At 43.9% G+C, this 144,179-nt stretch overlaps 1 protein-coding gene across 1 annotated transcript; it reads right to left on the bottom strand.

Moving 5' to 3' along the window:
* Positions 1-71,952: 71,952 nt before the first annotated feature.
* On the bottom strand, positions 71,953-139,622 carry LOC137306053 (gremlin-1-like). Its single transcript, XM_067975093.1, has 2 exons — positions 139,479-139,622; positions 71,953-73,032 (listed from the first exon to the last, which is right to left on the bottom strand). Exon 2 carries the CDS (start codon positions 73,029-73,031, stop codon positions 72,540-72,542), a length of 492 nt encoding a protein of 163 aa, XP_067831194.1. The 5' UTR covers position 73,032; positions 139,479-139,622; the 3' UTR covers positions 71,953-72,539.
* Between the last annotated feature and the right edge of the window lie 4,557 nt (positions 139,623-144,179).

Here is a 144,179-nt window from a genome sequence, read left to right as displayed (position 1 = left end):
AATGGTTTGAGGGAATATCTATTTGTTGGCATGTTTTGGAGAAAGAGGCCAGGCTGTCAGGTCCAGGTAGACTAAATCATATAGTGAAGATTTTAGAGAGTGTCTGTCCTCTGATGCCCCTTGCAGCTAGTGCCCTTGCCTAATTCTCCCAATTCCCCTACTGCTGCCCTCCACGAATTCCTCATTTACTGGTGTTCTCCCCCAATAACCCTTATTTACTGGTACCCTCCCCCAATTCACCCCATTTACTGGTGCCCTCCCCCAATTCCCCCCATTTACTGGTACCCTCCCCCAATTCACTCCATTTACTGGTACCCTCCCCCAATTCACCCCATTTACTGGTGCTCTCCCCCAATTCCCCCCATTTACTGGTGCCCTCCCCCAATTCACCCCATTTACTGGTGCCCTCCCCCAATTCCCCATGAAGTGTGCTGCTCTGCTGTACTGAGTGTTGGTAGCCCGGTGTTTGCCCTTACTGCGACTTGGCTTAAGTTGCAGAGATCCCCTGTGGTTGCCTGAAAGGAGCGTGAGCTTTAAAAGTTGAGGGTAGTGATGACTTTCATAGCCACCAGTAGAGCAGATAAGCGTGGCTTCAGATCTTCATTCAAAAGGTCACAGAGATGGCCAATGGCAGCTTTGGAGAAGAAAACTCTTCTACTACAGAGCTCCTCAGAGAGGTTCTCATATGGCCTGTGCTGCCTGTAGATTCTTTGGGGGGGATATTATCTAGTAGGCTGCAGTTTCCTGCCATGATGCCTGACTGTCCTCTCGGAATGCTGTTGCTCTTCTTCCTCCATAATAATAGTATGAAGAAGTATTCCTGTGGGAAAGACATACTTGCTCCTGAGTTGATATAACTGTTGCAGAGGTGGGGGAGACGGGGGTCGGTGTTGGGAGTCTTGGGCGTTTTCAGAAGCCAGTAATCAGTAAGCAAAGTTTGGGGACTCTTCAAAGCTCTCGAACTCTTCACTTCCCCCGACAGGTAGCTGCTGTGCTACCTTTATCCTGTAATTATTCTGATGGACTGGAGCCTATATTTAAAAAGGGCAGCAAGTCAGAACCCAAGGATTATAGGTCAGTTAGTTTGATGTGATTTATAGGCAAGCTGCTGGAAGGAATTATTAGAGATGTGCAAAAGTGGTGAGCAGTGGTTAGGAAATTAATGCCACACAAAAGTGAGTGCGGCAGTTTGGACTTTGACAAAATTAATAGAATACAGGCTGATCTAGATACATGAGAAATCGACGTAAGTGTGGTAGATTTCCCCAATTTAGTTGTACCCTCCCCTAATTCCACCCATTTACTGCTGCCCTCCCCCAATTCCCCCCATTTACTGGTGCTCTCCCCCAATTCCCCCCATTTACTGGTGCCCTCCCCCAATTCCACCCAATTACTGGTGCTCTCCTCCAATTCCCCCCTTTTACTGGTGCTCTCCCCCAATTCCCCCCATTTACTGGTGCTCTCCCCCACTTCCCCCCATTTACTGGTGCTCTCCCCCAATTCCCCCCATTTACTGGTGCCCTCCCCCAATTCCACCCAATTACTGGTGCTCTCCTCCAATTCCCCCCTTTTAGTGGTGCTCTCCCCCAATTCCCCCCATTTACTGGTGCTCTCCCCCAATTCCACCCATTTACTGGTGCTCTCCCCCAATTCCCCCCATTTACTGGTGCTCTCCCCCAATTCCCTTCATTTACTGGTGCTCTCCCCCAATTCCCCCCATTTACTGGTGCTCTCCCCCAATTCCCCCCATTTACTGGTGCTCTCCCCCAATTCCCCCCTTTTACTGGTGCTCTCCCCCAATTCCCCCCATTTACTGGTGCTTTCCCCCAATTCCCCCCATTTACTGGTGCTCTCCCCCAATTCCCCCCATTTACTGGTGCCCTCCCCCAATTCCACCCAATTACTGGTGCTCTCCTCCAATTCCCCCCTTTTACTGGTGCTCTCCCCCAATTCCCCCCATTTACTGGTGCTTTCCCCCAATTCCCCCCATTTACTGGTGCTCTCCCCATTTACTGGTGCCCTCCCCCAATTCCACCCAATTACTGGTGCTCTCCTCCAATTCCCCCCATTTATTGGTGCTCTCCCCCAATTCCCCCCTTTTACTGGTGCTCTCCCCCAATTCCCCCCATTTACTGGTGCTTTCCCCCAATTCCCCCCATTTACTGGTCCCCTCTCCCAATTCCCCCCATTTACTGGTGCCCTCCCCCAATTCCACCCATTTACTGGTGCCCTCCCCCAATTCCACCCAATTACTGGTGCTCTCCCCCAATTCCACCCATTTACTGGTGCTCTCCCCCAATTCCACCCATTTACTGGTGCTCTCCCCCAATTCCCTTCATTTACTGGTGCTCTCCCCCAATTCCCCCCATTTACTGGTGCTCTCCCCCAATTCCCCCCATTTACTGGTGCTCTCCCCCAATTCCACCCATTTATTGGTGCTCCCCCCCAATTCCCCCCATTTACTGGTGCTCTCCCCCAATTCCACCCATTTACTGGTGCCCTCCCCCAATTCCCCCCATTTACTGGTGCCCTCCCCCAATTCCCCCCATTTACTGGTGCCCTCCCCCAATTCCACCCAATTACTGGTGCTCTCCCCTAATTCCCCCATTTAATTGTGCCCTCCCCAATTCCTCCCATTTAGCTGAAGATGTCCTTCAATGTGGATGAATGAATTGGGATATTAAGGCCCTGGAGAAGATCAAGAGGTGGGCCACCAGAATGTTACTAAGCCTTGGGGCTCAGTTAATAATTGGGGTCTTTAAAATAATGAAGGGAATAGATTATGTAGGGAGGGAAAGACTAGTGGGTTTCAGTGTAAAAAGATATAAGAAAATATATGCCCAGAATTTGCTGAAAAAGTAACAGTGTGTGAACTACACATACGGTTATTAATGTGCAAACCAGCCAGCAACTTGTGGTGAGGAAGAGATACCCCGTGAATTGCGAATCGCCACAGGTTGCTGATCGATTTGTGCCGCTCTGCCATTAGCCTCTCAAAAACAGCATCTTGCCCTTTACCTCCCCGTGATTTTCCTGAATTTGCTGCATTTGTACATTAATTGACCATTAAACTAGCCACAGAAAGTCTAGTAATTAATAGCGTAAGTATTCTTTTAACGACATGGTAATTGTTAATGACTGCCAATCAACCTCTCTTGCACAGAAAGTGAACAATTTTAAGTGTGGAGTCTCATTCTTTCAGGCAGTGAATTGTTGTTGGAGAATTTAAAAATGTCAAATTTTTAATTTTTAATTTTTTTTTTCTTTTCCTTTCCGTCTCTTTTCAATCTTTCTTTCCATCTCTTTATTTCTCTTTCTGTACCTGATTTGACATTTGAAACAGAGCGAATGACAGAGAAGGAAATGGGGTGAATTGGAGTTAAATTAGATGCAGAATGAGAAATAAAGGGCATCATTTTAGCACCCGCTATCGGGTGCGTTCCTGGCGGGGGGGGCTCCGAAAATCGGGAATTCTGGAGCGGGTCCGGAGCCCGGCTCCAACCCGTCCACATCCGGGTTCCCCACAGACGCGCCGACGTGCACGCGCAGCCCCCGCATGTGGGAATCCCGCAGGCAATTAAAGCAGGCGGGGAGCCACTTAACAGTACTTACCTTGGTATTTCAGGTCATTAACAGACCTGATTAAGTGAATATGTGAGAAGGGGTGGGATTTTATTGACAACTGGGACGGTTTCCCAAACTGTGGGAAACACTCCTAGTTGAAATGGACGTATTGCAGCTGTCAGCCTATGGCAGCTGCAAAGGTCCATTTGACAGGTGGGGTGGGGGAGAGACCCTCACTCATTGCAGGAGGCCACTCTGTCACTTGGGACAAAATTTGGCTTCCACCACCCTCCTCCTGACAAGAAAATTCACCAACTTGCACACTTACCCCAGGGTCCAGAGACATGTACCTACCTTGCGGACCCCCTCAGATGTACATCTTCCAGATGGGGGCCGCCGTAGCTGCAGTCATGACCTCCTCGGAGGGCAAACAGCATCACCAGCCTCGCCATCCACGCTGTCCACCTCTGACACGTGGAGCTCCACAACAGAGTGCTGTGACACATCCACCTGCACAGCAGGAGGGAGGGCAACCGCAGAGAGAGATGCGTCGCAGAGGGCACTACCCTCGCCACAGGGTCCACAGACCAAGGCTCAGCTTCCTGGACCTCTCTGAGCAGCAATGCACACGGAGGCTCAGAGTCACTCGACATGTAGTTGTGGACATCTGCAGCCTCCTTCATGCCGAGCTGCTCCCGGTTGGCCCAAGCACCAACTTCTTACCTGTCGCTGTCAAAGTCACCACTGCCCTCAACAATTTCTCCTCCGCATCCTTCCAGGGTGCCACCGGGGACATCGCCGACGTCTCTCAGTCGTCTGCGTAAAAGAGCCCTGCAAATACACCTACACCCACTCTGCAATGACACAATGGGTGGCATCAGGTGTGGGTCTTCATTGTGATCCTCAGGAAAGGGCATTATTGCACAAACCAGACAAGATTCACAAAGACGTGGCAGTAGTGGTGCCAATATAATATGTAATGTGAGTTGGTCAGAAATTCAATATAAGTAAAAACCATGACAAACCCTCAAACACCTTTGTGCATCCCCTTCATGCTCACGACACGTTTACCTTACACTGCCTACTGCACATATGTGATGCATGCCCTGTGGCTGCAGCACAGGTAGTGGCAGGTTGAGTGAGGCTGACCGTGAAACAGATGCACGAGAGGGTGAGTATGAGATAGAGCCATGAGATTGTATGAGGATTGGGTTGAGTGGTAGTGGCAGGATGAGTACTGGCGAGGTGAGTAAGTACATGTAAGATGAGGATGAGGTTTGAGTGGGTATGAGGGGTGAAGTGACAGAGTAGTGTTGGCAGTGCAGAAGGAGATGTGGGGTGGGGGCAGTGATGTGGCAGATGGAGTATAGGCGAATGAGTAAGTGTACTCACTTTGGCTGACCTATTGAGGTCATTGGAGCACCTCCCGCAATGTATGCAGGTGGGCGATATTTTGGTGGTGCTGGCGACCTCCTCTGCCACCTCGAGCCAGGCCTTCCTGGTGGCAGAGGCAGGCCGCTTCCTCCCGCCCGCCGGGGGTAGGATCTCTGTTCTTCCCCTCCTTCTCACCCCATTTAATGATACCTGGAGTGAGGCGTCATTAAACTGGGAGCAGCCTTCCCCCTGGGTTGCTCCATGCTGTATTTTTTCCTATTTGTTGCAGCATCAGTCAGTGGAGGACTGCCCCTTTAAATAGAGCTCCTCCAGCTGACAGAGCTTACTGCGCATGCGCAGTCCACCCGACGCGCAGATCAGCAGCGGGGAACCCGGAACAGCAGGTAAGTGGATCCAATTAGGCTGCGATCGCGTGGGGGGCAGACTAATTTCACGCCCGATAGCCCCCCCGCTGTGAACCCGCAGCCCTGCTAACATCGAGCCCAAAGAGAGGAATAGAAAGAGAATGGATTAAGAGAGTGAAAAAAGAGACATTTGCTACCTGCGGGAGTGAGACTCTACAGTTTCATTGTCTCCTTTCTGGGCCTTCAAGACTGAGTGACGTCAGGACCATAAATCACGTAATTAACAGGGGGTCCTTACGATATGAATTACCAGCCGCAAATGGCTGCAACGAGATTAATTCGTATTAACAGCGTAAATCCAGCAATTTGACACACAATAAGGAGGCTCACGGTGAGATGGTAGTTTTTTTGGTTTTGTCCAAGCTAAAGGCAGAGTGGCACAAATCGTTCAGCAATTTGTGGTGTATCTCTTCTTTGCCACAAATTGCTGGGGTTTTTTATACACTAATAATGGTGGGCACCGTGAACTCACCGTTATTTTCCAGCAATTTCTGGGCCATTGACTTCTGAAATAAATTACCAGAACTTGTGGTGAATGTGAATGCCGGACATGTTCCCTTGTGCGGAAGACTTCTTGAGTTATAGAAGGTAAATGGGTCCAGCAGTGACTAGTGGTATCAGTTACTGCAATCTCCTGGAGCTTCCATGATTGCATTAGAGAGAGCAGAGAGGAATTTTCCAAGTTTTTTTCCCTAATGTCAGGATGGGACAAGCTGGATGGACCAGTTTGTCTTGTCCATTTTTTAAAGTTCTGATGTGTTTAGCTAAGCCCAGAGAAATCAGGCACAGGTTTAGTCTTAGGAATCTTCAAGTATATATAAAGCTACTACTGGAGTTTAAATGACTAAAGTCACAAAGCTTACCAACACAGAGCACTGGTAACCTTCCCATTGCTTGTCAAGATAAGATCACCCTATATGTTAGGGGTTAGGCTAGGAGGGTTATCTCAAGCTGAGTGGGAAAAGTCCCAGCCCTGAGTGTCACATCTCTTTCTCCAGGTCCCTGGCTGGCTGGTCAATCATTAACATTGCCTTGGAGTACTAAGAACCCGGCTAACTGAGATAATGAAAAACCAAGCCTGCCAAAGAGAATAGCCTTGGTGCCAATCTCTTTTTGCCAAGCATGCCACCTTGACCCCAAAGAAACCTTGCTTACTTCTTCCCAAGGAAAGTAGTCCTTTTTTTTTTATTCTACTCTTCTAATTTCTCTGATATTCTGTCCGCTCTCCCTTTATGGCCAGAATCCATTATACCCACACAATCCTTTTTATTAATTAGGCAATCTTCTGATTATTGATTGACTTACTTTCATTTTAGCTGTCTCATGGATGATGGCAAATTTGACAGTATGAACAAACAAAGTTTCCTGAAACTCAGTTGTGCTTAAGTGCCTAAAAAATGTTCATTACCAAAAAAAAGACACATTCTTCATGGCGCTAGCTACATTTCTGGAAGGCGTACAGTGATGACAAAGATGGCTGGTGTCACTGAGGACATGTCTTCCTCTTTGAAATTCATCCAAGGAACAAAATAATCCATCTTATAATTTTTATCAAATTGAAAGCACAGCTTCATTTATAAGTCAGTTTTGTTGGTGGACTTGATGTTGCCTTTTGATAATTGATGATTTATGCATTTCTTTACCTTTCTTGTCTGCATTCTTCAATAACCTTACGACACTGTTACTTTTCCAGTAACTAATGGTTTAATGGTTGCATCAACCTAATTAATTCTATTGGCAACTTTGAAGCAGTCTGTTTAATGTACTTTATGTATTTGAATTTTAGTTTTAGTGGAATTCTATGCGGTGCATGAGGTCAGGAGGCACAAAATAGTTTCTTACAAGCCAACAAGACTTAGGTAACAATTTGTTTAACCCTTTAATTGGGCAAGCCCGGTTGTACAGATACTCTCAGAGGAGAGCCAAGTCCTAGCTGTTGTAATATTTCAGGATATTCCTTTTGTGCGATAGTTACTCAGAATAGTTTTTTTTTCATTTCATGAAAACTCCTTACTAAATCGAATCCATTTTATTCATTCTGACTCTGTGCAGTTGGAACTTTTCATCTTTAACCAAAAAGTAAGAGTACATAGAATTACATCGAATTTACAGCACAGAAACAGGCCTTTCGGCCCAACTGGTCCATGCCGGTGTTTATGCGCCACACGAGCCTTCTCCCACCTTACTTCATCTAACCCTATCAGCATATCCTTCTATTCCTTTCTCCCTCATGTACTTATCTAGCTTCCCCATTAAATACATCTATGCTATTCACCTCAACCATTCAATAACAATACATTTGTACCTCAGATTTATAAGGCCGAACAAAAAAGCTAATGGAATTTTAGATTTTATCTCAAGAGGTATAGAAGATAAAAGCCAAAAGGAAAAAATGAGCCTGTATAAAACCTTAATAAAACACAGTTAGAAGATTGAGTGGGCTCCACACTATCGGAAGGATATTAATACTTTAGAGAGGCTACAGTGAAGATTCACTAGGATGCTGCCTGGTATGAGGAAATACAAATACAAAGAAAGACTTGAAAATTTGTGTCCTTTTCCATTAGAATACTGCAGATTACAAGGTGATTGTTATAATTGGATAGCCATGTGGTGAAGGATAGAATACTAGAGCCTGGTTCTTAGTTGTTTCCATGACTTTATTCATAGAGATTCCCCTTACACACACACCACACCCTAGATAAGCTCTCCTATAAAAAAGGTACAAGAGAGTCCCCAATTGATACCCACCACCTAATACAATTAACACTCATTGATATAAATCATACAATTAACAGTGATACGTTACTATTGTTTAAAAATTATTAAACGATGGGACAAGATAGATAGTTGCAGACTGTTTCTAGTAGTTAAAGGGTCAAGGTGATGGACCAAGAATGAGGGACATGGATACAAGATTAAATGTAAGAGATTTAGAACAGTTAGCAGAAGCAACTTCACAGAGAGCTGTGAGGCTCTGGAATTCACTTCGAGCTTGATGACTGAGGCAAAAACTATGTCAATTTTCATGATTAGATTGAATAAGTGGATGAAAGATGAAGGATAAGGGGTTGAAGGGATAATGGAACAGGGTGGGTAACTGTGATTAGAACTATTTGCTTGCTTGAAGGGTAAATGCTGCCACTGACTGATTGGGCAGAATGGCCTGTTTTCATGTTCTACTTTCTATGTATTAATGCATGTTCAAAAGTGGGTTTGCCTAGTAAGCCATCAAAGCACCACACATCCAACAATAGCCACCAAATTATGGGATGAAACCTTACTGTTAATATAATTTTTTTGCCAAAGAGAATGTCAATAGCTTAGGTGAAGGAATAGAGAGCCATATATCCAAGTTTGCTGACAACACTAAGCTAGGTGGCACAGTGAGTAGTGTAGATGGGAGCAGAAAGTTGCAAAGGGACATTGATGAATTATGTGAGTGGGCAAAACTGTGGTAGATGGAGTTCAATGTGGGGAACTGCAAGGTCATCCATTTTGGACCTAAGAAAGATAGATGAGTGTATTTTATATGAGAAGCTAGGAATTATGGAGGAGCAGAGAGATTTTGGGGTCCATGTACAGAAATCACTTAAAACTAATGGACTGGTACAAAAAATAATTTAAAAGGCTAAGGGAATGTTATCCTTTAGCTCAAGAGGACTGGAATACAAAGGGGTGGGAGTTATGACAGCTGTACAGAGCTCTAATTAGACCCCACTTAGAACTGTGTTCAGTTCTGGGAACCGCTTCTCAGGAAGGATATATTGGCCTTGGAGGGGGTGCAGCGCAGATTCACCAGAATGATACCAGGGCTAAAAGGGTTAAATTATGAGGACAGGTATAGACTAGGCTTGTATTCCCTTGAGTATAGAAGATCTAACTGAGTTGTTTTGTTCAAGATGATTCAAGACTTTGATAGGGTAGATGGAGAGACACTATTTTGTCTCGTGGGGGAATCCAGAACAAGGGGTAATAACCTTAAAATTAGAGCTAGGCTGTTCAGGAGTGATGTCAGGAAGCACTTCCTCACACAAAGGGTAGTGGAAATCCAGAACTCTCTCCCCCAGAAAGCTGAGGCTGGGGCCAATTGAAAATTTCAAAACTGAGATTGATAGGTTTTTGTTAGGCAAGGGTATTAAGGGATTTGGAACCAAGGCGAATAGATGGAGTTAAGGTACAGATCTAATTGAATGGTGGAACAGGCTCGAGGAGCTGAATGGCCTACTCCTGTTCCTATACTTTCATCGGCACTGCTGGCCTCCAAATAAGGCAAACTAAAAACACCATTCAAGCGTAGTTTAATTAATTCACTGTTATTATCTAATAAGAGCTCCAGTTTAATGAGGAATGTATAGGCGTCCATGGCAATCTTTTGAACAGAAGTCAATTTCTTCTATGTTGCCTTGAACTTTTGCATGTAAGTCATCAGTTCAATCCTTCTGATGAATCTGTAGGTGGGCTGCCGCTTTTTTATCAAATTTAACTTCACTGTCAAACCTTTGATCTCAGCCATAATTTCCAAGATCGTTACATTGAAATGACTCAGCACATTCTGTACAATGTCTGTCTCTGTTCTGGGCAGAATGAGGTCTGTAGGAGAATGTGATACTAATCGGGTTCAATTTCCTGAGCGGGTGCTGTTCAGGGACAACTGGGTCGATTTTGACTTTAGGGCGACTGAGCGGGGTAGCGTGCTAGCCGACAGCCCATTCCGGCGGTGAAGAGGCCCCCACTGTTTTGAGGCCTCATTTAAATTCGGCAGGTGAGCTGCAGGGCATCAAACAGGGGCCCTGGTGCAGCTCGCCGGACCGAGGCCTCAATATCGGACTGGGGTGGCCGCCAGCAAGGGGAGAGGAAGGTCCCGGGCGGCAGTGGTCCAGGTTATTTTTGTGGGCCCCGGAGAAGCAGATTTTCAATTTTTAGTACTTATGCCATAAAAATCCATTCAAGGAATCAAAAAGTACAGAGCAGGTCTCAGTGAGGATACATTTTTTTAGAAGTTTGATGTATTAGACATATATCACATCCAACATTTTGTGTTATACCATGGATGTAAATTCTTTTAAATAATATTTTTCTGTTTCTTTCCTGAAGATGATGGTCTCTTGCTGGACCATGGTCATCCCCTGGTACTATGCCCAAATGGCCATTAGTCAAGTGTGAGCTTTGACAGCGAGTGTTGTCAAGTTATGCTACTGTGGGGGCATCTCAGATGAACCTGTTCCTGCCCACACCCAATGTTAATGTACTTAAACAGCCTGTAGAAGTTGCAGGATAGCTGTCAGAAGCAGGATGTTCTCTTCCATAACCCCATGAGGTCAATTGTAGTCACCTTACCATTATCTTGACTGTGATGAGCCAATTCAGCAAGGACCTGAAATAAAACCTGTTCTTATATGGCTAAGTTATTCACTCGTTAAATGTATTAAATCATTGTTAGAGCTGGTGTGAGTTTAATTTTATTCTTTTTCTTAAATTTAATTTTAAAAACAAAATTGATGTGTATTTTCAGAGTAGTGTGAAATGACTGCAGGGGTTGTTTTTCATTTTTTAAGTTTAAGAACAAGTAAAAGTGTTTATAAATTAGCCAGAATGCATCATTTTTAATGTAAATATTCAATATTTTCTCGGGGTGCATTCCCCCGGGAACCCCAGAAATGTACCAAGAGTTGGAGAGGGAGGCAGTATTTAGAAGGACTATTCCAATTGTAAATGTGCTACCTACAGCCCTGACTGCACTGATTCTATGATCAACGAGACTGGGTCGAATTCACTATTAGACAATTTAAAAAAGAATTCTTTTCCTTCCAATGAGAAATAAGCTGTGACTGGGAGAAAGGTGGATTAAAATATGAAGAAAAAACATTCCTTCCCAAAAATGGCAACGAGAGAACAGTTCCCAATAAAGTTGAGCAAAAGCCCCTTCCTGTTTAGATTTAAAAAGCTGTAATTTCTACAACTCTCGATAGATTCCAAAATACTGGAAAATGCATCAAATTAATGTCAGAAATCCAAACTTTCTGGGAGGATGAGCCCATCTCTCTAACCCTTCAACACTTTCAGGATTCGGGAATTTAGAATGAAGGGATGTTTGGTATACCTACAGTTTAAGTTACAAGCCTATGTCTTGCTGCACCTTTAATGTGATGACTTGCTTGTGTGTGTCAGTATTTAATTTGGAGCCTTTGTGGAGTTGTCAGCTATTTTGGACCTGTGTCAGCTTTTCTGACGCTGTCCATCAGCTTTTGCAGGTTTTCTAGGTTGGCATCTATGTACAACGAGCCTGTGATCACTAAAGTGACTGATCTTATTTTCTGCAGGAAGGGAAGAAGCAGCCTGGGAATATGAGACGGAAAGAACTCAGTACAGTAAAGATGGCCTTACTTATTTTGCAATTCTCCAGCCCAATCCCAGAACTATTCCTACCCAGAGAAGTTTGCGACTTTTTTGAGGGACCCGGGGGAACACTCCTTAACTTACTTTAATGTACAGCTAGGGGGAGCACTCCTGCTCCATCTGGCTCCGCAACAGTACTGCGGGCCGTTGGTGGCCTGGACTTGCCCCCCTCCCATTTTCCTCATCACCCCCCACCCCAGCTTCCCAAAACCTACCTGCAGCCTGGCTCAGCATCCACGGAGGCCACTTTTGCGAAGGCCCCAACCTTCACAATGGAAATGAAACCCAAGGCCCAATATGTAGTGAGCCTCGGGCCGATGTCTTCGGGCCTGTGTTGCAGGCCGACTTCACAGCAGTTTCCAGCACGAAAACCAATTTCTCGACCATCGTCTTCGGGAAAGGAGGAGAAAAAATTGTGAGAAAACATTTTTAAAAGATCAAAAAAGAAGACAAAGTAAGACTTGCATTATATAGCATCTTTCTTGACCTCAGGATGTCCCAAAGTGAGTTATAGCCAATAAAGTACTTATTGAAGTGTAGTCACGGTTGTAATGTAGGAAATGCGGCAGCCAATTTGTGCACGGCAAGATCCCATTAACAGAAATGCGATAATGACTGGATAATCTGTTTTTAGTGATGCTGGTTGAGGGATAAGTATTGGCCAGGACAACAGGGAGAGTGCTCCTGCTCTTCGGTAAATTTAACGACTCATACGAAAAACAGCACCTCCGACGGTGTGTCAGCCTAGATTTTGTGCTCAATTCTCTGGAGTGGGATTGTGAACCCACAGCCTACTGACTCAGAGGCGAGAGTGTTACTCACTGAGCCATAACTGACACCATCTGCTACTGTAGTTTTAAGCTGAAGTCTCTGCCCTTTTTGGAACCGAAGAGAGTTTTGCAAAAGCTTACCCTTGCATTTTTTTGATGTCCGATTTTGGCAAAAGCTGCATTATATAAAGCTATTAATTAAAACAATTCTCCTTTTCAGAAATTCTCTCCAATTTTTCATAAAATGTTAAAAGAGTCTCATCCTTCTGCTGTGCAATAAATCTCTGATGAAAAACATTCATACCAAAATGATAAGTGCAAAATATTTATTTAAGAATATTTGTAGTTACATTTAAAACCCTGGTCAAGACAGATCAAACTATCCTGAAAAATTAATTAGTCTGAAATAGCAGCGCTTAATGAATAATATGGATGGTGTCTGAGAAGTCATATTGCACATTGCTTCGAGTGTGTTTCTGAGGGTTAGCTCATCTTCACAGTAAAATAACTACAGTATTTCTAGTTTATAAAGATTCATGTATAAATTTATTTTCTTTAAATTATGTAGTGCAGTTTTGTGCTTGTCAAGGTGATGGATGTCAGTGCTGCGGAATGGGACATTTTGTAACCTTTATACCAGCAGCCCCAGTGCTGCAATTGATGCAAAATCTGGGCCAGGTAGTGGGGTTGGTTTGTGGCCCCATTGTAGAAAGCTAGCTTAACTGGAATGAACAAGGACGCCCACTCTTAATTTTAATAAGCTTGCTGCACATCAAAAAAAAACAAATCCAAGTACCTGAGGTGGGGGGTGGGGTGGGGGGGTGGGTGCAGGAAATCTGCAGCTCGTCAAGCACCTTGGGACGTTTTACTATGTCACAGGGGTTATATCGATGCAAGTTGTTGTTGTTGTACTCTGCTCGCTCTTAAAGGAACGGTGACTTTTGACTGCACATATTTGCTCTGTTGAAAAGGAACTAACAGCGCTACTGCCAGATATCTTCAGTGAAAACGGTTGCACGTAGAGGATGCTGAGCTCCGCCATTTAATGATGAGGCCTTGGACGTCCTGCTTCAGGAGGTGTAACAAAGGAGGGTAGCCATCTTTGGAGGAGAAGACCACCCACTCTGAAAAGAGAATTTCAAGGTGCCTCGATCAGAGTTGCTTCGTGAGTGAATACTTATAGTGCCCGGTGGAAACAGAGGAAGAGGTTTTCAAATGTCAGGAGTACCAAGGTAAGAGTAAGCACCATTGCGACATAATCTCTATTGGGACATAACCTGCATGACGCAGGCCAGAACTGAGAGCTGCTGCACCCTCATGGAGACAGCCTTTCTTCCGCATGCTATTATTAAAGAAAGACTTGTATTTATATCTTGCCTTTCACAACCTCAGGACGTCCCAAAGCGCTTTACAGCCAATGAAGTACTTTTCGAAGTGTTGTTACTGTTGTAATGTAGGAAACGCGACAGCCAATTTGCACACAGCAAGGTCCCACAAACAGCAATGTGACAATGACCAGGTAATCTGTTTTAGTGATGTTGGTTGAGGGATAAATATCACAGTATAATACAATGTACAGCACAGGAGGAGGCCATTCGGCCCATCGTGCCCATGCCAGCTTTTTGAAAGAGCTATCCAATTAGTCCCACTCCTCTGCTCTTTCCCCATAGCCCTGTAAATTTTTTCCTTTCAAGTATTTATCCAATTTCCTTTTGAAAGTTACTATTGAATCTGCTTCCACCGCCCTTTCAGGCAGTGCATTCCAGATCATAACAACACTCTGCATAAAAAAATGTTTCCTCATGTCGCCACTGATTCTTTGGCCAATCACCTTAAGTCTGTGTCCTCTGGTTACCGACCCTTCTGCCACTGGAAACAGTTTCTCCTTATTTACTCTATCAAAACCCTTCATGATTTTGAACACCTCGATCAAATCTCCCCTTAACCTTCTCTGCAGTAAGGGGAACAACCCCAGCTTCTCCAGTCTCTCCACAGAACTGAAGTCCCTCATCACTGGCACCATTCTAGTAAATCTCTTCTGCACCCTCTCTAAGGTCTTGACATCCTTCCTGAAGTGTGGTGACCAGAATTGAACACAATACTTCAGCTGAGGCCTAACCAGTATTTTATAAAAGTTTAGCATAACTTCCTTGCTTTTGTACTCTGCCTCTATTAATAAAGCCCAGGATGCCATATGCTTTTTTAACAGCCTCCTCAACTTGTCCTGCCACCTTCAACTGCCAGATATTGGTAATTCTTTACACAGCATTTTTTTTAAGACATGTTTTTTAAATAAAAGTTTTATATAACCTATGTAATGGAGAATGCTTTAGGTGAAAGGATTTAAGAGCAACATTAAATCTGAAGGTAATGACATCATATGACAAGATGAAACAGCATCAAGCCTTTTCCTTTTTGAAGGGGAAAGGAAGAGGAAGAAATATCAGATTACCAAGAAGTTAACAGTAAAAGCTGTTGTTTATTTTGGGTGGGGGAACAATTTTTTTAAATTTCAAAATATACTTTATTTCATAAAATTTAAGGTTACACGCAGTTCAATGTAGATGTCACAATTACAATTCAAAAACAATACAATACAGATCATACATAATACGATTCCATTATTACAATTTAAAACTCAGTACATATCTTCTAATACATGCTGTACAATACAAGGTGAAATGACCTTACACGGTGGCCTTTCCCCATCGAGTCTTTGCACACACTTCACTTCGCTTCAGCGCGTCCCACAGCACGACACTGGGGAGAACTCCCCGGCTCTACTACAGAAGAACTGTGGGGTACACTTTTTGTGCGGTACACAAATAGCTTGTATTGTGACACAAATGTTGAATGGCGTGCTCCGAACCAACACTGCCACCAGAAATGACATGCATGCTGCAATGGACTCACACAAGGAGTGGTTTGCCCCAGGTTGGCCCCAGGGCTGGCTGTCTATCAGGTTTTAGCAGTTTGCAACATCTGAATGTCCTGTGCGTTCTTTTGTGTGTGAAAACTACTCATAACCATAGAGTGCACACTTGGACCAGACGTGGAGCTGCAAATCTCAAGCAGCTATCACGCATTGAGGAGATGGCACGAAGCATTGTTGGGTCAAGTTCTGTGGAAGGGTGGGGAGAGATTAGAGACATGGGGCACTAAATTGGGCCATGTAGCGCCTGTTGTTTCGGTGCTACACGGGCTATCCGACATCCAAGATGGCGTCTTGGATGCACATGCACGTTTCCTGCGTGACATGCGCCAGACGCCATCTTGGTGTAGGAGTTAGCGCGTGCACTACTACCGGATGCTGGAAGCATGTAAAGTAGGGAGAAAATGGCTGCAATCAGTGTGCAACGCTGATTTAAAGTGATATACACCATTTCAACCTTAACGCTCAACTCAACGCACAGTCTTATCCCCGACCATCTAAACATTTCTTACTGTGCCGCAAGGACCACCCACCAGCACTATTTAAAGGGCCATGCAGGTATTGCGGGTTAGTTGCTGGATTATTGCTTCTGGCTGCTGGAGGAGTAGGAAGTGTTTTTTGAAGCTCCATATTCTTATTGCGAGTTCCTACACTACTTTTGAGAGTGCTTTGGCAGGTACTGCCTTACAGGTTGGAAAGTTACAACCCTGGTGGAACAACATTCCTGCCAACCATGGGCGGCCTGCTAGGGCTCTCGCTGGACATTGAGCATGACTGGGAGCATGCAGAGAGGCCACGCCCAGCAGGTCAAGCTGCGAGGAAACGGAGGTCGAGGAGGCACAGGGCACTGAGCAGGAGGCCCTACCCAATGAGGGCCTTCCGAGATCAATTCTCTTACCTCAACATGACCGAGGAGGATTGCATCCGATGCCTAGGGTTCACCAAGATCTGTCAACTTGTGCGGCCACAACTGCAGCCTCAAAGCAGGGCGAGGACAGCATTGCCTGTGGCTGTGAAGGTCACCGTGGTGCTGAATTTCTATGGCTCAGGATCATTTCAGGCCTCTGCTGGCGACATGTGCAACATCTCGCAGTATGCAGTGCACTGCTGCATAAGGGAGGTCACAGACACACTGTTCCACATGAGGAACAGGTTCATCACCTTCCCTATCAACAGAGACAATCAGAATGAGCGAGCACAGGGGTTCGCCCACATTACTGGCTTCCCCATGGTGCAGGGTTCCATGGACTGCACACATATTGCCCTGCGTGCCCTGCACATCAACTCGGCTGTCTTCGTCAACCAAAAGGGCTTCCACTCCGTCAACTTGCAGCTGGTGTGCGACCACATGCATCGCATCTTGGAGGTCGATGGCCGCTACCCTGGGAGTAGTCACAACACCTTTGTCATGCGGCAGTTCAACGTGCCAGCTATCTTTCATCCAACTCGGCAAGTCAAAGGTTGGCTACTGGGTGACTAGGGCTATCCCCTCACGCCATGGCTCATGACTCCGGTCAGGAACCCACGCACACGTGCACAGCAGGCCTATAATGAGAGCCATGCTGCCACACACAACATTGTGGAGCACACCATAGGCCTCCTCAAACAACGCTCCCGCTGCCTAGACCGGTCTGCAGGAGCCCTGCTGTACTCCCCAGAGCAGGTGGGCAGATTTGTGGTAGTCTGCTGCATGCTGCACAACCTTGCCATCGTGAGGGACCAGCCTTTGCCACCAATGACTGCAGAAGGCCCTGAGCCAGAGGTGGAAGAGGAGGAGGCTGAGGAGGAAGAGGCGGAGGAGCAGGAGGAGGAAGAGGCTGAGAAGGAGCAGGAGGAGGGAGTGGAGCCGGAAGAGGAAGTGGAGGAAGACGTACGGGTGCAACAGGAACCACACACCTTGTCTGCAAGGGCTGTGCGTGCTCGCCTGATCCGTGCCTAGTATCAATAATTGGAACTACATCCCCCAACTCACCAACAGTCCTACATTCCCCATCTTTCCGCTCACACAAGGCAATCAAATTGCCCTCCATCTGATTACACATTGGTGTCTCTCTCAGCTCATTGCATAAATACAAACCACCAGCAAATGCAAAATCAAACTCTCATTTATGGATTAATAAATAAAATTATGCAAACATGACAGAACTATTCATCCTTGTGCATTCCCTTAGTGCCTGTTGTTTGTGTGCCTTTACCTATCCTAGTGATCCTACGAGGTGCTTCCCCAGTGGCTGGAGCATGGGTGGTGGAAAGCTGCTGGCCTTCAATGGAGGAATGTCCAGATGGCCTTGGAGGACGACCATGAGCAGCTCTGGGCTTGGAGGGCCAGGCTTCAGACTGCTCCATCTCAGCATGGGCTGCAGCAGTCTGGCCGATAGGCAACAACAGGGGCACTGGCGGAGAGACAGGGGTGGGAGAAGGAATGCTGTCGTCCTGAGAGAGGACAGCAGGTCCGACTGCCATGGCGCCACTGCCACTCTCCCGGGTTGGCACCTCAGCAATCCTGGTGATCAGTTGGAGAACGGATTGCTGGAGTGCTGCGATGCCCTGGTAGCCCCATTCCACAGTGGTCCCCAGAGCCACGATAGCAGCAGTCTGAGCTTACAAGGCAGCAGGCTGAGCTTACAAGGCAGCAGGCTGAGCTGCAAATGCAGCAGTCAGACCTTGGATGGCAGATGTTTGTGCTGCAATGGAAGCTGTGACATCAGTCATCAGACCCTGCACCATGGTGGGTTCCACAGGTGTGCTGATGGAGTTGACCACCCATTCCATGTTGGAAAGGATGGGCTCCAAGCTCTGCGCAAAGCCCTGTGCCAAGTTGGAGCTGGACTCCTCCATGCCCCTTCTCATTGTGCGCAGGCTTTCTGGCAGGCTTTCCAGTGCCCCAAGCATTTGGTGGTATACGCCCATCAGCCGTCTTCTGTAGCCTGGCCCATCGAAGTCATCATCTGACTCCTCTGCAGCAGAACTAGTGAGCGACCTCGCCCTCTGGTGAACTGTGGTATCCGTTCCCCCCGCTCCGGCTCCTGCGCACTTGTGCTCGGTGTCTCACCACGTGCAGATCTCTCCTCTAACCTAGCCTGTAATGGATGCGCAGTGGCAGTCTCTGAGCTGGTGGAAGCAAGTGTCAGATCGAGTGACAGTGTGGCCTCAGTGTCCTCCTCCTCCTCCTCCTCTTCCTCCTCCTCCTCCTCGGGCGGTGCCGTCACATGTTCTTGGGTATCTGCAATGACAAAGGGAAACAGGTTGAGTTGTGGAGTGGGGAGAGGAGCAAGTAAGAGGTGTGTACTGACGGCATGTGCAGCACGTGAGTCAGAAAAGATTAAGGGAGGAGGGAGATGTGGAAAAGGAGAAGGAGCATTAGATATGCAGAGACCCCCTTGACCGAGACCTCCAGAGCGGCATGTTGTGACAGCTGCAGCGACAGCCCGCCCAATGATCCACAGCACCGTCTCCTCTAGGGGGGGGTGAGGACGTGCAAACATGCCCGTCCAGCCTCAGGTCCCTCCTGCTGGCGGGTGTTATACGCCACCTTCTCCTGCAAGACAGAGGACAGTGTGTTACTGAGTGTCCTGCAAGGTGTATGGGTGATGTGCCTGTTGTGGCCGAATAGCTGCCAGTTTGTGTGACTTGTGAGTGGTGGTTGTGTGGCTTGCAAGTGTGGTACTATGTGCGGGTGAGATGCAGCATTGCGTCTGGATGGGCAGTGTTTGTTGGTGGGTGAGTGGGTGATGGGAGGTGTCGTGCATGGAGTATTGGTGCAGTTGGTAGGATGTGCCACTTGACACTTGCATTCTCTCACCTTGACCAATCGTGTCAAATCATTAAACTTCTTCCGGCACTGCACACACGTGCGTGGTGCAATGCTCCTAGCGTTCACCTCCTGTGCCACAGCCTGCCAATGCCTGTGCAGCTGTATTCTGGAGCGTCTCCGGCCACCCTGCGGGTACGTGCTTGCCCTCCTTTGGTCCAGGCCTTCCACCAGAGCCTCCAGAGCATCGTCCAAGAATCGTGGAGCCCGCTCTCTTGCCGGTGCAGCTACTCGCAATGCCATTCTCCCTTCTCCTAGTTGGCTGTGTATCTGCCATTGGAAATGTGCCTGCACCTTTAAGTAGTGCAGGCTGCTGATGACGTGCGCTGTGCACGCCCCATTTCCAACTTCCTCGTTCTCCATGCAGCCTCTCAGCAGCCAAATAATCTGTTTTAGTGATGTTGGTTGAGGGATAAATATTGGCCAGGACACTGGGGAGAACTCCCCTGCTCTTCTTCAAAAAAGTGCCATAGAATGTTTTACATCCACTTGAGAGGTCAACAGGACCTTAGGTTTAATCCAACAGACGGCACCTCCGACAGTGCCACACTCCCTCAGTACTGCAATGGAGTGTCAGCTTAGATTTTGTGCTCAAGTCTCTGGAGTGGGACTCGAACTCACGACCTTTTGACAGAGAGGCAAGAGTGCTACCCACAAAATGGACTGTAAACAACACAGGGCTTTTCTTTTTATCTCTGGATTTCACGTTTGGACCGTTTCACTGTAAATAATCTGTACAAGATTGCTTTCCAGCACACACTGATTCCAATAGTTTCAGCTCTGCAATTGATTACAATTGTGGTTATGACAGATCAGATTCCTAACTTAGTAGACACTAATTTTTGCAGAATACCGTGCTGCATATTTTATCCATCATACACAGTTTTGCATTGATGGTGTCAGGGAAACTCAAGAGCTCAAAGTCTGAGCAAGTTCAATAAACACCATGATCAAACACATCCATTCCTTCATCTTGGTACAATTGTTTATGCCAAACATTAATACAGGACAGGACAATTTGGCAGCACCTGGTGCTTCCGGTAAATAGTAAACAGATAGCTGCAGGAAACAATTCTTACTAATGGTTGTTTTCAGCCAATTCAGTCCACATTGCCTGATGTTTTTCAGTAATAATGTGGCTTTCTGATTTTAATACATTTGGAGTGAAATTGGACATTAGGTGGGGGATGCAAAACAGGCAGAATCACATTTGCCGCCTGTTATACGACAAGCTCAATGTTAATTTCTATTGAAGTCGGTGGGTCTGAATAACAGGTGGGGCTTATAATGGGTGACTGGTGCGATTCCACCTGTTTTGCCTTCCTGCCCAAGCCCACTTTCAACCCCATTGAAATTAGCCCACAGCAAAACTAATTGCAGGATCCCATGCGTTCCAGTTTGGGGTCTTTGGGGCCTAGATTTATTAGGGGCCAAAACCAGGAGCGATTCATGCAGTGTTGGCTTCTGAGCCGGCCAAGGCCCGCAAGTGGTTCTGAGGTGGGGGGGAAGCGATTTGGAGGGGGACTGAACATGGTCCAGCAGCGACTGGAGTCTTGGGGGTTGATTTTAAAATGGAGCCGGGAAGGGGGTGGAGGGGTCAAATTGAGGTCGGGAAACCCATTAGTACGAGGTTTCCCAGACATCCTTATGATTTTGACGAAAGGACGTCTTTTATTTATTTTTTGTCGGTTTCCCATCTGACTGACCGGCTGATTGACAGGCTGGTCTCAGTCGGACCAGAGACCAGCCAGAGAGATGACGTGTTCAGGTAAGTCTGCAGGTAAATCTTTCTTTGTATGGATGAGGGGGACATGGGTGGGCACAGTGGGCATGGCTGGGCATGGGGGCATAGGTGGGCAAGGGGCATGGGTGGGCATCGCGAGTCATGGGGGATAGGATTGGGGATTAGTCAGGAGTGGTGTGTCAGGATCAGGGGTCATCACGGGAGTCCGTGATTGTTGAGGGCGAAGGTCAGTGGCCGGAGGATCGGAGTGGGGGGGAGGGGGTCAGAGGGGTGGATCGGGGGTACGAGGGGGAGGATTGGGATCGGGAGTCGGAGGGGGGGGATTGTGTTCGGGGGATCAGGGTCGGGTCAGAATGGGGTCGAGGGATTGGAGTTGGAGGGGGAGGGTTGGGGGATCGGGAACGGGGTTGGGGGGGAGGTTCGGGGGTCGGGATCGGGGGGGTCCGTGATCGGAGGTTGGGAGTCTGGTGGGGGGGTCCGTGATCTGGGATCGGGGGTTCTCGATCGTTGGGGAGTCGGTGCAGGGGGAAGCACTTTTTCTCCTCCGGGCCCACAAGCTGTGCCTTTCTAGGCACCTACCTGTTAGTCTCGGGCCTTCTCGCCTCCTTTCACTAGGCGTAAAACAGAAGGCCCGGGTATCCTGGCCCCCCGGGGTTGAAATCGGGAATTAGTGAAAAATGGAAGCCTGAAGCCTCCTTGAAAGATTTTAAGGCCCGACCTGCCTCCTGGGAGTGGGTTGGTTATCCGCTCTCGTCCCGCCCCCGTAAAAACTGAAAATGGGCGAGTTGGAGGCTGTTTGGGGGTAGGTCGGAAGTGGTGGCAATTTTCAATTCCCCCCGCCCCCAACCCACCCAGTTTTTAATTTGAAAATTGAACCCTTGATGTGGAGGCAAGCTCCCACTGCTTTTAACCGGTTTGGCGAATGGGCGCAGGAGCCTTGTTCTGATATCGAATTGAGGGCCTGTGCTTATTTGAAGCAACCTAAAATAAAAAGCCTTGCTGAATTTAGCAGCGGTGCCCATGCCAATTGGGCACAGGTCTTGCCTCTGCTAAATATGTCATCACTGTGCCCATTTCACGCCCGTAAAATGGGTGCAACAATGTTGACTTTCCATCCCTTTTCTCTTCCAAAATGTGCAAGACAGGCACAAAAGAGAGAATGGATATCAGCCAAAGAAGCATGTTGGGCTGTATATAGTGTGAGTGTAAAATGGGGTTCCCAGCTTCATACTCAAGCCAACTTTTCTATTTGTATCAAAAAATGCAGGGAAATATGGCCGTCTTTTTCCTCAGTTGCTGTGGCGGACTTTAACTTCGCACTCTCAAAAGGAAGTGCGTATCAGACATTCCAGCAAGTGATCCACATGATTTTCCAACTATCTGAAATAATAGAATCATAAAAATCATAGAAAGGTTACAGCAAGGAAGGAGGCCATTTGGCCCATCGAATCCACACCAGCTCTATGCATGGGCAATCCAGTTAGTCCCACTCCCCCGCCCTATCCCCATAGCCCTGCACATTTTTTTGTTTCAAGTGTTTAGCCAGTTCCCTTTTGAAGGCCATGATTGAATCTGCCTCCACCCTTAGGTAGTGCATTCCAGATCCCAACCACTCGCTGCGTAAAAAAGTTTTTCCTCATGTCACCTTTGGTTCTTTTGCCAATCACCTTAAATCTATGCCCTCTGGTTCTTGACCCTTCCGCCAATGGGAACAGTTTCTCTCTATCTACTCTGTCTAGACCCTTCATGATTTTGAACACCTCTATCAAATCTCCTTGCAACTGTCTCTGTTCCAAGGAGAACAATCCCAGCTTCTCCAGTCTATCCACATAATTTAAGTCCCTCATTCCTGGAATCATTCTAGTAAATCTCCTCTGCACCCTCTCTAAGGCCTTCACATCTTTCCTAAAGTGCGGTGCCTAGAACTGGACACAATACTCCAGTTGTGGTCGAACCTTTATAAAGGTTCATCATGACTTCCTTGCTTTTGTACTCTATGCCTCTATTTATAAAGCCCATGATCCCGTATGCTTTTTTAACTGCTTTCTCAATCTGCCCTGCCACCTTCAACGATTTGTGTACATATACCCCCAGATCCCTCTGTTCCTGTATCCCTTTTAGAATTGTGTCCTCTAGTTTATATTGCCTCTCCTCATTTTTCCTACCAAAATGCGTCACCTCGCATTTTTCCACATTAATCTTCATCTGCCACGTGTCCGCCCATGCCACCGAACTGTCTATATCCTCTTGAAGTCTATCACTATCCTCTTCACAGTTCACTACCCTTCCAAGTTTTGTGTCATCTGCAAATTTTGAAGTTGTGCCCTGTACTCCCAAGTCCAAGTCATTAATATATATCAAGAAAACCAGTGGTCCCACATCAACCCCTGGGGAACACCAATGTACACCTCCCTCCAGTCTGAAAAACAACCGTTCACCACTACTCTCTGTTTCCTGTCATTTAGCCAATTCTGTATTCATTTTGCTACTGCCCCCTTTATTCCATGGGCCGCAATCTTAATAGCAAGCCTACCATGCGGCACTTTATGAAATGCTTTTTTGAAATTCCATATACACCACATCAGCTGCATTGCCCTCATCTGCCCTCTCTGCTACCTCATCAAAAATTCTATCAAATTGGTTAAACATGATTTGCCTTTAACAAATCCATGCTGGCTTCCCCTAATCAATCCACACTTGTCCAAGTGACTGTTAATTTTGTCCCGGATTATAATTTCTAAAAGTTTCCCACCACCTAGGTTAAACTGTCTGGCCTATTGTTGCTGGGTTTATCATTACACCCTTTTTTGAACAAGGGTGTAATATTGCAATCCTCCAGCCCTCTGGCACCACCCCTGTATCTAAGGATGTCTGGAAGATTATGGTCAGTACCTCTGCAATTTCCCCCCTTACTTCCCTCAGCATCCTAGGGTGCATCCCATCCGGACCAGGTGACTTATCTATTTTAAGTACAGCTTGCCTTTCTAGTACCTCTTCTTTCTCAATTTTTAGCCCATCCAGTATCTCAACTATATCTTCCTTTACCGAGACTTTGGCAGCATCTTCTTCCTTGGTAAAGACCTATGCAAAGTACTCATTTAGTACCTCAGCCATGTCTCCATGAGTGGATCTCCTTTATGGTCCCTAATCGGCCCCACCCCTCCTCTTAATACCCGATTACTGTTAACATGTCTGTAGAAGACTTCTGGATCACCTTTTATGTTGTCTGCTAGTCTATTCTCATACTCTCTCTTTGCCCCTCTTATTTCCTTTTTCACTTCCCCTCTGAACTTTCTATATTCCCTCTGGTTGGCACTTGTTTTATCAACCTGACATCTGTCATACACCGTTTTTTTCCACTTCATCTTACTCACCATCTCTTTTGTCATCCAGGGAGCTCTGGCTTTAGTTGCCCAACGTTTCTCCCTCGTTGGAATGTACCTTGTCTGTACCCAAATCATCTTCTCTTTAAAGGCCGCCCACTGTTCAATTATAGTTTTGCCTGCTAATCTTTGATTCCAATTTACCCGGCCAGATCTGTTCTCATCCCACTGAAATTGGCCCTCCTCCAATTGAGTATTTTTATAGTGGTCCATGTCCTTTTCCATAGCTATACTAAACCTTATGATACTATGATCGCTGCTCCCTAAATGCTCCCCCACTGACACTTGCTCCACTTGCCCCACTTGGCCCACCTCATTCCCTGGAACCGAGTCCAGCAATGCCTCCTTCCTCGTTGGGCCGGAAACATACTGGTCAAGAAAGTTATCCTGAACACATTTCAAAAGTTCCTCCCCTTCTGTGCCCCTTATGTTATTGCTATAGTTGAAATAATCATGCCAGAAATGTTGCCATGCTTTCTCCGTGGGTGAGGCTTCCCACTCAGAACACAAAGTCCGAAAATTATCCCTTAGGAATAATGAATGAAAGAATAGCTACACTTACACTGATTTTTTTTTGCCCCTTTTCTCTCCCCCCTCCTCTCCTTGAAGGTGTTCTGCTGTAGGATTTATCCCACCCACGCATCCAGTCCTATAGAACATACCATGCCTGAAAAGGTAGATCAAGGCTGAACCAAGAGAGAAAAAATCATTAAAAACAATGCATGCTACTTTGATGCCACAGCCTCAATAACCTCTGTATTATCTCTAACATTTTCTACACTTTTTTTCAAAACGTTTTAGAATATTTAATATTTTCTCTATATACCCATGTCCAAAGAAGGAAACGCATTGCAATCACCTTAGATCCAGTGATTTTCTGGTTCAACTAGATGCTTGCAGTTTCATTCCTTAGTCTGTCCACTGTATCAGGAATTGTATCCTCAGTTTGTATTTCCCAGATTGAACATAGGAAAGTACAGGACTAGAAAATACTCTACAGTCCATAATACATCTCAATGTCCACTCCTTCACATATCTATCCAATTCTCTGTTAAATCTTTCCACACTATCTGCTTCCTGGACAATCTGTTCCACACATGCACCATCTTCTGCGTAAGATAGATAAATCTGTGTGCACCTTTCCTCTTCTAACCTTGAGACTTTAATTGAGATAGGAATAGGCCATTCACCATCGAGCCATTTTGCTAGCCATGCATCTTTTTTCCATAATCCTCAATACCTTTACTTCCCAAGTAAGTATCTATTGGCATCACACATCAGGCAGTAGCAGATTTAAAGGGAAAAAAACAAAGAAATCTGCAAGAGGTAAGAACTTGTGGATACATCAGGTTTTGCTTTGTGTCGGAAGATGGTGCTATCCAGAGGAAAAGAAATCACTGTTTAACTTCCCACATTTCCATATGTTGGCAATTTCATCAGTTGGTACAACCACGGGTTCGTTATTTGAGACCAGCCAGCGTTTCCAAAACAGTACTTTGGCCATAATTCTGGCCTCTTGCGCATCCCCGATTTTCTTCGCTCGACCAATGGCAGCCGTGCCTTCAGCTACCTAGATCCTAAGCTCTGGAATTCCTTCCCTAAACCTCTCCTTCTCTTCATCCCTCTCTCCTCCTTTAATACGCTCCTTCAAACCTATCTCTTTGACCAAGCTTTCGATCACTTGTCCTAATATCTCCTTATGTGGCTCAATGTCAAACTTTGATAAGTTTGATAATCACTCCTGTAAAGAGCCTTGCGACGTTTTACTACATTAAAGGCGCTATATAAATGCAAGTTGTTGTTGTTAAAACAACTTATATAATCCAAAACTGATATATGATGATACAAGTGGAAAAAATACTAAGTACTCACTGGAATATACTATCAAACAGCTGATGGTATATCGAACAGACTGCAGTATCTTGTGACTCACTCCCTCATTTCATGGAAGTATCTTTCCAGAGGCTAGTACTGTTATATTGTCTGATGTCAATACAGTTACTCTTATCCATCTTAGAGTCTGTTCCGAAATATTACCATTTGAAGGTCTACCTATCCAGCCCTCCCCCATGGATGTAAAATCTGTTTTGGAGATCATCAGCAACTTGTAGTGATTGATGTTTTTTTTTGAGACACCCACACACCCAATAACTGTGATCTATAACATTTCTGACTTCCTACTCACGGGTTTTTAACCTCAAAATACGTCATACAAGACCCATTCCCCCCTTTCTAAATGTTAACCTTCCCCACTTGAGCTAAGTGGTTTTGTGCTGTGCCTTGGACAAGAAGTGAGGTTGACCTAAAATTGGCTAGGAAATGCCAGGGAAGTGATACAGCAACTTGGACTGTAGAAAATCTCAGCAGGATCGAGATGTCTCACGCCGGATGCGGCTTTATTTTAAAAGTATGAAATTTTGAAATGTTCGCACTAAGCTCCAAACACAGACATCTGGTAGTGCTAAATGTCAGGAATTTACATTCCTTGCTTAAAAAACAAACATCCTTCAAAGTCTTGGGCTTAAGAAGTTCTGTAATGTAAATAAATCATGATCTGATGAACAAAGATTCAAACTGTGGCAATTTAGTAGCTTTAAACATGGATACGTTTTCTGGATCTTTTGGACAAATTGCTTCCACATTTCAGGAATGGTTCTATTTGCTAATTGTTCACCTAAAGATGCTCCTATTATTATATATTGCCAGGATCATGTGTGGTTGAATCCAGCATGAACTTCAATTCACAACTAACCTGATACTGTAGTGTAAACCCATTTGTTCACTGTTCTGGCCATGGGTTTTGTATTGGCATGACACTGGTATATTTGTGGTGTCAATAAATGCTTGGTTTGTCAGCAGAGTCACCCACTGTATCTAAGCAGCAGGAGCACCGAAGTTATGGTCTAGGGTCATTCCACCGAGATCCTCATTATCAGCATCAAATCCACCCAGATTAGTCATCCAAAACTCTGCTGCCCGTAATCTAACTTGCACCAAGTCCTGTTCACCCATCACCCCTGTGCTCGCTGACCTACATTGGCTCCAGCAACACCTCGATTTCAAATTTCTCATCCTTGTTTTCAAATCCCTCCATGACCTCGCCTCTCCCTATCTCTGTAACTTCCTCCAGCCCTACAACCCTCCGAGTTCTCTGCTCTTCTGGCTCCTTGCTCATCCCCGATTTTCATCGCTCCACCATTGGCGGCCGTGCCTTCAGCTGCCTGGGCCCTAAGCTCTGGAATTCCCTCCCTAAACCTCTCCGCCTCTCTACCTTTCCTTCCTCTTTTAAGACGCTCCTTAAAACCTACCTCTTTGACCAAGCTTTTGGTCACCTGTCCTAATAGGCTCCGGGGGGCAACACATAATTTCTGGTAGTTGGTATTAAGTTAGTGTAAGTATTTAGTTTATTGCTCAGTGATTTTATTGGTTAGTGTTTTTAGTGCTTAATGTTTTTTTTTAGTGGTTAGAGTTTTAGTTTTAGCTGAACAGTTAAATAGCCTTAAAGCTAAACAAACAGTTTTAAATAATTGTTAGCTAACATAGTAGGAGCTGGGGCCTGTTGCATGCACATCCTGCGCCATTTGGGAACTCCAGAACACTTTGTGTGTCCTGGAGTACCACATATGCAGAAAGTGCCTGCAACTGCTCGAGCTCGAGCTCAGAGTTTCTAAGCTTAAGGGGTGGCTGGCGTCACCACATTGCATACGGGAAGTTTAGAGTTGTATGGTAGCTACAAAGAGTTCAGGAGGAAAGGGAGCGGGTGACCGCTAGACAGACTAGGAGGAACAGGCAGGCAGTGCAGGAATTCCACGTGAGTGTGGCGCTCACAAACCGGTATTCAGTGTTGAATACCAGTGAGGGTGATGACACCTCGGGGGATTGCAGTCAGAAGCAAATACACCATGGGAGACTCGACTGCACAGGGGAGCACAAGAAAGTGTAGAAATGCAGTTGTTATAGAGGATTTGATAGTCATGGGGATAAACATGCGTTTCTGCTACCATAGATGTGAGTCCCAAATGGTGTGTTGCCTCCCTGGTGCCTGGGTAAAGGATATCACTGAACGGGTGCAGAACATTCAGCGAGGGGATGGGGAACAGCCAGCAGTCGTGGTCCATGTTGGAACCAATGACACAGGGTAGGAAAAGGAATATGGTCCTACAGGCAGTGCTTCAGGAGCTAGAAAAAAGATTAAAGAACAGGACCTCAAAGTAATCTCTGGAATACTCCCTGTGCCACAGGGCAAGTGAGTACAGAAACAGGAAGATATTACATGGCTGAAGAAGTGTTGCGGGAGGGAGGGCTTTAGATTCCTGGAGCAGTGGGACCAGTTCTGGGGCAGGAGTGACCTATACAAGCCGGACGGGTTGCACCTGAACAGGGCTGCGACCAACGTCCTCGCAGGGAGGATAACTAGTGTTGTGGGGGTTGGTATAATCTAATTTGGCAGGGGAAGGGAACCAAGACATGGCAGCAGAGAGGAGAGACATCTCCCATTTAAGACGGAGATGAGGAGAATTTTTTTCTCTCAGAGAGTCGTGAGTCTGTGGAACTCCCTTCCCCAGAGAGCGGTGGAGGCAGGGTCATTGAACATTTTTAAGGCTGAGTTAGATAGATTCCTGATCAACAAGGGAGTCAAAGGTTATAGCAGGTAGACGGGAAAGTAGGGTTGAGGTCACAATCAGATCAGCCATGATCTTACCAAATGGCAGAGCAGGCTCGAGGGACCGAGTGGCCTAATCCTGCTCTTAATTCGTATGTTCATATGTGCGTACAAGGTGCATAGAAAACTAGAAGGGGCAATCAGCAATAGAATAAAGAATAGTGTAGAAAGAAGAGGAAATAGATGGAGAAAAAAAGCAAAGCCGACTAGCATGGTGTTGGAATGTATGTGTGTTAATGTGAGGAATATTACAAATAAGGTTGATGAGCCACAGGCTCAAGTTGCCACATGGGGTTATGATATAATGGCTATAACGAAGACTTGACTTAAACATGGGCAGGAATGGCTACAATGTGTTCAGGAAGGATAGGGAAGGGAACAAGAAAGGAGGTCGGGTGGCAGTATTGATCAAGGATAGTATTACAGTTCTACAGAGGGACGATATACTAGAGGGTTCAAAGACTGAATCTATTTAGTTAGAGTTAAGGAACAGAAAAGGAGCTGGTTTATTATAGACCCCCCAAATAGTGAGAAGGGGATAGAGGAACAAATCTGTAGGCAAATTTCAGAGAAATGTAAAAATTATAGAGCAGTAATAGTAGGGGACTTCAATTATCATAATATAGACTGGGGGAAATCAGTGTAAAGGGCAAGGAGGGTGAAGAATTCTTAAAATGTGTACCGGAGAATTTTCTTAATCAGTGTGTTTCTAGCCCAATAAGGAAGGAAGCAGTGCTGGATCTAGTTCTGGGGAATGAAGTAGGGCAAGTGGAATGTGTTTCAGTGGGAGAACATCTGGGTAATAGTGATCATAATATAATTAGGTTTAAAGTAGTTACAGAAAGGGACAAAGAAAAACCAAAGGTGAAAATACTCAACTGGAAAAGAGCCAATTTCAGTGATTTGAGAAGGGATCTAGCACAGGTGGACTGGAAACAAAGATTGGAAAATAGTAAATGAGCAATGGCAGGCCTTCAAGGCGGAGATGGTTCGGGTACAAACCAAGCATATTCCGATAAGGAGGAAAGATGGGGCATCTAAAGCTAGGGCTCCCTAAATGACAAAGGAAATAGAGGTTAAAATAAAACAGATAAAGGAGATTTATGACAAATGTCAGGCACAGAATTCAGTAGAAAACAAGGCAGAATACAGAGGGTGCAGGGGGAAATTGAAAAAGGATATAAGAAGGGCAAAGAGAGAATATGAGACAAGATTAGCGGGTAACATAAAAGGGAACCCAAAAATCTTTTATAAACATATAAAAAGTAAAAGGATAGTTAAATGAATGGTGGGGCCGATTAGGGAGGCAGAGGGCATAACTGACGTACTGAATGAGTACTTTGCATCTGTCCTCATAAAAGAAGAGGATGAAGTTAATGTTGCAGTTGAGGAGGAGGGAGTAGAGATATTGGATAGGATAAAAATAGATAGAAAGGAGGTGCTGAATAGGTTGGCATCACTCAAAATAAAGAGCGAGGCCCGGGGAGTAGGCCTCAATCGCAGCGCCTGAGGTAAGGAGCGGACTTGTTCGGAGTCGGGGGCAGTGTGTCGGAGCGCCGGAGGTAAGGAGTGGACCTGTTCGGAGTCGGGGGCCGTGTGTCGGAGTCGGGGGCCGTGTGTCGGAGTCGGGGGCAGTGTGTCGGAGTCGGGGGCAGTGTGTCGGAGTCGGGGGCCGTGTGTCGGAGTCGGGGGCAGTGTGTCGGAGTCGGGGGCGGTGTGTCGGAGTCGGGGGCGGTGTGTCGGAGTCGGGGTCAGTGTGTCGGAGTCGGGGGCCGTGTGTCGGAGTCGGGGGCCGTGTGTCGGAGTCGGGGGCAGTGTGTCGGAGTCGGGGGCCGTGAGTCGGGGGCCGTGTGTCGGAGTCGGGGGCCGTGTGTCGGAGTCGGGGGCAGTGTGTCGGAGTCGGGGGCCGTGTGTCGGAGTCGGGGGCCGTGTGTCGGAGTCGGGGGCAGTGTGTCGGAGTCGGGGGCCGTGTGTCGGAGTCGGGGGCCGTGTGTCGGAGTCGGGGGCGGTGTGTCGGAGTCGGGGGCGGTGTGTCGGAGTCGGGGGCAGTGAGTCGGAGTCGGGGGTGGTGTGTCGGAGTCGGGGGCAGTGAGTCGGAGTCGGGGGCAGTGAGTCGGAGTCGGGGGCCGTGTGTCGGAGTCGGGGGCAGTGAGTCGGAGTCGGGGGCAGTGAGTCGGAGTCGGGGGCAGTGAGTCGGAGTCGGGGGCAGTGAGTCGGAGTCGGGGGCCGTGTGTCGGAGTCGGGGGCCGTGTGTCGGAGTCGGGGGCAGTGAGTCGGAGTCGGGGGCAGTGAGTCGGAGTCGGGGGCCGTGTGTCGGAGTCGGGGGCCGTGTGTCGGAGTCGGGGGCAGTGCGTCGGGGGCAGTGTGTCGGAGTCGGGGGCCGTGTGTCGGAGTCGGGGGCAGTGTGTCGGAGTCGGGGGCAGTGAGTCGGGGGCAGTGTGTCGGAGTCGGGGGCCGTGTGTCGGAGTCGGGGGCCGTGTGTCGGAGTCGGGGGCAGTGTGTCGGAGTCGGGGGCCGTGTGTCGGAGTCGGGGGCCGTGTGTCGGAGTCGGGGGCCGTGTGTCGGAGTCGGGGGCAGTGTGTCGGAGTCGGGGGCAGTGTGTCGGAGTCGGGGGCCGTGTGTCGGAGCGCCGGATCAGCGATAAAGAGTTCAGGGCTTCAAGGAGCGAGGTAAGACAATCAAAAGTGACGTCAGCACAAGGGGAGGAGCTGATTGGCTGCTAGCCAGTGAGGGTTTCTTTTACCGTCTTTTTTTTAAGTCTTTAGTTTATTTGAGCTGCAGCTGCTGGAGGCACGAAGTCACAGCCAACAGGTAAGTGATTGGCTGGTGACTGGTAAGTAGTTTTTTCTTTCCTTTTTTTTCTTGACATTGTAGTTGTTGTTAAGCTAACTTAAGGGTTAAGTCATGGCAGGAGATCCCAGACCCGTGTCATGTTCCTCTTGTGGGATGTGGGAATTCAGGGATCCTTCCTGTGTCCCTGGTTCCTTCACCTGCGGGAAGTGTGTCCAGCTGCAGCTACTGTTTGACCGCTTGACGGCTCTGGAGCTGCGGATGGATTCACTTTGGAGCATCCGCGATGCTGAGGAAGTTGTGGATAGCACGTTCAGTGAGTTGGTCACACCACAGATAAAAATTACTGAGGGAGATAGTGAATGGGTGACCAACAGACAGAGGAAGAGTAGGAAGGCAGTGCAGGGGTCCCCTGCGGTCATCTCCCTCCAAAACAGGTATACCGTTTTGGATACTGTTGGGGGAGATGGCTCACCAGGGGAAGGTGACAGCGGCCAGGTTCATGGCACCGTGGCTGGCTCTGCTGCACAGGAGGGCAGGAAAAAGAGTGGCAGAGCTATAGTGATAAGGGACTCGATTGTAAGGGGAATAGACAGGCGTTTCTGTGGACGCAACCGAGACTCCAGGATGGTATGTTGCCTCCCTGGTGTAAGGGTCAGGGATGTCTCAGAGCGGCTGCAGGACATTCTGGAGGGGGAGGGTGAACAGCCAGTTGTCGTGGTGCATATAGGTACCAACGATATCGGTAAAAAACGGGATGAGGTCCTACAAGCTGAATTTAGGGAGTTAGGAGTTAAACTAAAAAGTAGGACCTCAAAGGTAGTAATCTCAGGATTGCTACCAATGCCACGGGCTAGTCAGAGTAGGAATGACAGGATAGCTAGGATGAATACGTGGCTTGAGAGATGGTGCAAGAGGGAGGGATTCAAATTCCTGGGCCATTGGAACCGGTTCTGGGGGAGGTGGGACCAGTACAAATTGGACGGTCTGCATCTGGGCAGGACTGGAACCAATGACCTAGGGGGAGTGTTTGCTAGTGCTGTTGGGGAGGGTTTAAACTAATGTGGCAGGGGGATGGGAACCGATGCAGGAAGTCAGTGGGAAGTAAAGTGACAGAAACAAAAGGCAGTAAGGGAGAGTGTACAAAACATGACCGGACAGATGGTCTGAGAAAGCAGGGCAAAGACCAAGGGAAGTCTAGATCAAACTGCATTTATTTCAATGCAAGAAGTCTGATGGGCAAGGCAGATGAACTCAGGGCATGGATGGGTACATGGGACTGGGATGTTATAGCTATTACTGAAACATGGCTAAGGGAGGGGCAGGACTGGCAGCTCAATGTTCCAGGGTACAGATGCTATAGGAAAGATAGAGCAGGAGGTAAGAGAGGAGGGGGAGTTGCGTTCTTGATTAGGGAGAACATCACGGCAGTAGTGAGAGGGGATATATCCGAGGGTTCGCCCACTGAGTCTATATGGGTAGAACTGAAAAATAAGAAGGGAGAGATCACTTTGATAGGATTGTAATACAGACCCCCAAATAGTCAACGGGAAATTGAGGAGCAAATATGTAAGGAGATTACCGACAGCTGCAAGAAAAATAGGGTGGTAATAGTAGGGGACTTTAACTTTCCCAACATTGACTGGGACAGCCATAGCATTAGGGGCTTGGATGGAGAGAAATTTGTTGAGTGTATTCAGGAGGAATTTCTCATTCAGTATGTGGATGGCCCGACTAGAGAGGGGGCAAAACTTGACCTCCTCTTGGGAAATAAGGAAGGGCAGGTGACAGAAGTGTTAGTGAGGGATCACTTTGGGACCAGTGATCATAATTCCATTAGTTTTAAGATAGCTAAGGAGAATGATAGGTCTGGCCCAAAAGTTAAAATTCTAAATTGGGGAAAGGCCAATTTTGATGGTATTAGACAGGAACTTTCAGAAGTTGATTGGGAGAGTCAGTTGGCAGGCAAAGGGACGTCTGGTAAGTGGGAGGCTTTCAAAAGCGTGTTAACCAGGGTTCAGGGTAAGCACATTCCTTATAAAGTGAAGGGCAAGGCTAGTAGAAGTAGGGAACCTTGGATGACTCGGGAGATTGAGGCCCTAGTCAAAAAGAAGAAGGAGGCATATGACATGCATAGGCAGCTGGGATCAAGTGGATCCCTTGAAGAGTATAGAGATTGCCGGAGTAGAGTTAAGAGAGAAATCAGGAGGGCAAAAAGGGGACATGAGATTGCTTTGGCAGATAAGGCAAAGGTGAATCCAAAGAGCTTCTACAAATACATAAAGGGCAAAAGAGTATCTAGGGAGAGAGTAGGGCCTCTTAAGGATCAACAAGGTCATCTATGTGCGGAACCACAAGAGATGGGTGAGATCCTAAATGAATATTTCACATCGGTATTTACGGTTGAGAAAGGCATGGATGTTAGGGAACTTGGGGAAATAAATAGTGATGTCTTGAGGAGTGTACATATTACAGAGAGGGAGGTGCTGGAAGCCTTAATGCGCATCAAGGTAGATAAATCTCCGGGACCTGATGAAATGTATCCCAGGACGTTATGGGAGGTTAGGGAGGAAATTGCGGGTCCCCTAGCAGAGATATTTGAATCATCCACCGCTACAGGTGAGGTGCCTGAAGATTGGAGGGTAGCAAATGTTGTGCCTTTGTTTAAGAAGGGCGGCAGGGAAAAGCCTGGGAACTACAGACCGGTGAGCCTGACATCTGTAGTGGGTAAGTTGTTAGAGGGTATTCTGAGAGACAGGATCTACGGGCATTTGGAGAGGCAGGGACTAATTAGGAACAGTCAGCATGGTTTTGAGAGAGGAAAATCATGTCTCATAAATTTGATTGAGTTTTTTGAAGGGGTAACCAAGAAGATAGATGAGGGCTGTGCAGTAGACGTGGTCTACATGGACTTCAGCAAAGCCTTTGATAAGGTACCGCATGGTAGGTTGTTACATAAGGTTAAATCTCACGGGATCCAAGGTGAGGTAGCCAATTGGATACAAAATTGGATTGACGATAGAAGACAGAGGGTGGTTGTAGAGGGTTGTTTTTCAAACTGGAGGCTTGTGACCAGCGGTGTGCCTCAGGGATCGGTGCTGGGTCCGCTGTTATTTGTTATTTATATTAATGATTTGGATGAGAATTTAGGAGGCATGGTTAGTAAGTTTGCAGATGACACCAAGATTGGTGGCATTGTGGACAGTGAAGAAGGTTATCTAGGATTGCAAAGGGATCTTGATAAATTGGGCCAGTGGGCCGATGAATGGCAGATGGAGTTTAATTTAGATAAATGTGAGGTGATGCATTTTGGTAGATCGAATCGGGCCAGGACCTACTCCGTTAATGGTAGGGCGTTGGGGAGAGTTATAGAACAAAGAGATCTAGGAGTACAGGTTCATAGCTCCTTGAAAGTGGAGTCACAGGTGGGTAGGGTGGTGAAGAAAGCATTCAGCATGCTTGGTTTCATTGGTCAGAACATTGAATGCAGGATTTGGGATGTCTTGTTGAAGTTGTACAAGACATTAGTAAGGCCACACTTGGAATACTGTGCACAGTTCTGGTCACCCTATTATAGAAAGGATATTATTAAACTAGAAAGAGTGCAGAAAAGATTTACTAGGATGCTACCGGGACTTGATGGTTTGACTTATAGGGAGAGGTTGGATAGACTGAGACTTTTTTCCCTGGAGAGTAGGAGGTTTAGGGGTGATCTTATAGAAGTCTATAAAATAATGAGGGGCATAGATAAGGTAGATAGTCAAAATCTTTTCCCAAAGGTAGGGGAGTCTATAACGAGGGGGCATAGATTTAAGGTGAGAGGGGAGAGATACAAAAGGGTCCAGAGGGGCAATTTTTTCACTCAAAGGGTGGTGAGTGTCTGGAACGAGCTGCCAGAGGCAGTAGTAGAGGCAGGTACAATTTTGTCTTTTAAAAAGCATTTGGACAGTTACATGGGTAAGATGGGTATAGAGGGATATGGGCCAAGTGCAGGCAATTGGGACTAGCTTAGTGGTATAAACTGGGTGACATGGACATGTTGGGCCGAAGGGCCTGTTTCCATGTTGTAAACTTCTATGATTCTATGAAAGTTAACAAGTCACCTGGTCCAGATGGCATGCAGCATTGGCTGCTGAGGGAAGCTAGGGTGGAGATAGCAGAAGCTCTGACCACAATCTTTCAATCTTCCTTGGATATGGGAGTGGTGCCAGAGGAGTGGAGGATCGCAAATGTTACACCCCTGCTCAAAAAAGGAGAGAGGGATAAACCTGGTAACTACAGGCCAGTCCGTCTAACATCAGTGGTGGGAAAACTACTAGAGACCATTGTCAAGGACAAAATTAATTCTCACTTGGAGAAGCATGGGTTAATAAGGGACAGCCAGCATGGATTTGCTAAAGGCAAATCATATATGACTAATCTGATTGAGTTCTTTAATGAAGTAACGAGAGGGTTGATGAAGGTAGGGCTGTAGATTTTTGGACTTCCAAAAGACATTTAATAAAGTACCACATAACAGACTTATTTGGAAAATAGAAGCACATGGGATTAAAGAGACGGTGGTAACTTGGGTACGTAATTGGCTAAGGGATAGGAGCCAGAGAGTAATGGAGAACGGATGTTTTTCTGACTGGAAAGAAGTATGCAGTGGGATCCCCCAGGGATCAGTATTAGGACCATTGCTTTTCTTGTTACATATAAATGACCTGGACTTGGGTATAGGGAGTACAATTTTGAAGTTTGCGAATGATACAAAACTTGGTAATGTAGTAAATGGTGAGCAGGATAGTAGCAAACTTCAGGAGGACATAGGCAGACTGGTGAAATGAGCAGAGACATGGCAGTTGCAATGATAAGTGTGAAGTGATGCACTTTGGGAGGAACAGTAGAGGCAGTATAAGTTAAATGTTACTATTTTGAGGCGGGTTCAAGAGCAGAGGGACCTGGGGGTGTATATTCACAAATCTTTGCAGGTGGCAGGGCAAGTTGATAAGCCGGTTAAGAAAGTGTATGAGATACTTGGCTTTGTAAATAGAGGCATTGAATACAAAAACAAGGAAGTCATGTTAAACCTTCACAAATCACTGGTTAGGCCTCTGCTGGAGTAGAGTGTACAACTCTGGGCGACACATTTCAGGAAGGATGTCAAGGCCTTGGAGAGGGTATAGTGATGGTTTACCAGGATGATACCAGGAATGAGGGTCTTCAGTCATGTGGAGAGATTGGAGAAGCTGCAATTGTTCTCCTTAGAGCAGAGAAGGTTAAGGGGAGATTTAATGGAGGTATTCAAAATAATGAGGGGTTTTGATAGAGCAAGTAGGGAGAGACTGTTTCCTCTGGCAAGTGGGTCGGTAACTAGAAGTCACAGATTTAAAATAATTGGCAAAAGAACTGGAGGGGAAATTAAAGAATTTTTTTCACACAGAGGGTTGTTAAGATCTGGAACGCACTAACTGAAAGAGTGGTGGAAGCAGATTCCATAGGAACTTTCAAAAGGCAATTGGACCTGTACTGAAAGAGGACTAATTTGCAGGGTTATGGGGAAAAAGCTGGAGTGTGGGACTAAATTGGACAGCTCTTTCAAAGAGCTGGTACAGGCACAATGGGCTGAATGGCCTCTTTCTGTGCTGCAAGATTCTATGATTCTATGGTATTTCCTTATGTGGCTCAGTGTGAAATGGTGTTTGATAATGCTCCTGTGAATCGTCTTGGGGAGTTTTACTATGTTAAAGGTGCTATATAAATACAAGTTGTTGATGTTGTTGGTCTCAGATGAAGACTTGACTCTGGATCTATGCTGCAACGTTAGTATCACTGTGAAGTGAAAAGTGTCTGCAGTGACAGCAGAGTTCCAGTGTCGATTTATTCTTAGACTACCAACATATACTGGACATTTCAGGCTCCTTAAGGTTCAAGTTACACATTGATACTGAAACAAATATTAATACAGTAATGAAAGCATCTCTTATCGTTTTATCACTCTAATAGTCATCCTATATAACTAAAAGTTTTTTTAAAACAATTTAATGTTTGCCCTGTCTTCCCATTCCCTTCGCTCCCTACTGATTTTATTATTTTAACTTTAACTTTTTTCCGAATACAACATATTCTATCTATTCTAACCCTTTACTTTTTTTAAAGTTTAAAACATTGTGTTTACTATATTCTTTGACTCCTTTGATTGCTGAAAACTGGAACTACAAGCTTTTTTCAGCCAACTCAAGCCCAGAAGTGTAAAGATTAAGCTGGCCATGTCTGTGACGCAACCAGGTCAATTGTTGATAAAGTTTCTCTGTGACAAAATGGAAACGCTACTACAGGACATGTTATCTTGTGCACAGCACCAGTAGCACAACCAGAGCTCCATGAAATAATTCATCTGTGGCTCAGTAGGAGTTAAGCCTCTTATAATGTTTTTTACTAAGTCATATCAGACCGAAGGGTCACAGTCTCAGGATACGGGGTAGGACATTTAGGACTGAGATGAGGAGAAATGTCTTCACTCAGAGGGTGGTGAACCTGTAGAATTCTCTACCACAGAAGGCAGTGGAGGCCAAGTCACTGAATATATTTAAGAATGCGATAGATAGATTTCTAGACACAAAAGGCATCAAGGGGTATGGGGAGAGAGCGGGAATATGGTACTGAGATAGAGGATTTGCCATGATCATATTGAATGGCGGAACAGGCTCGAAGGGCCGAATGGCCTACTCCTGCTCCTATTTTCTATGTTTCTATGTTTCTATACCTCAAGGAATCTTAGTCAGGAATCTTTTCAAAAGGCCTATCTGGACCTATTTGAGGTACCATTAGAAACTGTCTCTCTAGTGACATTATTCGCTGGTTTGGAAGCAAATGAAACATTTAGATTTATTAGAGAAGGAGTTTGTTTTTTCCCTCAGGTACCGAACCACTAGTGAGCAGTTACTTAAACAAAATACTTCAACAGAACGACACATTGAGTTGTTTGGGGGCTTCTTTTATGATGTTGGCTGGCAATCCATCTTGAACCAGCCACATATAGCATCAGCTAGAACGAGGCAGGCATGTGGGTCACTTTCTACATATCAGCTGTCCACAATCCGACTCAGTGCATGGAATGTGCAGTGCTTTGCATGGTCAGCTTTAGATAGATTTATACCAGATCCAACTGGAATTCACAGAATCTCACAGCAAATACCCTGTTAGTTATGCAAATTGTCTGACAGCAAGACCTGTTTGGGTCTTTGTGACACTGAACCATACTAGTTCTCATTCACATTCATTCTATGGTATTCCTGATTTAAACATTTAAGGCTTCTTCCGTGACCGGTGGGCACCGCAGCGTATCAAGGCGATAATCGACACTCATAATCGCATTATGATTTCATTATTATTTGTGTAATGTCGCTGTGTTGTGCATGGTTATATATTGTTCGTTTTATATTTGTGGAGCCTTAATGATTTCTGTTCCCATCTGGTGACATCAGGTCAACTCACTGTCACCCCTATAGGTTTTACAAAAAAGGCTTAAACAGGATACAATGCTGTCTGTCATGTCTTCTCAGTCCTCAGTGGTCTGAATGTTGACACTCAATTGTTTTGTTACTTGAAGGCAGCAACATGATTTAAAAGTCTATTTTATTGTTAAATATTAAGAGTTTTGTACTGAATCAATTTAGATTTAATGGTAGAGGAAATAACCTAATGATTTGAAGTGTGAATATTGATCTGTAAAAAAACTTTTGTCAAAGAATATAGTTTTACAGTCACTATTGCATTGCCAGTAGTTTCTGCTTCTCAATTATACAACAGTGACTGTGTAAGTCTGAACACACGACCTGACCCTGCAATGGAGCAGTGTGCGATCCCCTTGTAGAGATTATCTCACACTCTTTGGGTTTGATGCTATATGGGTTATAACTCCAGTGTGGAATCAACCCAGGTTTAGAGCGTGCTCGGAGGAGGGAGCATTCTGGGCATCCCGTGCACTTTATAACCATCATCACTAAAACAGATTATCCAGTCATTATTTCATTGCTCTTTGTGGGACCTTGCTGTGCGTAAATTGGCTGCTGTGTTTCCTACATTAAAACAGTGACTATACTTCAAGAAAGTACTACATTACCTGTAAAATGCTTTGGGACGTCCTGAGGTCGTGAAAGTCGCTACTTAAATGCAAGTTCTTTCTTTCTTTATAAATTTTAAACTGATGTTTTCAGAGTGCAGACGCTCCCAAGCCTGGTCCCAAGTCATTCCAATTTAGTGGAATTCAAATTGCCAGCCATGCACAGTCCACAGTATAACTGGTGCTGCCGGCTGTGAATCGCTCTGCTGCTACCAGCCTCAGCCTGCTAATGTAGTCAAACCGCGGCCAAAGCCTTTATACATTAATTGATCTTTATCGAGTTGCAGCTGTACTTCTTAAGTGCATCAAAGATTCTGAAGCACACCAAAAGATTTTGAACGGAGAATCAGATTCTGTTTGGAGCCTTTTTATTAGTGACATGTGTAGAATACCGGTACAGTGACTTGGCTCGTTGGTCTGTGCGCCTGTAACTGAGAGGGGGAACAGTTGTAATAACTCATCAAGTTGGATACAATTTTGTGAAGTGTTGGAATAGCAAGCAGAAAAATCTGTTTCAATTTAAAGGAAGCTTCTTCCTGACTCCACATAAAAAACCATTTGATAAATATTGCATGATATTCCCCACTTATCAGTCTCTGTGAAGGATATTGAATAAAGGTATAAGCATAAATTCCACAATCCAATGCTCCCAGTGAGGAAGCCACACTTAAAGGGAGTGCGTGTTAGAGATGGGCTGAAACATAAGAACTCCAAGTCCAGGTTCCCTGCAACCACAGCTTCCCACTGGGAGAAAAGAATTTATTCATAATTTTCATTAATTTTAAACAATTCATGCACTGGCATGTATTGACTGAAGCACCATCCTCAATACTTACAGTACTGACCGTAACAGTGTGTCAAGAAAGAAAGATTTGCATTCATGTAGCACCTTTCACCACCTCAGGACATCCCAAAGCGCTTTACAGCCAATGAAGTACTTGGAAGTATAGTCACTGTTGTGATGTAGGAAAAACAGCAGCTAATTTGCACATAACAAGGTCCCACAAATAGCAATGTGATAATGAGCAGATAATCTGTTTTTAGGCATTGGTTGAGGGATAAATATACAAGGGAAAACTTCCCTGCTCTTCTTCAGATGGTGCTATGGGATCATTTACATCCACCTGAGAAGGTAGATAGGGCCTTGGTTTAACATCTCATCTGAAAGATAGTTCCTCTAGACAGTGCAGCATACCCTCAGAACTGCGCTGGAATATCAGATCAGATTATGTGCTTAAGTCACTGGAGTGGGACTTGATCCCATGATCTCTGACTCAGTGGTGAGAGTGCTAACACTGAGCCACAGCTAGTGTCAAGCATGAGGAAATTACGTAGATAATACCTGTTATGGTGCTGTACCTAAATACTAAAACTCTTCATTTACTGCACCTTCACATACAAACAGTACAGTCCCTCTGCCTAGTAGGGATGCTGTGCCTTTAAGTTTTCACACTTTCAGTCAGATAATCTCTTTCTCCTTCCCTTCCCTCCCCTCAAGCCCTGCTGATTGAAATCTCTTTCTGGCAGTATCCTTTGTACTTTTTCCTGTGTTATGTAATGCAGACCTTTACCTGTGTGGTCCCACACATTTCTAGTTCAGCTGAGATCCTGGGATCATTCATTTTATACCAGGAGTATTTTTCCATTGCTTTTTGCTGTGTTCAGACTTAGCGACAATCTTTTCCTTAACTTTTATACTAGGGCAGTGTCAACTGATGCTGTAGTTCACAGCCTCAGCCTTGTCTCAGTAGTAAAGAAAGAAACAAGTTGCATTTATATAGTGCCTTTCACGATCTCAGGATGTCCCAAAGCATTTACAGCCAAAGAAGTACTTGTTAAAGTGTAGTCACGTTTGTTCTGTAGGAAACGTGACAGTCAACTTGCGCAAAGCAAGCTCCTACAAACAACAATGAAATAGATGACCAGACAATCTGCTTTACTGATATTGCTTGAGGATAAATATTGGCTAAGACACCGGGGAGAACTCCCCTGCTCTTCTTTGAAATAGTGCCATAGGGTCTTTTATGCCCACCTGAGAGGGCAGATGGGGCCTTGGTTTAACATCTCATCTGAAAGACAATGCTTCCGACAGTTCAGCACTCCCTCAGGTTTACACTGCAGTGTCAGCCTGGATTTTATGCTCAAGTCGTTGCCGTGTTTCTCTACATTGCAACAGTGACTACAATTTCAAGAAGTCCTTAGTTGGCTGTAAAGCACTTTGAGACATCCTGAGGAGGTGGGAGGTGAAAGGCGCTTTCTAAATGCAAGTCTTTTTATTTTCTTTTATTTATATAGCTCTTTTAACGTACCAAGGCGCTTCACTGGAGTGTAATCAGACAAAAATTGATAACGGGCCAAAGGAGATATTAGGAAGGGTGACTAAAAACTTGACTATTTTTCTCTTTACTTTAGTTTTACAGAATTTGTAAACAAATTCATTAAAACTAAAACAAAGAGGAAAATATTAGCAAGTATCAGAATATGAATTGGCAGAGGTGTTGGATTCCTCACCCTCTTTTAAGTTCATGTCAGGATCTTTTTGCTGAGATACGTTCTCTTCTTTCTCAGTTGATGGTCTTTATTATGTTACGGGCAACCTTCACATGAGCCGCATGTTTGAAGTCACTGATTACACTTCCTGTAGTTCTCTTCATCATGAATGACTGTTGAACGTTTGTTAATTTTGTGGACTATAAGAGCCCAGCCTTTTGGACAACCATCTATAACATTTCTTATGCTGTGCCAACAAATGCATGTTTTTGTTTTGTAATTCTTTCAGTAGAATAAGTATAATTCTGCCTCACAGGAACCTGATCGGTGCATGATTGCTATTTTCCATTGCTCATTTACAAAAGTCTAGTTTCTGGCTGGTAGAAATTTCAATAATTTTAACCGACTTGCCATTAAGTAGTTTAACTTACTGCTGATAGTAGGTGAACGGATAGCTGTACGTAAATCCTTTACAATTCGGCCGTAAATGAGAACGGCTACTGTTCAGATCTGAACATAGGCCTCTGATCACCGAGTTCACATCAAGTGTGCTCTATTTACAACACTTGCGCGGTGTCTGAAAGGTGGGAATGCCAAACAGTTTAAGATTTTCAAATTGAAGAACTCAATTCATAATTTTAAAAAGCTGTGTGCAACACAATGCTAACACAGCACTCCACTTCCATTTGGAAAATGTTTCCAGTGAAAAATATCAAAAACTCATCTACGCCAAGCTGTAAATATAATAACATACCTGCCTTGCTTCATTGCCTACTTTAGATTTTGTTCAGAGCAACATTTTGGAGTGGATTAATGTAATTTCAGTACTGGCATCTTGGACTAGAGTTCAAATCCAGTCTGATGGTTAAAAGTCCTTTGATATCATTGCAGTATCGGGATGGGCAACAGTGCTGTTTTAATCCTGGAAATAATTTTAATTTTATTTTGTTGCTTCAACTCTAGGGCCTACAAATTGCTTTTCTGTGTGCAAATTAGCTGCCATGTTTCCTACATTACAACAGTGAATACACTTCAAAAGCACTTCATTGGCTGTGAAGTGCTTTGGGACGTCCTGAGGTCGTGAAAGGCGCTATATAAGTGCAAGTTCTTTCTTTCTATGTCCACGAACTGGACGTAGGAAACGATCTCTGCGCCGGAGGGGTAGGCCCGAGGCACACCCGATATTGAGCCTCGGGCCTCACTTACATCAGACTGCAGATGCTTACTGGGCCTCCCCAGGCAGCTCACTTCGAAGAAGATATCCATTTCAGGCCGCAGGTCCAGGGAGAGGGGTGGAGGCGAACAATTTCAGGAATGGGCCCTGCACACCTCTTATTCTGCGTTCACCAATATGGCGAGCGACGAACTTCTGGCGCGTAATGAGCCGCGCACCCTGCATGCCATATTGGATGTTTAATCGCCCACTTTACTCCTGAAAAATGAGAGTAAATAGATGATATTGAGTTGGTTGCCCATTATAAACTACGCCCAATTTTTCTTTTCATTAAAGTCAATGGATGTGAAAATCGGGGTGGAATTTGACGGGCGGCCAATTCGATATCATCCATTTTACACCACGCCCAAAACAAAAGTTATCCCCAATATCTTTAGTCAGCAATTATTTCCATCCTCATTTTAGTTGACTAAAACATCACTGAGGAGAAACAATTGAACTCTTAAAACCAGTGCTTATTATGTGTTTGCTTCTGCTAAATATAACACTTACGGGTTTATTACAGCCTGTCTGTGGTTGGTGAGGTCTTTGTGATATCGTACTTCTTGGGAGAAGTGGGGTTAGGTAAGTTCAAGTCAGAATTTTTGACCATTTTATTAAAATCACAATTAAAATAAGATTGCCATTTTTTAAAGTAATTCTCAGTACTCTGCATTAAGCAAATTTCTTTTAGTTCAATTGTTTCTCTAACCCTGGTGTAATAACATAAATTGACAGAAGTGTACCAAAAAATAGTTCTGAATTGTTTTACATCATAGAAAACAGGTACAGATTTGAAAAGTTCAAAAGGTAATTTCTCCTTGAAAGGATTGTCAGATAGTCCAATATTTATTAATTAGACATAATAAATAAAATTATATCAGTGCCATATAAATGTTTGTGACTCAAGACAATAATAAGCAATCCTTGACTTATCTTTTCCGTAGAAATGTACAGCATAGAAACAGGCCATTTGGTCCAACTGGTCCATGCCAGTTTTTATGCTCCACAAGGGACTGCTCCCACCACTCTTCATCTAACCCTATCAGCATATCCTTCTATTCCTTTCTCCCTCATGTATTTAACTAGCTTCCCCTTAAATTCATCTATGCTATTCACCTCAACTACTCCCTGTGATAGCGAGTTCCATATTATAACCACTCTCTGGGGTAAAGAAGTTTCTCCTGAATTTCCTATTGGATTTATTAATGACTATCTTATATTTATGGCCCCTAGCTAGGTCTCCCCCACAAATAGAAACATCTTCTCTACATCTACCCTATCAAACTCTTTCATAATCTTAAAGACCTATATCAGGTCACCCCTCAGCCTTCTTTTTTCTAGAGAAAAGAGCCCCAGCCTGTTCAATCTTTCAATTAATCCCAACTTTGGAGGAGAAATAAACATATTGAATCCACAATCTGAACAAGCAAAAGCACCCTCACGTTTGTCCTGTAACAAATGTAATCATTGAGTATGTTAATTACTCACCATTTTCTAATCTCAGCCCTATGTTAATTCATCAAATATTAATAAACAATATGTGGGCTGACAAGAATGCTGAGGTAGTTTTTAAAAACAAATATAATTTATTGTAACTTCTATTTTATTTTAATAATCATTACCAAATGGGTTTTGAGAACTGTTAAGTACTGCCGTGTCCCTGGAAGGAGGAGTGTGCTTTGTCACCACTGTGCTGCTCCATTAGTTTCAGTGCGCCAACGTGCCCAGTAATTCCTTGAAAGTATTGCCCATAGTCAGCAGATCTGCGTGCAGTGCAGTTAAGGAGGGAATCATTCATTTTGGAATGACACAGGAAAGTAAGAAAGACTTGCATTTATATGGTGCCTTTCACGAACTCAGGACATCCCAAAATGTTTTACAGCCAATGAAGTACTTTTGAAGTGTAGTCACTGTTGTGATGTAGGAAACGCAGCAGCCAATTGGCGCAGAGCAAGGTCCCACAAACAGCAATGAGATAATGACCAGATCATCTGTTTTAGTGACGATGGTTGAGGGAGAACTCCCCTCTTCTTCTTCGAATAGTGTCATGGGATCTTTTACATCTACCTGAAAGGGTTAAATGTCTCATCTGAAAGACGGCACCTCTGACAGTGCAGCACTCTCTCAGTACTGCACTGGAGTGTCAGCCTAGATTTTGTGTTCAAATCTCTGGAGTGGGACTTGAACCCGACCTCTTACTCAGAGGCTAGAGTGCTACCAATTGGGTTCAATTTCCAAAAGAGTGTCAAAATCTATTCTTTAATTATCAATTTATGATTGCTGCACACTTTAAGATTAGAATTTATAAAAATTTGTGAGTCTTATGACAAAAATATATCAATATTTTATTGCATCTTTACAAGCCCGTCCTTTGGAATTGCTATCCCATGTGACATTGTTTGAATTGTTTTCTGGTGCAAATCACAGACTTGCAGCAAAATATTTCAAGACTGTTTCAACCTCACCTGCTGTGATAAAATTAGTCATCCTGAATTCACAATGCCGGGAGAGGGAAGCAGGGAATATTACAAAGACATAATAGATAACCAGGAGTTACTAGCAGGTGTAATTCATCAAAGGGTTCAGGTGCATGATCAGTGTCCCACAAAACAGCAAAGAGACGAATGACGAGTTAATGGTTTGTTTTGGTGGTAATGGTTAAGGGGGGAATAACGGACAGGACATCAGGAGAACTCTCTGATCTTCTTCAAATAGTGTCATTGATCTTCTGCCTCAATTGGTAGACAAGGCCGTGGCTTAACGCCTCATCTAGAGGTTTGCCATAACTCCCAGACAGCTCTATAAATATACACATGCCCAGGTCTTTAAAATGTGATGTAGAGGTAGGCATGTTATTTGATTAACAGCAAGACTAGAAATTAGAAGATTTTTGTTTATTTATTGTATGGTGGAGATATGGAATAGATTGTAAGAAAAAGCAGTTGACAGGGTGCAATAAGGAACAACCATTTTGTGCACTGTAGCGAGGGGCCCATTAAACAGAACTCTTAGGAGTGAGTGTGTGTGAGAGAGAGAGAGAGCATTAGACAGACGGAATAAGAGAGAGAGAGAAAGACAACACAACATCCTATTGAGAAAGGGTTCAGAGGGTATGTGAGAGATAGGGAGGTCATAATATTTGGAAATTTAAATAGTACTGCACTTGACTATCTGATCTACAATAAAATTACTAGATAAATGTGTGTTGGATTGAACATCTGAAGGGATTAATTATAATGGGCTCGATTTTCAAAGGGCGGCAGGGGGAGTCAATGGTCACACGGGTCGACTAATAAAATCTTACTGTTTCCCACACGATCGCGAGTTAATTGGTGGCCCTTAATGTGGCTTCCGGGTTTGCCGTTCGAAAGCTGTGCAGTCGGCAGACTGCGCACCCGCATGACAGGCTGTCAGCTGGAGCGGCTCTATTTAAAGGGCCATTGCTCCAAAGGCTTTTGCTGCAGCAAACATCAAAAAGGCACAATGGAGCAGCACAGGGGCAAGATTTAATGATGCCTCACTGCAGCAGCTACTGGCCGGAATGAGGAGGAGGAGGGAAGTGATTTACCCAACGGACAGAAGGAAGTGCCCTGCCTCTGCCACCAAGAAGGCCTGGCTCGAGGTGGCAGAGGAGGTCACCAGCAGCAACAACAACTCCCGCACCTGGGTCCAATGCAGGAAGCGCTTCAATGACCTAACTAGGTCAGCAAAAGTGAGTACACTTACTGATTCTCCTGCATTCCGTGTTCCACATCAGACACCCACCCCCCCAACTCATTCTGCACTGCCAAGACTACTCCATCATATCACTCCTCACACCCACTTAAGGCTAATCCTCAACTTACCTGCACTTCCTCAGCAATTCCTCACCTCCCCATTAATCATCCCACCACTACCACTCACCCCAATCCTCATCCAATGTGATGTCTGTGTCTCATACTCACCCTCTGATGCACCTCTTTCACTGTCAGCCTCACCCAAAGCAATGCATTCATCAGCTGGCCATTTCACCAACACTCACTCACATGTCTGTACTTTCTCCCCTTCTAGGCGAAGAGATTGCAAAATGCACATGAGAGGGCGAGGACTGGAGGGGGACATTCTGATGGTGTTCTCAGAGGTATCATGAGCCACGTGTGCAGGGGGTATCCCTTGTCTCCCAGAAGCCAGCCCTTAAGGGTGTTCAGTGCGTGGAAGAGGCCCAGGATGTTAGATTCCCTCAGAATGAACGAATTGTGGCGGCTGCCAGGGAATCTGGCGCACAGGTGAAGAAATCTTTCACAGTTCTCACAAACGAGCTGATCGTTGATGGAGTGACACCCCTTTCTGTTGATGAACAGTCCTGGCTTGTGTGGAGGTGTTCGGATTGCTATATGCGTGCAATCGATTGCACCCTGTACATGTGGGAAGCCAGCCTTAGAGTGGAATCCCACTGCCCTGTCTGGTTGGCTGAGGTCGTCCATGGGGAAGTTGACGTATTGCGAGGCCCTGCGAAACAAGCCGTTGGTGACCTGCCGTATGCACTTGTGTGCAGACGACTGAGAGACCCTGGCGATATCACCGGTGGCACCATGGAGTGCGCCCATTGACACAGAGGGCCCGATTTTAGCACCCGCTATCGGGTGCGTTCTCGGCGGGGGGGCCTCGAAAATTGCGAAATCCAGGATCCCGACCAGATCCCGCCTCGATCCCGCCCACTTCCGGGTTTGCCGCTGACGCGCCGGCGTGCGCACGCAGCCCCCGCTGGTGGGAATCCCGCAGGCAATTAAAGCCAGCGGGATGCCACTTGAGAGTATTTACTTAGCTATTTCAGGTCATTGACTGACCTGATTAAGGGACTGTGTGGGATTTTAGAAACAACTGGGACTGTTTCCCGTACTGGGGGAAACACTCCCAGATCGAATGGACGTGTTGCAGCTGTCAGCCTGTGGCAGCTGCAAAGGTCCATTTGACAGGTAGGGTGGGGAAGACCCTCACCCATTGCAGGAGGCCACTCTGTCACTTGGGACAAAGTTTGGCCTCCACCACCCTCCTCCTGACGGTCAAAGTCACCAACTTGCACACTTACCCCGGGGTCCGGAGACATGTACCTACCTTGTGGACCCCCTCAGATGTACATCTTGCGGATGGGGGCCACTGTAGCTGCAGTCATGACCTCCTCGGAGGGCGAACAGCATCACCAGCCTCACCAGCCTCGCCATCCACGCCGTCCACCTCTGACACGTGGAGCTCCACAACAGAGTGCTGTGACACATCCACCTGTACAGCAGGAGGGAGGGCTACCGCAGAGAGAGATGCGTCGCAGAGGGCACTACCCTCGCCACAGGGTCCACAGACCGAGGCTCAGCCTCCTGGACCTCTCTGAACAGCAGTGCACACGGAGGCTCAGAGTCACTCGACATGTAGCCGTGGACATCTGCAGCCTCTTTCATGCCGAACTGCTCCTGGCTGGCCCGTGCACCATCTTCCTACCTGTCGCTGTCAAAGTCACCACTGCCCTCCCGAACCTCTCCTCCACAGCCTTCCAAGGTGCAACCGGGGACATCGCCGATGTCTCTCAGTCGTCTGCGCAGAAGAGCCCTGCAAATACACCTACACCCACTCTGCAGTGACACAATGGGTGGCATCAGTGGTGGGTCCTCATAGTGATACCCGGGAGCGGGCATTATTGCACAAACCGGACAGGATTGGCGAAGACATGGCAGTAGTGGTGACAATATAATATGTGATGTGAGTTGTTCTGAAATTCAATATAAGTAACAACCATGACAAACCCTCAAACACCCTTGTGCATCCCCTTCATGCTCACGACACGTTTGCCTTACGCTGCCTACTGCACATATGTGATGCATGCCCTGTGGCTGCAGCACAGGTGGTGGCAGGTTGAGTGAGGCTGACCGTGAAAGAGATGCACGAGAGGGTGAGTATGGGATAGAGCCATGAGATTGTCTGAGGATTGGGTTGCGTGGTAGTGGCGGGATGAGTACTGGCGAGGTGAGTAGGTGCAGGTAAGATGAGGATGGGGTTTGAGTGGGTATGAGGGGTGAAGTGACAGAGTAGTGTTGGCAGTGCAGAAGGAGATGTGGGGTGGGGGCAGTGATGTGGCATACGGAGTGTAGGGGAAAGACTACGTGTACTCACTGTGGCTGACCTACTGAGGTCATTGGACCGCCTCCTGCACTGTGTGCAGGTGGGCGATATGTTGGTGGCGCAGGTGACCCCCTCTGCCACCTCGAGCCAGGCCTTCCTGGTGGCGGAGGCAGGCCGCTTCCTCCTGCCCGCCGGGTGGAAGATCTCTGTCCTCCCCCTCCTCCTCACCCCATGTATTGATACCTGGGGTGAGGCATCATTAAACTGGGAGCAGCCTTCCCCCTGGGCTGCTCCATGCAGTCATCTTTGCTATTGGTTGCAGCATCTGTCAGTGGAGGACTGTCCCTTTAAATAGAGCTCCTCCAGCTGACAGATCTTACTGCGCATGCGCAGTCCGCCTGACGCGCAGATCAGCAGCGGGGAACCCGGAAGACCAGGTAAGTGGATCCAATTAGTGGGTTGCCTGCTGCGATCGTGCGGGAAACCCACTAATTTCACCGGGCGCGTTGGCTTGCCCATCCGCCGAGAACCCGCAGCCCTGCTAAAATCGGGCCCAGACTCTCCACAGCTGCTCCTGCCACCAGTGTCTGCTCGAGCTCACTTGTGTGTGGAGACTCACTAACTAACTGACTACTAGGACCCACCGAGGTGTTAGTATCTGCGCTGGTGGATGGCTCGCTAAGATATGATGGTGCGCCCTCAGAGGCTGGCAGCTCCTCTGAGGAATTGCCCTCTGCCGTCACTGCAGTTGTCGAAGGACCTGTAAGAGAACAGAATGCAATATTAAGCATCATCACAGATGTGTCATGTTGCGATGAGCATACTGAGGTGTTCAACATGCCAATGATTGTTAACATCAATGCATGTTGTGTGTGATGAATGTTAAAGTTGTGTCACCAGATGTTTTTGGGGTGCCAGTCTTGGCCTCTTCGACGGACAGGCACTCAAGGGTGCAGCTGATCTGCAGCCCTCCTCCTCTGCGTCTGTGAGGACCACTATTTGTTGTGGCCTCCTCCGGTCCTCGCCCTCTTGAGTGCATTTTGCACTCTCTTCTAGAAGGGGAGAAAGTACGGACATGTGAGTGTTGGTGAAGTGGCCAACCGATGAATGCATTGCTTTGGGTGAGGCTAACTGTAAAAGAGGTACATCAGAGGGTGAGTATGAGTCAGAGACATCACATTGGATCAGGATTGGGGTGAATGGTAGTGGTGGAGTCACAAATGGGGAGGTGAGGAAGTGCTCAGGAAGTACAGGTAAGTTGAGGTGCCTTAAGTGGGTGTAAGGAGTGATGTGATGGAGTAGTCTTGGCAGTGCAGAATGAGTTGGGTGGTGGTGGGGTGTTGATGTGCACCACGGAATGCAGGAGAATCAGTAAGTGTACTCACTTTTGCTGACCTAGTTCGGTCATTAAAACGCTTCCTGCACTGGACCCAGGTGCAGGAGATGTTGCTGCTGCTGGTGACCTCCTCTGCCACCTCGAGCCAGGCCTTCTTGGTGGCAGAGGCAGGGCACTTTCTCCTGTCAGCCGGGTAAAATAGTTCCCTCCTCCTCCTCCTCACCCCGGCCAATAGCAGCTGAAGTGAGGCATCGCTGAACCTTGGTGCAGCCTTGCCCCTGTGCTGCTCCATTGGGTCCTCTTGCTCTTTGCTCCAGCAAAATCCCATTGGAGCAATGGCCCTTTAAATCTAGACGCTCCAGCTGACAGCCTGCCATGAGGGTGCGCAGTCTGCCCACTGCACAGCTTTTGGATAGCATATCCGGAAACAAGATCAATGGCCACCAATTAAGTCGCAATCACATGGGGAAAGGTGAGTTTTTATTAGTCGGGTTTGCCGCCTGCCCATTGACCTCCCCCCTCAATTGCTGCCATCCCACCGCCCTTATAAAATTGAGCCCATGGTGTTTTACAATTTCAGCACTCAATACGAATGCCAAGACAGTCATGTTCTTACCTCAAAGATGACCTCTATTTAATTAATAGGTCCTGTTGGTCAGAGCAACAGATTATAGCATCTTCCTCCATAGCTTACTGCTAGCAATATTCGTGAATGAACATTTAAAAAGCCCATATAACTGTCCTCTATAATAGCGAAGGCATTATCCCATTTAAAATAAAAAGAATGGAAAGATGCCATAGAAAAGCTTAAAAAAAAATTCGCTATTATCACTAACAGTAATTTCTGGGCTTTTATAATGACAAATGTAGTAACGTAGATAAAAGGCCGGGTTTGTTTAGTGAAATGTAGTGACAGACTTTCTGACTTCCTTCTGAACTTTAACTGTTCTTGGAGTGCATTCAATATACGATGTGTGCAAGTGTCAGAAAGTAATAAAAGTAAATGACTCCCAAGTAAATGTAACATTATGCCTCCATTATAGATTTAGTGAGAAGTTTTTGTGACCCGGAAATAATGTTAATGATGTAACATGACTATAGGTCACTATGGGTCACCAGTGCAATCAGCACTTTTAAAGGGGAATTGTCTCTGTTTTGGAGGGGAGGGAGCCCAGAGGAGGCGTGTGTCCCATCCTTCATGGCCGTGCCATGCCCAAGTGGTGCAAAGACATTTTTCAAAGTGAATTTTAACCCCACGATGCAAGTTAGGTCACTGAACTGCACAATAATTACACATGGAACGAAAGGGTTTTCAGTTTCCATTTCCAGGATCACAGTTATCCTGTAACTCAAATTCAGTCTAATTTAGTTGGATCTACATTGTTCAAATGGTGATAAAAAGAAACAACTGCATTTAATTTTGCATAATAGTGCGTGAACTTTAACAATGATTATAAAGATGTGCTCCCCTATTCATAATTTGTGCCTGTTGTATTTATTGCACAGCACAGCTGTATTACTTTTATTGGGGAACGATTTCCATTTCTAGTGAATATCTGCCCCCCCCCCCCTTCCACTGATTTTACTTTTTTAACGTTGTCTGTAACTTTCATCCTCTCCCCATCTGTCCCAGATAAGAATTTTTACACTGTTAATTCTATTGTTCTGAAGGCAATTTTACCCTCCACGCTGATCCCACCCATTTGTTCTCATTGCTACATAGATCTTGTCACCTTATTAGATATGTGAGTTCCACCAGTGTCCTTCCAGCCTGCTACTTGTACTTGTGTCTACACTTGTGTAAATGCACAACGTGTGTTCATATTCCCATGTCGAAGAGGAGTCACTGTGACTCATTTTTTTGTGTCATAATAATACTTTTTATGTAGTGCCCCATGATGTCAAAAAATCTCAAAACACTTCACACTTCTGCCTGTTTTGGTGATTCAGGTGAACATACAGGGTCCCATTGCACTATTGAAAGAAGAGTAGAGAGTTCTCCCAGTGTCCCGGCCAATATTCACCCTCAACCCACACCACCAAAAACAAATTACCTGGTCATTCATTCATTTGAATCTTGTAGGACCTCGCTGGGCGCAAATTGGCTGCCATGTTTGTTTACATAACAACAGTGACTACACTTCAGAAAGTAATCCATTGGGTGTAAAGCGATTTGGGATATCCTAAGGGTGTGATGTAGCACTGTATAAATACAAGTTCTTTCTCATATAAATTCCACTTCTTGTACCCTACATCTTCCTCAGTCTGAAGCATCCCTAGTTAATTGTATCTCTGCTTGCAATCTCGCTAAATCCACTATTGAAACTGCTAAAATGCAACTTTACAACATCGAAAAGAAATGTCAGCCAATCACTTCCTGTCCCACTAGAAGCCACTTCTGGCCCCTGCCGAAGTCGTCTGTTAACTTTTGTGCCACTTCTTTTCTACCCTTCTGTTCTTACGCTACGACTGCTAGCTCTCCTAAAGAGGAATCTGATCTTTTTGGTCATTTGCACCTTTCACTCCAATCTTCATGATCCTGGTTAACAACCTCCTTGTGTTGCTCCATTCTATTTGACTATTTTGACCAGCATTACATTTTATCGCCTCCAGGTCTGTCAGATCTTATAGATTCAATAAGGCCCCTCGTCTTGATGCTATCTCTCCCATCATCCTCAAGGTATCTACCCTCTCAACATACCCCTGCCCCTATTGCATTGAATTTCTCAGTCCACCATTCCTTCTAGGAAATTTGCCATGTCCAACCTATCCTTAAGAAAGTTGATTTCCTCTCGCCCTTCGAACTGATGCCCTATTGCCCTTATATCAGTACTTTCGGAAATCCTGGCTAATATTTATTCCTCAACCAACATCACTTAAAAAAAGATTATTTGGCCATTATCACATTGCTGTTTGTGTCACCTTGCTGTTCGCAAATTGGTTGCCGTGTTTCCATTACAACACTTTAAAAGTACTTCATTGGCTGTGAAGAGCTTTAGGACGTCCTGAGGCTGTGAAAGGCACTGTATTTCAAGTCTTTCAAATCTTTCTTTAATACAGAATGAGCAGAACTTCCCTGTTAACACTGCTGGTTATTGGTGAAGTATATCTTGATGCTACACCTTGTGATCACTTTAATCAGCGTTAGTACGCATGGTTTATAGAACAATACTATATATCCTGTGCATTTGGATTGAAACTAATTTAAAAACACTAGTATAAACAGGTCTTTAGATAACTGCTTGTTTGGAGAAGGGCGTTTCCCTTTCCTCCATCTGAATGTAATTTTACTTGAAAAATGCTAATGTTGGACCTGAACCCTGACGAAACGTGATCTGGGAAAGGAGCTGAAGTGTGGTATTCGGCGGGATTCATAAACATTTCATCCGACTTCAAAGCTGGTGTGGCTATATGTCTTTGAGCCTGGCCTCACATCAGCGGGCCACTCATGCGTGAAATCTGTGTGAAATGACTATCAGCACATCCCACTCATTCCCTGGGGAATCCGCCGTTTGCGGAAAAAATACATTCTCAAACATACAGCACTCAGTCAATTCAAATAAACGCTGCGACCAAAATAGACACGGTGGGGGTAATTTTAACCTAACTCGCAGGGCGGGAAACTCATGGGATTGGGTGGAACTCCGGATTTACACCCTGCCCGATATTGACTTCAGTGGAAAGTAAAATTGGGCGGGGTGTAAAACGAGCATTGCACCCGATCCTGTCAGTTTCCCGATGGGCGGGTTAGGTTAAAATTGGGCAGGGTGTAAAACGAGCATTGCACCCGACCCTGTCAGTTTCCCGATGGGTGGGTTAGGTTAAAATTGGGTGGGGTGTGAAACAAGCATTGCACCCGATCCTGTCAGTTTCCCGATGGGCGGGTTAGGTTAAAATTGGGCAGGGTGTAAAACAAGCGTTGCACCCGATCCTGTCAGTTTCCCGATGGGTGGGTTAGGTTAAAATTGGGTGGGGTGTAAAACAAGCGTTGCACCCGATCCTGTCAGTTTCCCGATGGGTGGGTTAGGTTAAAATTGGGTGGGGTGTAAAACAAGTGTTGCACTCGATCCTGTCAGTTTCCCGATGGGCGGATTAGGTTAAAATTGCCCCCTCACCTGAATACAACTCATGCCTTCATGTGATCCTTGATGATGTGTCATGGGTAAAATCCTTAATCCAGCTACAGGACACCCTTTGATACTACCTGTACATAGATCCAATACATGAATGAGATAATCAGACTTGAGATAATATTGACTGAGATTACAAATTAATAAAAGTAGGTTACACTTCAAATTTCATTTGATTTTTCCGTTTCGAAGTTTTGTTTAGACTTGCCCTGTAACACGAACTGTGCCCTGGCCAGTGGATAAGTGACCTGTTACTGAGCCTCTGTTAATAACCAGCTCTAAGGAATTGAATGAGAGGGGCACTGAGTGACTTATCCACTGCTTTTCCAACCTTATGGGGAAGCACCCCGCTTTCTCTCAGCTCAGCCCAGTTGGCCGAGATCAGAAACATTTTACCCTAAGCCGCCCGTTGGGAAACTGACGAGATCGGGTGCAACGTTGGTTTTACACCCCGCCCGATTTTAATCTCCATTGAAGTCAGTGTAGAGTAATATTGGGCGGGGTGTAAAACTGGCATTCCATCCGATCCCTTGGGATTCCCGTCCAGCAAGTTAGGTTAAAATTACCCCCCATGATGTGGGAAATAGCAGACACAAATTTGCATGGTAGTTTATGTTTTGTTATACTGACTCTGTAAATTGTTCGTGTCAACACCGAGCACATGTGCAACCTGCCAATCACGTGCACAGTGTGCTGATACTTTTTAATTTTTAAATAGGACTGATGCAAAACTCCTGCTTGCCATTTCAGAGAGCTCCACTGCAAAGTGGTGATGCTTTTATATTGAAATTTAATGGATCAAATTTACTGTATCATTTATAATTTACTAATTACAACAACAACTTGCATTTATATAGTGCCTTTAACGTAGTAAAACATCCCAAGGTGCTTCATTGGAGCGTTATCAAACAAAATTTCACACCGAGACACATAAGGAGGTATTAGGACAGGCGACAAAAAGCTTGGTCAAAGAGGCAGGTTTTAAGGAGCGTCTTAAAGGAGAAGAGAGAGATAGAGGCGGAGAGGTTTAGGGAGGGAATTCCAGAGCTTAGGGCCTAGACAGCTGAAGGCACGGCCGCCAGTGGTCCGGTGAAGGAAATCAGGGATGCACAAGAGTTAGCACACAATTCTTATTAAATTTCCAGCATAAATATGGTATAGATCTTTCACAAGCAATTGCTTCTTACAGGATTGTAAACAATTTTACAACACCAAGTTATAGTCCAACAATTTTATTTGAAATTCACAAGCTTTCGGAGGCTTCCTCCTTCCTCAGGTGAATGTGGAAAAGAAATCCTCGAACCCTTCGCATTTATAAATCACAGAACAATACCTGGTGATTACAGATAGTCTTTCCAACTGCCCATTGCCAAGGCAATCACAGTGTGCAGACAGACAGGTGTTACCTACAGGGCCACCGAATATACAAACAACCAAAAAAAAACAGAGAGAGAGGCAGAAACATAGAAACATCCGGAAGGAAGAGAAAGACAGCAAATTACCCGTTATATTAAAAACAGATAACTTTTGTTCGCTGGTGGGGTAACGTGTAGCGTGACATGAACCCAAGATCCTGGTTGAGGCCGCCCTCATGGGTGCGGAACTTGGCTATCAATTTCTGCTCGACGATTTTGCGTTGTTGTGTGTCTCGAAGGCCGCCTTGGAGTACGCTTACCCGAAGGTCGGTGGCTGAATGTCCTTGACTGCTGAAGTGTTCCCCGACTGGGAGGGAACCCTCCTGTCTGGCGATTGTTGCGTGGTGTCCGTTCATCCGTTGTCGCAGTGTCTGCATGGTCTCGCCAATGTACCATGCTCTGGGGCATCCTTTCCTGCAACGTATGAGGTAGACAACGTTGGCCGAGTCACAGGAGTATGAACCATGCACCTGGTGGGTGGTGCCCTCTCGTATGATGGTGGTATCTGTGTCGATGATCTGGCATGTCTTGCAGAGGTTACCGTGGCAGGGTTATGTGGTGTCGTGGATGCTGTTCTCCTGAAAGCTGGGTAATTTGCTGCGAACGATGGTCTGTTTGAGGTTGGGTGGCTGTTTAAAGGCGAGTAGTGGAGGTGTGGGGATGGCCATAGCGAGGTGTTCGTCATCATTGATGACATGTTGAAGGCTGCGGAGAACATTGCGTAGTTTCTCCGCTCCGGGGAAGTACTGGATGACGAAGGGTACTCTGTTGGTTGCGTCCCGTGTTAGTCTTCTGAGGAGGTCTATGCGATTTTTTGCTGTGGCCCGTCGGAACTGTCGATCGATGAGTCGAGCGTCATATCCCGTTCTTACTGGGGCGTCTTTCAGCATCTGTAGGTGTCCATCGTGTTCCTCCTCGTCTGAGCAGACCCTGTGTATTCGCTGGGCCTGTCCATAGGGGATGGCCTCTTTGATGTGGTTAGGGTGGAAGCTGGAAAAGTGGAGCATCGTGAGGTTATCCGTGGGCTTGCGGTAGAGTGAGGTGCTGAGGTGCCCGTCTTTGATGGAGATTCGTGTGTCCAAGAAAGAAACTGATTCAGAGGAGTAGTCCATGGTGAGCTTGATGGTGGGATGGAACTTGTTGATGTTATCGTGTAGTCTCTTTAGTGATTCTTCGCCGTGGGTCGTCGATGTATCTGGTGTATAGCGTTGGTTGAAGGTCCTGTTGGAGGTCATTCTTACAGGATGTCACACTGGCATGGTGTTTGCGCAGTAACATACTGCATCATGAGTGGCAAGATTTGGGTTTGTGCCGTTGATTCCCTATACATTGAATTCCTGCTCTCACCTGGACATCATGGGTGAAGAAGGCTTGCCATTTCCCTAGTCAGAGGGTGGGCAGTTCCTGAGGCATCCTAGTGACATGTTACAGATCAGTGATGACAGCGACCTGGGAGCTGGGAATAATGTGTGGCATGTGGGAATTTAAAGGGGCTGCAAGATATCAGCAAGGCATTCAGGTCTTACAGGTGATGGAGAAAAGAACTGTGAGACCAATCCCTAGCTTTAGAAAACTAGGTTATGAAAAGACTGGAGAAACTTAGGCTTTCCAGACTTGAAAAGAGGTGAGTAAGATGATTAAAGGATTCAATAGGTAGATAGAGAGAAAGAAACTATTTCCTCTGGTGAGGGAGTCCAGAACTAGGGGACATAACCTTAAGGGGGTGATGTCAGGAAGCTCTTCTTCACACAAAGGATGGTGGAAATCTGGAACTCTTTCCCCCAAAAGACTGTTGAAGCTGGGAGTCAATTGAAAATTTTAAAACTAAGATTGATAGATTTTTGTTGGGTAAGGGGATTCAGGGATGTGGAACTAAGACAGGTAAATGAAGTTTAGATAGAGATTAGCCATGATCAAATTGAATGGCGGAACAGACTCGAGGGGCTGAATAGCCTACTCCTATTCCTATGTTCCTATATTACCTCATGCAATTATATAAGATAGTAAAGAGTATAGAAAAGGTAAATAAGGAACTCTAATTCAAATTTAATCTGGACAGTAGGTTAAGGGGTCACAGGTTCAAGCCAGCAAAAGACAAATTTAGGATTACTATCAGTAAGCTGTTCTTCGCAAAGAGTAATCAATAGGTGGAATGGATTTCTGGGTGGGATAGTGGCAGTAACAAACTTGAGATCATTTAATTTACCAGCTAGATGTTGTGATGGAGAAAGGCTGTAGGTTCTTTCTGGAGGTTGATGTTAGCGTTGCCTCCTCATTTTCTGTGTTCATGCACAAATCAATAACTAATGCACAAATATATTTTAAATTGTCAATATTAATAATGGGGTAGAATTTCCGCACTTCTCCCAATCTCTCACCGTAACTTTGGTGGGAAATCTATATATATATATATTTGCACTCCCTCTCGATCGTTTGCTCCCGATCGCCTCCCCTCACCTCCCAGGATCTACCCGAGGGCCGCTGCCAGTGAGGGAGCCGGCCCAACTTCGTTCTCATGGCACCAGTGACCTGCCTCTGGAGGCTTGATTGGCGTCCACAGCTCACCGGCACTATACTGTTGAGGCCTGAGGCCCAATTTAGGGTGAACCTCAGGCTTCCGGTGTTAGGTGCCCACTCACAGTGTGCTGCTCATTTCAGGCTTGAATCTTGTTAACATAACAGAGGCACAGTAATTATCCAGTGCTGCCCCAGGAATCATTTAATTTCAATTATACACTTATCCCTAAATATATCTCCTGTTTTCATTCAATTCCCTACACTGCTGATGAGGTCATTAACAGTCTTGAAACACAAGTACAGTATTCAAAATAATCGATAGAAATGAACAGGAAAAATAAAATAGATATTGGAGTTAAATGTAATTCTTTATAATGAGTTGATATCTGTCAGTCCTGATTGTGAATCTATCACAGTTGCCTCAGTGCTTGTTCCCAGCTGAGATTAACTCGCTCAGAAACAGGCCAAGGATCAAATCTGAAGCCTTACAGATCTGTACTGGTCAATAGCACACCAGGTGCTGCATTGAATCTGTGACTAATAATTCTATCACAATTATTGCCCTCCAGATCTTCCTACGGTAGTGTCACGACTGATGATATATCAGGCTTGATCCCCATAGAATTTACATAGATTACATAGAAATTACAAAATGGAAACAGGCCATTTAGTCCTACCAGTCCATGTTGAAGTTTATCCTCCCCATGAGCAGTATCCTAATCCCATATGCCGACCATGTTACATACCCCTTTATCCCCCGTTCCTTCAACGGGAGAACCTTCACCACACAGACTGCAGCGGTTCAAGAAGGCGGTTCACCACCACCTTCTCAAGGGCAATTAGGGATAGGCAATAAATGCTGGCCTCGCCAGCGAAGCCCACATCCCATGAACGAATTTTTAAAAAACACCTATCTAACTCATTCTTAAATGTTGACATGGTCTTTGCTTCAATCACTAACTCCAATAGTGCATTCCACAGCCTCACAAACCCTCTGTGTAAAAATATTTCTGCTGCTCTCTGTCCTAACTCTCTTAGATTTAATCTTATACCCATGTCCCTTCATTTTAGATGTCTCAACTACTGACCACAGTCCGTTTCTATCTCTGACCTATTCCTTCCTAATATTAAACACCACCATCAAATCAGCCCTCAATCTCCTCTGTTCTAACAAAAACAATCCCAATTTTTCAAGCCTTTCCTTGTATTTGTATTTCCTTATACCAGACAGAATCCTAGTGAATCTGTGCTGTACCCTCTCTATTGCCACAACATCCATCCTCCAGTGTGGAGCTCAGAAATGCACACGGTACGCCAACTGTGGTCTTACTAAGGTTTTATATAGATCCACCATTACATCTTAAAACCTTAAAACCTATTATTCGATTAGTCTTTTTATTGCTTTATCCATTCGAGGTGCTGCTTTTAATATCTTGTGAACCTAAACCCACAAATTCTTCTTCTTTTCCACATCACCCCTTTCAAAGTATAATTGTTACTTTTCTTTATAAGCAAAATGTACCACCCCGCACTTACTGACATTGAATTCCATTTGCCACTTTTTTGCCTGTTACACCATCTTATCAGTATCACCTTGCAGCATACTATTTTGTCCTTGTACAAGACCTTGGTCAGGCCTCAGTTGGAATACTGTGTCCAGTTTTGGTCTCCTCACATGGTGGAATGATATTGAGGCTTTGGAAAGGGTGCAGCAGAGGGCCATTAGACTAATTCCCAATTTGAAGCATCTTAGTTATCAAGATAGGCTAAAAGAGCTGGGACTGAATGCTTTAGAGAAGCGTAGACTTAGGGGTGATCTGATCGAGGTTTATAAGATGATGAAGGGAATAGATTGTATTCGAGTTGACAGTTTGTTTCAATTAAAAAGGTTAGGCAGAACCAGGGGTTACAATTTTAAGTTGTATAAGGCCAGATCTAGGTTAGATGTCAGAAGGTGGTTCTTTCCCCCAGAGAGTAGTGGACCTCTGGAACAAGCTGCCTGCTCTTGCGGTGGATGCCAATTCGCCGAATTCCTTCAAGTGAGAGCTGGACCTGTTTCTGGCTGGGATGGAGATCACCTCGTACAAAAGGTAGGTACTGCATAGAATTATCAGGGCCAGAGTAATCTCCTGGATTAGTTTTGATCACCTAAGGAGTCGGAGAGGAATTTCTCAGATTTTTTAATCCCCGATTGGACTGGGTTTTTGTCTTGTTTTTTGATCTCCCAGGAGATCACATGGATTTGGGTGGGATGGAGAGTGTATATATGTACACAAGGTATCACAATTGTGTGGGACAGGATGGATGGACCAGAGGGTCTTTTCCTGTCCGTCATTGTTCGTATATGTTTGTATGTTCCTGTGTTCCTCAGAATTATTTATTATACCTCTTATTGTCTTCAAATGTGGACAGCACTCCCTCTAGCCCTATATCTAAATCACTGATATACACAGTGAGCAGAAGCAGTCCCAGAACTGAACCCTGTGGGACACCGCTACCCACTTCCAACCACTCTGAGAATCTGCCCTTCACTCCTACTCTTTGTTTCCTCCCTTCTAACCAATTTTAATCTAATTTTCTGTCCCTCCCCTAACTCTATACCCCTTAATCTTTTCCAATAGTGTCCTTTGTGGTACCTTGTTAAAGGCTTTCTGAAAGTCTATGTACACTACATCCACTGCATTTTCCCCATCCACCATATTTGTCACCTCCTCAAAGAACTCTATCAGGTTTGTCAAATTTGATCTTCCTTTCTGAAATCTGGGTTGGCTGTTTCTAATTATTTTTTCTTCATCTAGATACTTACTAATTTTATCTATAATTAAGGATTTCAAAACTTTCCCCACCACAGATGTTAAACTAACGTGCCTGTAAGTACCCGGATTACCTCTGTGTTCCTTTTTGAAAATAGGTGTTACATTGGCCACTCTCCAGTCCAATACACACATCCACTCTCAATAGAATCCCAAAATTCTCTTTGGCCTCTGCGATTTCTCTTCTCATTTCCCTCAGGATCTTTGGGTGTATCCTCTCTGGACCCAGCACTTCGTCCTCCTTTAACTTATCTAACTTATCTAACTGCTTTCTACATTACAGCAGTGACTACAGTAATTCATTGGCTGTGAAGCTCTTTGGGATGTCCTCAGGTCATGAAAGGCACTGTATAAATACAAGTCTTTCTTTCTTTCTTTCATTCATAATAATATTTCATCTCGCTTCCTTAATATCCTTCTCATTTCAAAACACTGATGTGAAGTATTTGTTAAGTATCCCCACAATTTTCATTCAGCCTCTACGAATTAACTATCCTCTCCTCTCAGGCATCCTGCCTCACATTTAACAATTCTCTTTTTTCTAATATATTTGTAGAAATACATTATCGCTCTTTTTAATATTTTATGAGATTCTCTCCTCATACTGCTTCCATCCTTTCCTCATACCCCTAATAGGAACATAGAAACAGGAGTAGTTCGTTCAGCCCCTCGAGTCTGTTCCGCTATACAATTAGATCATGGCTGATCAGCAACTCAACTCCATTTACCCACTATTGATCCACATCACTTGATGCCCTTACCTAATAAAAGTCTGTTGATCTCAGTCTTGAAAATTTTAATTGACCTAGATTCTACAGGTTTTTTGGGGGGTGAGAATTCCTGATTTCCACTATCCTTTCTGTGAAAAAGTGCTTCCAAATTTCACTCCTAAATGGCCTAGCTCTAATTTTAAGATTGTGCTCCCGTGCTCCCTTGTTCTGGATTCCCCTACCAGAGGAAATAGTTTTTCTCTATCTATCCTATCGAATCCTTTTATCTGAAAGACTTAAAGTAGATCAACCCTCAGTCTTCTAAACTCGAGGTGATACAAGCCAAGTTTATGCAACCGGGCCTCATAATTTAACCCTTTAAGCTCTTGTCTAATTTTGGTGAATCTACGCTGTACCCTCTCCAAGGCAAATATATCCTTCCTGAGATGTGGTGCCCAAAACTGAACACTATACTCCAGATAGGGTCTAACCAAGGCTCCTAGCAACTGCTGCATAATTTCTACACTTGACCTCTTTCATTATTTTCTCATATTCTTTCATTTTTAAAATTGTTTTTATCATACTTAAAGATCTCATATGTCCTCTTCAATTTTAGTTTGCTTCCAACCTCTTTATTTATCCACAGTATCCTGGAACTTGAAGTAGTCTCTTTTTTAATGGTATATATTCATTCTGCACTACATTTTAAAAGTATCCCATTGTTCATCTATGGTTCTATTTGTCAATTTCTCGTTCTAGCTCCCTCTCTGGGCACATCTTCATGCCTGAAACCGGCCGCCGAGGAATTGATACCCCTCGAAGGTTAAACGATGCAATTGGATCAGACTCTGAAGGTACGTTAGTGCAGACAACACAACAATAATATGGTATATCAACAAACAGGGTCTTAGTCCCTCTGTCAGGAAACAGTGTTGACTACCCAATGGTCAGCAGTCAAGGAGGGACACTAGACCAACACTTAACTGGGGGGGTTAAGCATGATTACTCATGCCCCAAGTGGTTTCGCAGTCCACTTAGATCAGCAGATGATCCACCCAGTGGTTATAACATTAAATAGAAGAAATTAATTCAGAGGTATGCCATTCTGAATTTTGGGGTTATCAATTAACAGAATTTTTCATGGCACAGACCAACTCTCAAGGACTGCGGACGAATTCACTTACAGGTTGGACTAGTTGTCTTTTTCTTGGAAGCTAATGTTTCTGTATTCATTTCTTCTATTTCCCCTAAACCCCAGGAGATTAAAGCAAATGGGCAATTTTGATTCTGACAAACCTCACTGATCTCAGAAACAGCAGTGTGACAGCAATCTTGCTTCCTCAGAGGAGGGATCTTCTTTCTGAACAATCAAGTCATGTTTTCCATCCATACCTGACCAGTTTCCATTTGATCCTATGGCTGTTGCTCCCTAGAGGTGGGTCTTCCAGTCACAGTGCTGGATAAGAACACAAGATCTTGGTCAAAATCCTGGAACTCCCTACCTAACAGCACTGTGGGAGAACCTTCACCACACGGACTGCAGCGGTTTAAGAAGGAGGCTCACCACCACCTTCTTAAGGTCAATTAGGGATGGGCAATAAATGCTGGCCTTGCCAGCGATGCCCACATCCCATGAATGAATAAAAAAAGAGAACGTAAAAAATAGGAGCACAAGTAGGCCATAGGGCCCCTCGAGCCTGCCCCGCTGATCTTCTACCTCAACTCCACTTTCCCGCCTTATCCCCATATCCATTCATTCCCTTCGTGTCCACAAATCTATCGATCTCAGTCTTGAATATACTCAATGGCTGAGCATCCACAGCCCTCAGGGGTAGAGAATTCCAAAGATTCACAACCCTCTGAAGAAATTCCTCCTCATCTCGGTCCTAAATGGCCGACCTCTTATCCTAAGACTATGCCCCCTAGTTCTAGACTCTCCAGCCAGGGGAAACAGTCTCTCAGCATCTGCCCTGTCAACCCTCTAAGAATTTTATACGTTTCAATGAGATCACCTCTTTTTCTTCTAAACTCCAGAGAATATAGGCCCATTCTACTCAATCTCTTCTCATAGGACAACCATTTCATCCAAGGAATCAATCTAGTGAACCTTTGTTGCACCCCCTCTACGGCAAGTACATCTTTCCTTAGGTAAGGAGACCAAAACTGTACACAGTACTCCAGGTGCGGTCTCACCAGAGCCCTATATAATTGCAGCAAGACCTCTTTACTCTTATACTCCAACCCCATGTCTATAAAGGCTAGCATACCATTTGCCTTCTTAATTGTTTGCTGTACCTGCATGTTAACTTTCTGTGATTCGTGTACAAGGACAGCCAAATCCATCCGACTAATAACATTTCTTAGTCTCTCACCTGTTAAAAATATTCTGCTTTTCTATTCTTCCAAGTGGATAATTTCACATTTCCCCACATTATACTCCATCTGCCACCTTCTCGCCCATTCATTTAACCTGTCTATATCTCTTTGCAGCCTCATTGCGTCCTCCTCCCAGCTTACTTTTCCACCTAGCTTTGTATTGTCAGCAAACTTGGATACATTACACTCGGTCCCCTCATCTAAGTCATTGATATATATTGTAAACAGCTGAGGCCCAAGCACTGATCCTTGCAGCACCCCACTAGTTACAACCTGAAAATGACCTATTTATTCCTACTATTTTCTGTCCATTAACCAATCCTCAATCCATGCTAATATATTACCCCCAATTCCATGACCCCCTAATGCCTTCTAGAAAACTTCCAATAAATTGAGGTTATAACATGAAATGGAAAGGATTCATTCAGTGGTGGTCCATGGGGGAAGTTGAAACCATCTGAACTATGAAGCCTATCTGGTTTTGGCATATTTCCAACACTTGGCATTCTTCCATCTGAGAGTAAGTTCTGTTTGTGTTCATATGGCAGCAATCATGGCTTTCCACAAGCCCATCCAAACAATTCTCTCAAGGTTCATCCCCTTAATTTCTCACTCTAAGGAGTGTGAAAATGAAATCCCTTTCATTCTCCTTTAGTCCCTCCAATGCATTTAAATCTTATTCTGAGCAACTGAAATATCCTCCCTTTGAAGCTTTGATTTCATTCTTCAAATGCAAGCAGCATCCACATACTGAAATTCCACCTGACTTTCCCCTCAGTCCCTTGATTTTCATATTCTTTCTGGGTGATCAGGTCAAAATGAATTGGTGTTCTGTGGCTGGGGCATATCCTTTCTGCGGGGAGGTGTGAAGTCACAAGGGTGATGTCATCCAAGTCAAAACTTCTTATAAGAAACATTGGCCCTTTGGGATTTCCCTGTTTTTGGAACATAATTGTTTCGGTAAAGCGATTGGTCCGTAGAAGGCGTCTGGATTCCAGAAGTGAAGAAAGATCTACAAGGTTCATCGTTCTTTCCCATCAAAGTGGGAGATGAAAACTGGCAATGGAACGTTTTTTCAATTTCCTCCCACATATCACTAGATTCAGGAATTCTCAGGTTAGGGCAGCCCAGAGGCAGAGCAAACTCCCTTCACTCCACCCCAACAATATTACTTAACACCAACCTCATGGACCACATTGTAAATATCCCTCTCCAAACCAGCTATCATTATGGCCTGTCTGTGTGAGAGTGCCAACTCAGTAACTAAATTGTAGACAGCTTGTAGAATGAACTCACCCAGTGGAAACTGGGTTAAAATTGGCCAAATCAATTTAATGTTAGGAAGAGAAACCAGCCTTTCATCCCATCACTATAGGTTGGACTTGATCTCAGGTCACAGATGTCAAAGGACATTTTTCTAACCAAGCATACTGCTCTACTTCATCTATTGATAATTACATTACAGTTTTGTTAAACTCCTGTTGAACTGCATCAGTTTTATAAATAGATATGACAGAATGTGATGGCGCTGTGAAATTTTATTTTCTGAGCAGTAAATAAAGTTAGCGAGGACAGATAGAAATGTTATGCTGTATTGAAGGCATTTCATTTAAATCTAAATACAGCTTTATGATAGTATACAGATTAAGCATATACATGTATCATTCATGCTGTGAATAATATTGTTGTGAAATACTAAAAATGTACAATTTACAAGTTAAGGTGTTTTCATTGTGGGAGAGTTTGTACCAGGAATAATGGTGGAACTTGAGGTCACAACCCTTTCTGCTCAGGTCTGATTTATTTCATTGTTGTTTCACTAAGTCTCATGTTAAGAATAATTGAGAGGTCAAGGTTGATTACAAGAGATTACCTGGTTCTGATGAAGGGTCCACACCTGAAATGTTAACTTGTTTGTTCTCTCCACAGATGCTAACTGACTTGCTGAGCCTTTCCAGTATTTTCTGTTTTTATTCTGATGGCTAGTTTGGTTAATATGGAGATTTTCCAAGAAGAAACAGTATTGCCACATCAATCTTGACAAAGAACGTTCCTGAACTTTTAACGTATGGCCTGAATTTCTATTGGTCAGGTGTAGTGTTACATGTACTTTTAACAGTAGATGCCAGGACAGTTCACTGTCTTACATGTGTTGAATATAATTCTAATGGAAACTGTGAGGTACTGTGTATAATTCACAACTAACAAATCCTAACTGAGTTACGTGAACAATTCTTACTGGTGATCTCTATATAACAAGTACCAGCAAGTGAGTACAAATCAGTAATTCAACCAAGGGATTTCGATAATTTCAATAATCCATGAGAACAAAACTCAAACAAGTGACAAACTTCACCTGACCCCTAAAACAAAATTACTATCTTTTTAACTTACCGCTACGATATATAGCACAAATGAACCTCCCATTGCAGCGTTTCCAGTAAGTTGGACAAGTTGTTTTAGAACATCAGGAGCGTGTAACATACAATGTATTATTCTGCTGCTAATGTGAAACTGTGTTTAAGTTAGCTTGTCCTTTCAAGGCCACAAAGTCTAATTGCTGTAATTGGGCACATCCTGAAGTTAAGTGCTGTTAATGGCAGACATTTGCCAATTAACAGATGCTTGTAAATTTCTAGCTTTAGACCAGAAGGAACTAGCAGGAAAGGAATGCCATTCTTTTTCTTTTCTTTCATCCTCTGGACAATTAAGCATGACATCTGATGCAAGACAAATGAACACAAAATGCAATATGTTCAGCACTAAAACTATCTCTGAGTCCCTCACCATCAACATCTTGGGGGTTACTATTGACCAGAAGGTTAACCGCACCAGCCTTACAAGAGCAGGAAAGAGGCTGGATATTCTGCGACAAGTGGCTCACCTCCTCATCCATCAAAGCCTCTCCACCATCTGCAAGGTTCAAGTCCGGAGCGTGATGGAATACTCACAACTCGCCTGAATGGGTCCAGCCACAACAAACTAAAGAAGCTCGACACCATCCAGGATAGAGCAGTTTGTTTGATTAGCACCCCAACACTGGACATGACATTTCCCCCTCTCCATCACCGCCTTTCTGTGGTTGCAGTATGTCGTATCTACAGGATGCAATGCAGCAACTTACCAAGGTTACTTCAATAGCAACTCCTTCCACTATGACCTCTACCACAAAGAGAGACAAGAACAGCAATGTAGTGGGAACATCATCACCTCCACGTTCCCCTCCAAGTCACACACCATGCTGATTTGGACATATATCATCATTCCTTCATCGCCACTGAGCTTATGCTCCCTCCCACCTCAAGGAATTTCAGGGCCAGTGTATATCCTATATGGTGTTTATTATATAGAGGATAACATACATAGTATTTATTATACAGATGAGAACATACATGATGCTCATTGTATAGAGGATAACATACACAGTGCTTATTATGTAGAGGATAACATACATGGTGCATATTATATGGAGGATAACATACACTGTATATCATACAAAAGATAACATACATAGTATAATTATATAGAGGATAACACACACAATGCATATTCCATAGAAAATAACATATACAGTCTATATACCAAGGATAATGTACACCTTATATATTATGCAGGCAATAGCATAAAGTGTATATTATAGGGGATAACATACACTATGTATATTATAAAGAGAATATCATATGCATATTATATAGATAATAACATACTGTGTATATTATATAAGATTAACAAAAAGTTAATAACACATATGGTATATATTATAGGCTATAACATAATCAGTAGATATATTATAAATGAGTGTGCTATCAAGTGGCACTGACTCATCAGTAGCCTGCTCACTAATGCTCAGTTTGGATTCCGCCAGGACCACTAGGCTGCAGACCTCATTACAGCCTTGGTCCAACATGGACAAAAAAGCTGGATTCCAGAGGTGAGGTGAGAGTGAGTGCCTTTGACATCAAGGCAGCATTCAATAGTGTGTGGAATCAAGGAGCCTTGTAAAACTGAAATCAATGGGGATCATGTGGCAAACTCTCCAGTGGTCGGAGTCATACCTAGCACAAAGGAAGATGGTAGTGGCTGTTGAAGGCTAATCATCTCAGCCCCAGGACATTGCTGCAGGAGTTTCTCAGGGCAGCGTCCTAGGCCCAACTATCTTCAGCTGCTTCATCAGTGACCTCCCCTCCTATCATAAGGTCAGAAGCGGGGATGTTCGCTGATGATTGTACAATGTTCCGCTCCATTCGCAATTCCTCAGATAATGAAGCAATCCATGCCTGTATGCAGCATGACTTAGACAACATCCAGGCTTGGGCTGATAAGTGGCAAGTAACATTTGTAGGGAATTCCTTATTCTGTGTGATTCTTGGACACTGGACGAATAGTCAAGCAAAGAAAGTCGCCCTCACTCACGGTAGTTTCGTTAATCAAAAGTAATTATTTAATGATGTTATCATTCATACGAGCATTCATGAAGCAAAATCAAACCATACAAATGACTTTCCTTTGTAAAATCCCGCTTTACACTTAATTCGCAACGTTAATATGTAATGACTTAACAATTCATACACACATCAGGCAAATCATTAATACATCTACAACCTTTAAACCAAGGCTTTTGCTCATTGGGCCTGAAGGTTGATCAGCTCTTCAGAACTCGAGGTCCTCTTCTTGCTTGTTCAACTGCAGTGTGCGTTCCTTGTGACTGCCAGGTGGTGAAAAAAAAGAGACTGTTCGTCTCTCAAAATCTTTTTTTTACCAATAAGACCTAGGATTGGGGAGGGTCACTCTTTTTGTCCAATCTCTCCCTGCCTCAATCATTAACATACTTCAATGAGTATGTTAGGCTTCGATCAAGTGACTGGAGACCCTTTGAGGTAGAAAAGACCATGTGCTCAAACGATGGGTTGTAAAAGGCACCTTTACAATCTGTTTATGGCCTTTCATATAGAGATAGCCCCTTTACATTTCTGCACCCAGACATTCTTAATGTCCTGACATCTCCAATTTTGATTGCTTCAGTGGCTTCAAATCCATTCCTTATTCCATTTGACCATATGCTGGATGCAATACTATTTGATGTTTTACAAATCCCAGTTCTTTGGAACAGATTACCAGATAGGAATGAGAAGCCCATGCTTTTTTTCACACCTATCACTGCTTTCCTGATCCGAAGCCTTTGATGTATGTTCTTGTTGCCTTTTCTTACATTACCCCCTGCTGTGTTGAAAAGTTTGTGCTTCCAAAAGCCCATGTGTTTTGAAAGCCTGACAACACTTTAAGCTCAATATTATCCATTATCCATCCAGCTCATGTATTTAATAATCTAGATATCTATCTGCAGTACAATGTCTTCGATCCCGAAACTCAGACTTCTCCAATGCCATCAGTGACAGTGCGGGATAAACAGGATTTGCGAGAACAGATTTACCACATTACTGTGTTTGTAGATTTTCAAATGTCTTTGTTTAAAAGGGGTACAGTTAACCCTTTCCTTCAAATAGTTTTTGTTAAAGGGTTTTGAATCCTACACATTCGTGCCACATAAGTGTCAGGTAATGACCATCTCCAACATGATAGAGTCTAACCACCTCCCCTTGACATTCAATGTCATTACCATCATCAAATTCCCCACCGTAAATATCCTGGGAGTTACCATTGACCAGAAACTCAACTGGACCAGCCACATAATTACCGTGGCTACAAGAGCAGGTCAGAGGCTGGGTATTCTGTGACAATTGGCTCACTTCCTGACTTCCCAAATCCTTTCCACCATCTACAAGGCACAAGTCAGGAGTGTGATGGAATACTCTCCACTTGCCTGGATGAGTGCAGCTCCAACACTCAAGAAGCTCGACACCATCCAGGACAAAGCAGCCCGCTTGATTGTAACCCCATCCACCACCTTAAACATCCACTCCCTTCACCACCGGCGCACAGTGGCTGCAGTGTTTACTACCCACAGGCTTCACTGCAGCAACTCGCCAAGGCTTCTTCGACAGCGCCTCCCAAATCCATGACCTGCACCACCTAGGATAAGGGCAGTGGGTGCATGGGAACACAATCACCTCCAAGTCACACACCATCCTGACTTCGACATATATCGCCTTTCCTTCATTGTCACTGGGTCAAAATCCTGGAACTCCCTACCCAACAGCATTTTGGAAGCACTTTCACCACACAGACTGCAGCGGTTCAAGAAGGCGGCCTTCTGAAGGGGCAACTAGGGACGGGCAATAAATGCCGAACCTAACTAGCGACGCCCAAATCCCGAGAATGAATTTTAAAAATATTTATAGGTATTTCACACTTGCTCAGTACAAATTCATAATTTACTGTAATTAGGGCAAATTACTTGTTGGAGCAAGTGATTTTTTATTGCTTAGATCTGCTCAGAAACTACATCTGGAATTTTTTTGCAAAATTGCTAAACTCTGATAGCAAATTGCATGACATGTGGGATCGGTCACAGGATTTTGCACTGTGCCATATTACTTGCCAGAATCATAAGGATACATAACTTTTTTTTTTAACTAATAGAAAGTTTTTGAAAGTATGCATTTCATTATCAGAAACTGCTCTGAGACCAGAATTGTCCCTGTGACATGATAAAGAAAGAGATACAAGCAACTACATTCTGATCAGTATAATTTAATTAATACCTCACCTGGAGATTAAGCTTCCATTTTTTTCCTTTAGTTACTAGTTAGGCTAGTCACTCACTGAGTTTAGTAGTCGGCCAATGATTGTTTATATCCTAAATCATTTAACCATATCCTTACCTCTCTGATCTACGTGATAAGACAAGTAGCCAACTAGATTTGCAATGTTTCAAATTTAGTAGCCTGGGGCTTCTGTAAATTCCATACCTTGATTTCATTGAGAAAACATCCTCACTCATGGTATAACAATTTGGTATTTATTGGTTATTGTGATTTCAAATGATAGCACAGCACCCCCTCCCTTCAAAAAATAAGATACAGTAGCATGCTTACAAAATTAAAAGCATTGTCTAAAATCAAAGAAAGCAGTAGCTCAGAGGAGCTAATGTTGGATCCGGTCTCGAGTCCTTCACAGAGCAGCTAAGTGAATGCTCAGAAGTAGCCTTATCAGAAACAGCTCAATTGCTAAGGAAGCATTTTTCAATCATAAATACCTATCTGTACGAATTCTCTTTTTGACCAACGAATAGTAATTTCTTCATGGTAGATTATCACACTTTCCTTTGTAAAAAAAAAACTTCTTGATATTTTTAGACTCTTTTTGACACTGATTTTACATTTACATAATTTAACATGACTTCTTTAAACAGCTGCCAACTGCAAGAATATGTTTGGTTCCACCCTAATGGGTGGCATTTATACCCACTTTGGATTACTTCCGCCCATTATTTTATCGGCTTTTGGGCCAGGTTTATAAAGTGCTACTCTGAAAACAGACAGCAGCTTTTCTACAACTCAATGTTCGCGCCAGCCCACCCCCACCTAGTCCAAGACTATGGAGATACAACGACACTCCTTCACCAGCTGAATCCGTCTGCGTTTGGATGGAGGATGAAGGCTGGGGCAGTTGAAAGTGACAGTGACGGTATTGAACTTTTTGGGCTTGCAAAAGGAGCAGGAGCGGAACGGCTCCCCACCGTGTTCGTGGCTCGGGATGTAGAACGAGTTGCATTGTCCGTAACAGAAACGGTTGATCACAGTGCGGCTGATGCAACCGTCCTCCTTCAGAGTTTGAATGAGAGGGTGAGACTTACACCAGTCCCTGCGCACATAACGCCGCTCAGTAACGATCAGAGCTGCCTGGCTAGAGTCCAAAACGTCTTCTTTATCCTTTGTCTTTCTCGGCCGGCCTGGACCTCCACGATGTCCTTTACCAGGGGAGGGAACAGCGCCAGGAGCTCCTCCACGGTCAGCAGTCTCTTCACCGCACAAAAGTCCAGATATGATTAATAAAACCAGGATACTGTAAAACATTCTGCAAAAAGAACAGAAAGAACATTAGAGAGATTGATGGAAGCAGCGTTATTGGCAACAAAAGGGATTTCATTCATCGCAGTAGCGCACTGATTAATTTGCTCACATCAAATTACTTTGTGTACTTTTTGAACATTGATGTTATCCCATTTTAACTTAGTACCTAAAGGAATCTTACATCAATGCATTAACAACTGTGCTACAACAGAAAATAAAACCCTCAAGGAAACGGTCTAGCTAATAGGACCCCACTAAAAGAGGGAATTCATCATAGGATCCCTTTTAAAGAGGGACACTAACCATCGTATTGATTTATATTTCCCCATTCCCTCCATACAACAGCAACGGCTTGCATTTATATTGTGCTTTTAAAGAAGTAAAACATCCCAAGATGCTTCACAGGGGCGTTATCGAACAAAATTTGACACCGAGCCACATAAGGAGATTTAAGGACAGTAGACCAAAAGACTTAAGGAGCTTCTTAAAGGAGGAGAGAGAGAGAGAGAGAGATGGAGAGGCAGAGAGGTTTAGGGGGGGAATTCCAGAGCTTAGGCCCTAGTAAGCTGAAGGCACGGCCATCAATGGTAGAATGAAGAAAATCAGGGATGTGCAAGATGCCAGAATTGGAGGAAGGCAGAGATCTTAGATACCCTCCTTAGATATGGGGATGGTGCCGGAGGACTGGAGGATTGCAAATGTTAGAGAACTGGGTGTGCACATACACAAATCTTTGAAGGTGGCAGGACAAGTTGAGAAGGCTGTTAAAAAAACATATAGGACCCTGGGCTTTATTAATATAGGCATAGAGTACAAAAGCAAGGAAGTTATGCTAATCCTTTATAAATCACTGGTTAGGCCTCAGCTGAAGTATTGTGTTCCATTCTGGGCACCACACTTTAGGAAGGATGTCGAGGGCTTAGAGAGGATGCAGAAGAGATTTATTAGAATGGTGCCAGGGATGAGGGACTTCAGTTATGTGGAGAGACTGGAGAAGCTGGGGTTGTTCTCTTCAGAACAAAGAAGGTTAAGGGGAAATTTGATAGAGGTGTTCCAAATCATGAAGGGTTTTGACAGAGTAAATAAGGAGAAACTGTTTCCAGTGGCAGAAGGGTCGGTAACCAGAGGACACAGATTTAAGGTGATCGGCAAAAGAGCCAGAGGCGACATGAGGAAACATTTTTTTAAGCAGATCTGGAATGCACTGCCTGAAAGGATGGTGCAAACAGTTTCAATAGTAACTTTCAAAAGGGAATTGGATAAATACTTGAAGGGAAAAAATTTAAAGGGCTATGGGGAAAGAGTCGGGGAATGGGCCTAAATGAATAGCTCTTTCAAAGAGCCAGCACAGGCACGAAGGGCCGAATGGCCTTCTCCTGTGCTGTACCTACCGTGATCTTGGAGGACTGTAGGGCTAGAGGAAGTCACAGAGATAGGGAGGGACGAGACCATGGAGGCATTTGAATTTTAAAATCGAGGCGTTGCCAGACCGGGAGCCAATGTGGGTCAGCGAGCACAGCGGTGATGGGTGAACAGGACTTGGTGTGAGTTAGGATACAGGCAGAATAGTGGAAATTCCTTTTAGGACACTATGGAGGGGGATGTTGAATCACACTGGTGCATTTGAGTACCTCGAGATCGCATTAGCAACGGATCATTCTGCTAATGCTGTCCAGCAATAAGACTTTAGCCTGCGAGGTAGTTTACCCAAGATTAATTAGAAACTCAACCTTACTATGAAGCTGCACAGAATTCAGCTGCTGGGTCATTAACACAAAGCAGCAGATGGAAAATGTTGATGTAATTCGCACAAATGTCAAAAGCTGCCTAATTTGAAACAGAACATCACAAATGCATTTACAAAAAAGTGTACTGTAAGAAGGATGTAAACATGCAGTAATCACTGTAAACAATCAGGGCCCGAGGGAAGCACTGAACTCACACCATTTATTCCTTCTTTAAGTATGACAGCTTCTTTAGGTGTTAGCCGTGGCTCAGTTGGCAGCACTCTTGCCTCTGAGTTCACAATCCCACTCCAGAAACTGAAACACATAATCTAGGCCAACACTCCAGTGCAATACTGAGGGAGTGCTGCACTGTCGGAGGTGTTACTTTTCAACGTTAAACCAAGGCATCTGCCCTCTCAGGTGGGCATAGAATATCCCATGGCACTATTTCAATGAAGTGCAGGGGAGTTCTCCCAGGTGTTTTAGCCAACATTTATCACTAAAACAGATGATCTGCTCATTGTCTCATTGCTGTTTGTGGGACCTTGCTGTGTGCAAATTGGCCCCTACATTACAACAGTGACTTCATTTCAAAAGTGCTTCGTTGGTTGTAAAGCGTTTGGGACATCCTGTTGTAAATGGTGCGATATCAATGCAAGTTATTTCTTTCATTCTATGAAAATTATAGTTTCAACCATTGATGTACATTAGGCATGTTTAAGAATGTGCAATTGTGGAAGCTTTTCAGTTTGAAAAGTGACTTATACTGATATCATAAAAATGCATTCAAAAAGGTACAGAAAATACAATGCAGGTCTCAGTGGGGATAATTTTTTTTTAAAATGCTCAAAAAAAATCAGAATTCTCTGCCTGTATTCCATCACAGAGCCTGCCACAGACAACGTTATAATCTCAAATTCAGCAGTCACCTGTTAGAAGCTTTGGCAAATCCCCAACTGGACAGGGGCTAAGATTGTGATTGAGTTCTCAGATTTGCTAAGATTGTGTTGCTGATGAATATTAATTGAAATCTTACTAATTAATGATTCCAAATCATAAGACATGGAAATAGTTTGCATTTGAGAAATTTCTACACAACCCACTCAACCAATGGATTTGCCGGTCCACCAACAACAAAAAAAACATGTATTTATATAGCACCTTTAACATAGTAAAACGTCCCAAGGCACTTCACAGGAACATAATCAGACAGAATTTGACACCGAGCCACATAAGGAGATTTTAGGACAGGTGACCAAAAATTTGGTCAAAGAGGTAGGTTTTAAGCAGTGTCTTAAAAGGAGGAAGAGACGCGGAGGGGTTTCGGGAAGGAATTCCAGAGCTTAGAGCCTAGGCAGCTGAAGGCCAATGTACGTCAATGTCCAATGTCCAATGTACTTCATTGGCCGTAAAGCGCTTTGGGATGTCCTGAGGCTGTGAAAGGCGCCATATAAATGCAGGTTCTTTCTTTCTTTCAAACCCGAATGGATGGTGACTCTATCTGTAATCTCCCTATTGGAGACTGCTTTTTCGCGACTGTAAAATAATAGTCCAGCAGAACTGATCCCTGATGTTAGAGGATTGATCTGTAAGAAATCCACAATCTAGGGCTTTTCTACCTCAAAAAGTGACATCTAGAGAGGACCTTGTAGAGTTCTATAAAATATTTAATGAGATAGAGAAAAATATCCCACTGTAGTAGGACAAAAGCCCTCAGATTTGGAAGTGCAGCAGGCCAAGATGCCACCGGTTCATGGCTGTGATGAGTACATTTGGAACAGATGATTCGAAGAAAGACAGACTTTCATTTATATAGCACCTTTCGTGACCTCAGGATGTACCAAAACGCTTTACAGCCAACAAAGTACTTTTGAAGTGTAGTCACTGTTGTAATGTAGGAAACACGGCAACCAATTTGCGCACAGCAAGATCCCACAAACAGCAATGTGATAATGACCAGATAATCTGTTTCTTAGTGATGTTGGTTGAGGGAGAAATATTGGCCTGGGCACAGGGGAGAACTCCCCTGCTATTCTTCAAGTAATGCCATGGGACTTTAAGTCCACCTGAGAGGGCAGACGGAGCCTCGGTTTAACATCTCATCCGAAAAATGGCACCTCCAACAGTGCAGCACTCTCTCAGTACTGGTACTGGAATGTCAGCCTGGATTATGTGCTCAAATCTCTGGAGTAGGAGTGGAACCCACAGACTCAAGAGGCGAGTTTGCTACCAACTGAGCCACGGCTGGCATTGTAGACATGGCCCTGTTAAATTGTCGGAGCTGCTTTTGCCCCACCAGTCTTGGTCTGATGATTACAACACACAAGCCTGTGCATTACACTGTGCTTTACTTTTAATTGCCTTCAGAGATCAAGAGGGAAGGTTTGATTATTTTTCCCCCTCTCTGTGTTCACTATATCCAAGCTGACTTTTGTTTATTTGAAACAAGCTCCCTGGAATTTAATTTGAAAGCCTCTCAATGAAATATACGATTTATTTTCTTTGCCTATTTGTAATTTGTTATACCTCCAGCTATCTTTTGTCTCTGCAATTAATCAGGATAGGTCAAATAAAACATCCTCTTTGATTGTAATTTATGTCAGAATCGAAACGAGAAATCCCATTATTTGTTCAACTTGGAGAAAATCCAGAGTCACACAGCTCAAACATTTATTTGAACCCTTTCCTCTCCATGGAAGCCAAAATGCTAATCTGAGAGTTCTACGTCCCCTTGAGATTTTACTCCTGCTGACATATTGACATTCAAACTCCCATTTCACTGAGTCCCATTGCCGATGCTGCTGTTTTCTAGACCAAAGTTTCGAATGTATCAGCAAATAAAGCCAATCCTTGGACTTCTAGTTTAGATTGATCAAACAAATTGATGCAGTCACCAACTATAAATGCCTACAAATGAAGTATGCTCATGTTTTTAAAATAGGAAGGAGCGTAGCAGGAAAGCAGAGCATTTAACTAATGCCAGACACTCAACCAGTCCTGATTTCGCCAAGGAAAATTCATGATAAACTAGATGGAAGTATCAGCTTGGTTCAGTTGCTTGTAATCTTGCCTCTGAGTCAGAAGGTTGTCAGCTCCAGCCCCACTCTGAGATTTCAGTGCAGTACTGATACAGTGCTCTCACTTCTGAGTCAAAAAGTTCAGGGTTCAAGTCCCAAACCAGAGACTTGAGCACAAAATCTAGGCTGACACTTCAGTGCAGTACTGAGGGAGTGCTGCACTGCTGGAGGTGCCCTCTTTCAGATGAGATGTTAAACCAAGGCTCTGTCCACCTCTCAGGTGGAGATAAAAGATTCCATGGCACTATTTTGAAGAAGAGCAGGGGAGTTCTCCCAGTGTCCTGGTCAATATTTATCCCTCAACCAACATCACTAAAAAAAATTATCTGGTCATTATCACATTGCTGTTTGTGCGATCTTGCTGTGAGCAAATTAGCTACCACATTTCCTACATTACAACAGTGATTATACTTCAAAAGTACCTGATAGGCTGTAAAGCATTTGGGATGTCCTGAGGTAGTGAAAGGTGCTATATAAATGCAAGTCTTTCTTTTTATTTCCTTTTTGTTTTTCAGATCAGTATGCTACCAGTGGGTCAGTGGTGAGTGCAGCTCCAACAACACTCAAGAAGCTCAACACCATCCAGGACAAAGCAACGCACTTGGTTGGCACCCCATCCACCACCCTAAACATTCACGCCCTTCACCACCGGCACATCGTGGCTGCCATCTGTACCATCGACAGGATGCACAGCAGCAACTCACCAAGGCTTCTTCGACAGCACCTCCCAAATCCGCGACCTCTACCACCTGGAAGGACAAGAGCAGCAGGCACATGGGAACAACCCCACCTGCATGTTCCCCTCCAAGTCACACACCATCCCGACTTGGAAATATATCGCCGTTCCTTCATCGTCGCTGGGTCAAAATCCTGGAACTCCCTTCCTAACAGCACTGTGGGAGAACCTTCACCACACGGACTGCAGCGGTTCAAGAAGGCGGCTCACCACCACCTTCTCAAGGGCAATTAGTGATGGGCAATAAATGTTGGCCTTGCCAGCGACGTCCACATCCCATGAACGAATAAAAAAGAGTCAAGCCAAGTAGTGAATGAGTGAGAACAAATCTCACCCCTAAAGATTTAAATAAGACCATTTAAAGAAAGCATTGTTCAAACTCGAACAACAGAGGGAGCAGTGTCACAGTTATCAAATGCCAAAATTCTTATCATGCTATATTAAAATTATGGCTACTGGATGAAGACTCGTCAGAGTTGTCCACCTTTAATAGTCTTTTTGGCAAGATACCAGAATACCTTTTGGGAACACCTCCAGAAATTTTCCAACACACAATGTTGTCAAAGATGCTAGATGACATGGAAGGAATGATATCCTGATTTGGGGCAGTGTAAGCAGAACATGGCCAAAGGCTGGAACGGCCCTACAGTGAGTAAGAGAAGACAATATGAAGCTGAACATGAATAGGTGCTAGATCTAAATAATGGCCGATTTTAGCTTCAGGTGGAGCGTGCCCACAGCCCGCTGGTTGCTGCCAGCATGAGGCCTGAGCCATTCTGAGGCCCAGACCCCAGTTACATGAGGCATTTGAGGGAGGACAGGAAATTGGCCGACTCCCACACTGAGCTGGCTGACAGTGCAGCCTGGAGGGGGGAAGGAGATGATTCTGGGCAGGGCTGGGCAGCGGGGGCTGGAGATTTTTTTGTGGGCCCAGGAGGACAATATTGGTGAAACTTTCTGCACTCAACAATATCACTTCTGGCAACATCTAAAAGAAAATTAAACATTGCCTGGGCATTTATAGTCCATCCCTAGTTGCCCCTTGAGAAGGTAGTGGTGGACCTTCTTCTTGAACCACTACAGTCCATGTGGTGAAGGAACTCCCACAGTGCAGTTAGGTAGGGAGTTGGGATTTTGACACAAATCTACTGTTCTATTTGCCAGTTATTCCTTTCACTTAATCTAGGTAAGACCTGTTTTCATCTTATTATAATTTGCTTTTTTTCCATTTCCCAAATGTCCCCCTGCCTTTAGGTTGCCCACCTGTTCTGCTTCATTGCCCAGAATCAGGTGAAATAGTGCTTTCTTCCTTGATGGAGCAGCAACATACTAAAATAATCTGAACACACTTTCAAAAAAGACTTCTCTTTCTCGCTACAAACATCTTCCCTATCCCAGTCTATTTTTGGATAGTTAAAGTCTCCTGCAATGTCTACAAATTTCATCCTTAGTTTATTAGTAATGTGACTGATTCCTTGTTAATCCTGAGCTCGGTCCAAAGACATTCTGTTTGGACTATTTCTCTATTTAAATCCTTATGACCTGTAATGCATTCAAGGAAATTGGCAGACTGGCATCACATCTGTACCAACTACAACAGTGACTGCACTTCCAAAGTACTTTGTTGGCTGTAAAGCACTTTGCGATGTTGTCTTTCTAACGACAGCAAGAGAATTATATTTCCTGCTCTTGACAATCACATCTCAGTTTGTACCGTGTAGCAAAGTAACTTGTAGTAACATGTAGCTGGGATCGGAAATACTCCAAAAGTCAGCTGTTTTGTTGTGATTGAGATGTCAATATGAAAGCACCACATATGTTCTTAAAGGCACCATGCTCCCTCCAAATTCAAACTATTTAATGGTAGCCCTCATAGAAAGAAAAGAAATACTTTTATTTAAATAGTACCTTTGTAAACCATCAAAGCGCTCCCTAATTAAGAAAGTCTTACATTTCTACAGCGCCTTTCACGACCTCAGGACGTCTCAAAGCACTTTACAGCCAACGAAGTACTTTTGAAGTGTAGTCACTGTTGTAATGTAGGAAACACGGCAGCCAATTTGTGCAGAGCAAGATCCCACAAACAGCAATGAGAGAATGACCAGATAATCTGTTTTAGGTGTTAGATGAGGGCTAATTGTTGGCTGGAATATAGTGAATGTTACGAAGGAAAATGCAGCAGTCATTGTGTATGGGCATGAGATGAGTTCTAGTACAGTATCTGGTATATAGCAATACCAAAACTTGCCTTTTGCCTGAGCTTTAAGCAGTGCTTCAGTCCTAACAGCATAACCATGTACAGTTCTTTCTTGTCCAACCAGACAACTGACTTTTCACACATTCACGCATTAAAGTGTCACATGTCGTAATTTGAAAAATTCAGTCTGATAAACTTCAGATGTGAACACAGAACCCCCTCTACTCAATGCACCCCATAAATCACAGCCTCCCGTGAATCATATGAAGTGATACCCTGCAGTGCTGATATCATACTGGGTGCTCCTAGTCCTAAATCAGTGTCACTTCAGCTCAGTGCTGTTAGCTTTTCATTTTAGTCATAGTATGGTGTATATATTAGGTATTTAAAAAAATTATAGACTTTTTTTGTTTCTTAGAGGTTTTTAGGAGAGAGGTGAGTGTTACTGAATCCTCATGCTAACTTACAGAAGTAGGTTATAGTCTCCTTGTAGTTTTGCCATTTCTAATACTGCAAAGTAAGTGAATATAATTTAATTTTAAAAGTCAGTGGTGATAATGAATAAATTTAAGGCTGTAATTTAATCTCACAATGCAGGCAAACTAATTAATCTTTGCTGTTATAGCCTGTGATGTCATCTGAATCCTTTAACTGGAGCACTGCCTTGTAATTCCCTTGTGAGGTAGCCATAACCCGCTGTCTTAAGGGCTACAGTTCCACAGCATGCATTTATATAAATCGTTTCAATGTCCAAAAGTTAAAATCTGGCCTTGTAAAGAGTGCTGACTTAACAATGTTTACCGCTCATGTTGCTGGCTTTAACTCTGGTGATTACTTTCCCGGAGCAGGATGATGGCAAATTTGCCAAGTGATGACTTCAGACATTCCTTTGATTTTTAAAAAAAATTTTGAACATCAAATATGACGTCAGTGAAGCCCTTTACTTCAGGGGCAGAGGTGACTCCAATCTCTGTCCCAGTCTGAAATGATAGCTGGTATGTGAGTACATCAGTCACATGTAGAGTAAACTCCCAGTGGGGTTCTGGGAAGGGAATCTTAAATTCCAATTGCAAAATATCAAATCAGCTCATGAAATTGAGTGAGATTTGCGATGTAAAATATGCACTCAAAGGAAATGAGGCAGCTAAAACGGCACTGTTGGTTTCAGCTTTGCAAATTGGGCAATCGTTGACGTATTGGAATTGCACAATGTGGCAAAGAAATGTTCTACCCTTTTATGGGGAATTTATTAGTGTTAAGAATTTTATTTATTCTGTTTCTGTTATGAAGAAATAGTACAACTCAATAAAAAATGTAACCGCCACTGACTAACTAGAGAAAATGATTTGATTCCAAGAGTTGTTTGGTCGACCCTACCTCATTCTTCCCTTACTTGGCTTAGTTGCGTTCTGACCTCTGGGTAAGGAGGTCAGAGTTCAATCTTCAATTCAGGAATTGAGCACGAAATGTAGGCTGACCGTGCATTACTGAGGGGGTGCTGCATTGTCAGAGATGAGCTGTTTAGCTGAGCTTGTCTGATTGTTCAGGTGGACATAAAGGATCCCATAGCACTATTCAAAGAGTGATCAGTTTCTGTGCTGCCTTGGCCAGCATTCCTTCCTCAACCATCACCACTAATAACAGATCGATTGGTTTGTGGAACCTTGCTGTGCACAAATTGGCTGTTGTGAATGCCTACAGACCAACAGTGACAGGCTGTGAAATGCTTTGGGACATACTGAGGACGTGGTGAGGTGCTGTACAAATACAAGTTCGTTCTTTCCTTATTCCATCTGGGGGAAAATACATTGAGGAGTACAAGCCCACTGGCAGATAATTCCCCTCAAATGAATACTTCAAGAAGAGAAGCTAAATGAAATAGAAAAGGTAAATCCTGAGGAGCATGTAAGTGAATCTATGACTGCAGGAGAAATGGAGGAAGGGGAAGCTGAGGAATGATACCAGGAAGTATTCCTACACGCAAAGAGTGACCAATACGTGGAATGGTCTTCTGGTTAGGCTAGTGTAGGCCAAAACCTCTGGAATCATTCAAATGTTATGAAGGGAGGACTGTAAGTTTTTATGAAAGTATGAACTATATGGACAAAATGGCCTCCCTCACTTGGACTTTGGATATATTTCCTCATTAGAAATTGATTTTTTTCGTTTTCCCACCATTTTTTCCACTCTCTTGATAGCCCCCCAGTGCCATGTCCAAGTGCTCATTATTAATGTGACAGTGAATATCAGCAGGCTATTTGAGGGGCGAGGCATTACTGTTGAACCTGACCTTGTCCTTAACCACTGCCTATTCGCACATACTTCTAGCAGGGTTGCTGGATAGTAATAAGGAGTGGGAGCCCTGGAGAATTTTTCCCTTCTCTAACCCGGGACTTCCTGGTTTGCAGGGCTCGGCTAATCCCTGGTTAAACTCAATGAGCCATTGGAGGAAAATGGCTGGCTTCTGATTATTCCTGACTTGCACGGAAACAGGGATATGGGGCACAATTTTAAAATGCCGGCAGGATGGCAGCGGTGGCGGGGGGGGGTCAATAGGAGCGTGGCAAACCCGAATAATAAAACCTTACCGTTCCCCATGTGATCGTGACTTAATTGCTTCCGGGTTTGCCGTCCGAAAGCTGCGCAGCGGGCGGACTGCGCACCTGCAAGACAGGCTGTCAGCTGGAGTGTCTGGATTTAAAGGGCCATTGCTCCAATGGCTTTTGCTGAAGCAAGGAGCAAGGACACAGAATGGAGCAGCAGAGGGGCAAGCCAGCTCCAGGATTCAGTGACGCCTCACTTGAGGTGCTGCTGGCCAGGGTGAGGAGGAGGTGGGAAAAATGTTACCCTGCCGATAGGAGCAAGCACCAAGAAGGGGCAGAGGAGGTCACCAGCACGAGCAGCACCTCCTGCAGTTGGACCCAGTGTAGGAAGTGTTTCAATGACCTAACTAGGTCAGCAACAGTGAGTACACTTACTGATCTCCTACATTCCGTGGTGCACATCAACACCGCCCACCACCCAACTCATTCTGCACTGCCAAGACTGCTCCATCACATCACTCCTTACACCCACTTAAGGTTAATCCTCAACTTATCTTCACTTCCTGAGCACTTCCTCACCTCCCCATTTATGAACCCACCACTACCACTCACTCCAGTCCTGATGCAATGAGATGTAATTGTCCAATACTCACCCTCTGATGCATCTCTTTCACGGTCCGCCTCACCCAAAGCAATGCATTCATCGACTGACTACTTCACTCTCACTCACTCATACATCTGTACTTTCTCCCCTTCTAGGAGAGCGCAAAATGCATGGGAGAGGGCAAGGGCTGGAGGGGGACCTCTACAAATAGTGGTCCTCACAGAGGTGGAGGAGGAGGCCTGGAGATCAGCCGCACCCTCGAGTGCCTGTCCCTCGGGGATGCCGAGATTGGCATCCCACAAACGTCTGGTGACACAACTTTAACATTCATCTCACACACACACTTTGTGATCTCCTTATGAGAATCGGTCAAATATTAGTGACTCCCTGGCCTCATGTGCAGCCAGGTGAACCGCTGCTCTGCTGATGAGTTCCTCCTCCTCCTGCTGCTTCTCCTCAATGTCCATGGCAGATGTGGATGCTGGATGAGGACATGGGGCCTCATCAACCAGAAACCCTCCCTGTTTCGCCATGTTGTGCAGGACACAACAGACGAGTATAATTCTACCCACTCTCGCTGGTGCGTATTGAAGTGCTCCCCCAGACCGATCGAGGCACCAAACTGCATCTTCAGCAGTCCTGTCACATGTTCAGTTACAGGCCTGGTGGCGATGTGGCTGTTGTTGTATTGCAGATGGGGTTCCTCAGAAGTGTCATGAGTCACGTCTGCAGGGGGTATCCTTGTCCCCGAGGAGCCAGCCCTTAAGGTTGTTTGGTGCATGGAAGAGGGCTGGGATGTTGGATTCCCTCAGAATGAATGAATCACGGCAGCTGCCAGGGAATCTTGCACACACGTGAAGAAATCTTTTGCAGTGGTCACAAACAAGCTGAACGTTGATGGAGTGATATCCCTTTCTGTTGATGAGCAGTCCTGGCTCGTGTGGAGGTGCTCAGATTGCTATATGCGTGCAATCGATTGCACCCTGTACCCGTGGGAAACCAGCCAGAGAGTGGAAACCCACTGCCCTCTCTGGCTGGCTGAGGTCGTCCATGGGGAAGTTGACGTATTGGGGATGCCCTGCAAAACAATCCATTGGTGATCTGCCTTATGCACTCGTGGGCAGACGACTGAGAGACCCTGGCGATGTCACCGGTGGCGCCCTGGAATGATCCAGAGGTAAAGAATTTGAGGACAGTGGTGACTTTAACTGCGACAGGCAATGCGATGCCACCAGGCCTAGCCGGAAGCAGCTCGGCATGAAGGAGCACGCAGATGGACCGTGACCACCTGGCGACTCACTCTGAGTCTTCATGGCCACTGCTCAGCCTCGGTCTATAGACCCTCTCACGAGGGTAGTGCCTCCTGCGACATTGCACCCTCTGTTTATTGACCTCTCTGCTCTTGTGCAGGTCCCTGTGGCGCACCTCTATGTTGTTGAGCGCATGCCGTGCCTGGCGAGGTTGGTGATGTTCCTCCTCCTCGGATGTACTGGGGAATGCAGCCATCGCACCCCCCATCCTGATGGTGTCAGTTTGAGGGGGTCCGAAAAGTTGGAAAATATATGTAAACAGAACAATTCTGAGTGGAAACCAAGAATTTCAAGGCTAAACACAAAGAACTCACAGCCAAACGTTTGTCTGAGAGAACCGAGTGCCCTGCTGCAATAACTCACCTTTTATCCCCATCTGTCAAACAGGGATTTAAATGGCCAAATGGCTGCCGGCTGAAACCCGACTACTTTCCCATGGTGTCCAAGGGAAACACATTGAGGCAGCGTTAAAATCGCTTGCCTTCATTCTTAATCGGATTTATAGACATTTCAAGTACTTTAAGTACTTGATTTACTGCTTTAAATATGGTCCCGCCGGCTTTAATTGCCAGTGGGACTTCCAGGTTCGGGAACGGCGCGCTCTCACAGATGACTCTGGGTTGTGCACGTTCTTTGGCAAGTTGGAGCCGGGTTTCCTGCCCACTCCAAAAAATACCGATTTTCTTTGCCCCCCTCCACGGCCCCAACGCACCCACACTTTTGTTTTAAAATCGTGCCCATGATGTCTCAAAGCTTCTACTCCTCATCCATCTACCCTGTCTAGTCAATGGAACAGCTCTCATCCGTAAAAGGAATTCCACAAAATTCTGATTTCTAATATAAAAATAATGTAATAATCAAAAAGTTAAAAAGGAGTTTCTTTATTTTTTTCCCATCTCTGTTTTTTTTCCCATTTTTTATTGAAACAATTATTGCTGATTATATTATCAGGGGGATATACTAGATCCTATCTCCATTAGCTATTGTAACACTGTGGTTCCATCTTGGCCCCTTTTTATTGAAATTAATCACCATATTATGGTGATTAATTTCACCTTGGACACTGCATACAGTTTTGGTCTCCATACTTAAGAAAAGACATACTTGCTCTCGAGGCAGTACAAAGAAGGTTCACTCGGTTAATCCCGGGGATGAGGGGGCGGACATATGAGGAGAGGTTGAGTAGATTGGGACTCTACTCATTGGAGTTCAGAAGAATGAGAGGCGATCTTATTGAAACATATAAGATTGTGAAGGGTCTTGATCGGGTGGATGCAGTAAGGATGTTCCCAAAGATGGGTGAAACTAGAACTAGGGGGCATAATCTTAGAATAAGGGGCTGCTCTTTCAAAACTGAGATGAGGAGAAACTTCTTCACTCAGAGGGTGGTAGGTCTGTGGAATTTGCTGCCCCAGGAAGCTGTGGAAGCTACATCATTAAATAAATTTAAAACAGAAATAGACAGTTTCCTAGAAGTAAAGGGAATTAGGGGTTATGGGGAGCGGGCAGGAAATTGGACATGAAGCTGAGTTCGGATCGGTCAATGCCCTGTGGGTGGCGGAGAGGGCCCAGGGGCTATGTGGCCGGGTCCTGCTCCGACTTCTTGTGTTCTTTAGATTTGTGGTTGGGATCAGATCAGCCATGATCTTATTGAATGGCGGAGCAGGCTCGAGGGGCCGATTGGCCTACTCCTGCTCCAATTTCTTATGTTCTTATGTTCTTATATTATCAAAGATTGAAATCATCATATGAAAAGTTTCCACAAATCAAATTGTTAGAATCACGTTCAAATTCAGGGCCAGTGAGTACTCCCAGTTTCTCCTTTCAGGCGACTCTAATGCCATTTTCTAACCATCTCACATGATCTCACCTGATAATTGTATCATTAGATTCCAATTACCGATTACTCTCAGAATGAACACTAAACACAGTCCACATGCTCTCTGGCTTGTCCCCATCCCATTCAATATTACTCAGGAGTTCAGTTTCTTGTGAAGCATAGCTTTCAAAGGCAAACAATATGAAAGAGAAGGGAAAGCAGCACCAGGATGAAAAATCTACCTCCCATCTCCCTTCTGCCCTCCCCCTAAACCTGACCAGGGCAACTAGCTGAGCAGAACCCAATCTTTCCTTGATTCGGACTTGGACTGTTTGATTTACTTGTTTTTTTGTGTGCTTTTTTTCCTGATGCTGGCGTTGGAAACATTGGCAAAGAAACTGGGCTCGGCGCGTGAGCCAAGACTTGCTATTGCCATCGAGCTCGGGGAATGAATGATCACTTTTATCGGACTGGGATCAAGGTCAGTGGACTTGTTTACATTCAGGCAGAACCAAATGGAGCCATCGCTTGCAGGTTGCGTGCTCTTCCCTAATGGAAAACATTCTCTTTTTTTTCCACAAAGTTTTAAAATGTAAAAAAAAAACTCTTCCAGTCGTCCAAGGGTGAACCCGCTTACCGGCACAGACCTGCATCTAACTTTGAACTGAATGCGTGTAGGATGACAGGAGTCTGTATTTACACTGGCACTGGGATCTTCCCTTTGTGAACACTCTTAGAGCCTTTCACATGTGTGTGCCATTATAACAATGAAGGACATGCGAAATAGATACAATTCAGTACAGCTCCTCATCCAGCCTCTCATTATTTTTACTGTCCAGTGAAATTATTCTGTACTAAACAATACTGATTCAGAGTTCTTTGCCAAACAGTAGACGAGCCTTGTTGATGGAAGTCAGTCAATCGTTCAGGCCATTAACTGCTTGGCAAAAGAGTCAGCAGTTAGTCCAGTATAACTGTTCTAATACTCCTAAAGATATTTATTTTTCAACTCCATGTCAAAGGAACCAAAGGGGTGATGAGCGAGTTGTTATGATCTATAATGCGCTGCCTGAAAGGGTGGAGGAAGCAGATTCAATAGTAACTTTCAAAAGGGAATTGGATAAATATTTGACAGGGAAAAGAATTGTAGGGCTATGGGGAAAGCACAGGGGAGTGGGACTAATTGGTTAGCTCTTTCAAAGAGCCAGCACAAGCACGATGGGCTGAATGGCCTCCTTCTGTGCATTATAATTCTATAATTCTAAGCCTTAAGTGGACATCTGGTGAGAATGAGGTAAGAGTTGGCTATGATACCTGTAGGAGCAAACAGCCCACCAGCACCCACACTGACATGCAAAGAATGGCCCACAGGATAAGGTACCAGATGCTCCCCGCACCTATGGAACTGTGCTCCATCAAGATGAGGAGAAAACTGGCAAAAAACAACTTATAAACATTTTAGTCATGATCAAACGCATTTGGAGCAACTTAGCGAAGTCAGAAAGGTCACGTGAGGGGATTTTAACATCTCAAACTGTGATAGAATCACAGAAAATTTACGGCACAGAAGGAGGCCATTCGGCCCATCGTGTCTGCGCCGGCTGAGAAACGAGTCACCAGCCTAATCCCACTTTCCCGCATTTGGTCCGTAGCCCTGCAGGTCACGGCTCTTCAGGTGCACATCCAGGTATTTTTTTTTTAAATGTGATGAGGGTTTCTGCCTCTACCACCCTCTCAGGCAGTGAGTTCCAGACCCCCACCACCCTCTGGGTGAAAAATATTTTCCTACTTTCCGCTCTAATCCTTCCACCAATCACTTCAATTGAAAAGCAATGACAACTGGTAAATCCTCGTACTGTAAAATACAACTGAATCCTGAGAAGTACACAAGCAGTTTGCCAAGAAATGTTCTGCTTGAATCACGATGACTTTAAATTCCAGATAAAATGAACCGGATCTGTAACCAGAGGCCAGTCCATCATTTATTTAGCAAATCACTTTCTACAGCGAGAAACAGAAAACTGTTAATATGCATATATATTTAACGTAAAAGTAATTAAACTTTTAAGAATTCTGCTCAGGTGAAATTTAGCAGCAGGTTTTCTGTGGTTAATGTACCGGTTATTATAGACTGGATAACTCATTTCATATTTGGGCAAGATCAGTAATTATATATAACGGGAATGAATGATTAGTAATAAAAACAGAAAATGCTGGAAAAGCTCAGCAAGTGAGGCAGCATCGGTGGAGAAAGAAACAGAGTTAACGTTTCAGGTCGAAGACCTATCATCAGAATTGATGATGAATGATTAGTAGTTTGGTCCAGTGGAATCCTGTGCTTCGACCAACTATGTATATCTTGATGTTGTGTATACATATGGGAGCAAACATTAAAATTAACCTTTAAACAACAGAAGCCAGTCCTTTATGAGATGCCAAAAAGAGTGGTAAGTCCTGGGGAGTTATCTAGTTCTACTAAAGTTAGTTATGGGTAATGTAAGAAAAGGCCGGGTTGGGTGGGGGGGTTGCTGAATGAACATCAGTAAAACCAGTGCAGACTAGTGGGGAACTGGTTATGGGAGAATCCACCAAGCTAGAGACGGGGGGGGGGTTACTGTAAGAGAAACAGCTCCGAGTACAGTACCATAGTCAGGCCATGTGCCTGAATCTATTCTAATAGCATACAATGTAACAGGTCAAGGCATACCTCAACATTCCTGGATAGGGACCAGCAAATACTTAAGCAGTTAACATCCCCTTTAATGAAAAGGTCACTTCAGTTCCCTCTTAAAAAGACTGGGGCTAATTTTCTTGGCCATTGCCTCCATTTTTTGGATGCAACAGTCAGGAAACAGAAGTGGAGACCCATTTCAACGAGTCTGCACCCACTTTATGTTGTCCCAGGATTTCTGGGGCTACCCGTGGAGTTGGGGCAATTGGGCGTCTGCCTGCAGTAGGAGCAGGCCCATTAAAGAGCTGTAACTGAGGCAAGAAGAGGTATTCCAAACCCACTGCCTGTCGGGCACCCAAAGATCCCAGGCAATGGGGCTGGCGCCAGGAGCCTCACAGACTGTAGCGTCTGTGGGGGTCTCCCAGAGGTAGCCTGCAGATACTCGCAGACAAGCATTTTTATTTACTTCAAATCTCCCCCCCCCACAGATGAACTCAGAGCCTCAGAGCCTCCTGGCTGCTGCCGTCTAAAGCCTGTGCCAGAGGTGCCTATGTTAATAGCCCAGAATAGGAAATAGCAGTACAGGCGCAGTGCATTCAGGTGTGCTGCTTCTGCCTAGCGCCAGAGAAAAGGGGAGGCCAGGAACATCAGCCCCAGTAAATTTTGCCCAGAGTGCAGCCGCAAGATCAGGATGGGTGAGGAAGACCAATTGGCCCATCTTAATTCATCCATCCAGAAAAACCTACAGTCCACCCACCGCGGCATGCAAATTTCTCTTCAATGATTCCAGGGCTTTTGACTCCACCGCCCTGTCCCTGAAGTCCATTTCAAGTTTTAATCACATTGCTCCTAAATTTTCCTTTCATCAGTTTGAAGCTGTGCCCTCATACCCTGTCACTGGTTACCTTGAAGCATTATTTGGATATACTATTTCTGTACTGCGCACATTTTTTATACCTCCATGAGGTCCCTCCACAGATGCCTCCTTTCAAGTCTGAAGAGCCCCAGATTGCATAGGCTAGGCTTGTATTCCATCGAGTATAGAAGATTAAGGGGTGATCTAATTGAGGTGTTTAAGATGATTAAAGGATTGGATAGATAGAGAGAAACTATTTCCTCTGGTGGGGGAGTCCAGAACAAGGGGGCATAACCTTAAAATTAGACCTAGGCCGTTCAGGGGTAATGTCAGGAAACACTTCTTCACACAAAGGGTAGTGGAAATCTGGAACTCTCTCCCCCAAAAGGCTGTAGATGCTGGGACAATTGGAGCTTTCAAGACTGAGAGCGATAGATTTTTGCTAGGTAAGGGTATCAAGGGACACAGCATCCTGAGAACTGATCTTCAAAATACTGACTGCCCTAATAGATCATGAGGTAGTGGTTTTAAGTAAAGTACAATTGCCTTTGAGCATCATCTGCAAATTCTTTACTTCGAACTGAGAAGACGAGGGGAAGGGCCCAGGCTCATAACGTAGGTTATCACCAAATATGAAAAAAGTAGGAGAAAAGATAAAGTTAATCAAGAAATATAAATTTGGTGCCATCAAGCTTGGATTCTGGGAAAGAATGAAAAAGTGAATGTTTGCAGATTCTTATTACTTGGGGTGGGAGAGTCACTTTTACTTTTAATCCCCACTGATTCTCCCCGTGGCAGTGCTGCTTGCCACCATATATGCCCTCCTCCCCTTGATGTTGACAGGTAAGTTTATTTTTTAAACCCTCCCTCCCCCCCCGGAACAATCTTCAGACCTCAGAGGCCTCTTCAGTAGCAGCAAGAAGGCCCTGATATCTGGTGGCAAAGATCACAGTTGTAGACCTCTTACAGCTACAGTCCTTACTCCAACCGTCCATTCCCAGCATAACGCCATGTCTGGGGGTAAGCCTGTGCCGGGAGGGCACCCAGGCCATGCAAATAGCCCGGGCCAGAAAATTTGGATGCACTGGATCTTTCTGCAGGTCCAGAATGGCAGCCTGGCACCTGGAAGGTGGAGGAGAGGCCAAGAAGAAACTCGGCCCTATTGTATTTTGTTTTTTTGATCATATTTTCTGTCAAGACTTAGTTGCTCAGGAGACTTTGTTCCAAATGTTTTAACTAGTGATATTTCCACTTGTGGGGGAGACCAAAACTAGCGGCCATAAATAAAAGATCGTCACAAATAAATCCAATCGGGAATTCAAGAGAAACTTCTTTACCCAGAGAGTGGTTAGAATGTGGAACTCGCTACCACAAGGAGTAGTTGAGGCAAATTTAACAGGAAGCTAGATAAGCACATGAGGGATAAAGGAATAGAAGGTTATGCTGATATGGGTGAGATGAAGAGGGGTGGGAGGAGGCTCATGTGGAGCATAAACACCAAAATTAACCAGTTGGGCCAAATGGCCTGTTTCTGTGCTATACATTCTATGTAATTCTGTTTAACACTCACATTTTTCTTTTGGAATGTCCACAACATTGGGTTTTTCCAATAAGAATCCCCGTAACTTATGTTTTGTGGAAGAAGGAAAGAGGGATGCCAAGACTGGTCAAGTGGCACAAGAGGCAAACTGTGCCCACACTTGGGAACCGCCTATGCTCTTGTTTACAGGCAAAAGCACACCTATCTGGATCTGCCTGCAGATGCACTGAATCACCAGAAAGACAGTGACGGAGCAGTGCCACCTGCTGCAAGGACACCTGTGTTGACATGTACCAAAGGGATGGCAATGTTAGTGGCAGTAATGGTCAGTTACTGTCAGTCTAGATGGTATGGTAGTGTAGTGGTTATGTTACTGAACTAGTAACCTAGAGGCCTGGACTAACAATCCACAACATAAGTTCAAATCTCACCATAGAAATTTGAATTCAGTTTAAAACAAATCTGGAAATAAAAAGTTGCTATCAGTAAAAGTGAACTTGAAGCTGCCGGATTGTTGTAAAAACCCAACTGGTTCATTAATGTCCTTTAGGGGCATTTGTTAACCTTGTTATCCTTACCTGGTCTGGGTCTATATGTGACTCCAGTCCCACACCAACACGGTTGACTCTTAACTGACCTCTGAAGTGGTCTGGCAACCCACTCAGTTGTATCAAACCACTGCCTAGTGGCTTGAGAAGGCCCATCACCACCTTCTTAAGGGCAACGAGAGATGGGCAATAAATGCCGGCCTTTCCAGTGATGTCCACATCCTGAGAATGAATTTTTAAAAAAAGTTGTGCCTCTTTCCCAGCATGCTGCAATACCTATGGGAAAGGTGCCTGAATGGCAAACAGGGCCATCCTTCTCACTATCCCTTCACTACGACAACCGTCAGCCATGGGGTTCGAGCACTGCACTGCTTTATCCATGGGCCAAGTACTCAGTTCCTGCCTCCACATTTAGGATACAGCATTGGATTTTGCCAATCATTTTTGTTATCCAAACAGCTTTTGCAAATGCTGAAATATACATTATAAAAATATCTGTAAAGGTTAACAATATTTTCGCCCCCGTATTGTATCCTTTTAATTTTACCCATCCTCCTCCTGTCTAAGCAGCCCGCTAAGGAATTTAAATGTGATACAATATCCTGCTCTCTTCCCCCCCCCCCTTCCCCCCCACAGCGAGCTCCCAGTATTGGGGGGGGGGGGGGTGGGGGGTCGCCCACGTTATGCAGATGACGCTGTCCCCGGAAGATCAATCAGTATCAGCTTGCTAACAATCGGGTAGGTGCTAATAACATACCACCTGGCTAAGACCCAATCGGTAGATCTATGCTATAGGGTAAATAAACTGAAGAATATACTCTCTGGAGTTTAGAAGAATGAGAGGTGATCTCATTGAAACATATATGATTCTGAGGGGGCTTGACAGGGTAGTTGCCGAGAGGTTGTTTCCCCCGGCTGGAGAGTCTAGAACTAGAGGGCACAGTCGCAGGATAGGGGGTCGGCCATTGAAGACTGAGATGAGGAGGAATTTCTTCACTCAGAGGGTTGTGAATTTTTGGAATTCTCTACCCCAGAGGGCTGTGGATGCTGAGTTGTTGAATATATTCAAAGCTGTGATAGATGGATTTTTGGACTCTAGGGGAATCAAGGGATATGGGGATCGGGAGGGAAAGTGGAGTTGAGGTCGAAGATTAGCCATGATCTGATTGAATGGAGGAGCAGGCTCGAGGGGCCGTATGGTCTACTCCTGTTCCTATTTCTTATGTTCTTAAGAAAAGCAACATCGTTTATGAAATTATGCAAAGATTTCTTTACATCTTCAGGTAATAGAAAACTAAATGGTGTACAAGTGAAACTGTTCATAGGTGAATTTGTCCTGCCTGTCGCACAAGGACATAGGAAATCCTTGTTTCCACTCTCATTTTATTCCTTTTTTTAATAACTCTATAACTGGGGTTTTTAAAACATCTATTTTGATGTCTTTCTGAAACAGCCTCTGTTTCCAATCCTGCAACTGCATATGTTTCAGCAGATGGGAGTCTAGTCATGGAAAACACCTGATTGACAGTTAGAGGATCAAACAGTTAGAAAAGAGTGACCTAAAACAATTGGTTTCTCTAAAACTTACTTCATCACAATTCCACACACACAATACTCAGAAGGAAAGTGGATTAGGCAACTTGCTGAACTGTAGCACTGTTAATTACTCATCTCTGAACAATCCACGGCATTATTCGAAGAAGAGCAGGTGAGTTCTCCCCAGTATCCTGGCCAATATTTATCCCTAAACCAACATCACTAAAAAAGAGATTATCTGGTCATTATCACATTGCTGTTTGTGGGATCGTGCTGTGTGCAAATTGGTTGCCATGTTTCCTACGTTACAACAGTGACTACACTTCAAAAAGTACCTCATTGGTTGTAAAGTGCTTTTGAGACATCCTGAGGTTGTGAAAGGCGCTATATAAATGCAAGTTCTTTCTTTAACTTGGGAATAGGTAGCCTGCTAACTCTCTCAGAGGAATGCTCCTCTGTCTAAAATGGAAACCTAAAAAAGCAGAGAAAATAACTTTAATTTAAATGGGAAAAAAAATAAAACCCGTGTACATTTAAACAATTGAGAGGAGGCATTGGTTCAGATTCAAACATACTCTGACAAAAGGTTTGCATCTGAAAGGCCTGCTGTTTATATTTCATATTCTAGCATTGGCAGTTCTTTTGCTCTTTTTATCTTAACTGTATTTCTGCGCATATTTTCCAAAATCACCTTGGACAAAAGACTCGAGGGGCTGACTGGCCTACTCCTGTTCCTATGTTCCTAATGTTTTTATAGGAGCAATATTGGCCAAACCATTCTAGACATATCTAAATTTAACGATTTGTCCTGATTGGTCCAGGTGCAGGACTGTGACTCCAAAATATGTGGATGGGCAATTTTTAAGTAAGAATTTATTTTTAGAAATTGAGAAATTGTCAGTAGATGTAGCTCGATGCATCACGTGTTAAATTATTTAACAGATGCTGCTTTATATACTCCTCTAAAAGTCCGTGGTCTACATGGACTTCAGCAAAGCATTTGACAAGGTACCGCATGGTAGGTTGTTACATAAGGTTAAATCTCATGGGATCCAAGGTGAGGTAGCCAATTGGATACAAAATTGGCTTGACGACAGAAGACAGAGGGTGGTTGTCGAGGGTTGTTTTTCAAACTGGATGCCTGTGTCCAGCGGTGTGCCTCAGGGATCGGTGCTGGGTCCGCTGTTATTTGTTATTTATATTAATGATTTGGATGAGAATTTAGGAGGCATGGTTAGTAAGTTTGCAGATGACACCAAGATTGGTGGCATTGTGGACAGTGAAGAAGGTTATCTAGGATTGCAACGGGATCTTGATAAATTGGGCCAGTGGGCCGATGAATGGCAGATGGAGTTTAATTTAGATAAATGTGAGGTGATGCATTTTGGTAGATCGAATCGGGCCAGGACCTACTCCGTTAATGGTAGGGCGTTGGGGAGAGTTATAGAACAAAGAGATCTAGGAGTACAGATTCATAGCTCCTTGAAAGTGGAGTCACAGGTGGATAGGGTGGTGAAGAAGGCATTCAGCATGCTTGGTTTCATTGGTCAGAACATTGAATGCAGGAGTTGGGATGTCTTGTTGAAGTTGTACAGGGCATTGGTGAGGCCACACTTGGAGTACTGTGTACAGTTCTGGTCACCCTATTATAGAAAGGATATTATTAAACTAGAAAGAGTGCAGCAAAGATTTACTAGGATGCTACCGGGACTTGATGGTTTGACTTACAGGGAGAGGTTAGACAGACTGGGACTTTATTCCCTGGAGAGTAGGAGGTTAAGGGGTGATCTTATAGAAGTCTATAAAATAATGAGGGGCATAGATAAGGTCGATAGTCAAAATCTTTTCCCAAAGGTAGGGGAGTCTATAATGAGGGGGCACAGATTTAAGGTGAGAGGGGAGAGATACAAAAGGATCCAGAGGGGCAATTTTTTCACTCAAAGGGTGGTGAGTGTCTGGAACGAGCTGCCAGAGGCAGTAGTAGAGGCGGGTACAATTTTGTCTTTTAAAAAGCATTTGGACAGTTACATGGGGAAGATGGGTATCGAGGGATATGGGCCAAGTGCAGGCAATTGGGACTAGCTTAGTGGTATAAACTGGGCGACATGGACATGTTGGGCCGAAGGGCCTGTTTCCATGTTGTAACTTCTATGATTCTATGATTCTATGATTCTAAAACCTATTAGTGACTGACTCGTTTCTAAGACTCACAGACCTTTACCCATCCAAACTGATGACCAACAAAAGTTGGCAACTTTGCAAACCCACTATCTCTTTGGTCCCAGATTCATCAAGAACCAGACTGGATTCTGGATTCTGTTCACATTGATGTTACAAAAAGCAAGACAAGCCAATAAACCACTGCTGTAAAATCAGCACCAGTCAAACAATGAAACACAGATCCAGAAGTAAGTAATAATTTTCCTTTTCAATTTATTTCAACTTCTTTGCATAAAGTAACTTATGCAAAGAAGTTAAGGATGTTGACATCTGAACCTTGGTGATATTGAGCTCTGACCACCCACTCAGCTCACTCAAACACTGTGATAAAATTCTCCCAAATTCTCCCAAAAACTGTAAAAAGAGCACACAGTAGAATAAGGTTGCCAACCCTCCAGGATTTCTCTGGAGTCTCCAGAAATTAAAGACTAATCTCCAGGACACTGCTGCAAGCAACACCCAGGAGAAAAATATTAGGGGCAATAAAAAAATAGTAGTTTTAAAAAACTTTTCTTTGAACACTTTTGTTTATTAGTTATATAAATATTGGACATGGGGGGGAAAAAGGCTGTTTGACTGACAGTCAAGAATCATCCAATCAGGTAATGAAGAGTCTGTTCGCTGTCCAATTGGCGTGGGTAGGCAAGGATGGACATATTGGGCGACCAACAAGGGGGGGGGGGGGGGAGAGAAAGTGTGGAGGCGGGGTGGTTGGAGGCAGGTGGTTGGAGGCAGGTGGTCGTGTAGTGACACCTCCAAGAACATGTCCAGAGTTGGCAACCCTACAGTAGAATGAAACACAGAACCTGACTAAACACTGAACCAAACCGATTGCCATTCTGGGTGTTAGTTGGGGGCAGGTGCACTGACAACTTTTTGGAAGTGACGTCACTGAGAAACGAGACGTAAACAAAAGCCAGAGTTTCTCCAAAGCAACTGACAAGAAACACTTCTATTTTAATTCTCCGTTCATAAATGGGAATGTACATTGTGCTGTTTTACTCAGAGGTGTTATAAAACAAATATTAATGCAATTTACATCATGTAAACTCTTAGCCTTTGTTTATAGAAGTAGTATCTGAATAATAATACCTCAAACCTACTCTACACTCCCAATGAAGTAGACAACAACTTTACAACTATAGGTTAGAAATGACTGTAGGTGATGTATAGTATGTGTTTAAAGTGCTTGGGAGTGATTTTAACCCCCAAGAACAGGTGGGTTGGGGGCGGGTAGGAGTTGAAAATAGTTGTTTTTTTGGGTCGCAACTGCTAAATTTTCAGACTTTGCATTCCCAGTGGGAAGCCTGTCCTTTTACATGACCAAGTTAAACCCGGAAATAAAGCCATGTTGCGGTTGCGACCCAAAAAACAACTATTTTGAACTCCCACCCGCCCCCCAACCCACCTGTTCTTGGGGGTTAAAATCACCCCCTTTCTGTCTCCGCTATTTTAATACAACATTGTCTCCACTAAAGTAGCAGGGAAAGGAATTCGATATGAGCAGCCTTAATACAATAACACTGGTGATAGTAATTTCCAGCCTTATGTTCCTCAGCTGCATTTGTTGCTTTTTGATTAAAGGCTAGCCCGTAGTAAATGTCCCTTAAAGGGGCATGCAAAATCTGAACTTTATATGTGTCCCTCCTCCCTACACATGAATGAAAGTGTTCCATAAGTAAGAAAATGACAGTACCACTTCTTATATTGTAAAGTGTACTCGATCTACAGAAACACAGAAATCTATATAAGAAAAAGTTGCATTGTTATTGTGAAGCCTGTGGATTGACCAAGAATCATTGTATGGAGCACGAAGGTTGAACAGAGAAGTAGAAAAGATTAGATAAGTCAAGTAGCAGTGATGTGGTGATTTTATGCTCGGATTTTAAAAGCCTGTAGATTGTAAGAGGGAGAGAAGAATGAAGAAGGTGAGAAGTCCCAAGGCTTTGAAAATGAATTTGCCTAAGAGCAGTACAATTAGTCTTGATTTATTTTGAAGTAATGTAATTTATTTTAGAATGATCATATCTAATGTGAGCAGTAATTCGTTGAGTAATTATACAAACATACAAAATCGATGGGCAGGAAAAGACGAGCTGGTCCATCAAGCCTTCCCCACATCATGATGGCTGGAGCATTGTAACTAAACCCTTCCTCCCTCCCCCCTCAGCCATGCAATCTCCTGGAACAGGCAAAAAAAAGAGAAACCCCAGGGCAAATAAGGGAAGAAATACACTGGAAAATTCCTTTCCGACCCCCTCAGGCAATCGAAACCAACCCAGAAAATCAACTTAATATACTGAATTCTTCAATCCAAATCAGCCCAGACTTGCCTGCCAGAGTGTTCTATTTTTTGGAAGTACACCAGTCCTTTGGCTAAAGTCTTTGATAGTGTAACCTAATCCTGGAATTTGAGTTGATACAGCTCCAGTTTGATATAGCGCTGCCAATAAATTGTAACAAAAGTTATATTCACCAAGGTAAATCTTCCTGTGTAAATCAACTCATATGAGGGACTGTTCAGATCTTAAAACATCTTTTAGTGATATATATTAATGACTTGGACTTGGGTGTACAGGGCACAATTTCAAAATTTGCAGACGACACAAAACTTGGAAGGGTTATAAACTGTGAGGAGGATAGTGATGGACTTCAAGAGGATAAAGACAGGCTGGTGGCCTGGGCGGACACGTGGCAGATGAAATTTAACGCAGAAAAATGCGAAGTGATTCATTTCGGTAGGACGAATGAAGAGAGGCAATATAAACTTGGGGCACAACTCTAAAAGGGGTAAAGGAAGAGAGAGATCTGGGGGTATATGTGCAAAAATGGTTAAAGGTGGCAAGGCAGGTTGAGAAAGTCGTTAAAAAAGCATACAGGATCCTGCGCTTTATAAATAGAGGCATAGAGTACAAAAGTATGGAAGTCATGATGAACCTTTATAAAACACTGGTTCAGCCATAGCTGGAGTATTGTGTCCGGTACTGGGCACCGCACTTTAGGAAAGATGTGAAGGCCTTAGGGTGCAGAAGAGATTTACTCGAATGATTCCAGGGATGAGGGACCTTAATTATGTGAATAGACTGGAGAAGCTGGGGTTGTTCTCCTGGGATCAGAGAAGGTTGCGAGGAGATTTGACAGAGGTATTCAAAATCATGAAGGGTCTAGACAGAGTAGATAGAGAGAAACTGTTCCCATTGGAGGGTCAAGAACCAGAGGACATAGATTTAAGGTGACTGGCAAAAGAACCAAAGAGGACATGGAGGAGGGGATCGAGTGTAACATATCAAAGTTTGCAGATGATACAAAGATGGGAGGGAAAGTAGAGAGTGAGGAGGACATAAAAAACCTACAAGGGGATATAGACAGGCTGAGTGAGTGGGCGGAGATTTGGCAGATGCAATATAATATTGGAAAATGTGAGGTTATGCACTTTGGCAGGAAAAATCAGAGAGCAAGTTATTATCTTAATGGCAAGAAACTGGAAAGTACTGCAGTACAAAGGGATCTGGGGGTCCTAGTGCAAGAAAATCAAAAAGTTAGTATGCAGGTGCAGCAGGTGATCAAGAAGGCCAACGGAATGTTGGCTTTTATTGCTCGGGGGATAGAATATAAAAACAGGGAGGTATTGCTGCAGTTATATAGGGTATTGGTGAGACCGCACCTGGAATACTGCATACAGTTTTGATGTCCATACTTAAGAAAAGACATACTTGCTCTCGAGGCAGTACAAAGAAGGTTCACTCGGTTAATCCCGGGGATGAGGGGGTGGACATATGAGGAGAGGTTGAGTAGATTGGGACTCTACTCATTGGAGTTCAGAAGAATGAGAGGCGATCTTATTGAAACATATAAGATTGTGAAGGGGCTTGATTGGGTGGATGCGGTAAGGATGTTCCCAAGGATGGGTGAAACTAGAACTAGGGGGCATAATCTTAGAATAAGGGGCTGCTCTTTCAAAACTGGGATGAGGAGAAACTTCTTCACTCAGAGGGTAGTAGGTCTGTGGAATTTGCTGCCCCAGGAAGCTGTGGAAGCTACATCATTAAATAAATTTAAAACAGAAATGAACAGTTTCCTAGAAGTAAAGGGAATTAGGGGTTATGGGGAGCGGGCAGGAAATTGGACATGAATTTAGATTTGAGGTTGGGATCAGATCAGCCATGATCTTATTGAATGGCGGAGCAGGCTCGAGGGGCCGATTGGCCTACTCCTGCTCCTATTTCTTATGTTCTTATGACATGAAGAAAAACTTTTTTACACTGCGAGTGGTTAGGATCTGGAATGCACTACCCGAGGGTGATGGAGGCAGATTCAATCGTGGCCTTCAAAAGGGAACTGGATAAGTACTTAAAAGGAAAAAATTGCAGGGCTACAGGGATAGGGTGGGGGAGTGGGACTAGCTGGACTGCTCTTGCAGAGAGCCGGCGCGGACTCGATGGGCCGAATGGCCTCCTTCCATACTGTAACCTTTCTATGATTCTATGAGTGATTAAAGGCATTTAACACACAGGCATTATGTTTTAAGAATGCTAAATACAGATGAGAAAATAAATAACAAAACAGAAGAATGTTTAGTACAAACAAAATCCTGTCCCTTTTTTATAGTGTCAGCTGTTGCTCAGTGGTAGCACACTCTTACCTCTGAGTCTGAAGGTTGTGGGCTCACGTCCCATTCAAGGGACTTGAGCACAAAAAATCTAGGCTGACATGTCAGTACAGTACTGAGGGAGTACTGTCGAAGGTGCCGTCTTTCGGATGAGACATTGAACTGAGGCCCCATCTGGCCTTGCAGATGGATGTAAAAGATCCCATGGCACTATTTCAAAGAAGAGCTGGGGAGCCCCGGTGTCTCCTGATCAATATTTTTCTGTCAACCAACACCTAAAAACAGATAATCTGGTCATTATCACTTTGCTGTTTGTGGGACCTTGATGTGTGCAAATTGGCTGCCATGTTTGCTATATTATAACAGTGACTACACTTCAAAAGTACTTCATTGGCTGTAAAGCGCTTTGGGACATCCTGAGGTGGTGAAAGATGCTATATAAATGCAAACCTTTCTTTCTTGACACACTGTTACGGTCAGTACTGTAATTATTGAGGATGGTGCTTCAGTCAATACATGCCAGTGCATGAATTGTTTAAAATTAATGAAAATTATGAATAAATTCTTTTCTCCCAGTGGGAAGCTGTGGTTGCAGGGAACCTGGACTTGGAGTTCTTATGTTTCAGCCCATCTCTAACACGCACTCCCTTTAAGTGTGGCTTCCTCACTGGGAGCATTGGATTGTGGAATTTATGCTTATACCTTTATTCAATATCCTTCACAGAGACTGATAAGTGGGGAATAACATGCAATATTTATCAAATGGTTTTTTATGTGGAGTCAGGAAGAAGCTTCCTTTAAATTGAAACAGATTTTTCTTCTTGCTGTTCCAACACTTCACAAAATTGTATCCAACTTGATGAGTTATTACAACTGTTCGCCCTCTCAGTTACAGGCGCACAGACCAATGAGCCAAGTCACTGTACCGGTATTCTACACATGTCACTAATAAAAAGGCTTTCTATAAATGTAAGTCTTTCTTTTTATACCAACACCCTCCCACTCACCTTCACACCAGAAATGCATCCAATTGTGTCTTTAACCCATTTGAATTGTCCACACCAATAGCTGTCCCTGGTAACTTATTCTACAACCTTACTGTGCCACCACACTCCAATAAAAGGGAGATTCGGGTTGGCCATGTAAGAGAAAAATGATGATTTAAGAAGAGAGAAACACTGTGATTCCCCCATGAAACACAGCGCTGTGTACTCTTTCCCTGTACAATAAATACAAGACTTTCTCTGCTGTCATTTATTTTTATTTTGCTGACTTTGTTACAAAGGGGAATAGGTGGCAGTCTGCGTTTCATAAGTATGTCACTATTTTATGCTGTCATGGTTGAAACAGTAATGTTATGTGACTCATAGCAAGTTATTAAACACTGAAAATAATCGAGTTTATTATGTTTGCTATGCAGTGTGTGGTTTATTATATATTCTATAGTGCATTCCATACTGTTATCTGTAGTATATAACATATCTGTACCTTATTAAAAAATCTTAAGAGGCACATTTCCTGTCTACAAAATCTTACATCCTGTTGTCACTCTTTTTAATCATATTTTTGTGTCAACTTTCTTATGGAAATTACCTACTGTAATTGCACAGCCTGGCCACTGAGTGGTGCTGTATTATCTTTTCTCAAAAAGTCACGGAAAATATTTTTTTCGTAATTTTTCATCTGAAAATTTGTGAACTGCCATTTTTTTCTTAGTAACTGAAATTTCTAATCTCCAAAATAAGAGTTTAAAATAAATTTTAAAATTCAAAGAATCACAAATTTCATGATAACATTTATTCGCTGTCTTTTAATGTTTTCGTTAAAGTTTTTACTTCAAAGCCTGGGCTTGAACTTGATATTTTTGCCCAGAGCTGTGACATTATGAGCTGAGTTTGGATTGTCCAGTCGAATCATGTGCAGGATGCATGAGTACTATTCAGTCAGCTGTACTGTTGGAATATTTTGCTTTAGAATCTTGCAATTTCAGTTGTTTTTCAAAATTATTGGAGCAAAAGCTAAAAGGCAAATTTCAAAAGCTTTATTCAGGTAAAGTTTATATTGAGTGTTTTATAAACAGAGTGTGTGCGTATATTTGTGTGTTTATGTGTCTGTCAGCATGAATGAGAAAAAAAAGACAGTGTACTGATTGCACAAATATTGTAGCTTTTATACTGTGCTCTACAAATTTCAGAAAGTGTATTAAATGGGGGAGATGAGTCACTAGGGTCAGAGATAAATGGGGTGAGAGTGTGTGTCTTTCCTCATGCTAATGTTTGCCCAATTTTCAAAAAGTTGAATTTTGAAGCTATCTAATTATATAAACTGTGTTTTGTTGACAGTTAGAAAAGGTAAATTCTAATTACTTACACCTGTGAGGCAGAAAGAGAGAGGCAGGGATTAAAGACACATCCACAGATAAACAAATCACAAGTAAGTTGAACTTTGAAAGCAAATAAAGCCTCTCTGAAGGAAACATATAGGAACGGAGAAGAGAATGGGAACATATTAAGAGTGAAGGGGCCTCGTCGGTCGTTGGTGGAGTGAGTGGATTGAGAGTTAAGGGTGATGTGACAGTGGAACGAGGGGAGGAAAGGATATGTGGATTGAGTGGGTAGTTCAAAAGGGGAAGAGGAAGGGTAGTGATGGGAGTCATGTGGTGGTAGGAAGAGGTGAGGGTAGTTGGAAGATCAAGGGCTGGGGATGCGATGGGAGTGAGGGGTGAGGGGAAGCAAGAGTGATGGGGAAGGGATTGGAAGGGCATCAACGGGGATCACATTTTCCCCACAACCCTCACCCCAGTTGCAGCCTGAAGCTGTTGGTGGCTGCCTTCCCTGCCACACCATGCCACCCAGCCCCACCCCATTTACTACATCCCAGCCAAAAGGAAGAAAAGAACAGAGAGAAGCAGAAGAGAGAAAGAAGAAAACAAGTTAGGGAGATAGAAGCAAAAGAGAGAGCGACTGAAAAGAAGCTGAAGAGGAGAAAGAAAGAGAGAGAAACACAATATGAAAACAAGAGCTAGGTCAGAGAGACACCATATTCTCCTACTTACTGTATACAATGCCATGGAAAATCCAGTAGTATTACACTAGTATTAGCTATAATGTAGCTTTTTGAATGTGCACAGTATATGGTTTGTCATATATATCATGTTATACATAGTTATCATGTTGTGCAGTGCATAATTTATTTTGGATGTCACCTGTGGACCACCCATGACATTGCTCGCAATAAGTCAGATGACACACTGTTCAGCAGCGCCTCACAGCCACTGAAAGGAAATTTGGTGGGCGGTGTGCACTGAAAGAAATAGCTTGCATTTATATTGCACCTTTCATGACCTCAAGATGTCCCAGAGTGCTTCACAGTCAATAAAGTGCTTTTGTAGTGTAGTCACTGTTGTTTTGTTTGCAAATGCAGCAACCAATTTGAAGTCCCACAAACAGCAATGAGATAATGACCAGATCATCTGTTTTATTTTAGTGATGTTGGTTGAGGGATAAATATCAGCCAGGACACCAGGGAAAAACTCCCCAGCTCTTCTTCAAATAATGCCGTGGGATCTTTTAAGTCCACCTGAGAGGGCAGACAGGGCCTTAGTTTAACATATCATCTGGAAGTGATAGCATGCTTGCCTCTGAGTCAGAAGATTGTGGGTTCAAGTTCCACTCCTTTAGCATAAAATCTAGGCTGACACTCCAGTGCAGCACAGAGGAAGTGCTGCATTGTTGGAGGTGCCGTCTTTCAAATGAGACATTAAACCAAGGCCCCATCTACCCTCCAAGGTGGATGTTATAGATCCCATCGCACTATTTCAAAGAACAGTAGGAAAGTTCTCCCCAGCGTCCTGGCCAATATTTATCCCTCAACCATAAAACAGATTATCTGGTCATTTTCACGTTGCTGTTTGTGAGGCCTTGCTGTGCGCAAATTGGCTGCTGCGTTTCCTACATTACAACAGTGACTACACTTCAAAAGTATTCAATCGGCTGTAAAGCACTTTGGGACATCCTGAAGTCGTGAAAGATGCTTTATAAATGCAAGTCTTTCTTTTAGTGTTCTTGAGAAAGGGTGGGGAAAATGACGGGAGAGGTGGGGAAGAACCTGTCCCTGGAAGAGTACACAAAAAATGGCTACTTCAATAAACAAACCCTTGGAGATACATTGGGGGTGAAATCCCACATGGAGTTCCACCAATCATTCGCTGGAACTTCTGTGGAAGAGCTGAGGAAACCACCTCTTACAGTTTTGCAGCTGACAGTTCTAGGAAACCCCATGAATTCAAACCCTGAGCTTCTCAGAGAAGCTCAGACCTCCGACTGGAAACATTGCTAGAAACATCTTAAAGCACAAAATGATTCTGTAAAGCTAAGTTTCATTATTTTCTGCTAAATTCTATTATGTTGCAGATCTTATTTCTATTACTAAGTTTCTCAGCTAGTGAGAGATCAAGACGTCATTCAGATGAGATGTTAAACTGAGGCCTTGTCTGCCCTCTCAGGTGGACATAAAAGACCCTACAGCCACTATTTCAAAGAAGAGCAGGGGAGTTCTCCTCTGATGTCCTGGCCAATATTTATCCCTCGACCAACATCACAAAAACAGATTGCCTGGTCATTAACACATTGCTGTTTGTGGAATTTTGCTGTGCACAAATTGGCTGCTGCGTTTCCCACATTACAACAGTGACTTAGATTTGAGGTTAGGATCAGATCAGCCATGATCTTATTGAATGGTGGAGCAGGCTCGAAGGGCCGATTGGCCTACTCCTGCTCCTATTTCTTATGTTCTTATGACTACACTTCAAAAGTACCTCACTGGCCGTAAAGCGCTTTGGAACGTCCCTGAGTTCGTGAAAGGCACTATATAAATGTAAGTCACTTTATGGCAACCAGAAAGATTTCCAAAAAATGCTTGGAGCAATTTCATTGGTTTCCTTTCCCTTTTTTATTGGAGCCTTTGCTGACTTCTTAGTAATGTTTGATCAGAACTCTATGTCCCCATTTTGCCTGCTCCTGAAATGGTGCATTGCTAGTCGCTCAGTTATGAATAACTGCGGTTTTACAACTATGGCATAACAGCACAAATGTCAGAGTTCAGGTCTGATAGACAAAATGTGAGCTACACACAGGGTTTATATTTATTAAAGGGTTGATTCCGCACTTCCAGCAGGAAGCAGAACTCCCTTGGAGCTCATCGCAGGAAATCACGGGCACACAGCACATGTGCACTATCCTCCATTTATACCACTGGTGTCCAGATATATTAAGTAAACATGGGTTGCCAACCTTCCAGGATTGCCTTGGAGTTGCCTGGAATTAAAGATGGATTTCCCGGACACTGCTGTGAGCAACCCAGGAGAAAAATCGGAGGGGAATTTTTTAAAAAAGTGTGTGTTTTTTTCATTTTCTATGGTCACTTTCATTTATTAGTTGTAAAAATATTGGCGATGGGGGAAAAAGGCCGTTAGACTGACAGTCAAGGATCATCCAATCGGATAACGAAGAGTCTGTTCGCTTTCCAATTGGCCGTGGGAAAGTGGGGCACGGCGAGGATGGGCGTGTTGGGCAGGACCATGGGGGCGGGGCAGTTGGAGGCGGAAAGTCACGTGCTGAATCCTCCAGGAATACGTCCAACCAAAGTTGGCAACCCTAAGTAAGCTTAACAACTTGTTTGCATTTGTGTCGTGCTTCTTGCAGAACAAAATATCTCCGAACACTATACAAGAAGGAAAAGTTTGGACCCTAGGCAGAAAAAAGGGGAAATCAATTATAAGACCACCAAGGAATTTTTAGGCCAAAGAGACGACATTTTAGGAGACTTGAATGACTGGAGGTGGCGGGGGAAGGAAGCAAAGCAAAGGAGTTTTGGGGGAGTTTTCCAGAGGCAGGGGCATCATGGCAGAAAGACTGGCGTCCAATGGCTGAAGTGGAGGGTGCATGCTGAGATATATGGCTGAAGAAGGTTGTTAAAATAGGGTGGGGTGGAGAAATGTGAAGGGAAGGGCAAGGATCATGAAGGCGGTTCGTCAAAGTCATCACACCCTAGTGTGAATGGAGCAACGACATTATAATTGCATCTACTTTTCCTCTCTTATTATTACTGTAGATGTGCCATTTCAGATACTTCACTGTAGCTCTGTCACACTTCCAATGGTTGGACTTGGTGACCTCAGTTTCTCTCTGCATAGCACTGTCAGAATATTTGGCGACACAATCAAAACAGCATTCTCTGATACTAGAAGGACACTCAACACAACAGTAGCAGCTTCAGTCCGAGAATCCTGCAGTTCATTTACTCTATGGCTACATTCCCTGCCTGTGTCTGACTGACAGTTTTAAACATCGCCGATCATCCCTTTTGCGTGTAAAGGGGAGAATTTTCTTTTTCTTTCTGGCATTTAATCGAACATTCCAGAATGTGCCAAATGGAGGACGTATCAACAGTGATTCAAGTAAACGCAGCTTCAAATTGCTTACTGGCTCATTCCATTCTTTCACAGGAGACACTGGCGGAATACCAAGGATCGGAAGATCGTGGATGGGAAAACTGATATTTGCGCAGAAAGCACAACAGAACATTATGACCCAGATTTTGCTGCCAAAATAACGGCGAGTTTGATGGCGCTTGCCGTTATAAATGTGCAAAACATCCAGCAACTCGTGACGAGGAAGAGATACCCTGTGAATCGCGAATCGCCATTAGCCTCGCGAAAATGGCAGCTCGTCCTCAACCTCCCCATGAGTTTCAATAAATTGCTGCATTGTGCATTAATTGCCAATTTTTTATTCATTCATGGGATGCGGGCGTCGCTGGCGAGGCCAGCATTTATTGCCCATCCCTAATTGCCCTTGAGAAGGTGGTGGTGAGCCGCCTTCTTGAACCGCTGCAGTCCGTGTGGTGAAGGTTCTCCCACAGTGCTGTTAGGAAGGGAGTTCCAGGATTTTGACCCAGCGACGATGAAGGAACGGCCGATATATTTCCAAGTCGGGATGGTGTGTGACTTGGAGGGGAACATGCAGGTGGTGTTGTTCCCATGCGCCTGCTGCCCTTGTCCTTCTAGGTAGAGGTTACGGGTTTGGAAGGTGCTGTCGAAGAAGCCTTGGCGAGTTGCTGCAGTGTATCTTGTAGATGGTACACACTGCAGCCACGGTACAGAAAGTTAGGACTGGAACTTAACAGCGTAAGTACATTTTTAATGAAGAGATTTATGTTCCTGTGATACCACTCTACCTCTCCGGTGCAGAAAAGGAACAATTGAAACTGCAGTTTCATTCCAGCAAATTAAAAAATGTTTTTCTTACTTTTCGTTTCTGACTCTTTTTCCTCTCTCCAATCTTTCTACCCCTCTCTTTATTTTTTCATTCTGTACCTGATTTGACTTTAATTTACCCTCCATCTCTGTCATTCCTCTGTTTCTTTCTCATTCCTTAAATCTCATTGGTTATGGAGCTAACCTGTTGGTCATCAAGGTGCCAGATGTTCCAGTTGCACTTCCACCAACTTGCATGGCAAAACATTTTCGATCGGAAGAGTGAGAAAAAAATCTAACTAACGGAGCACGCTGCGAGATGGCGTGTTCCAGCAAAATCTGGGCCAATGTATCTCCTTCACATCTTCAGTGCTATAGAAACATGCAGTTACAACTCTGGGGGGATTCTGCCTGGAAGCTGCCGACCTCCTCAAACCCCTGGAAACAATGCAAGAGTCCTCAAGGTGATACTATATATTGTGCATATCCTGTAAACGCTGAACTTGGCAGTACGAAATCTCTTTTCTACAAATATTGGGCCTAACTCCCACTTAGTGGGCACAATGCCTTACTGCCATTATCAATTAGGCTCCCTGTACTGGCTGGTGGTAATTATGAAGCTGATTTTTCATTGTGTAGCAAATTTACTCCTTCATTAGTTTCAGGTAGCCATGCCTACAGCACTTAATGCTCCTCCTGTAATGGCTTTATATAACTTCAGGACAAGATTACAGTAATTGCCACCTACACCTGATTTCATGCATGAAATCATGGGTTATTGATAAGTAAAATGAAGTAGGTTATAACATTATTTTGAGAATGTAAAATCATTTTTTTTGCTTTCCCTTAAAAGCAAAATTTTGGCAATGCCTGGATTCTGGTCCCAGATGGGCAGATTCCAGCTGTTTGTTTGCTCTGTAAACTGTCCATTCCAAATTTTTCCGCCCTGGACTGGATTTCTTAATCATCCCTATTAACAGTGAAATGCACAATTTCAGATGTAAAACATCTGACTTCAATATAATGGGGAAACATTTAACCTAGTTCGGGGAGTGAGAGGGGGAAATCCACACTGTAAGTCAAAAAGTGAGAAAAAAAAACCCCAGCAGGATGTGAGACAGGGTGAGGACAGTCACCCAAGTAAGAGTTCTGTAGACGAATGCTCTTAGCATAAAGAATAAAACAAGCAAGTTAGAAGTGCAAATGCCGCTTTAAGGGAATGAAGTAGTAGCCATTACAGAGACCTAGCCAGAAGTTGGGCATGATTGGGAGCTAAATATTCCAGGCTTTGGGATCTCTAGAAAGGTCAGGGACATTGGGAAAGGAGGGGGAGTAGCAATATTGCTAAATGATACAAATATACCAGTGGAAAGAAGGAATTTCAGTAAGGGTGATGGACAGTGGAAATACTATGGGTAGATTTAACAGCAGAGGATGTAAAACTCTGGTAGGAGTTGTCTACAGGTCTCCTGATAGTGGTGATGTAGTGGCGGGGATGTATAAATATGGAGATCAGAGAAGCATGTAGCAAAAACAAAGTGTTATAATGGGAGATTTTAATTTTCACATAGACTGGGAGAAGCAGAACAGCTCAAGCAGTAAAGACAATGAATTTCTAGAATGTATTCAGGATAGTTTTCTAGAACAATGTGCTTTAGAACCGACAAGAGAACAAGCTATACTGGATTTAGTGGTGAGTAACAACCCAGAATTAGTTACCAATCCGATGGTAAGGGAACAACTCACGAATAGCGACCATATAATTAAATTTGATATTAGGCTTGAGAGAGAGAGGTGAGAGTCACAAACTTAGGTTTTAAAATTTAAGTAAGGCAAACTTCAAAGGGATGAGAAATGAACTGGGCTGAACTGTTAATGGGTAAACCTACAGTGGGAAGTATTTAAAGAAGTATTTGATACAGTACAAAACCAGGACATACCCCTAAAAGGCAAAGGTCCCATTTGTGTAGTTAAACAGCCATGAGACATAATCACGTTAAAAGAAAAAGGCTTACACAAAGAAAAGTGGAAATCCAGCAGACTGGGAGAGCTATAAAAAGTAACAAAAAGGGATACAAGGAGAGTAATAAGAGGTGCAAAAAGGGAATATGACAAAGAAACTTGCAAAGAATATCAAAGCTAATAAGAGAGAGAGCGGTAAAGGGGGACGACAGTTGAAATTTTCAAGACTAAGGCTGATGGATTTTTGTTAGGCAAGGGGTACCAAGGGATATGGAGCAAAGGCAGGCAAATGGAAGTGAGGTACAGGTCAGCCATGATCTAATTGTATGGCAGAATAGGCTCGAGGGGTTGAAAGGCTCCTGTTCTATGTTCCGATATATTTAAATTAAGTACACTTAAGTAAATAGATCATGCTGTCCAGTATAAAAGAGCACAAGCAGAGACTTAAACTTATTTTTCTGGGCAGTACTTTCGAAAGAGAGAGTACAAGCTTAGCCCTCACCAATGTGGTCTAAGGCTACTTGGCAGGATTTCCTGAGGTAGGCTTCGTTAGCTATTGAAAGCGAGCTCTTGACTTGGGTAGAACCTGCCAGTGAGAGCTTGCTGACAGTGGAAGTAGTGGGAAAGAGCAAGCAATTGCAGCTCTTAAAGATTGCAACCGATATTGAAAGGAGTTGCCTGATTGTTGCTGGGCAGAAAATTCAAAATAGTTGAGCAGTCATGTAGAGCACCTCTATATTTGGATGTTGCTTTGGAGGTGTTTCTGAAGGAGTGCCAAGGATTGCCCTGCTTGGGACCCCAGCCTACTGGAGAACTGTACAATCTGCTTAGTGAAAGATAGCAGAATAAACAATGGGTGAGAAAAATGGCTAATGCTCTCAGGAATCTGCCAAAGTAAGGAAGATTTGGCAAAGTATGAACTTCACAAAGACTGTCCCCTACCTCATGTTAAACCATGACCGGGGCAACAAGCTAAGCCCTCAGATTGTAACTCTTGCCGAGCTTCACATGCCTGTCCACATGGCAGCAGATCTCACTTAAAACCGGAACCGATGTTCCAGAACCATTTGGAAAGATGAGCCCACAAACCAACTTTATAACACAATCTATCTGCATGATGCATGTCGCTTACTCACAAACAGGCAAGGATGCAAATTGGACACTTGGGTCTATAAAACAGCTTCTGTCATTATTGAAAATTACCATTTGTGGTTACCACCTTCGACAGCACCTCCCAAACCCACGACCTCCACCATCTAGAAGGACAAGGGCAGCAAACACATGGGAACACCACCACCTGCACGTTCCCCTCCAAGTCACACACTATCCTGACTTGGACATACGTCGCTGTTGATTCATCCTCGCTGGGTCAAAATCCTGGAATTCCCTCCCTAACAGCACTGTGGGAGAACCTTCACCACTCGGAATGTGGTGGTTCAAGAAGAAGGCCCACCACCACCTTCTCAAGGGGCAACTCGGGATGGGCAATAAATGCTGACCTTACTAGTGATGCCCATATCCCAAGAATGAAAAAAAAATGTATTACAAAGAGTCTCCCTTGGATGAATTTGTTTAGGCTCTTGGAACTGGCAGATAATATATTGTATATCTGTAATTTTCATCTGTATCAATGGGGAATCTATGACCTTGTTAGTGGTTTTAAAAAATGTAGATATTTTACTTCATATTAAACGACTTTTTTCACAAAAAAACCCACCAACCACAAAATGCACATAACTGGAAAGATCCAATGGTTCATGGTGTAGACATGTCTCATCGTCATTACCAGTGTAGTTCTGCAATTAGACATCAAGGAGCATCACTCAGGGGAGGAGCTGACCCAGGTTTTTTGTTTTTTGTTTTTTTCTTTCCAATTCCAGGATCTGTGCCTTGCCAAGCTCTTCTGTGCAATGTCAAGACTTTCTGTGCAATGCCAAGAACTTTCTGAGCAATGCCAAGCCTTTCAGAGCAGTGCTCCAAAACTATGGCCCAATTGGAAGTCAGATTCATGATCCAATGAATCTGCATTTAATCCATGATTGTATGGTTCCTTTAGAAAACCTGCAGTCTTCTTGTGCATTGGGGTGGAATTAATGAATATTGATACTAGAGTTAAGACATTAGGAAATCAACTAACAAGATTTAATCACAGGCCAACACTCCTATCTGGGTATTGGCCATTTTTTCTTGTTTGCTCAGAAGTTCACAAAATTACCCCAAACATATGTATTCAATATTAATTTAAAAAATGGTAATGGAGAAAATAGTGGGACTTAGGATAATTAAGTCTCCAGGACTGACTGTTTCCACCCCAGTACGTAAGGAAATCGTAGAAAGTTAGTTATAATCTTTCAAAACTCGCTTGATTCGGGAATTGTGCCATTAGACTTGAAAATTGCTAACGCCACGCCATTATTTAAGAAGTGTGGGAGAAAGAAACCAGGTAACTACAGGCCTGTCAGTTTAACATCAGCTGTGGGAAAGCTACTAGAACTTATCATCAGGGATAGAGTGACTGAACACTTGAACAAATATAAGCTGATCAGAGTGAGCCAACATGACATTGTTAAAGGTAAGTCATATCTCACTAATTTAGTTGAATTTTTTGAGGAGGTCACTAATAAGGTGGACAAAGGAGTGTCTATGGATGTTAACTATATGGACTTCCAGAAGGCATTCGATAAGGTGCCAGGCAAAAGATTGTCAAAAATGAGAGTGCATGGAATTGGAGGTTGTCTTTTGACTTGAGGTTGGAAGTTAGAGACAGAGTGGGGATAAAGGTATATATTGAAATTGGCAGGGTGTGACAAGTGGTGACCTCCAGGGATCTGTTCTAGGACCTTAACTTTTTACCATATTTATTAATGACTTGGATGAAGGAATAGAGAGTTGTACATCCATGTTTGCAGATGACACATGAACATAAGAACATAAGAAATAGGAGCAGAAGTAGGCCATATGGCCCCTCGAGCCTGCTCCGCCATTCAATCAGATCATGGCTGATCTTCGACCTCAACTCCACTTTCCCGCCCGATCCCCATATCCCTCGATTCCCCTAGATTCCAAAAATCTATCTATCTCAGCCTTGAATATATTCAATGACTCAGCATCCACTGCCCTCTGGGGTAGAGAATTCCAAGATTCACAAACTTCTGCGTGAAGAAATTCCTCCTCATCTCAGTCTTGAATGGCCGACCCCTTATCCTGCGACTATGCCCCCTAGTTCTAGATTCTCTAACCAGGGGAAACAATCTCTCAGCATCTACCCTGCTAAGCCCCCTCATAATCTTATATGTTTCAATGAGATCACCTCTCATTCTTCTAAACTCCAGAGTGTATAGGCCCATTCTACTCAACCTCTCCTCAAAGGACAACCCTCTCATCCCAGGAATTAATTTAATGAACCTTTGTTGCACCGCCTCCAAGGCAAGTATATCTTTCCTTACATAAGGAGACCAAAACTGTACGCAGTACTCCAGGTGAGGTCTCACTAAAGCCCTGTACAACAGTAGTAAGACTTCCTTACTCTTGTACTCAAACCCCCTTGCAATAAAGGCCAACATGCCATATGCTTTTCTAATTGCTTGCTGTACCTGCATACTAACCTTTTGTGTTTCTTGTACGAGGACACCCAAGTCTCTCTGCACACCAACATTTAATAGTTTCTCACCATTTAAACAATATTCTGTTTTTCTATTCTTCCTACCAAAGTGAATAACCTCACATTTCCCCACATTATGCTCCATCTGCCACCTTCTTGCCCACTCACTTAACCTGTCTATATCCCTTTGCAGACTCTTTGTGTCCTCCTCACAGCTTGCTTTCCCACCTAGTTTTGTATTGTCAGCAAACTTGAATATGTTACACTTGGTCCCTTCGTCTAAGTCATTAATATAGATTGTAAATAGCTGAGGCCCAAGCACCGATCCTTGCGGCACCCCACTAGTTACAGGCCGGCAACCTGAGAACAACCCGTTTATCCCTACTCTCTGTTTTCTGTCCTTTAAGCAATCGTCTATTCATGCTAATATATTACCCCCAACCCCATGAGCCCTTACCTTGTAAAACAACCTTTTATGTGGCATCTTATCGAATGCCTTTGGAAAATCCAAATATACTACATCCACTGATTCCCCTTTATTTACCCTGCTAGTTACATCCTCAAAAAACTCCAGTGGATTTGTCAAACACGATTTCCCTTTCATAAAATCATGTTGACTGTGCCTAATCATATTATGATTTTCTAAGTGCCCTGTTACCACTTCCTTAATAATGGATTCCAGCATTTTCTCGATGACCGACGCCATGCTAACTGGCCTGTAGTTCCCTGTTTTCTTTCTCCCTCCCATCTTGAATTGTGGGGTAGCATTTACTACCTTCCAGTCCATGAGGGACAGTAAGTAGTGCAGATGGGAGAAGGATATTGTAAAGGGACATAGACAGATTAAGTGAGTGGGCAAAACTATGGCAGATGGAGTTTAATGTGGGCAAATGTGAGGTCATCCACTTTGGACCTAAGAAAGATGAATTGGAGTATTTTCTAAATGGTGAGAAGCTAGGAACTGTAGAGGACCAAAGAGATTTGGGAGACCAAATAGACAATTCATTAAAAACTAGTAGACAGGTTCAAAGAGCAATCAAAAAGGCTAATGGAATGTTGGCCTTAATCTCAAGGGGGCTGGATTACAAAGAGGAGGAAATGATGCTTTAGTTGTACAAAGCCTTGGTCAAACCCCATCTGGCGTACTGCATTCAGTTTTGGGCACTGCACCTCAGGAAGGATAAACTGGCCTTGGAGGGGGTTCAGTGCAAATTCACTGGAATGATACCGGGGCTAAAAGTATTAAATTACGAGGACAGGTTGCATAAACTTGGCTTGAATTCCCTTGAGTTTAGAAGATTGAGGGGTGATCCGATTGAGGTGTTTAAAATGATAAAAAGATCCCATAGGGCAGATACAGAGAAACTATTTCCTCTGATGGGGAATCAAGAACGAGGGGAACACAATCTTAAAATTAGAGCTAGGCCATTCAGGAGGGGAATCGGGAAGCACTTTTTCACACAAAGGGTAGTAGGAATCTGGAATTCTCTTCCCCAAAAGGCTGTGGATGCTGGGGGTCAATTGGAGCTTTCAAGACTGAGATCGACAGATTTATGTTAGATAAGGGTATCAAAGGAATATGGAGCTAAGGTGGGTAAAATCAGCCATGATCTAATTGAATGGTGAAGCAGACATGAGGGGCTGAATGGCCTGATCCTGTTCCTATGTTCCTAGACTGTAATTTTTTTAACTGTTGTGGTACAAAAATCAGTTAAACTCAATTGTTTCATTAAAAAAAACATTTCTGATTCCTTCCAATTATTATCAATACCAGAAATGGTGCAAAACGACATGGAATTAATCCCTCCTTCCTTTGTAGGGGATCTGACAGCACTGTGTATTAGGCCCCTGTCTTCTTCCTATTGGGTGAGGTTTAAATACAGTCCACAGAGAAGGATGAAAGGATCTCCTTGACTGTGAGCCCAAGTGAAGTAAATTTGGGAACATCCGTGTTCAACTCCAGTGCAATGACTACTCAGCTTCTCTCATGAACTTCTCAGCATCTGGTTTCATAATGGCATCAGAGATACCAGAGAAGAAGAAAGAAAGACTTGCATTTATATAGCACCTTTCACGACCTCAGGGGGTCCCAAAGCACTTTCCAGCCAATAAAGTACTTTTAAAAAAAAGTGTAGTTACTGTTTTAATGTAGGAAATGTGGCAGCCAATTTGTCCACAAGGTCCCGTAAATAGCAATATGATAATGACCAGATAATCTGTTTCTTTTAGTGATGTTGGTTGAGGGATAAATATCGGCCAGGACACCGGGGGAACTCCCTTGCTCTTCTTCAAAATAGTACCATGGGATCTTTTATAGCCACCTGAGAGAGCAGATGGGGCCTTGGTTTAACATCTCATCAGAAAGATGGCACCTCCTGCAGTGCAGCACTCCCTCAGCACTGTGCTGCTCGCTTTGATTTTGTACTTAAGTCTCCAGAGTGGGATTGTGAACCCTTGACCTTCTGACTCAGAGGCAAGAATGCTACCACTGAGCCACAGAGATCAACCAGTTGGCTATTCCATTCCATATCAAGACACACCAATTTCTTTTTTTTTTCTTATCTATTTAGCTCTGTATCCCAGAAGTACCATTCCTTAGATCAAGTGGCAGTTCAGCAGCTAGCTTCCAAGCCTACTGATGCTGCCTCGTCTGACATCACTGGCTAGATATTAAACTCGATATGTGGCATGTTGTGGTGTGGCTATGCCAATATGATGCTGTGCCAACCTACCACCATATACACAAAGTACTCGAAACCATTTTGTTTTATTGAGAAACTTAGGTGAAGAGCTGAGGCCCTCAGTGCAGGACGCTAGCTTGGGTTTTAAAAGAAGGTAGATTGTAGAAGGGAGGCAAGACTGAGGAGGTACGGTGTTCCACAGTTTTAAGATCCTGGGAAAGCATGAATTATGATAGAAGACAGTGTGACTCTGAGGGTCCATGTGATCCAGTCTTGTCCCCAGTGGGCAAATTTCATTAGCTCGAAATGTCAGCTGCTAAATGCAGCACTGCACTGTAAATATAGATTTATCCGAGCATAGTAAACAAACTTGGTGAGCTGCGTACACAATTAGCCACATGGGACTATGATGTTGTGGCAATAATGGAGACCCGGCTCAAAAAAGGGCAGGATTGGGTACTAAACATCTCTGGGTACAAGGTGTTCAGGAAAGATAGGGAAGAAAGGAAGGGAGTGGCAGTGTTGATTAAGGAGAATATTACAGTGCTGGAGAGAGAGGATGTTCCAGAGGAGTCAAGGACAGAATCTATTTGGTTAGAGTTAAGAAACAATAGAGGTGCCATTACACTACTGGAGGTATTCTATAGGCCACCAACTAGTGGGAAGGACATAGAGGAGCAAATTTGCAGGGAAATTACAGAAAGGTGCAAGAGCCATAGAGTAGTGATAATGGGGGACTTCAATGATCCTATTATAGACTGGGATAGTAATAGTGTAAGGGCAAAGAGGGGGAGGAATTTTTGAAGTGTGTTCAGGAGAACTTTCTTGACCAGTACACTTCCCGCCCAAAGAGGAAGGAAGCTTTGCCGGATGTGGTTCTGGGGAATGAGACGGGCCAAATGGAGCAAGTGTCAGTGGGGGAACATTTAGGGAACAGCGATCATAGTATCAGAAGGTTTAGATTAGCTTTGGAAAAGGACAAGGACCACTCTAAAGTAAAAATACTCAATTGGAGGAGGGCCAATTTCAGTGGGATGAGAACAGATCTGGCCCGGGTAAATTGGAATCAAAGATTGGAAGGCAAAACTGTAATGAAACAATGGGTGGCCCTTAAAGAGGAGATGGTTCGGGTACAGTCTAGATACGTTCCCATGAGGGAGAAAGGTAGGGCAACTAAAACCAGAGCTCCCTGGATGACAAAAGAGATAGTGAGTAAGATGAAGCAGAAAAAAAGGGCATATGACAGATGTCAGGTTGAGAGCCAAGCTGAATATAGAAAGTTCAGAGGGGAGGCGAAAAAGGAAATAAGAGGGGCAAAAAGAGAGTATGAGAATAGACTGGCGGCCAACATAAAAGGGAATCCAAAAGTCTTCTATAGGCATGTAAACAGTAAACGGGTAGGAAGAGGAGGGGTGGGACCAATTAGGGACCAAAAAGATCTAAGCATGGAGGCACGGCTGAGGTACTAAATGAGTACTTTGCAACTGTCTTTACCAAGGAACAGGATGCTGCCAAAGTCACAGTTAAGTGAAGAGGTAGTTAAGATACAGGATGGGCTAAAAATTGATAAAGAGGAGGTACTAGAAAGACTAGCTGTACTTAAAGTAGATAAGTCATCCAGTCCGGATGGGATGCATCCTAGGTTGCTGAGGGAAGTAAGGGTGGAAATTGCAGAGGTACTGGCCATAATCTTCCAAACATCCTTAGACACGGGGGGTGGTGCCAGAGGACTGGAGAATTGCAAATGTTACACCCTTGTTCAAAAAAGGGTGTAAGGATAAACCCAGCAACTACAGGCCAGTCAGTTTAACCTCAGTAGGGGGGAAACTTTTAGAAATGATAATCCAGGACAAAGTTAACAGTCACTTGGACAAGTGTGGATTAATTAAGGAGAGTACCCTAAACATTCACTCCCTTCACCACCAAGGCTTCATCGACAGCACCTCCCAAACCCATGACCTCTACCACCTAGAAGGACAAGGACAGCAGGCACATGGGAACAACACCACCTGCATGTTTCCCTTCAAGTCACACACCATCCCGACTTGGAAATATATCGTTGTTCCTTTATCGTTGCTGGGTCAAAATCCTGGCATTCCCTACCTAACAGCATTGTGAGAGAACCTTCACCACACGGGCTGCAGCAGTTCAAGAAGGCGGCTCACCACCACCTTCTCAAGGGCAATTAGGGATGGGTAATAAATGCTGGCCTTGCCAGTGATGTCCACAGCCCATGAACGAATAAAAAAAATCGTGTTCAACCAACTTGATTGAGTTTTTTGATGAGGTAACAGAGAGGGTCGATAAGAGCAATGCGGTTGATGTGGTGTATATGGACTTCCAAAAGGCGTTTGAAAAAGTGCCACATAATAGGCTTGTCATCAAAGTTGAAGCCCATGGAATAAAGTTAAAGCCAATGGGGCAGTGGCAGCATGGATACGAAATTGGCTAAGTAATCAGAAACGCAGAATAGTGGTGAACGGTTGTTTTTTGGACTGGAGGGAGGTGTACAGTGGTGTCCCCCAGGGGTTATTACTAGGACCATTGCTTTTCTTGATATATATTAATGACTTGGACTTGGGTGTACAGGGCATAATTTCAAAATTTGCAGATGACACAAAACTTGGAAGGGTAGTGAACAGTGAGGAGGATAGTGATAGACTTCAAGAGGACATACAAAGTCTGGTGGAATAGGCGGACACCTGGCAGGTGAAATTCAACGCAGAAAAGTGTGAAGTGATACATTTCGGAAGAAAGAACGAGAAGAGGCAATATAAACTAAAAGGTACAATTCTAAAAGGGGTACAGGAACAGAGAGATCTGGGGGCATATGTGCACAAATCGTTGAAGGTGGCAGGGCAGGTTGAGAAAGCGGTTAAGAAAGCATATGGGATCCTGGGCTTTATAAATAGAATTGTAAACAATTTTACAACACCAAGTTATAGTCCAGCAATTTTATTTTAAATTCACAAGCTTTCGGAGGCTTCCCCCTTCGTCAGGTGAACGATGTGAAAAAAAATCATTTATAAATAGAGGCATAGAGTACAAAAGCAAGGAGATTATGATGAACCTTTATAAAACACTGATTCAACCACAACTGGAGTATTGTGTCCAGTTCTGGGCACTGCATTTTAGGAAGGATGTGAAGGCCTTGAAAGGGTGCAGAAGGGATTTACTAGAATGATTCCAAGGATGAGGGACTTCAGTTATGTGGATAGACTGGAGAAGCTGGGGTTGTTCTCCTTAGAGCGGAGGAGGTTGAGAGGAGATTTGATCGAGGTATTCAAAATCATGAAGGGTCTAGACAGAGTAGATAGAGAGAAACTGTTCCCATTGGCGGAAGGGTCAAGAACCAGAGGGCATAGATTTAAGGCGATTGGCAAAAGAACCAAAGGTGACATGAGGAAAAACTTTTTCACACAGCGAATGGTTAGGATTTGGAATGCACTGCCTGAGTGGAGGCAGATTCAATCGTTGCTTTCAAAGGGGAATTGGATAAGTATTTGAAGGGAAAAAATTTGCAGGGTAGGGGAGTGGGACTAGCTGGATTGCTCTTGCAAAGTGCCGGCATGGACTCGACGGGCCAAATGGCCTCCTTCCGCGCTGTAACCTTTCTATGATTTTATGATTCTAAATCTGTGGTCTATCTTGGGGGAAGAGGGTACAGATGGGGGAGAGGTGCCTACCTTCTTGCAAATTGCTCTGTAAAGTGTAAACTAAGCACTTTTGGCAATAGTTTTAGAGATGTCTGTATCCCATGCTATTTCATACTTTCAGCTGGAAGAGCACAACATGCAGGGCACAAGGGATTGTTAACAAGGACATTTTTCAGTGTATAACCAGAGAATGGATTAAAATAATGGGAAATGGATAAACTGTCCTGTAGGTTAAATGCCAAGCTCTTCCTGTGATCTAATCAATGGGGTACGGTGAACACCATACACTACAAAAGCATGACTTGAGATGAGATTATAAGCTTGAACTCACTCAGTGATATTGGTTACTTCACGTAATACTCTTCACTCATACACTCGGCCTTCTTTATATCATAGTACCTAAGAACCAAACATTCTTGGGTCGAAATTGCACTCTGTGATATTAGAGAGAATAAATTTCATTGGGGTTTGACCTCTCGTCCAGCATAACTTCTGTGGAAGATCCACAGAAACCCCGGGAAAAAGAAGGTTGATAGATGTACAGGATTTGTAGGGAGAGGCCACGCATTTTTTGATGAGCATAGTGGATGATGCAGCAGGGAAAGCTTTTGAGAAGTCATTCCCCCAGTGCAATGAAGTGGATTAGGGTTTCAGCAGTGGTGGCAATGCTCTGGAGCTGGAGCTGCCATGTTGGTGATGGACTGGGTGTAGGATAAGAAGGATATCTCAGAAGGGTGTTTCCAATCAGTAATATATTTGGAATTCAGATGGCTTTGATGAATTGCAACAGCAATACTATATGAATCCCTCAATATTACTGCCTTGCTACATCCTGACTATGTATTATTTTATATGTTGAAGAGCCTTATAGTGAACATGTAGCATATAGTTTACACTTTTTAAAAAAGTTGGGAATGACAACTTCAGTTTCTTGATGTTGGGGTGGAATACGGCCTCTCAGTACTGTTTACTGTGAATGCTTAAAAGAGGATATTAACCCCTTTTCTCATGTAATTACTGCAACAGTACCAGGGCATCCTTTGCAGGAGAATAGAGGGAATTCTATTCATTTGTAAAGCATTTGGGAGAATTCAGCACATATTACAAGAAAGATAAGGGTGAATATTATTTCTAGTAATATAAGTGGACAAATGTTTAAACACATTTGTATATGTTCCTTTATTATTCGGTGGCAGCATTAACCCATTTAAAATGTCTGTGTTATAGAAGAAAGAACTTGCATTTATATCGAGCCTTTCGCATCTTCAGGATTCCCCAAAACGCTTCATAGACAATGAAATACTTTTGAAGTGTAGTCACTGTTGTAATGTAGGAAACGCAACAGACAATTTGCACACAGCAAGCTCCCACAAACAGCAGAGATAAATGACCAGATAATCCTTTTCTTTAGTTTCACTCATTTGGTAGGACGTTTGCCTTTGAGTCAGAAGATCATGGGTCCAAGTCCCAGTCCAGAGACTTGACCACATAATCTAGGCTGACACTCCAGTGCAGTACTGACGGAGTGCTTCATTTTTGGAGTTTCTGCCCTCTTGGATGAGACATTAACCTGAGACCCCCGTCTTCCTGTACAGGTGGATGTAAAACATGCACGATTTGAAGAAGGGCAGGGAGTTCTCCTGGTGTTTTAGGCAACATTCATTTCAATATTACCAAAAACAGAATAACTGGTCATTCATATTATTTGCTATTTGTGAGACGTTGCCATGGGAAAATTGGCTGCCACATTTACCTGCATAACAGGAGCACATGAAAGGTGTGACATAATGCACGTTCTTTCTTTGTTCAATAAATTTCCTGGGTACTAAACTCTTGAAGATGGGGAGAGGAAGGGAGAAAATTAGGGGCGGGGACAAGGTTTAAAATCTACACACAGGCGTTCTGTTTACAATCGCACATGTCACCATTCTTCTTATCACATCTGAATGACTCCCAAAAACATATTTTCTGTGAATGTGTTTTTTGTGATGTTTTTTATTCACTGACTCTGTTCACTTGAATTTTTCCTGTAATCTCTCTTTATGTAACTGGAACTCTGTTTCCAGTTTAAGCAGATAAGGATTCCCAGAAGTACAGTATATAAAATTCTAAATAAACTCTGATTTTCAGTTTTTCCAAGAAACTGATGTGCTACTGACATTACTTATCTTGTCAGTAAATGAATCCACAAGGGCAGTCTAGCAGCCTTGGCCTTGAACTTGGCACATGAATAGGTCCTTCAGACCTATAAGGAATGTGAAGACATGTATTCTTCACTCCTGTTTGCACATTACCTACTATTGGCACTGCAGTTCACCACTGTTTCACCATAATGGTGGTCAGATGTGCCTTGTACAAAAACCAACTAAGGTAATAGAAGAAAGAAAGACTTGCATTTATATAGCGTCTTCCATGACCTCAGGATATCCCAAAGTGCTTTCCAGCCAATTAAGTACTTTTGAAATTTAGTCTCTGTTGTAATGTAGGAAACGCAGCAGCCAATTTGCGCACAGCAAGGTCCCACAAACAGCAATGAGGATAACGACTGGATTATGTTTTATTGATGTTGGTTGCAAGATAAATGTTGGCTTCGACACCAGGGAGAACTCCCCTGCTCTTCTTCAAAACAGTGCCATGGGATCTTTTACATCCGCCTGAGAGGACAGGCGAGGCCTCGGTTTAACATCTCATCTGAAAGACGGCACCTCCAACAACGCAGCACTCCATCAGTACTGGAGTGTCCACCTAGATTATGGGCTCAACTCTCTGGAGTGGGACTTGAACCCACAACCTTCGAACTCAGATATGAGTCATGAGCCATAACTGACATAAGGCCATGATCTGGCATGTGATAAAATGCTGTGATGTAATGATGTACAAGATGTCACCGCCCAAAAGATCAAAAAATGTCACTTTTTCCAATGACACGAAGAGTAATACATGAGACTGTGACATTGTAGTAGAGGAATTCAAAGGATACTCTTTAGTAATCAGAAGTTGCAGATTCAGCAAGGCAGCAGGACAAGAGGCCACACATTCAGAGTTATGTTCAGATGCCAAGAAGCATTTCTTTACACCTAGAAGAGTTTGCCAGCAAGTGTGGCTGAGGCCAGGACATTGGATGTGTTTAAGAAACACCAAAAAGCTCTAATGAGAAGATTGGTATTTTGGAAGGATAAGATCAAATCCACCTCTGATCACTCCATCACATCACATTAGTACACCAACATGCACCGACTCTGTCTTAATCCCCCTCAATAAGATTTAACACTTCTATATGCCTTTGCTTTCAAAAAGTTTTCCAAAAATCATAGAATCATAGAAAGGTTACAGTGCAGAAGGAGGCCGTTTGGCCCATCGAGTCCATGCCGGCTCTATGCAAGAGCAATCCAGCTAGTCAGTTCCACTTATCACTCCCTCAGTAGGTCGCTGATGCAGATAATCTACAACAATAAGAACATAGGAACAGGAGATGGCCATTCAGCCCCTCGAGAAATGATCCTCCATTCAATTAAATCATGGCTGATCTGTACATTAATTCCATTTATGCCAGCTTTCTTCCATATCCCGTGATACCCTTACCCATCAAAAATCTATTGATCTCAGTCTTGATCTTTTCAATTGACCCCCAGCATCCACAGCCTTTTGGGGGAGAGAGTTCCAGATTTCTATTACCCTTTGTGTAAAAAAAGAGCTTTCTGATTTTGCTCCTAAATGGCCTGGCTGTAATTTTAAGATTATGCCCTCTTGATCTGGATTCCCCTGCCAGAGGAAATAGCTTCCCTGTATCTACACTATCAAATCCCTTTATCATTTTAAAGACCTTGATTAGATCACCCCTCAAACTTCTGAACTCAAGGGAATGCAACCTGTCCTCATAATTTAACCCTTTAAGCTCTTGTATCATCCTGGTGAATCTGCACTGCACTCCCTCCAAGGGGCATGCTAGGCCACTTCAGAGGGCAGTTAAGAGTCAACCATATTGGCGTGGGACTGGAGTCACGTACAGGCCCAGACCTGGTAAGGGCGACAAATTTCCTTCCCTAAAAGGACATTAATGAACCAGTTGGGTTTTTAACGATAATCTGACAGCTTCATGGTCACTATTACTGTTACCAAAGTATAAACTGAATTCAAATTCTCACACTACCCTGGTGGGAAGTCCTGTTCACTGGATTATTAGTCCAGTAACATAACCTCAATGCAACTGACTGCGGGTTATGCTCCTGAGCACCAGAAAATGCCAGGAGTCTGGGTCTAAAATGAATGCAGGAGCCGCATCTCAATATTGAAATGACACCTGTGTTCATTTCAGGCGACAATCAAGGCCACCTAATAAAAAAAGGACCTGACCAATCTAGCAGTGGCCCAAACTCCCATGAAAATCTGGCCTGGGCCTCTGTCCTGCTAAATTGGTTATCGTTGCGCTCGTTTTAGGCCCATAAAACGGGCGCAATGATATTAAATTTAGACCCCAATTTTGTTGTTAAATTCACGTGGAACCAGGAAGAGCAGGGATGCCCCTCCAAGCTTCACAGCACTCCTGACAATTGCGATCGGCCCCCCTCTCTCTGTCCTGCCCACCCCCTCCCGACACTTACCCGAGGGCTGCGGCCAACGAGGCAAGTGGGACCACAATTCGTTCCTGCACAAGGGCGAGTGGAGGTATGACAGGCACCGGCAGCTCGCCCAGATTATTTAGATGAGGCCCAATTTTAGGCCGGCCTTGGGGCTCCCTGTTCGGAGGCATGTTGTTATTGCATTGCCCCAAAAAACCGGAGGCCGGTGAATTTCTACCCTGAGGTATAAAATTATGATACAAGTGCCCTGTGATGTATTCTGTATAGAAATATAAATTATAGTATTTTCTTTTAAAAATGGGAGAAATATATTTCTGAGAACATTTCTTGTCCTTGCTAATGTTTTTCTGCCAATGTCTTCCCTTCCCTGTACTAGGGTTGCCAACTCTGGTTGGATGTATTCCTGGAGGTTTCATCACTTGACCTTCTGCCACGAACCTCCCCCCGCCCAGTCAAACAACATTTCTTCCCCAATCTCCAATATTTTTACAATTAATAAGCAAAAGTGTTCAAAGAAAATGAAAAAAAAACAATTTTTTTTAATGCCCCTTTGATTTCTCTCCCGGGTGTTGCTCGCAGCAGTGTCCAGGACAATCCTAGAAGGTTGGCAACTCTACCCTCTACTGAAGGTATTGGCTCTTTGTCAAAGTACAATTCCTGTATCTTGATCAATTGGCCATTATTCATGTGTGAGCCTTGGCATTGAGAGCTGGTATGTTATTTACCCACGCCCAACCATGTCCTCACACGGCATCCACACACATGCACCTCCACCAGGGGTTGCTGGATCGTATTTATGAGCAGGAAGCCTGGCCAATTTTCTACTCTCTAACCCAAGGACACTGAGGCTAAGGGTAGCACCCATACTGGAGATCGGCCAAGGCAGCTCAGACATGGGGCTGAACCTGCATGACATGGATCAACCACTCAACGGGAGACCAGCGTTTTCAGGTCAAACCAATTGGAACGTTTCAGTTCCAATCAACTTTCCCATAACCCAATAAATAGTCTTGAAATTCCACTACTGAACCCTATAGGCACCTACTCCATACTTTATCTAAATTTGTTTGAAGTGGGGTTTCACTTATCATGAGCTCGTTAAGACAACATATTAACCTCCTAATTCCATCACCAACTCTTAATTTTTTTTCAAGGTACAGATATTCCAGCGTAGGGTGTTTTTAAATTCAGTTTGAGGAGATAAGATGACTTCTCAGAAATACAATTATAAAATTCCAGAACCACCTTGATTTCCAGTTTTTCCAAGTAACGCTTGTACTCCTAACGTCACTTATCTACGAGCAAACAGGTTCGTGTGGGCGATGTGGCCGTTGGGGCTTGAACTTGCTGTTGCTCATTAGTAACTGGCATTTTGCTTTTTGGCTGATGCACTTGGTTATTTTCACCCTACATTTTCACGAGGAGTCGTGAACTCTGAAGGAGAAGCATCAGAAGATTGTGGTGCGTGCTTCATTGATGACAGAGTGGCCTTTCCTCCCCATGACCTTGTTAGACTTTATTCTCTGAAGAACACGCTTCAGATTGGTCACTACATGTCTAGTACCAACACTGGTGCTGCTCACACCAATATTGATACCCTAGATACCAATTCAACAAAAGGCATTATTCGGAGAAGAGCAGGAGCGTTCTCCCCGGTGTCCTGGCCAATATTTATCCCTCAACCAACACCACTAAAAAGCAGATTATCTAGTCATTATCTCTGTTTGTGGGACCCTGCTGTGCGCAAATTGGCTGCCTCGTTTCCTTTATTACAACAGTGACTACACGTCTTTAATTGGCTGTAAAGTGCTTTGGGACATCCTGAGATCGTGAAAAGCACTATGTAAATGCAAGTCTGTCTTTCTTTTTAGTACCGATGCTTGGGTCAGCTTGGTTCAGTTGGTAGTACTCTTACTTTTGAGGCAGATGGTTATGGATTCAAGCCCCATTTGAGGTCTGTAGCATATAACCTAGGCTGACTCTATTGTGCATTGCTGCGTGAGTGCTGCATTGTTGGAGGTGCGGTCAATCAGATGAGACATGGGGCAGGGTTTTCCGCTTCTGTGTCACCAGCCCACAATATTCTGCACGTTCATCTTGATGGGTGGAAAACTGCGAGTGCAAAAGTGGGAAACCCTGACCATTAACTAGCGGCCTCATCTGCCTGCTCCAAGGTTCCGGTGGGTGTTTAAGAATCCCATGCCATTTGAAGAGGAGCAGTTCTCCTGGTATCCTGTCCAATATTCCTCCCTCATCCAGCAGCACCAATAAACAGATTATATGATCATTTGTCTCATAGCTGTATGTAGGATCTTGCTAGTTCCAGTACCTCACTCAACTGTGCGTTGTTCGAATGTATGCGAGTGAGTCAATAGGCTGTTGCAAATGTGGCCATCCTTTCCTGATGCTCACAGGCACATTTTCCAGCAAAAGTCATTGGAAACAGATCAAGAACACTGGCTGATTGCCTCTGAGTTGGGACGAGGCAATGAGGCCAGTGTCCTAATACCTATAGACTGTTCCCAATTCCCAATGTTCTTCCTTTGAGTATTTAATGAAGAAGCTATCTTATTACAGGATGTCTGGCCACGGGCACCTTCATTTGTCTTTCCCAATGTATTACCTGGAAAATGATTCTAGTGTTCTTGGAGAAAACATTTTATTGAACTGCCAAACATCTCTTATCTGTTACACTGCCAGCTCCAGGGTTTGAAAGCAGAACTGTACATGGGCTGCCTCATGGGTCCAGTGGGTGAACACACTGCAAAGTGTGACGCTGAGCCGTACAAACCAGGAGGGTTTTGGCATTGTTGGCCTGTGAGAACCTTCTCCCAACATCAGAGAAGGTTCCAACCAGACTGGGAAATGTGCAAATGCAACTCTGTGACTGAATTTTGACTTTGAGGCAACTCAGCATGTGTGAATCTTCATCTATGCCTTAATCTGTTGTTGAGGAATCCTCCCTGCAGTATAAATGGAGAACACTCAGCAGTGAGGGAATGGTTCAGTCGTGTCAGCTGTGGCTCAATAGGTAGCACTCTCACCTCTGTGTCAGATGCTTCTGGGTTCAAGTCCCACTCCAGAGACTTATGCACAAAATCTAGGCTGGCAGTACTGAGGAAGTGCTGCACTGTCAGAGGGATGTAAAAGATCCCATGACATTATTTTGAAGAGGAGCTGGGGAGTTCTCTCCTGGTGTCTTGGCCAATATTTATCCCTCAACAAACATCACTAGAAACAGATTATCTGGTCATTATCACATTACTCTTTGTTGGACCTTGCTATGCGCACATTGGCTGTCGTGTTTCCTACATTACAACAGTGTCTACACTACAGTTGGCTGTAAAAAGCTTTGGGATCATGAAAGCTGCTATATAAATGCAAGTCTTTCTTTCTTTCCTTTCTTCTATCTCTCTTTCTTCCTTTAAGGCACTCCTTAAAACCTACTTCTTTGACCAAGCCCTGTCCTAATATTTCCTTATGTGGCTCGATGTCAAATTTTGTTTGATAACACTCCAGTGAAGCGCCTTGGGACGTTATACGACGTTAAAGGCGCTATATAAATGCAAATTGTTGTTGTTGTTCACTATAAACTCAGCAAGGTTGAGGAATGCCTTCACAGATTCTGAAATCGGGGCAATAGACTAAGTTTGGAAATGAATTACTGAATTAATAGGCAAGTTCTCTTTGTGAGGAATATCAGTCATTTGGGTATCTGGCTCATATATACATGAACACAAGGGGGCACAGTCTGAGACTCAAAGGGAAGATCAAAAGACAGTTTACGTTTATCTACTTTACAACAAAGGCAGGCAGGGGAGTGACTAGTGTTGGCAAGTTCAAGAGGGAACTGGATAGCTAGTTTTTTTTTTAAGAGACAGTGAATGAGGGGGGGTGAGAGATAGAGTAGGATTTGGTACTTTTTGAATTTTGTGAATGGGTTGGGTCTGGTTTCTTCTGGACTGATACACTCCTATATAAATGCTAGAAAGTTTCACAACTATTGGATATTTCATCAACAAAATCCCCGACAACACAAAACTAGTCAGGAGAACGACAATATCAAGAGATAAAAATTGTAAACAGATTTACTGAATTAATGGGCCCTCATTGAGTGTGTGCTGAGGTGTATCGTCATTCGGACTGGGGCACGTGCACTCTAGTACTGCATGCATTCCAAGTAGGGTTGTGTCGCATCATACTGCCACTGGGTATATATGCAGCATGGCACTACCGTCCTTACAAGTGTTGTGTGTCGCCATTTCCATAGAGACTTGGGATGATGGCTGCTGGAAGATGTTACCTGGAGGTCACGTATGAGAGCTACAGCAGCTTCATTTATATTGTGCCTTTAACGTAGTAAAACACCCCAAAGTGCTTCACAAGAGCGTTATCAAACAAAATTTGACACACAGACACATCGGGAGATATTAGGACAGGTGACCAAAAGCTTGGTCAAAGAGGTGGATTTTAAGGAGCTGCCAATGGTGGAGCGAAGGAAATCTGGTTTGCGCAAGTGACCAGAATTAGAGGAACAGAGTTCTCAGAGAATATATGCTTACATATCCAGGGTTTTGTGCCTGCAATTATTGGGTTACAGAGAGACAAGCAGCTACTGCTCAAGCTCCATTTCCTGCAGTTGCTGGAACCACCATTCGATGGTCATGGTGCCAGTCCATGTTATGGTCAAGACATTGCACTCACACATAGTCGTGCTGCACATCAAGCCACTTATGCGGAGTTCCTACTATCTGATGTCTGTCTACCCAGGTCCACCATTTGCCAAATTGCCTAGTGACCAAGAAGTGACGATCCGCCTTGGCTAGGGGAGGAGGTAAGCTTTGGAGTTAATATATCTGCCAACGGAAGTTCACCACCGAGTCAATCCTCTTGTGGCAAACTCAGTAGTCCAATACCTAATCCAAGCAGGTTTACATCCTTGCCAGGCATTACTGATGATTGTCCAGCTACCCTGGCTCATTAATGGAATCAGAGAGGTAGATCCGTCACTGGGAGCTGGGAATCTTCCCACTCAACTCCAGATAACTTTGCAAGCCAGTGCTCTTACAAGTCAGATGGTTCTGGCCGGATAAGCAGTGGGAAGCTTGTCAGAGCTCTGTGCTGATAAACTGTACACTTTTACTTAGTCAAACTTCAACAGTCCCCCTGTGCACACTTGGGGAGCCCTAAGCCATTGCTCTTGCGAACTTGTGCCTGCTCTCTGGATTTAGGTAAGTGAGATGTGTCCCTACTCCATATTCCAAACAGAAACTCTCCCTGTGTGGTTTTCTCCATAGGTTGGTTTGGAGACTCTAAAGGGGAAGCGACATAAATACATGAGGGAGAAAGGAATAGAAGGTTATGTTGATAGGTCGAGATGAAGTAGGGCGGGTGGAGGCACGTGTGGAGCATAAGCAATGGCATGGACCAGTTGGGCTGAATGGCCTGTTTCTGTGCTGTACATTCTATGTAATTCCAGGTAAAAGCATGGTAATGGGTTTCCGTACATGTCAGAGACATGTCTGGCCAAAAAGAAACCATGGTTCTGTCAAATTCGATGTTGCTATTCCCATTGAGTAGGTATGGATGGTCTTACTAACTCAGTGGAAGTACAGGGTATGCTATCGCCATTCCAATTTGAGATGGACCCCTGGTGTGCTGCCATTATTAAAGGGATTGCAGTAAAGCTGCTAACTGATTACAGGATGATTTTAGCATCTCTTGTGCAATTTCTTCCCTTTTGCCCCACCATTCACTGTTGTGCCTTCAGCTACTTAGGTCCCACTCTCTGCAATTCCCTCCCTAAACCCCATTCTCCTCCTCTCCACCTCTCTCTCCTCCTTAAAATCCACCTCTTTGACTAAGCTTTTGGCTAACCTCTCCTTCCTTAGCTCAGTGTTCATTTTCCGCACACCTATGGTGGTGAAATGCCTTGGGATATTTTTCTAGGCTCAAAGGGTGCTGTAGAAGTGCAAGTTGGAGTCACCTCCAATGAAATGGTGGAAGAGCAGAGAGCTAACAAAAGCACAGGGCAAAACCAAGCACTGTAATCAGCTGGTGCAAAATAGAATCTGTGCATTTAGACATTATTAACGGAAATATAGAAACGTAGGAACAGGAGGAAGCCATTCAGCCCCTCGAGTCTGTTCTGCCATTCAGTTAGATCATGGCTGATCGGAATCTTTGCTCCATTTACCCGCCTTGGTTCTATAACCTTTAATATACTTGCCACATCTTTATCACAAAGCCCTCAGTTATAATACATTCTGTGATAATTATTAGACTGGTGATTCATTCTATTTTATGCTATATTATGGAAATTCACTGTTATAATATTACTAATATCTATGCGTGCATAATATATTAAAAGTCTTCAAATTACCTTTACTTCCTGTGAATAACGCTTTTCTGTCAACATTTATAATGGAAAACCATGGGGGTGGGGAGGGAATTTTCATGGGATTCTCCCATTCATCCGCTGTAACTTTGGCAGTAGAGCCACGGAAACCCTGGGAAAACAGTGTAAACACTGCTTATAATGTTTTTCCAAGGTTTCACCAAAGCTACAGCAGATAAGCAAGAGAATTCCCCACAGAAACTCCCCCCCACAATGTGTCAACATTTATAACAGAAAAACCATATGTAAACATCTTACCTGTCACACTGTCAATGAAGGCTTCCGACCACTAGGGGACGCTGTATAACAAGTTGCCATGTCTGCCCAGCAATATTTCTTCCAACTCATTTAAATAAAACATTATCAGCAGTTTATGTTAAATTAAAATAGCTTCTTTCCTCAGTTGTTCCATTCTTCACCAATATCTTTGCCATTCTCGGGCTTATAGAACTTCATGTAATGTTCACTCTTCATCCTGCTCCATTCTTCATCTGCTCCAGTTTAAATTAAATCTACATTAAAATGATCTTCTTCATCCCCTCGCAGACTCTGTTCACTACTTTCTGCTCTGTTCTTCAGCCGCAATCTACTCCTCTACTTTCTTCTCTCCCTATCCTCAGTTAGAGACCTCCTCCAATCTTACACCCCACTCTCTGCTCTTGGCTCTTTCATAATCACTCCCTGCCAACTGTTTTTTCTCTCCTTCCTGATGGCTTCATCTTATAGAATCATAGAATATTACAGCACAGAAGGAGGCCATTCAGCCCATTGTGCCTGTGCTGGCTCTTTGGAAGAGCAATCCAATTAGTCCCACACCCCAGCTCTTTACCCATAGCCCTTACAAATTTTTCCTTTGAGTATTTATCCCATTCCCTTTTGAAAGTTACTATTGAATCTGCTCCCACCGCCTTTTCAGGCAGTGCATTCCAGATCATAACAATAGATCTTTAAGACCCCCAGTCCTTCTCCCGAATACCTTCAGCTTATTTTATCTTCTTGCACAGATCATTCCTTCTAAGTTTCCTCTGCCCTGCTTTGATCGTATTGATGTTCTGAAAGGTAATTTTTCATCGCTTTTCCTTTACTTTGTTGGTGGTTTAAAACTCTAATTTTGTAAATGTCAAAACTTTATTGACTGTTCCCTTTGTGTGTGCGTTTGAAAATAAATTAATGCATGATCCATACAGTCACAACTTTGAAGTACTCATTAAACATTTATTTACAGATTTGTCATGGTGCATCAGTGCTTGCTGCATGAGGGATTGCTACCCTTAACATCATAGGCTAATGCAGCAGTAGATAGCATCAGTCAGGACAGGTCACATTAAGGAAGCATACTAGCACCATCAGTCAGCCATGGCTCAGTGGTAGCACTCTCACCCCTGAGTCAGAAAGTTGTGGGTTCAAGTCCCATTTCAGAGACTTAAGCACATAATCGAGGCTGACACTCCAGTGAGGTACTGAGGGAGTATGTTGAATCTTTATATAAAACACTGGTTTGGCCACAACTGCAGTATTGTGTCCAATTCTGGGCACCACACTTTAGGAAGGATGTGAAGGCCTTGGAGAGGGTGCAGAGGAAATTTACTAGAATGGTCCCGGAGATGAGGGACTTCAGTTTTGTGGATAGACTGGAGAAGCTGGGGTTGTTCTCCTTAGAGCAGAGAAGGTTGAGAGGAGATTTGAGAGAAGTGTACAAAATCATGAAGCGTTTAGATAAAGTAAACAAAGAGAAACTGCTCCCATTGGCGGAAGGGTCGAAAACCAGAGAACACAGATTTAAGGAAAGGCGACATGGGGCAAAACTTTTTTACGCAGCGAGTTGTTATGATCTGGAATGCGCTGCCTGAAAGGGCGGTGGAAGCAGATTCAATTGTGGCTTTCAAAAAGGAATTGGATAAATACTGAAGGGAAAAAAAATTGCAGGGCTACAGGGAAAGAGCACAGGAATGGAACTAACTGGATTGCTCTTACAAAGTGCCGGCACGGCCTCGATGGGCCAAATGGCCTCCTTCTCATTGAAACATATAGACTCTGAGGGGGCTTGATAGGGTAGATGCTGAGAGGTTGTTTCCCCTGGCTGGAGAGTCTAGAACTCGAGGGCATAGTCGCAGGATAAGGGGTCGGCCATTTAGGACTGAGGTGAGGAGGAATTTCTTCACTCAGAGGGTGGTGAATCTTTGGAATTCTCTACCCCAGAGGGCTGTGGATGCTCAGTCGTTGAGTATATTCAAGGCTGAGATCGATAGATTTTCGGACTCTAGGGGAATCAAGGAATATGTGGATCGGGCGGGAAAGTGGAGTTGAGGGCGAAGATCAGCCATGATTTGATTGAATGGCGGAGCAGGCTCGAGGGGCCATATAGCCTACTCCTGCTCCTATTTCTTATGTTCTTATGGCCTCCTTCTGTGCTGTATCCATTCTATGATTCTATGATTCTCGGTGCTGTCTTTTGGATGAGGCATTAAACCGAGGCCATATCTGCTCTCTCAGGTGGACGTAACAGATCCCATGACACTATTTCGAAGAAGTTGTTATGATCTGGAATGCACTAACTGAAAAGGTGGTGGAAGCAGATTCAATAGTAACTTTCAAAAGCAAATTGGATATATACACTTGAAAAAGGGAAATTTGCAGGGCTATGGGGAAAGAGCAGGGGTGTGGGACTAATTGGATAGTTCTTTCAAAGAGCTGGCACAGACACGATGGGCTGAATGGCCACCTGCTGTGCTGTATGATTCTATGAAGAGCAGAGGCGTTCTCCCTGGCATCCTGGCCAATATTTATCCTTCAACCAACACCACTAAAAACAGATTAACTGGTCATTATCACACTGCTGTTTGTGGGATCTTGCTGTGCGCAAATTTGCTGCCGTGTTTCCCACATTACAACAGTGACTACCCTTCAGAAGTACTTCATTGGCTGTAAAGCGCTTTGGGTCGTCCTGAGGTCACAAAAGGTGCAAGTCTTTCTTTTCTTTCTTTAACAGCCGAGCCCTATCCTGTTCTCATCCAGTATTCATTTCCATGAACTTTTACGAGCAGGAGTCACTGGCGATTTATCAGGAATGGGACCACTAGCTGATTTGTCCCTCTCAGGCTCGAGCATGTATAGCACCCCTATTACCATCTCTTGCTAACTCTGTGCAGGTCGGTTAGACTGACCTGGGTGTCACACTCGGTAGCACATCAAGCAGTATGTTTGCCCACCATGAAAGAGTATATATAATTTGTAAATGAGAACAGATGGCAGCAAATGGTTTCAAGGCTGCAACATAATATCTCAGGTGCTGGAAATCTGAAATGGAGAATGAAAATGCTGGAAATACACAGCTGCTCAGCCAGACTCTTCATTCATACAAAAGGTCTAAACCCAAACAGTGATCAGCTGGGGCTCAGTGGTCACACTCTTGTCTCTGAGTCAAAAGGTTCAAGTCCCACTGCAGAGATTTGAGCACAATATCTAGGCTGATACTTCCAGTGCAGTACTGAGGGAGTGCTGCAATGTCAGAGGTGCTGTCTTTCAGATGAGATGTTAAACTGAGGCCATGTCTGCCCTCACTGGTGGATGTAAAAGGTCCCATGGCATTATTTTGAAGAAGAGCAGTGTCCTGGCCAATATTTATCCCTCAAATCAATATCACTAAAACAGATCATCTGGTCATTATCTCAATGCTGTTTGTGGGACCTTGCTGTGTGTAAATTGGCTGCTGCATTTCCTACATTACAACAATGACTACACTTCAAAAGTACTTCATTGGCTGTAAAGTGCTTTGGACATTCTGAGGTTGTGAAAGGCGCTATATAAATGCAAGTCTTTCCTTCTTTACTGTTTCAAATTCTGACTGACCAGTTGTGGACTTCCACCATTTCCTGACAATATATTGCTTTCACACACGCATGAAAATATCACTCGCTATCCAGACCACACATTGTGCTCCGCACATGCTCCATACCAACCACCAAAAATGGAACCAATCTTGAGGTCTGATCACTATAGCAACCACCAGTTACTGGGCAACAAACTTGAATACATTTTGTTTTAAAAACTGTATTTTGAATATATTTCCCACATTCACGCACATCTCCAGCAGCGTTTCAGAAGTTGTGGTACATCCCTGGGTTTATTTACCTCAAGTAAAGACCTCATTATTCACTTCCATGTGTCAGCCCAGTATCACCATCAGTATCACCACGTCTCTGTAATTTCCTCCATTACTGGCAGCAGGGTTAGACAGCAGTTTCTGGATTTATCCCAAAATTTAGTATTTTCATGCTATGCAAATTTAGCATTTTGTCCATTTTTATCTCTCACGATATCTGTATAATTGCAGCTCGAGCCAGTTGGTAGTTTCTTGCCTCGGAGTCATAAAGTCATGGGTTCAAGTTCCACTCCAGGACTTGAGCACATAACCAAGGTTGGCACACCAGTGCAGTACTGAGGGAGAGCTGCACTGTCGGAGGTGCCGTCTTAAAGATGAGACGTTAAACCGAGGCTCCGTCTGCCCTCTCAGGTGGACGCAAAAGATCCCATGGCACTATTTGAAAAACAGCAATTTTCCCAAGTACCCTGGTCAACATTGCTCCCTTCGACCAACACCACCAAAAACAGATCAGCTGGCCATTTGCTGTTTGTGGGACCTTGTCTGCAATGTTTACTTACAAAGCAACAGTGCATTTCAGAAAGTAATTTTGGTTGTTAGGCATTTTGGGATATGATAAGGTGCTAATTCTTCTTTGTTGAAAACAGGACTCCTTCGATCTCATTGAAAGGGCTGGCATAGAGTAATGCATACATGACTCATTCCTTGATTTGTTAATGGCAAATCATACAGGACTCCCTTGGCTTTTTTGTAAGCTGATTTATAGAGACAGGTGGTAAATTATGGACTGGTTTCATTTTAGTGGACAAAAAACAACCAAACAGACATAAGTGAAATTCAACACAAAATACAGAATCCATGGGTCGTAATTTTAACCCAACTGAGAAATTGAGAGGATTGGGTGCAGCTCTGGTTTTACACCCGCCCGATTTTACTCGCAATATTGGGCGGGGTGCAAAATGGGCTTTCCACCCAATCCTTTGGGTTTCCTGCCTGGTGAGTTAGGTTAAAACTGCCCCCCATACCTTTCAGTCCTGGAGCATGTAAGAGGCGCATTGCATTGTGCCTCAGGTTGGTAGCACACACCTTTAAGGTCACAGTCCTCGCACAGTGAGTTCCCAATCCCAAGCCAACCATCACCGGTGAAGTTGGGAACGAGCCAAGGGAAAGTCGGGGGTGGGGGAAAATCAGGAAAGCAAGTCTTCTTGGATGCTCTTGTGCACACCCTAGTGTTCTGTCACAGAATCAAACTGACATGTCACATCTTGACTCTCACCTTGACTGGGGAGGTTGAGGCAAGGTGGGAGAAATGACGAAAGAGTAAGAAAATTAATAATTTGTATTTGGCAGATGGGGAAAACTATAAACAAAAAGTGAAAAAGAAAATAATGTAATCGTGCTAACTTTCAGAATGTACACATTCTTTCAAACACAGACAATTTGAAAAAGAAACGTCATACGTTTTTAATGATTAACATTTTTGAAAGTAGAATTACAATAACAATTATAGCAAGAAGTAATGTTTCTCAATCCATTGTATTTCATATTCTCAGAATAAACTAAGAAAAGTTTAGCTTGTTAGAGTTTAAAATTTAGCACTAACAAAACTTTTCATTACAAAGTGAGAGAGGGTCACCTTCCAAAAGTATAACCTAAAGTTCACAGCACAGCCCAAACATCACATCAAGAATTTCCTTTAAACTCCCCATTCTATAAAGTTCCCAGCACAGGCTCGATGGGCCGAATGGCCTCCTTCTTTGCTGTAACAATTTTCTATGATTCTACTTCTTAATACAATTGTAAAGTAACTGGTTTAACCTGACTAATTACTTTAAACAGACCAATTCAAAATCTGGTTTGGATGACTGTATTGGTGTCGAAGCCACTATCAATAAATCCAATAAATAATAGATAATCAATCAATCCAATGAGTTTGATAAATCCACATTGACTGAAAAAAAAAATGCTGGGAGTAACAGCTGCTCAGTCAGCACCTGAAAAATGTCGACCTGATGAACACACACACAAAAGATCCATCTATCTTCTCTCTTCTCCAATGTTAAAGGGCCTGCTGTGCATTCCCAGCATTTTTTTGTTTTCATATCAGATTTCTGGGATTTTCTGTTTCATTTCTTTTTATCTCCTTAAGAAATAAACATTACGGGATGGTGAGTTTGTACACATTTGAAGCATGCACAGGAATTAACATTGAATGCTTTGCTGCCTCTGATTAGCATGCAGACAATGACTTGTTTTAACTCAGAACGTTTGTAAAACAGTTTCAGAAGAGCAGGAGCCTGGTTGTCACTCTTTATGGGCACGTTAGTGGCCGTGATGAGATATTACCTGCTTAAGGGGGGGGGCATTAAAATTTAAATTTGATCTCATACTTACAGAATATCCACCCCACTGTCTTCCCACTACAGCTTTTCAACCCCCACCCGGACAAGCAGATAAGCACTCAATTTAGCATCTCAGCCAAAGGGACTCTGACGATGCACTACTCCCTCAGCGCTGCGCTGATGCGTCAGCCTAGATTATGTGCTCAAGTCCTGGAATGGAGTTCAAATCCACAACCTTCTGAGCTGGAGGCCATTTGTGGGCCTCACATTGTTAAGGGCAGCAGTGGAATATTACCCCCTTTTAATTACTTACTGGCTGGTTTGTTTTTCGCTCAAATTAATGCTGTTTCCACAAGACATAATGTAAGGTAAGTAAAGATTTGAAACATTGTGCGCCTCCCTTCCCGACTCACAACAAACAAGGCCTCCTTCAGCCATCACTGGTACGGCTGATATTAAAGTCAAGAAAATCACATGCAGCAATAGAAAATAAATGTTACTGAAAAATTCACAACCCCCCCAAATTGTACAATTGATCAAAATAACAACATATTGATTAAGTTCACTTAAGCTTCTTTTAGTTTGATTGGATCTCGATTAGATTATATTTGGTGATGCCTTCCTTAAGAGGGCACTTGCAGTACAGATTCTGGGGATCCCAGTGCCCCCCGTCCACTGGTTCAATTAAAACAGATGCAATCCAGCCACAGCAACAATCGTTTATCTGGGGTTTAGTACGCAGCTTCACCTCATGTCACATAATCTGTGGTACACTCAAGTCTGTGGTTAACCCTCCATTAATGTTGCCTAAATGATCATCAAAGATTACTTCATCCATGAATGTGTTTTACTAACAGTCAGGGGTTGGAAATGAGTGAGAGAGGCACACGAGAAAAGCAAATGGAATAGACAATAAAAGAGAGAGAGAGTGTAACAGCCAGAGAGACTCAGGCAAGGGTTGGAATGAGTGAGAAAGACATGGAAAATTGGAAAAGGCAAATGGGACAGAATAGAGAGAGAGAGAGAGAGAGAAGTGTAACAGGGGTAAGGGACAGTCAGAGAGAGTCAGGTGGTCAGAATAGGATCAGAGAAAGGAGAGACAGAGAAACAAATAGACAAGAGCTAAACTGAAAGAAAGCCAGATAGACGAGAGAGAAATAAGAGAGAGGCAGAGCCAGATAGACTGAGAAGCAATGGGAAAGAGAGTGTGCTAACCACTCCAGCTCGCTGGCTTGCTTTTCCTTTGATCGCTTTCACGCCCTACCTGGGGAATCTTTTTTTTTTGCCCAGTACAAAGTTTTACAAACTTGCCCAGATCGCACGTTAAGAAGGTGCAAAGAATTTCAGATTCTGGATGCATTTCCACTCCCCATAAATCATCCCTAAATAGTCGGCGGCAGCTGTTGGACAGAGCCCTGGTAAAGCAGCACAGGCAAAGAACAATTGAGGCAAATTGAAGTCAATAGATGGGATCTTTTCTTAAGAGTTTTGTGGCTGATTAGGAAGGTACAGGAAGCACGAATTCAACGATTAAGAATATCAAAAAGCTCCTTGAGAATTCCAGCATTAAATACATCTTATTCGGAAAATATATGTTTAAAATTATATACGTAGGTTGGCATATATATATATATTTAAAATATATACGAATGGAAAGATTTAATATTTATCGACCTGTGAAATTTCTAATAAATCAAATGCAATTGTGATTAGAAAAGTTAATTAACATATTGCTCAAATATTTTAATTTGCAGCCATCATTAATCTTTAAAAATCAAAATTGTTATGTAGATCAAATTTAAAATATGTAATAATAGGAGGGGGAAAGGACGGTAAAGTTTACTTTCCGAAGTGAAAACAGAAAGTTTGTTCTTATCTCACCTGCTGTTGTCCAGGATGCAGCTCCAGATGTGCGCTTGTAATCCGAGGTGTCGCCCAGTGACTTGCGCCGATCCGCTGTGTGTTGTGTGTGTGGAGCAGCCGAGCTACTGACATGTGTGGCGCCGCTCCACAGCAACAATCCTTAAAGGCGAACGCCCTCCCCGAGTCCGGTTTCATCACTAACTTCCAGGGAGGTGGGGGGAAAAGAAAGGTCACAGCGAAGAGTTAGTTCACTGCCGTTACTTCCACCTGTGACAATTTACTCCTCGATTTTTAGGTATCTTTAAAACGCATTGTAGCATTTTTTTTTCGACCAGTGTGCTCTTGAATTCACACTTCTAGAACAAAGAACATTGGTTACTGCTGGGGCTTTTAAACGTGACAATTAGTAGTTCTGGTCTCTTATCTATCGTGTTTAGTAAAACTTACATAGAATTTACAGCACAGAAAGAGGCCATTCGGCCCAACTGGCCTATGCCAGTGTTTATTCTCCACAAGAGCCTCCTCCCATCCCTCTTCATCTCACCCTATGCATAACCTTCAATTGCTTTTTCCCTCATGTGTTCATCTAGCTTTCTCTTAAATGCATCTTAAATGCACTTAAGTGTATGGGTCACTATACATTAGACAGAGAGTTCCCAATATAAATTAATACAATCCTGTCAGATGGGTCAGTTAACCAACCCATTTTCTGCTATTTTGTTATTTTCCTTTCTTGAAGGTGCTCACTGTTACTGGGTTATGGGTTACACAGAGCACCAGAGTCCAGGAAGGGGAGGCGGGAGGGTTGACTGTCTGCCCCCTTACCCCCCTCTTCAGACAGATTGAGAACTTGCTTTAATTCCACTCACGTGATACCACAAAACCTTTAACTTTTTTCCTACTTTTTTTCTAAAAAGCTTCGTATTCGAAATGTACCAAAAGTGACAGGTCCCATGGAAAGTGTCGGAAAACTGGCAGTGATTGAAACAGGGCAGCCACATTAACACCACCATAGAAAATTCAGAGTCAGTGAAATGTCACTCATTACAGCTTTTGCTTATTCTGTATTTTCTAAATCCCTGATGAATTTATTGTAGCAAATAGAAGCCTGAATCCTTTTTTTCTCTCAACAAGATGCAAGAGTCACCGAGCCAGACAATTGTCTTTATTTTGTTTTAAATTTGCATTTTCTGATGGGTTTTGTGGTCAAGATGAGGGTTGTCACTGTTGGCTAATGTGTGGCTATCAGGTTTTCCTGGGTCACAGTAATCCAGTCTCAAAATTGCATCTTGAACTCCAACACTTCCCAAAATCCACACGTGAATATTTCACTTCCCACATCACCCGTTATTATTTCTCTGTCTGAGGGAGCTGACCAATTTATCATCAGTTTGCGGACAGTTTTGTTCTGTGAGGCTGTGTTAGACCTGAATTGAGACTATCCTGATCTCGTTTCATGCGGGACCCACAACTAAGTCAGAAGGTTTTGGGCTCAAGCTCCACTCCAGAGACCTGAGCACAAGATCCAGGCTGACACTCCAGTGCAATACCGAGGGAGTGCTGCACTGTTGGAGGTGCCGACTTTCGGATGAGACGTTAAACTGAGGCCTCGCCTGCCCTCTCAGGTAAAAGATCCCATGGCACTATTTCGAAGAAGAGCAGGGGAGTTCTCCACAGTGTCCTGGCCAATAATTATCCCTCAACCAACACCTAAAACAGATTATCTGGCCATTTATCTAATTGTTTGTGGGATCTTGCTGTGCACAAATTGGCTGCCGTGTTTCCTGCATTACAACAATGACTACACTTCAAAGTTTTTCATTAACTGTAAAGCGCTTTGGGACATCCTGAGGTCGTGAAAGGCGCTATATAAATGCAGCTAGTAGAAACTTTTAGCCCTTCGATCTGGTTTGGATTTTAACCCCAGTCTTACAAATCAAAGACTAGTGTCCCTGACTGTGCTGATCTAGAGTATTCCAATCACCTATCCCCTTCCTTCCTCACAATTTGTCTTAAAATAGCTCAGCTTGCCATTGACCTCTGGTGACCCCAATAAGGTGGAGCTTGGGGGTTGTACGTAATTGGAAATGTTCTATTATGGGGGAGTTTAGGGTTGAGAATGCAAAGAAGACACTGCGATGCAGCTTTAAAAAATACTTACTTTTATATATTTCTATCATGCCTTTCACAGTCTCAGGACATCCCAAAGTGCTTTACAGCTAATTAAGTACTTTTGAAGTGTAGTCACTGTTGTAATGTAGGAAACATGGCAGCCAATTTGCGCACAGAAAGCTCCCACAAACAGCAATGTGATAATGACCAAATAATCTGTTTTTGTGATGTTGGTTGAGTGATAAATATTAGCCAGGACACCGGGGAGAACTCCCCTGCTCTTCATTGAATAGTTCCACGGGATCTTTTATGTCCACCTGAGAGGGCAGACATAACATCTTGGTTTAACATCTCATCTGAAAGAACAACTGGACCTTTAGAGAGTGTCCGCAGTTAATTGGATCAGCTCTTGAGGGTCCCGAGGCACTTTTTGGTTGAATAAAGGCTGCTATTATTTAAAAGATGAAAATGGAGCTTCAGTTTAACTTATCATCTGAAGGATAACAGCATCCAACAGTGCAACACTCCCTCAGCACTGCACTGGAGCATCAGCCTGGATTTTGTGTTCAAGTCTCAGGAATATGGGACTATGAACCACAACCGTCATGATTTAGGGTCAAGACTGCCACCAACTAAGCCACAGTTGACAGCAACTGAGGTAACACCTAAACACCTTAACTGAAGAGGCAGTGCAGGAAAATAAGACTCAAACAGCTCAGGGAGGCGAGGATTAAGGGCAACCTTACTGAAATATATAAATCATATTAAGTGGCTTACATACAGTAAATCCTGATTGTTACTTTAAAACAAGGTGGGATAACAGAACCAGGGTTCAAAAATATAAATCCAGCGGAAAGAAACTTTAGATGAGATACCAGACAGAACTTCTTTACACAAAGGATGAGAGGTGGCTGGAATAATCAGTCAGGCTGGATTAGGGTTGCCAACTCTCCAGGACTGTCCTGGAGTCTCCAGGAATTAAAGATTGCTCTCCAGGACACTGCTGCGAGCAACCCAGGAGAAACATCATGGAGTCAGTGATAAAAAATTGTGGGTTTTTTGATTTTCTTTGAACACCATCATTTATTAGTTATAAAAACATTGGCGATGTGGGAAGAGGCTGTTTGACTGGGCGAGGTGGTTGGAGATGGGAGGCCATGTGATAAAACCTCCAGGAATACATCAAACTAGAGTTGGCGACCCTAGGCTGGGTAGCAAAGATGCAACTTTAGGGATCACTCGAAACCGTTCGATGCTTCAAATTTTGAACAATATTAAAATTCGAGCTAAACCATTAAAAGATAAAAAAAGTCTTCCCAAAAAATGTTGTCAGAATGTGAAATGCACTGACCCAGAAGGCCATAGATTCAGAATCAATCGAGGTATCTAAAAATGAGGTAGATACTTTCACGGGAAGTAAGTGTTAATGGATAACAAAATGGTGGAGCAGGCACTAAGCCTAAATGGCCCACTGCAGTTCCTATGTTAATCTGGAGGAATTAGAATACAGAGGGAAGGGGTGGGAGCTTCCGTGAGCCAAAAAGCCTACTCTCCTCTTTTATTATTCTTATCATCCTCGTGTTCAAATCCCTCCATGGCCTCGCCCCTCCCTATCTCTGTAACCTCCTCCAGCCCCAACAACCCTCCGAGATCTCTGCGCTCCTCCAATTCTGGCCTCTTGCGCATCCGCGATTTTAATCGCTCCGCCATTGACTGCCACGCCTTCGCTGCCTAGGCCCTAAACTCTGGAATTCCCTCCCTAAACCTCTTCACCTCTCTACCTCTCTCTCCTCCTTAAGACGGTCCTTAAAACCTACCTCTTTGACCAAGCTTTTGTTCATCTGTCCTAATGTCTCCTTCTTTGGCTCTCAGTGTCAATTTTGTTTTGTCTGATAATCGCTCCTGTGAAGCGATTATCAGCATTTATATAGCGCTTTCACTACGTTAAAGGCGCTATATAAATGCAGGTTGTTGTTGTTATGACACAAGTAAGTAATGCCATCATGGCAAAGTCACAATCTCATCTATACAAAAAACAGGTGCATTTTTGGAGGAGGGAGGAGGAGGGAAGAGAATTGAGTCTGATACAGGCCTTGATCTCTGTTCATCTCCTGAGCTGAAGGCAACTGGCGGCAGAAAGGAACAAGGAGTTGGAGAATGAGATTATGAAAAGCAAGGGGCAATAGGTAACCCTGAAGATTTGGCTTGTTATATTTCACCGCACAGCATTACAGGGTATGGGTACACATCCAATGCAAGTCCACATGGTGTGTTACTCTCTCACTCTTGAGACATGCGCCTGGTTCGAACCCCATTCCTTACAGGTAACTCTGACAGAATTCCAATGGGAACAAAGAGCTAATTCCAGGTTGGGAGTTCATTTTATCGAGTTTTGAGCTTCATTACTGACCAATATCAGAGCATTCAGCAGGGCTTGAGACAGCATGTAATAATCAGGAGCTTTATATGAACAGTTATATGGTCACAGCGGAGGGCAGGAAAGACCCCAGTTATACTGTGGCTGCGAATTGCATTCTGCCAGCATGCCCAGAACTCCTCTGTCCAGCTGGTAAATTTTTAAAATATCTGACGAGTCAGTCTTCTGTA

This window comes from Heptranchias perlo, chromosome 41 (assembly GCF_035084215.1).
Source record: "Heptranchias perlo isolate sHepPer1 chromosome 41, sHepPer1.hap1, whole genome shotgun sequence".
NCBI lineage: Eukaryota > Metazoa > Chordata > Chondrichthyes > Hexanchiformes > Hexanchidae > Heptranchias > Heptranchias perlo.
The sequence above is the reverse complement of the archived record's forward strand: the minus strand, read 5'-3'. Positions and strand labels throughout refer to the sequence as shown.

What these genes read in the sequence shown, in the direction of transcription:
- LOC137306053 (XM_067975093.1), bottom strand. Translation starts at nt 73,031, where the DNA reads ATGTTTTACAGTATCCTGGTTTTATTAATCATATCTGGACTTTTGTGC.